Source organism: Anopheles coustani, chromosome 3 (assembly GCF_943734705.1).
Source record: "Anopheles coustani chromosome 3, idAnoCousDA_361_x.2, whole genome shotgun sequence".
Lineage (NCBI taxonomy): Eukaryota > Metazoa > Arthropoda > Insecta > Diptera > Culicidae > Anopheles > Anopheles coustani.
Genome location: NC_071288.1, coordinates 41,506,116 through 41,649,130, shown reverse-complemented (window position 1 = coordinate 41,649,130; position 143,015 = coordinate 41,506,116). Strand labels below are relative to the sequence as shown.

General features: G+C 45.5%; 9 protein-coding genes across 9 annotated transcripts in view; 4 read left to right on the top strand and 5 right to left on the bottom strand.

The window, feature by feature from the left end:
• The window catches only part of LOC131261321 (protein phosphatase PP2A 55 kDa regulatory subunit), a 13,067-nt gene extending 8,861 nt beyond the window's left edge, over nt 1-4,206 (top strand). Inside the window, exons 3-5 of the mRNA XM_058263329.1 lie at nt 142-293; nt 1,586-2,395; nt 2,502-4,206. Coding sequence (XP_058119312.1) covers nt 142-293; nt 1,586-2,395; nt 2,502-2,870 — 1,331 coding nt within the window. The 3' untranslated portion in view covers nt 2,871-4,206. The remainder of the gene's footprint in view (nt 1-141; nt 294-1,585; nt 2,396-2,501) is intronic.
• A 4,562-nt stretch (nt 4,207-8,768) lies between these two features.
• On the top strand, nt 8,769-10,071 carry LOC131261312 (allantoicase-like). Its single transcript, XM_058263318.1, has 2 exons — nt 8,769-8,852; nt 8,953-10,071. The coding sequence occupies exons 1-2, from the start codon at nt 8,769-8,771 to the stop codon at nt 10,069-10,071; spliced, it is 1,203 nt and encodes a 400-aa protein (XP_058119301.1).
• Nucleotides 10,072-11,350: 1,279 nt separating this feature from the next.
• Nucleotides 11,351-15,091, bottom strand: LOC131261301 (protein Skeletor, isoforms B/C). The gene is made up of 3 exons (XM_058263307.1): nt 15,004-15,091; nt 13,234-13,453; nt 11,351-13,151 (listed from the first exon to the last, which is right to left on the bottom strand). Exons 1-3 carry the CDS (start codon nt 15,089-15,091, stop codon nt 11,351-11,353), a joined length of 2,109 nt encoding a protein of 702 aa, XP_058119290.1.
• Nucleotides 15,092-17,001: 1,910 nt separating this feature from the next.
• Nucleotides 17,002-21,261, bottom strand: LOC131261292 (protein fem-1 homolog C; the record flags this gene model as incomplete). The annotated part of the gene is made up of 3 exons (XM_058263295.1): nt 17,002-19,106; nt 19,360-20,642; nt 20,706-21,261. Coding segments are annotated over 3 exons (2,064 nt in total), but the record flags the coding sequence as incomplete, so codon positions are not given.
• Nucleotides 21,262-23,336: 2,075 nt separating this feature from the next.
• Nucleotides 23,337-24,387, bottom strand: LOC131259045 (luciferin sulfotransferase). The gene is made up of 2 exons (XM_058260457.1): nt 24,044-24,387; nt 23,337-23,976 (listed from the first exon to the last, which is right to left on the bottom strand). Exons 1-2 carry the CDS (start codon nt 24,385-24,387, stop codon nt 23,337-23,339), a joined length of 984 nt encoding a protein of 327 aa, XP_058116440.1.
• Nucleotides 24,388-28,022: 3,635 nt separating this feature from the next.
• Nucleotides 28,023-29,870, top strand: LOC131258865 (uncharacterized). Its single transcript, XM_058260255.1, has 3 exons — nt 28,023-29,020; nt 29,187-29,469; nt 29,547-29,870. The coding sequence occupies exons 1-3, from the start codon at nt 28,023-28,025 to the stop codon at nt 29,868-29,870; spliced, it is 1,605 nt and encodes a 534-aa protein (XP_058116238.1).
• A 988-nt stretch (nt 29,871-30,858) lies between these two features.
• Nucleotides 30,859-32,102, bottom strand: LOC131258482 (ADP-ribosylation factor-like protein 3). The gene is made up of 3 exons (XM_058259807.1): nt 31,980-32,102; nt 31,145-31,642; nt 30,859-31,047 (listed from the first exon to the last, which is right to left on the bottom strand). The coding sequence occupies exons 1-3, from the start codon at nt 31,980-31,982 to the stop codon at nt 31,009-31,011; spliced, it is 540 nt and encodes a 179-aa protein (XP_058115790.1). The 5' UTR covers nt 31,983-32,102; the 3' UTR covers nt 30,859-31,008.
• Nucleotides 32,103-32,634: 532 nt separating this feature from the next.
• LOC131258952 (uncharacterized) lies at nt 32,635-33,903 on the top strand. The gene is made up of 3 exons (XM_058260356.1): nt 32,635-32,701; nt 32,851-33,337; nt 33,402-33,903. The coding sequence occupies exons 1-3, from the start codon at nt 32,635-32,637 to the stop codon at nt 33,901-33,903; spliced, it is 1,056 nt and encodes a 351-aa protein (XP_058116339.1).
• Nucleotides 33,904-59,296: 25,393 nt separating this feature from the next.
• LOC131261281 (mushroom body large-type Kenyon cell-specific protein 1) lies at nt 59,297-142,450 on the bottom strand. The gene is made up of 8 exons (XM_058263283.1): nt 142,174-142,450; nt 85,027-85,401; nt 83,595-84,032; nt 82,622-83,022; nt 82,312-82,549; nt 82,001-82,238; nt 60,990-62,633; nt 59,297-60,941 (listed from the first exon to the last, which is right to left on the bottom strand). The coding sequence occupies exons 1-8, from the start codon at nt 142,265-142,267 to the stop codon at nt 59,297-59,299; spliced, it is 5,073 nt and encodes a 1,690-aa protein (XP_058119266.1). The 5' UTR covers nt 142,268-142,450.
• Between the last annotated feature and the right edge of the window lie 565 nt (nt 142,451-143,015).

Below are 143,015 nucleotides of genomic sequence, written 5' to 3'. Positions count from 1 at the left end.
CAAGATGACGCATTGATTAGGCACTCTTTATTGAAATGCATCACAGTTCGGTTTTAAAAATATGCCTCTCTTATCGTTTAAATAATCCTTTCATACCACACCAACTCTAATTTATTATACCTTCTTCCTTATGTCTTGCAGGTAATGGCGAAACATCGTGGTGCTTTTCACAGATAAAGGGTGCCCTGGACGATGATGTTACCGAGGCCGACATCATTTCCTGCGTCGAGTTTAATCACGACGGAGAACTGCTGGCCACCGGTGATAAAGGTGGACGGGTCGTCATCTTTCAGGTAAGCTCGAAGCATCCGCCAGGAAATCTTGCAGCATCCTTAACCCATCCCTTCGCTGCAGAGTTCCATGGCAGCAAAACTGTAACCAGCGAATCGTACAAGAAAAATCGCACATTTTCGCGCACATTCAGTCCACCGGGCGCGCACACAGGCAGATATTGATCATGAAGAAATGAAAGTGCTCTCTTTGGCCTCGGGCGCTGATGTCGAAAAGCCAGTACGGCGAGGGAGGGGGGTACGCACGGTTTATGTAACACACCGGTCCCCGTAGAACCGGTCAGGTTCCTTTTCATTTTCATTGACTGTGTGTACGGGATGTTTTGAAAGAGGTCGAAAGTGTATTGCACTGGTGTCAAACTCATGGCCCCGTTTTGCCCGACTTTCCGGCCCACGGTGCCACAACGTGTTGAAAAATTAGCAAAGAAAAATATTTCTTAGCGTAGCGAAACATTCTCAACTCAAACTCCAATGGGATTTGGGGATCTTTATGTATACAACATCTTCTCTAAACCATAAAATCCACATACCTTTGAAGACTCTCAGACACCACACAAGGTATGTTCTTGGTTTTTTCTTTTTACGAAATAAAAAACATAATTATAAAAACTAAAGCATCCATAATATGTTTATCTTTAATTTATCCTCGATGTTTACGACTAAGCAATTTTGCACAGAACTACCCAACAAGTTTTGTTGAGCAAAATTTTTTGCCTTTGCCTCTAGAAGAGGGTACTAACTACAAACTTCGTTTGTTAAATTGTACATTAGTGACAATATCGGCCACCACCACCACAAGTTGGGGCTTTAAGTTGCTTTCGTAGAGATTGAATGAGTTGAACACATGTTTGAACAGTTAAATGATCAATTAAGTATTTGATTTACACATTCAAAATGCATAAAAATGAAAAGGTTGTTTTTAAACGTTGAAAGAAACATTTAGGAAAGTACATGATTCAAACTCAACATGTTTTATTCTTAGCTCTGTCCACTTGGCAATAGTTGGTGAAAGATTTAAGAGCTAATGAATAAATGATGAGACTGGTACCCACCCAGATGTGCTAATTGCTGGAAAAACAATTATAGTTGCGACAGAGTTTAGTCGGGACTCTGCGAGCAAGAGTTTAGTGGCGAATGAACCGAAACGGATGTAAATTTGACACGTGACAAATGCCGTATGAATATGGATGATCTTAACTAGCACCGGCACAGCTGTTGTTGGTTGGGAGACGCCACATAGATGCGATTACTCGCAGTTGGCTCAAAATAATTGTGTGTTTCTCTTCCCCGCACAGAGAGATCCTGCATCGAAAGCGGCGTCACCACGACGCGGCGAGTACAACGTTTACTCCACCTTTCAGTCGCACGAGCCCGAGTTCGACTACCTAAAGTCGCTGGAGATCGAGGAGAAGATCAATAAAATCAGATGGCTCAAGCGCAAGAACCAGTCGCATTTTCTGCTCTCGACCAACGACAAAACGATCAAGCTGTGGAAGGTGTCGGAGCGCGACAAGCGGGTCGAGGGCTACAACACACGGGAGGACAATGGGAGCATACGCGACCCGTCGTCGATCAGCGCGCTGCGCGTACCGTCGATCAAACCGATGGACCTGATGGTGGAAGCGTCGCCGCGTCGCATCTTCGCGAACGCGCACACCTACCACATCAACTCGATCTCGGTGAACTCGGACCAGGAAACGTACCTGTCGGCGGACGATCTGCGGATCAACCTGTGGCACCTGGAGATCACCGACCAGAGCTTCAACATCGTCGACATCAAGCCGGCGAACATGGAGGAGCTGACGGAGGTGATCACTGCCGCCGAGTTCCACCCGACCGAGTGCAACGTGTTCGTCTACTCGAGCAGTAAAGGTACTATCAGGTTATGTGATATGCGATCGTCGGCGCTCTGCGATCGCCACGCGAAGCTGTTCGAGGAGCCGGAGGACGTGGATATCACCAACAAGAGCTTCTTCCGCGAGATCATCAGCTCGATCAGCGACGTGAAGTTGAGCAACTCGGGCCGCTACATGATCTCGCGGGACTATCTGAGTATTAAGGTGTGGGACTTGCACATGGAAACGAAGCCGATCGAGACGTATCCGGTAAGTAGTAGGAATCGAAGGAGATGGAAAGGAGCTGCTTCCCGTGTATGCAAGGGGGCCTTAACTAATGCTTTCCCAAACCATTTTCCCTTTCGCTGCGCCATAGGTTCACGAATACCTCCGCACGAAGCTGTGTTCGCTTTACGAGAACGATTGCATCTTCGACAAGTTCGAGTGCTGCTGGAATGGGAACGATTCGGCCATCATGACCGGTAGCTACAACAACTTTTTCCGCATCTTCGATCGGAACACGAACAAGGACGTCACGCTGGAAGCTTCGCGCGACATTATCAAGCCCAAAACGGTGCTGAAGCCGCGCAAGGTGTGCACCGGTGGCAAGCGGAAAAAGGACGAGATCAGCGTTGACTGTTTGGCCTTCAACAAGCGGATCCTCCACACTGCCTGGCATCCGCTCGAGAACATCATCGCCGTGGCCGCAACCAATAATTTATTCATATTTCAGGATAAGTTTTAGCTAATAGTAATAGTAGTAGCGAGGATAATTAATTATTATTATAATTATAATGATTATTATTATTATTATTGATAGATTTTCCTGAGGATATGAAAAATGGATGTGGTTGTACGAGACACGGTGGTGAGGAAAACAAATGGGTTTAAAAACGGGGAATTTGGTAGATGGTTCCGATCGAGCAAAAACCCCGTTCTACTGGAACCTGATGCAAACGAATGCCTAATGTTTCGTGCACGGGAGAACGGATGTAGCGGTTGGTCAGTGCAGCGAGCTGGATGTTTGATGCCCGGGGAGAGAAGAAGGAGTAAGTGGGAAGCGAGTGTTTGCCTAGGTAGGTAGGGAGTAGCAAAAAAAAACGAAACCTGTAAAGAAGTTAATGTCGAGCAAACGCAGAACAACAAATGATGGGGAAGATACAATCAAATGCGATGCAGTTGAAGGAAAAGCTGTGTGGTACCCGGGGGGTCATGATCAAATGGTAAATTCATCCAAAAATTCAAAAACGCTAACCGTACTGAAAGTTTTTGTCATTAAATAAAGGTTTGTGACGGACCAGGAAAAAAGGGTGGCACGGCAACGTAAAACCGCGGAAGGGGGCTTCATTGCAACCATGAAAAGGGGATCTCTTTTTCGTCGCTTGTTTTGAGAGATTATTTGCCTGTGCTTTTTTGCAATCCTTTCGCTTCCGTACGTGAGTGTAAGATCGTGCAATCCCAACCCCCCTTTGTCATCCCGGTCAACGATCATAATCCAACTAAGCATTGTAAGGAGCAACACCAGAAACAAAACATTTGAAAAATAGCATCATCCAGAGGGAAATCCATAGCTTCAGTACTAGCTTAGCAGCGAGGGCATGAAAGCGGCGGCACAATTATTCGGGAAACGCCATGCGTATGGGTAAGCACGCGCGGGTATGTGTGAATGTGTAGTGCGAATGCATGGAGTAAAAGTTCCCCTGAGAAAAGGAGTAAGAAAGTTTTGATTAGCAGGGGCCGGGAGGGGTGATTGAGGAATGATTGCTGTGTGTGAGATTTGCGAGCATAAAGTGAAGTGAAAACGTGGTGTGTGGGTTGGCGTGTATATGAGCGTCGTCCGTTATAACGGTAGGGCAAGAACGTAATAAAGGAAGATAGATCGTTAGTCCTGGATTCTAAAAGTAATAAGGCAGTTAGGGTAGCAGTGAAGGTAGACGATAGGAGGCAGGAAGTTGTAAACATGAAACACGAATAAGAAAAATCAATCATTATCCCTGCGCGCCAAGTAGGCATATTAAGCAACACTCTAACAGTGTAGCGTTGGTGTATAGTTGGAAGAATATAACACCTACTAAACAGCATCTACCGTTAGCGTGAGTAATAATTTGGTATCGAAACAGGACGACACCGGACAGAATCACCCTCACTAAGCTAGGCAGGATACAAATGGATAAGTTTGGAGCTCAATTCACGGAGCATCCACGTCAGACAGGAAGCGGAGATTGTACGATTCGCGGTAAAGTCGATTTTGCGTGGAACCGGTAAGCTTTTTCAACAACGAACCGTATAGCACGCGGAAATGGAACTGGACGATTGGAACAGTGTACAAGAAAGCAAACAAACGCCCAAAGTTCAACACCTAGGCCCAGCGGGAAGGCATATCGTGCAACAAGCTTTTACGTGGCAGTTCAACAGCTACTCACTCACTATCGGTTTAAAATCTTTTTCGCAAATGGCCACGTTTAGATTTTGTAACATCAATTCGCTGTTCTCAGCTTTGGAAACTATATTTTACTTAACTGGCCGATTTGTGAGTAGCCAACAAAAGGGTAGAAGTTTGATTGTTTTTATATTTTTAGCAAACATGTGAATATGGAATACCTAGTTTAATGCGAATCCCTCCCCTACGTTACGTAAAGTCTAAACGTGGCCAACATAAAAAGAGTTTTCAAAGATGAAAAACAGTTTAATGATTTGTTTGTTGAAAACCTTCGTAAGCCTACTTTTAATGATAGCAACTTTACATAACTTACCGCCAATTATCAAACGCTTCCTTAACCCTCAATTGAGACGAGCACTATAAAATTCAAATTACCATAGCAACGTGAAATGGTTCGTTAATCCAACTGAAGATCGGTAAAGAGGAGAGGTGGAAGGATACCATGTAAGGAGCCATACTTTGTTTACCTTTTACGAGCAGCTTAAAAATGTGTTTCGGTTTGTTTAAACAGACAATTTGGAATAGTCAGACTTGATTTCGACCATATCATGGCAACCAACAGGATCCATATCCAATGACTTCGCAGCGAGGAGCACTTTTGACTACTCCAAACTTTATGCTACTACAATATTCGCGAGGTCCTGAGCCAATGGTCCAGAATTTCCGGTAACCTGTATCGTTTTGGAGATTGTTGCGAAAATCTCTCGCATAATGCAAGTGTGTTTGTAATCAATTTTTGAATAAACTGTCAAAACAATGGCGGTGGAAAAAAATAGCTTTGCATCGGTCTCTCTTTTTACCGATCTTACTTTTATTCCAACTAACTCCTAGGCTTGATTTACTTTTGCATTCTTCTGGAGCTTTTGGTATTGACTTACCCTTAAGATAGTATGTTGTTAACAGTTTATTGATCCTGATCTAAGTATGCTGCTACTTGGCTTCAGACTGTCCCGTGTCGTGAATGAAGAAACTTTCATTGCAGTGCAATCATAATGGTTGAAAGTTGCTATCATTTATTATGTGCTTTACAATGGGAGAACTGTTTTCTTGCTACATCGACGTTGAAGTGAGCATATGGTAGTTTCTGTTAACTGTTCCATTTTGACGATCAAAAATAATCATCCCTCAGGTGTTAAGCATAACGGCTAGCGTCTTCGAATTAGACATTCGTTCAATGATGCCTATCGCGAACGAAGTAGGTTTCATCAATCGATCGAGGCATTTTTATCGGTCGATAAAGTTATCTACTCGAATTTTGCATCGCGTACGCTTTTTCTGAATCTGTCGATATAAATTTATCGGTCGATAAGGCAACCAGTTTTCTGGCTGCTAATTAGCTACTTTTCTATGGATGTAAAAATCGCATGGAAGACAATCGTCATCCAGCTGGATCCAAGTATCCTTTTTTTACTGGTCAAGTGATACATTTGGTAAACAGATGAAATCAGATGAAAAGAAATAATCAATAAAATCAGTGATTTTGGTAGAAATAACGAATTGTGATGCTCAGTGGTGTTAGTTATTGTGGATTCGTGTTGATTTTTTAGTGTACCATCATTAAAAATGAGCTTTTAACTCGCTATCGACTGGTCCATGGCAGTGGAAAATATATCGATCGATAGGGTTCATCTTCTAGCGTTCGCGATAGCAATATCTATCGATATAGCAACTGCACGACAAATTTGTTCGCGTTTGGCAGCCGTTTTATCCACTGATATATCGATAGATAACTTTCAACGTTCGCGATTGCTAAGTGAACCAAGTATCCCGAAAATGAACACTTGTTGGTCGATATACCATATCGATCGATAGAGAAAAACGTATCCGATAGCTCCCAATGTTTTATTTCTTTCTGTCTGGCAAATGAACGCTTGGTTCGCCTGAAAACTCAATCCTGAGTTACTTTACTTCACATTCTTTTTTTACTGTTTTGTTAAACAAACAATGCATATGAATGCTCAAATGTATATCAAAAAGACAAAATTTATAAAAAAAAGAAAACTCAACTGTTTATATTAGAATCGACGGTAGGGGCATTGTTTGGCGTTTCTGTGTAATGTTTGAACATTAAAATCCGTTCGTTTCATTTTATGGAAGCGATTGGAATTAGTTTATCGCTCCGGTACACCTAATGCGCCATACGAACCCGTGTTAGGAAACATGTAATACATTTCCGGCTACGACAAGGTATGAGTACGAGCGAGCGAAAGCGAGAGACAGAAGATGGGATTTTTCAATTGGTTTTACCGGCAAGAACGAATGTAAAATATAAATGTATAATTTGTTTGCATTTAAATAGCAGTAACCACACACACATAAAACACGGGCTCATCGGAATGGGAAGAAACAAAAATTACTCAGAATAAAATAACTAAAAACATGAAACATTAAAACAAGCTGGTAGTATAAAAATCAAAGATATATTCGTTAATTCGACAAGACCTTCGCCTAGACATTTAATGCAAAAAGACCTTTAAGCAACACAGAGAGATAGAGAGAGAGAGAGAGAGAGAGAAAGAGGCAAATATAAAGAGCGGGTTGACGGTGATATCAGCCGGGAAAACATTACTTACGTTCGGATCATGGCACTGTTCCATTTGCATTTGCATTTGCGATGCCGTTTCCTTTTCGAGCACACGAAGAGATTAAATATGGCTTTGTGCCGCATGTATGTACCTGGCGACTGGAATAGAAACCTCCCAGAGCCAGATCTCTTACGAGCACCCCCTGCAGTGTTTTAAAACTATTCCTTTACTACAGTTAGTTTTCCTTTTTAATTCTAGCGTTAGGGTTTATTTTTTAACGCGTTATCACCGTAGCAGTCTTTTTGTTTCCATTTATTTGTTCAGCTTGGGTTTTTGGTAACCTTCTCCAGAATCGAATCGAAGGAAATTTGGCTAGCTTGGCTGGAAGAGAGGGAATCACGCCTTGAATCTTGCTAGCAGGAACAAACGGAGAAGAAAGCAAGGGGCATGTACGAATACGACGACGGATGCTAGTAGTAGTCGGGCGACGTAGGGCTGAATTGCACAACTTACGGGGGTGGCATGTGATACTCGCGTTTGCGTTCGTCGTGTGGGATCGAAAAGACTAGATGTAACAATATAAGAGACTTGAAGACGATTCAAAATCAACGGTCAATGGTGGTGTGCGAGCGGGTGGCATATGGTACGAACGAAACAATAGATCGTGCCGATGCTACGGCAGCGATGGGAAGCAAAACAAAACAAACGCTCACAAACAACGCGAAGGATGAAGCTCTAGCACACCAGGCCACCGAAGGCGGCAGGCAGGCAGGCAGGCAGGGGTGGGGAATTGGAACAAATGGAATAGGTAGACGGATGGTAGTATCCGCGGAAACAACATCCAACAAACAAACAAACAAACAAACAAACAAACAAACAAAAAAATCAAATAAAATAAAACATTGAAGTAATGCAACAACAATACACTTCAACGATGGGGCTTCATCGACGGCGAGATGATAACGCATATGATAATGAGAGAAAAAACATACACACACTGCGAATCGGTTCAGTGTTCGGTAATGCTGGCAAAAGGAAATTATCTCCGACCTTTCTTACATGCGAATTCGGTTTGCAAATTTAATCTCCTGTACCTGATTCTATAGCGGTGTCTCGGAACAGAGACTTTAGAGATACCTTACCCCACGGAAAGCATCACACACTTCGGGATGGCTTTAAAGACAACAAAATCGGTTCAAAGCTGATATGTTCAATATGGTTGTTTGTTATTTAGGCGTAAGAATACTAAACGACGCACTACAGGATGTTTTAGGTGCGTCATCAAAGTTGCGTTTCAAATAAATAGCCTCGAACAAAAATGCGTTGCACCACCGTGCGGACGACCGTGTGTGCCGCGCTAGGTAAGATAGGAAATTCAAAAAATCAACGTTCCTCCAATTGTTCAGCGCAGTTGTCGTTCTGTTATCTCCCCGTGTGGTCAATTAACATGACCGAGCGCCACGTTGGTTGGAAGGTGACGGAACACACGTTCTGCGCGTTGTTTTTCTATTTGGTTGTTCTGGGATTAGATCGTCCCGGCCTGCTTGTTGTCGGGCCGTTGGGGGGGGACTATCGGGATTCACCGGCGGACAGGATTGACGTGCTTGCTGAAGCAGCTAGTTGCAGTTTGACCAGCGTCAAGTGTTGAGAGAGAAAGCTGAAAGCGTCAACAGCGTCTATGGCATCGGTGGGGAGAGACACTACCAGGCGGCTACCGGAAGTGCCCGCCTTTACGGCACTGTCTGAGGTGGCATCGGTTGGGGTAAGGGATTTTTGTTATCGCAATTTGCACATCGCAATCGTGTGTGTGTGTGTGTCGCGCTCTTATCTGGCTTTCTTTTTTCTGCAATTGCAATGCAAAGAGTAATGGATGCATTCTGTTCGCGACGGACGATTGGTTCGCACCGGCCGACTGGATGCTGAAGGACGGCGAACCGGTATTCGAGCCGGACGCGTACACGCCGTACGGTAAGCTGATGGATGGCTGGGAAACGCGCCGCAAACGCATCCCCGGACACGACTGGTGCTTGCTGGAGCTCGGTGCACCGACGCAGATCGCCGGTTTCGCGATCGATACGGCATTCTTCACCGGTAATTATGCACCCCGCGTGTCCATCCAGGGTGGAACGCTGGATGGGACGACGAAGCAGATGCTGCAGACCTCGCTAGAGCGCGTGCCCGTGAGTGACCGGTGCGAGGATGGAATGATCGGACGTGGCTGCACGCCGGAGCAGCTTGGCATGGTGAACCTCATCGGAACGGATCGGTGGGACGAGCTGTTGCCCCGGGTGGAGCTAGCGCCCGGGTACGAAGCGACCCGACGACAATATTTCGCCCTTCCCGCTCGCAAACGGCTGCTGGTTGTACGCCACCTGCGCGTGAATATGTTTCCGGATGGAGGAATAGCGCGACTCCGCGTGTACGGCACGGTTCAGCTGGATCCGGCACTACTGACGGCGAAAAAGTCCATCGATCTGATCGCAATGCTAAACGGTGGCCGGTGTACCGGTTACTCCAACGCACACTACGGCCATCCGGCAAATCTGATCAAACCCACCGAGGGGTGCAATATGGGGGATGGATGGGAAACGGCCCGCCGGCTCGATCGGCCACCCGTTTTGCGTGCCGATGCGAATGGAATACTGTTGGTTCCTGGTTGCGAGTGGGCCACGTTTCAGCTGGGCGCACCACCCGATCGTGGATGCTGGATCGAGCGGGTGTGCATTGATACGAAGCATTTTAAGGGCAACTACCCGGACAGTGTCCGGTTGGAGTACGGTGCGGTTGGAGACATCGATGGTGGTGATGATGTGCACTGGTTGCCATTGATGGAAAGCCGTAAACTTGGACCGAATCAGATGCACGAGTTTTTGGAGGGAAAGGATTTGTTACCCCAAAAGAAGGCTGCCACGAGGGTACGCATTACCATCGCACCGGATGGAGGTATATCACGGGTTAGACTCTTCGGATCGTTGGCATAACCGGGGCTCATTTGAACAACAAAGAAGACACGATGTTTCTCCTTTTGACCTTAGTTAACGTTTCTTAAATCTGTTTTATATTGGTGTTTCCTTCTTAAATTTAAATGTAATTCGTTTTTATTTGTATGAATTTTCCAGAATGTTCACATGTTACTCTTATTTGGGCTTACAGACAACTAACATTTAAAATATTTTTTGAAATTTATTTACCATTATTTAATACAACAGCGTAAGCCTGAGCAAAACAATGTATCTTGTCAATTATTTTAGGTTTATGTAAAATATGGGTTCGAATCCTAACCGGGACCTCCCATGTACGAGAGGACTGACTATCCACGTACACATATGGTAAAAGTCTCGTAAGCCCTTAACGGGCAGGCATGACCAACAAGGTCATTACGCCAAGAAGAAGAAGAAGATTTAAAATATTACATTACTGGAGCATTTCTTTTATATCATATTGAGAATTGTTCTCTTTAGAGAAATCTTTAGGCAATGTTAATTGTTAGATCTTTCGAATTGGGTTTTTTTTTCAAGCAACTTACGTTTAATACCGTGTACGGTTCAATTATTGTTAAAAAAAAGCAAATTATTCAGACTTGTAGGAATAACCATGACCAACATCCCGGATGAAGGTGGATGGAAAACTCTTTAATTCCTTTGCTACCACTAAGGGACTGTGGCAGGGGGATGGGCTTGCCTCTATACTCTTCACCTTAGCGCTATAGAGGGTCATCCGAGACTCAGACGTGGAAACATTGGGCACCATCTTCTATAAGACATACGATGTTAATATAATAAATAAAAAAAACTCTCCAATGTAGCAGAAGCTTACTAAAGCGTTGAGCAAGCGGCAAATAACCTTGGACTGCATATTAACGAGGAGGAAACCAAGATTATGGAGGCACCATCGGTGGCCCTGGCAACAATTGCAGGTGAGCGTACTTTTGAAGTCAGCTAAAATTTCACCTATCTTGGGTCAAATGTCAACACCGAGAACAACGAATCGAAGAAGAAATTCGCGTTAAGGTGCTGATAGCCTACTGGTTATACTGCAGTATGTGATAGCACTTCTTATATACTGCTCCAGGGTCATGGAGAAAATCTGAATCTGGAGGCACATTGTTCAGAACCTGTCTGTGATCAACTGTATTATCTATCATTTGTTCTGCGTAGGATATTTTTCGTTTGGCTTGGATCAGTTCAACATCGAAAGAAAACCACATTGACTCGTTTTAAATTAATGGACCACATAAAATAATAGTTTTTTATAGTCGTTTCACTTTATTTCTCTCTGAGACCATGTCCAAACTAGAACACTCCCGCACGCAACCAGTATTATTCGCAGCAAGTGTCCGGCTGCGGTGGCTTCCGCACAACCGCTTCGAGCCGACTGGCTGTAACTGTCCACTATGTGTATTTTCCAGCCCATGTTGGCGTGGGTAAAGCTGTTGTAGTACACCACGTCAGGCCAGCTGGTGTTCGGTGTGATCTGCAAAATCGCCGCGTCGCCAGAGTCGCAGGTCCACTTGAGCGTACGGTTGAACTTCTTGAACGTGGGAAAGTTGTCATCCAACCGACGATCCTGTCCCTCCGGGTGGCGCGCCAGGCAGAGCGGACCAGCGGCGGTCGGTTTCGGTCGGCCACGGCGCGTAAATTCGACTCCGGCCAGCACACGAATCTCGCTCTGCTTCGCGTCGGACAGCCGGTCGAAGCCACCGTGCGGTTCATCGGTGATCACGAGCGGATGATAGAATTCGGGCGAATGAGGATTGTTGCCGCCCCGCACCATAAACGAGTAAGTGAGCCCTCGCCGAAGCCACAACTCCGGCACGAGGAACCCATTGATGTACCAGGCGAGCCCGTTCGATACGTGCCCCGTAATGCCTTGGTAGCCCCGTTTGCCTCCTGCCGGCCCGAGGGTAGCCGTAAAGGCACGCACCGATCGGTCGAAGATCTGCTGCCGCTCCCACACGTCCTTCAGGTTGGCATCGCGGCTGGTGAAGCTGAAGCAATCGTTGACCGGCTCGGAGGTGTTGAAGTGTATCTGCACGTTACGCTTCGGGTAGACGTCGTGGTAGGTTGGCTCGTTGTTGGAGTCCAGCCGGCCCATGGCCCACACTACGTACATCGGACGATCGAGCAGGAACTCCTTGTCACCCGGATCGGAAGAGATGAGCGTCCGGCGGAAGGTGATCGTGTTGATGTCGTTCTCCCGCGTGAACGTGTGCAGCTGGAAGCTGTCCAGTCCTCCGACCACGTCATCCCGGCACACGCCCTTGTTCTGGCCGAGCACCTGTACGCACGGTGCCAGGGAGGTAATGTTGTAGTCCACCGCGTACCCACGGTGCCCGTCGATGAACGCGACCACAACGTCGGCGCCCAACATCTGGCTGCGGTGCTCCGATCCGCTGATACCGAACGACAGATACTCGTCCGACCGCACGTTCCCGGCCAGTTGGATCGTGATCTGCGGCCCAAACACCTCCCACGACATGCGATAGTCCTTGTGCAGCTGACGGCAGTTCGGTAGCGAGGCCGTGTGCGGTGTGACGTGCACCAGCGAGGGCGGTACGTTCAGATCGTCCGACACCAGGATGGAACCGTAGTCCCGGCGGGCTTCGACGTCGTATACGCTGAACCAATCGATGTCGAAGATCGTCATGTCGCCGGGCAGTTCGAGCGTGATCGTTTCGCGATCGTACGCCCGGATCGGATCGAGGTACCCCATCTCGTCCGGCACCTTGCTGCCCTTGGACGAAGGCGATGGCCCAACGCCGACCCAGAAGTGCACCGAGCCGCCTCCCTTGCCGTCGTAGCTGAACTCCGTGATGCGGATCGTCTTCGAGTCGAGAATGTCGATGCTGTCGCTCGACACCACCGGGCCACCGGCGACAGCCGTCAAGCTGCCCGCCTTTTGCGGCACCGGTGGCTCAAAGTCCTCCGGAATGTACACGTCGGCGAAGTTGTTCTGCGAGTTCAGATCGTACACGGCCAGCCACTGCACTTCGGTGATTTTCTTGCTATCCGGCAGTCGTAAAGTAAAGTCCTTGTTGAAATATCGCTCCAGTATGTTTGTTCTGGAACATGAAAAGACAGCTCATTATCAATGTGGTACGAACGGTCGATGCAAAGATCGTCGGTAAACGTTAGCGCACTCACTTTCCGTACTCGTCGGGCACGATGAATCCCTGAGGTCCGGGACGATTGCTCGCTCCGGACCAGAAGAAGGTGTCCACACCGTTGCCGTCGTAGTTGAAGCCAGTCAGCAGGAAGGTGTACTCGTCGACCGCGTACACATCACCGGAGGCCTGATGGTGGTATGAGTTGAACTTTCCAATATACTTCCCCCGGTACGGGCCATCTTCCGGATTTTGACAGACTGGAGTGTTTAAATAAATGTAAAACGGTATGCACTATAACTAAACAGCCCAAATATGGTAATGAAAAATAATAAGGTAGAAATGGCCAATGAACCTAAATTGGAAGTAGTACATTCGGGCACTTAACAATACGACGTTTGCGACATTAATTTCTATGGTAAGTAGTTTTTCGATATCTTTTAACAGAATGGATTTTGCACGTTTATGTCTAAATGTTGTAGTATGTTTAGCCCAAATCTGAGAGTAAGAAAAAAACTAGTAGTATTCTTATGCACTTTTAAATGTTTCTCTTACTATTTGTCACTGATGTCACATCTAACCTGCTGCATAAAAATGACCAAGGCGACTAACAATGCTCGATTGATCTTGAAAAGAAATTATGTAGCAGTGATTCTCAATCACTGTAATATTTCGAGGAAAGCACAAAGTATTTTCCATCTAATCTAACTGACGCTATTCAGAGTGTAATGCCATTTTGCCAAAAAAAAAAAATGCCAAGGTTAAAACAAGTGAAGAATCTCTGAAGAATCTTGAGCAATGTGTAAAATGTGAAACGTAAAGTTTTACTGTAGACACTGTTATATGAAATGCGCAACTCAACTCTACCTAAAAAAGTAAATCTTTCTTTTGAATAAGATTTATATTTAGCAGCAATCTGTAGCTTTTTTTTCGTCTCCCCAGTGCATAAATCATGGACATATGTTGAGATGGAAAGTACGCACCCATTTTACGTTTAATCGTGCCATATCCTAATTGCAGTTAGGGTTTTGCTCCCCAGTAACAAATTATACTTTTTATTGCTGTCAAACATAAGCAGGGTTCGACGTGAGTCAAAAACGGGTTCCTAAGCTGCACAATCGGTTTTTGCATTCGCAAACCGACGCCTCGTGCAATGTATGTTATAGCTCGGATTCGGTACTTGGTTTAAAGGTAAAATTAAATTATATTTTCAGAAATACAGAACTTTTGCGATATTTTGCATTGCAAACTAAAGTTGTGATTCATATTCCTTTTTCTGAATCAGTAGTAACATGTATTCAATGTGAATGATTACTCATCGATCTTTGTCTTTGACTCATTCTGCACAAGCTCGAAGGAGATTAAACATACTCCATCGACTTTTAGCATTAATTGGCTTTAAAGCATATGATGTGTAGGCTATTCCTAGTAAATGTAATTTTTGTTTTCAATCGTGTGTCTAACAAATTAGATAATTGCTAACTCAAAACACATATAGGTGTCGTTGTTCAGCATAAACATTATCAGGAACCTGTAACATATTCCCGGAAAGGGTGGATTTTTTTCAGCAACACCTCCTCAAGCCCGCTAGCGGATGGTGTAGGCTCAAGGTTGATCACCGTACATTACACTTCCGCGACTCATGCAGACAACTTTCCGATTACGTTCCAACTGAGTCCACTGCGGTGGTTTGCTTCAGCTTTTTCGCATTGCCCTCTCTTTTGATACGGTTCGTCGCTTGCCATTCCCCGACCAACGTTGAAGTCTTTCGTACAAGTTCTCTTCGTAGCGCGTCCGGTTGGGTACGTACCAGAATTTCCTACGATCACAGCCAACAGCAGTAGGTAGTATCGGTGCCACCGGACGGCGGATCCGTACAGAAATGGAATTCCTGGCATTTCGTCACAGCCTTGACTGACTCGGACAATTAGCAGCCCCCGGGGCTGTTTATGTTCCCAGTGCAAATCTCAACTCCAATCGGTCGGGCTACCGTTCCCTTGACGGCGAAAATGTTGTTTGCTTTCTCTCTTGCCCCGGATCGGAGCGGCGAGGTTCACTTTTCACTACACTGCTGGCCCAACTTCGTGCTGCAACAATTCTTTTCGTCACCGTTGTTCACTTCCGGTCTTTGGAGGCGGTGGCGACGACGACTGTGCGTAACAAAATGTCGACCACCTAAACTTGCACGAAGGGACTTCACTGAAAAGGACCGTACCAATGTACACGTAGCCAACAGAGCGTTCCCCCGAATGAAGCGGCCACCTCTTGTACACACTTTCGCTGAAAGGCAGGGTAAAATCGCGCTAGCCAGCCCACCGGACGAACTGAACGCGACTGACTGACTGACACACACCACTACCACCTGATGATATGATCTTGGCGGGGCGAAACGCACTGCCCCAAAATGAGAAAGATCGTCCCGGCCCGCCCGAGCGAAAGCTACCTTATAGCGTCGTGATCGAGAGCACTGTATGCATGCAGTAGTTGTGCCTGGCATTGTTGCACACGTACGGCAGCAACAACAGCAAACCGCGGCGGGCAGCGTCTCGGATAGGGAAATCCATTCCTTTATCCACAGTTGGTCACTCTTAGTGCGTCGATCGCGGATCGCGGTTCAATCCGCTCGGTCCGCCGTCTCGCCGATAAACGGAATAAAACTCACACCGTTACGCGGGTAGCATGGTCGGCACGCATACATCGTGCGTTTGGTGGTTGCCCCGCGAGATTCTTCAGGTTGCTTTGGTGGTCATATTTCCGTTTGCCGCCTAGTTTGGTCAGATATCCAAAAGTAGGTACCACACATGTATGCTTCGGTTTGCATTTGTAATAATCTTGAATAATTGTTCAAATTGTAAATGTGTAAATTGATTGTAAAATCCTAGATGTAATTGTTCCATTTATATGAAAAGTACATTCAAGGTCGTAGAGTTAAGGCGTGGGCACTGTGCGTGCAACATGTGTTCTCAAGAGTCAACGTGGACGGAAGGCAATTTAAATTGTGCGCCGTGTTGCAAATACTTCTCTCTTGACATTTAAATCACACATGCTTTAACCCCAACTCAAGCTTAAACTCTTAGATAAGCTCCTATATGCTTTCAGCAAAATGGGTAAAAAAATTTTGTCAAATTTAAATTTACTTCTTTTCGTAAGCAACAAATTTTTTGAATCCAGTACATCTACGTACCGCATTTGCTTCATTTGGGACAGTAACGATTTTGCTAGTCTTGGAACATTGTGAGCTAAAAATAAGGTGCATTAAAACTTTATCTAAAAAATAAATTTCCAATAATATTTATGTAGAACATTGTTTAACTATTTTAGTTGCATTTTAACCATACATCTAATCTAGGGAAAACCGCATAAATTTCATGAAGAATGCAGTACAGTATTTTAAATTTTTCGGCAGATAATGTTATAATGTATCTTAGCTTCGGTTTTCAGAGTTTTAAAATTGATAGAACCGGAGTAACTTTTTAAACTCTAAAATCCAGCGATCTTCCTATAAAATGAATGGCTGATCATATATGTACATACCGTAAGCATTAGGATTAACTTAAAGACTATAAGTATTGCTGAATGCGTAAATTGAAAAGAATATTTCAAATGCTCAATTTTAATGTAATGTTTTCTGAAATTTCTTGACACACCTCTTTTCGTTCGCCTGGAATGTTTAAATAATAAAAATCATTTTCAAGAATGGTGGATTCGATGAACTCTATTACCATACCGTTACCTTCTCAAAACGATTCAAAAAAGAAAAGTTCATCAAACCCGTTCTGCAGCAAATAGCATACGTTCATTTGTTTACTTTTATTTATTGAGTTGCTTTATCAGTAACTATGTTTCTTTCCGACTATGTTATCATTTTCTGAAGTTTCCTTGCTATGCTTTATCATAATCACAATAATAACTTGCATATTCAAATGCCCCGAAGCGTTTGCTTTGCCAGCCGCATTGCGTACAAGCATCGGTATCTGTTCGTCACGGATAATTCATTGCATTTCAATACCGAAGAATATTGCTTCCATTTGGGTGTTGATGGCGGGAGACCGTGTAGAGGTAGCGTTATTTCTACCCTTGGTTGTGGAACGCGGCAATCAACGGAAGGATATCAAATTGACTATAGCCGACAGGGCCGGGATCTGGCACAGATCCGTGCTGCTCGTACTAAGTGTTTCATTATCTAGTCTTGTCGCACTTTTCTGCTCTAAGGTTCTGCTAGGGAAACGCGGCAAACGTGCCTATGGTCGCGTATTGGCCGTAACATCAATGCCACGAACTACAAGCATCCTTTAGAGCGCTAGGGATTATTTCGGTTAGTATGTATGTGTATGTTAGTCTTCAATATATGTTGTTGTCTTGTTACCTATGTATAGCATCGTTCCAGCATAACGTTTGTCTAATTTCTTTAAATCTAAAAAATACTCATCCACTCCCACCCGGAATATATGAACGAACAAAAAATTTACGGCGGAATGGCCAGGAGTCAATTGTTGCTTTGAAGACGGAAATGTTAAATGTTTGGTATAGTTGATCCTAATCCGACCCTTTCTTACTGAAACCAGGCACATTTTATCTCAATTTTCAAAGTTAATACATAAAGAGGGTGAAGAAAAAAAATCTAAACTGATTGATAATAGGTTTCAACTTGGTTACTTATTCTGCTGTTTGTTTCTATTTGCGGTATCCTTAAATCACTACATTCGTGTCATTTGGTATTAAAGCAGAGTTGCTCCTTGTAAGAGTCTGTGTTCTTGTTGTTTTTAATTGCATTCAATCTTAGTGAGGCTTTATATTTGTTTTCTATCATATATTGCATCAAGCAAAAACATTTTCTTTTCATACTGTATTGTTGCTATGATTTCTAATTTAGCTATTGGATCTGATGTTCGATTGCTGTTAACGTATATGTTTTCGTTTGCTCTATATAAATTGACAGATATATTCCAGACATTTATTAGCTGTGCGGTGCGACGACCAGTATCGGTTTTTATTCAACAGTTATCCTACTCTTGATTTCACGCAACGCTACAGGGGCATTTAGGGCAATATGTATTATGATGCGGTGTTTGTAATTTCATTAACAGCACAACTTACAAATATTGTCGTACTTTTATTGAATAGTTCTATCGTAGTTCTTGTTGCACGGCAAGGAGTCTTTTGAATTTATTTTTCTAGAAACGCGATTACAAGACTGAGGGGTTAATATATATTTTTAAATTTCCCTTAGCGGCGTGAGATTCGGCTTCAGGGCATTTCATTCGGTGTAAACTTATATTTGCGAACCTTTACAGTTTTTTGTAACATAACATAATATCTTCTACCGCCGAAAGAATTCTGTAAATTCCCACAAGTATGGTTTCTGTTAAATAATTTTAAACATATGATGCAAGGAGGATATCGTTAGACCGATTTGAGTATTCCAACTGAGCAATCTGACGGCAACTTCATTGACATTTTTTAGGACAATCAGGTTCTTCCGTTAAAACAGGTTGTTAACCTTATTGTACACCCAATGTCTAGGTCATGCCGTCCCAAGTGACGTAAAATAAAATTTCTCCAACCGCATAAGATAAAGCAAGTGTATAATATTTGAACCGATTTTCGATGACAAACATTTGAACAGTAATGGGAAAAAAGGGTACGAGGAACCGATCCAGCGGATTCCAGGACGTACACGCCTGCATATTATGGTTCGTGTCGTTTGACAAATTCTTCCAGCGTGCGCGGTATTTGGTTACGGTACGGTATGCCAAACCGCACGATTACCGTCGAACAAAGACATTTCAACGGAAGGTAGCTTACTGTCGGAATGTCGTTGATGGGGTTGTCTCGTATCAGGTTTAATGGCCGATCGTCGAGCCGGTTTGGCTCATCCAAATGCGCTCCGTGTTCGAGTAGAGTGTAGATAATCTGTAAAACAGGCAGATAAACAGATGCCATATTAAACTACACTTGACATTGTTTTTTCTGACATCCAATATTATTATTTCGAATGAAAATGACTAATGTTCTGTTTCATATGCAGTTCAAATAATTTAGTCAAAGTATCTACATGTCATGTAAAATTTGATTTGAGTGAAATCTGAAACTTTCTTTAAAAAAGCCTTCCATTCTTAAACTGTAAAGCACTTGTCGGTGCCCTTTTTTCAAAATTAATACTTACATCTCGGTCGTAGTTGTAAGGCATTGCTGCAACCAGTAGTGGCGGTGATTTACATTCGTTTTTAGCGTTCACATCGGCTCCACAGTCGAGCAGCAGCTTGGCCACGCTAAGGTTCGGAAAAACGACCTTGGTCGTGGTGGTGTCATCGGTAAAGTACCCGCTCTTTATCACATTCAGCCGGGAGACAGAAAGGTGCAGCAAGGTGTCGTTGTTACTGGCACTGCGGATATTGCTCTGCACCAGCGCGTACACGGCCCGGTAGATCAACTCCCGATCCGAGCTCGTTTTCGCCGTGGCCAGCATCAGGAAAATTAGATGTGTGAGACACTTCATGACGCGATCGAAGTTTTCCTGCTGCTTCCTGTGCACCGGTCGTATGCTGATGAGCTGCCGGGCCTCGGCGATGTTGGCCGTCAGGATGCTAAACACCGCGTAAACATCCTCGAATCGTGGTACTCCTTCCTCGACAAATTCTAGCCCCACCGGTTCCTCGCACTGATCGATTAGGTCTAGCATCAATCGAACGAGGGCTTGTGCCGTCAGACAAGTGTCCGAGTATAGGATGGAGTATTTCTGTACACGCACTTGCAGCGCCAGCAGCCAAAGGTCGATGCATCGCTGAAATCGATGGGCATCGGCATAGGAAGCACCCCGGAACATTAAACGGAAGAGCGTATCTTTGTGGCCAATACCGAGAATACGCTCGTAGATCAGCAAACTTTGAACGCGCATTGCATCCACATCGGCAGCGATATTATCAAGCTCAGAGATGGTGGAAAATTCGGTGGAGTATCCGTAGGCGGGCCGAGGCTGGATGGTAGGTCGCTTGCAAATGTACTCTGGACCGCGAAGGCGAATCTGGTGGGCTAGTCGCCAGTGTAGCACGGCACCGCGAGTTACATTCAAGTCGTCGATGAGCGTAGACCCGAACAACTCGTGTGCATCGGCCAACCGTTCTGCGGAATAGTTGATTCGTTTTTTCAGAAAGTCGAATATGTGATAGGCGCCTTTCAGACACGCCGTCTGCAACGCGTCGTCTCCATAGCGTGACTTGGCGAAGGGATCGGCCCCATGTTCCAGCAAAAGCTGGGCGGTTTCGAGTCGATGCTCTTGAATGGCATAATGGAGGGCCGTTTTATCCTGGATATCTCGTGCATTTACGTCCGCCCCCTTGCTTATCAGGTAGGTGCAAAGGGTGACCGATTGCACGGAATTGATCAGACATGTTCCTCCATTATAGTTCGGTTTCTTAATGTCTGCACCGTGTTCGACTAAGAATTGAACTGCAAAACAATTGTTAATGACATTAGTTTTCCTCGGAGGGCGTTTTCTTTTGTTTAACATACCAATATCGATGTGTGTCATGAAGCAGGCGCTACGCAATGGTGTCGATCCAGTGTCGGAGAGAGCATTTATGTTGGAACCGAGTAGAACGAGACATTTCACCACCGGTAACTTGCCGGAAACACATGCACACCAAAGCGGGGTCACACAATGCACCGAGCGGTCCTCCGGAACTTCGTACAATCCCTTCTGTTCCGTGTTCGCTTCGCAAACTTTGATGAGATATTCGGTAATCTCTACGTTACCTCGGCGACATGCGATGAACAGCGGTGAACAGCCATCGTGTGTCCGCCTGACCACTTCCTTCCGCACTTTCCTTGGCAGTCGTTCTAGTCGCTCCCGGAGCCCCTTGGACAGGCGAGTATTTTCGGTACAGATTTTGCATTCTCGTATCAATTCGTTTCCGATCTGTTCCAATGTTCGATGTTGGTTCCCCTGTTTTGTCGAGGACGACGCAGCTGACTGGGCCGCGTTTGATGAATATTTTCCCATCCTCTTTTCTGATTCTTGCAACTCACACAAGATGGTACAATCACTTATGCGGAAAATTGGGAAGAATCAATCCTATCGATGGGAAAAAGCTAGAGCAACAACAACACGATAATGTTCTGTCAAGACGAAAACATTCGCCATTTACCAAAACAATAAGCTTCAAGCACCTTGGGCACAGCTTGAAATGATTGTTGAACTTTTAGTGCTTGGGCCGATTTTAATAAAAAACCGATTTCCTTTTAATTGAAATTTTTGTTCAGGTAGACATCTTTGTACAATGAAACCCACATTATACTTCGGACAACCCGTACTTCTTAGCTTTTAAAATAATTAATTCAATGGGAATGTGGTACAGAAACCTTGGTCGAGTTTCACTCTGAAATAGCATATTTGATATTAATTTTTGAACCAGGGAACCGATTTGGACATGTTTTGCCCCAAATAAAGGGTATTTTTAAGACACAATATTGTTCTGAATAGGATGATTTTATGTGTTCGGGTTTTTTTTTAAATAAACGCGCTGTCTGGAAATCAACTTCACGTAGAAATGTAAAGAAACCTTGGTTTTAAAATTTAAAATAAATAAATAAATTTTAAAATTTGGTAATAACTTGTCTCTTTATATTTAGCCCTGAACTGTTTTTACCATTAACCCCTCAAATTCTTCTTCTTCTTCTTCTTGGCGTAACGACCTCTTGGTCATGCCTGCCCGTTAAGGGCTTACGAGACTTGTTTCCCTGTTGTAGCACGTGGATAGTCAGTCCTCTCGTACAGGGGAGGGTCCGGCCTCGGTTGGGATTCGAACCCACGCCGTCGAGGTGGTGAGCCCCGGCGCTCATGGGCCGATTTTCTAACCGGCGCTACCGCTCGGCTGTCGCGGACCCCCAACCCCTCAAATTAAAGGTCTTTTTAAGAATTTGAGATATTTCATAACCTGATGAGTTAGAGACGAATTAAAGGCTTTATCAATTATGGATGGTTTAACGGCGAACATAAGCGGCAACGGCCTTAATAGACAATCAAATTTGATTTCTAACTTGGTTAAATGTTTGTTTGATATGGTTTAATGTTTGTTTTATTCGTACTGTTCAGATTTTCATCGTACTTTCGTGTTTTGCTGTTAAAGAGATATTATTATTGAGTTAAAACATCAATAAATCACGGGAAATAAAAACAGAAATTTTATTTAAAAATTTTCAACAAAGTGAGTGATAACAGAACATGCACTAGAGTGTAAAGTAGAATGTTGAAAACTGGATCACGATATACTGAATGCATAATCATCAAGTCACACTTTGCTCAACCATCCCGTGGATTCCGTTCAAAACAACCTTCGCCCAACCATGCCTGGTCGGTATCGTACAATTATATCGACCCATAGGAGATAAAATGTTACCGTTACACTTATTAGTAGTGTACACACGATCCCTCAGGAGATCCACCGGTGCATAGCTACACACGGTTGTAACGGATTTTACGTCTGATTTGTCCGTATTGGTTACAAGCCGGCCACTGGAACCGGTTGTCGATACCGACGATATGATCGCAAAAGAGGCGCAGAGAGACGGCAATGTTGCTAGATTCCGCCCGGTTCGTTAGTTGATCTAATCATCAGGCAGACCAGCGGTCGCAACAGGAAGGGACAACTTTGTGGGCTGTTTATGTTAAAATTTGCACCATCGGCATGGAAAACCTTCTATCTTGGCCAAGGAGGACAAGCTTAGAGCAGATTGTTAAAACCATGGCTTCTTCTTGTGCACTCGATTCCATTTAGTAGATGCAAACCATAACTTCGATCGTGAGCTAAGGTGGCTTAAATAGGAAAAAAACATAGGCTGGATTGGTATTGCGTAAGGTCCGTTGCAGAATGGTGCAAAAAACGCGGAAGGATGGAAGCCTCTGTGGCTCATCGAATCAATTTCATAATTGGTGTGCCTCTAGTGCACCGGTTTTGCAATCGCTTCCTGTGTCCCTGTTGCCCAGTGTCCGTGAGGGGTTTCAAATTATAACGGATTTATGTTTACCGGTTTTCTTATTTGTAAATGTCCCTATCCGGGACGTATGAATGTATGCTAGAGTACGCTAGTTTTGCACGGCCGTACTTTTCCCGTTAGATAATAGGCAATGTTTTTATTTCACACTCATTCGTACTCAAACTCCAATCCGCTGCCCCCGAAGTGTTCCTCGATCCACGCGTCGAAACGGGCGGACGTCGCTGCATCCATGTGGTTTTTCCAGTCGCCTATCTCACCCTTTCGTATGAACTTCACACCAGCGTCTTTCTTCACGATCGGTGACTCCTTCATCAACGGTTCCAGATTGACGGCCGGATTGCGCTGCATACGGTCAAATTGCAGATGCTCACACATCCGCTGCACTTCGTCTTCCGTCAGCTCGCGCCCAAACTCCAGAAATTGCGCACAGCGGCGTATCACTTGCGGCAGGTTGCGCTTCATGTCTTCGTACTTCAGGAAGAGGATGTTGTCTTGGTTGCGCCGCTTCCAAAAGGCGAGCGCATGGGCCCACATCGGGCCAATGGGAGCCTGATCGGCCAGGAAGATGTCACAAAGCTCCTGGAAGGTTCCCTCGGATCGATGGATCAGCTGGCAGTAGTAATAGTACGACACGCACAGGTCCTTCGGATTGCGCACGACGTAGATCATTTTGGGTCGCACCGTGCCCAGCTCGTGGGGATGCAACTGCCAAGGAAGGTGACATTTGATAAAGCGCCTTCCGGGCATCTGACGCACACACTGCACCGAATCGATCCGTTCGTGACGACTGCCGAGAAAGGATGGGGAGGGTTAAAACATGTTGCCTCTAAGCGCCCTCTAAGACGAAAACTTACGTCACGGTATCTTCCACGGTGTGATCGTCGGAAAAGATGGCCGACAGTTCGAGCAGTGGCGTCCGGACCTGCTGCAGCTGATTTCGGGCCCCTTCGTAGTCAAGATTGTTACCGAGCAGCCACACCATTTCCTGTGCCCAGGTAGATCCCGCCCGCGGGAATGACATCAGCCAAACATCATCCGAACGGATCGGTAGCGTACGAATGGATTCACCCAAGTCCACATACTTCTGGGGCATAATCACCTGACCCGGGTTCACCTCAACGAAGTGGTCCTTACGGCCGAAAAAACGGTCCAGCCGTTCCTTTATTTCCACCGGAATCGGTCGATACTCGATGTCCATTGTGAACGTTGTCGGGGAGGGATTTCTAACACATGGGCCACGGATACAACACCCGGTTTCTAACACGGCACAGGTCTTCTACCACAATTCACTTTCTCTGGCCATTCACCAGGTGTTACTGTGGCCGGAAATTGGCTGCACGGTTGCATTTATAAAGTCCCAGCCTAACACCGAGCCATTGGACCCCTTCTCCAGTGCGAAATCTAGGTGCAGGATAGCATCGGCAGCGGTTGCCGTAGTTGCACATGTTCCTAGAAAAGAAAGCAAACCTCGCACCGATGTTGGAGTGGGAGGTTAAATGGTGGAACGAGAAGTTGAACATCGGCCAGGGGTCCGGTGCATTTCCGTGTTTATGGCACTTGAGTAAAAGCCTTTTTTTGCGCCTATTAGGGCCGGAGAACCCAATGCGCAGTCGAGGAGGGATTATAATTTCACCCAACAGCTTCACTGCCGAAGGTTCGGTTGGGGTTGAACCGCGCCAATCGACTCAAATAAGCAAATAAACTGATCGTGATCGCCGAGGTTTAATTGAGTGCGCCTCAGGCCTGTTGGTATTCTCCTGGTATAAGCTGCTACTACTATTGGTTGACGACGGAGCAGATTATCTAATGTGATCGTAGCGCGCAAGCGGAAGAAGGCTACTTTGTTGATGCCAACTGAGCAGAACCTGATCAGTCATTTAATAGTTTGGTGCAACGAACTTAATCGATGTATTTTTAAATCGACTAATTTGAACATTTAAATACTAATAGTTTAATTTTTTAGTCCATTTGCTCCAAATATTACTAGCAGTTAATTATTTTTCATGAACTCCCTGTTTATGTGATAAATACATGTTGGGTAACAATTATGATTCGTTCATGATAGTATTTATGCTTTTTGTCTTTCTCTTTTCTTAAGATTTCTATTCTTGCATTACAATATGTTAGATTGTTTTTTAAACTAAATTTAGTAGAGTCACCACCCACTTTAGAATTAACAAGCAATTTTTACAAATTGTAAAAACAAAATAATTTTTGATGATCCTTTAATCCAGGGATCAACATCAACCTTTCACAAAAGTTTCATACACGCATTAAACGGATATTTATCTTTGTATAACGTTATAATTAACATTAAAATAATGTTTGCAAATTATCCGAAATGGAAAAAACGCACATCAATTATGTACAATAATATTTCAATATTTTAATCTTAATTTAATTTAATTTTAATTTAAGTGATAATGAGAACAAATGGGCCAATAGAAGAAAATAACCATGTTGATTTTGATTATTTTGTGCATAGTTCATATTTCATTTAAACTTCATAAAATAATGGTTTCCTTGATCACTGCTTAATCCATACGTTTGTACATTTCCTACCATCTTTAAAATCAAAGAAAACCACATTTCTTGTGCTACCCCCCAAGGCTATTGACCCTTCGAAAACGACCATCTTCGCAAGTTCTCAGTGATCAAAAGCTTGCATATTCGAAAATATCACACATATTTCAACTTCCTTTTAAATACTTCTCCCATTTCTTTCTTCCCATTCACTTGACATTTATTTCCTTCACCGTTACCTTCTTTCAGCCTTCCCGGGTCGTACTTCCTTCATCCCCGCTGGACGGGATTCCTCAAGATTATCATTTTCAAACCCGATTTGTATTCCTCCGCCCGAGGTGGCATGGTTTGGTGCTGCCCAAAAGGTTGCGGCATCGGTTCGTTGTTGTGCTGGCCTCCTTCTGGTCGGTTGTTCCCGGTCATTTTCGTTATTTCGCTTTGGTCTGTTGTGTGCGCGCCTTTTTGACCTACTTCTTGGGGATAGATCGGCGAAGCTTCGAACTCGCCAGAAAATCACCCCAATCCTCGGTCGTGACTGTGCACCCCTCCCCTAGCGCCGGTGGGAGTAAAAGCGTCGATCAGTGCTCGCACCATGGCCATGGTCATCGGAAGAACATTCTCTTGACGTGAAGTTTAAGGCTCTCCAAGTTTGAGGTTAACGATTGTAGTTTAACAAATTTTCCTTTCTCTTTATATTCATATGCTCTTTCTTTTCTCGCCACCCTGCGTCCTATTTGTGATATAAACACAGAATTGAATTACATTTAGCAATGAATCTCCGTACCATTCGTCGGCGCGCGCGTGGCCTTTCCCGTAAGAAAACGTCTTCACGACGGCGATGACAAACACCGTAAAGGCCGTTCACTGTGACCCATTTGCGGATTCTGGCACCTCGACAGGTTTCGGTGGGCACTTCCCAACCACCAACACACTGCCTTCGTCAAGCAAATCTACCCGTTGTGGCAGTTCTTTCTTTCGCGTGTCTCATGAATTATGCAGCACCTTTTGTCTGCGCTTGACGGTGACGGAGAGTTTCATTTTTTGGACGGTGAAAGTATGAGAGTTTTGTTTTTCTTCTTACCTTCATCCCAAGGGTCTCTCCTGTCTACCTCGGAGAACCCAGCACACCCGCAGAAAACTTCTTGGATTCTGTTTTTTTGTCTGCAAATCTCTCCCATCGGGTTCCTCGCTTAGGTGCGCATTGAAGTTACTCTGGTTACGCGCGCGGCGTTGAGTACGAATAAATCGTTCCAGTTGGCTCGGAACGTTGCTGCAGGTTTGCCACCGCGCGTTGCTTCATTATCACCCACGAATTGTAGGCAGGGGTAGCGGATGTTGTTTTTTTAAACCATCGCTCGCGGTCTGCTGGCCGCATGACGATTCGCAAAGTGGCACGGAAGGAGGGCCGCAAAATCGCACGGTTCTAGCCCACTGACTTGGCTGCTGCCGTTGTTGCCTGGTGGAACTGATTCGTTGTGTACCCCCGGATCGCCCGGTCGGTTTTCCACCGAGCAGGCACGGGTAAACTACCCCTAATCGCTTCTAACCGAGAGCAGCCCTCTTGAAAGCCCCCCGCAGGATAGACAAAAGACACGAACGTACGTTAAGAATTACTGTTATAAAAATATGTATTTCCTTCCACCCTCCGGGCTGGTTCCCTGTTCATCACCCATCATCGCCGGGATCCTCAGCATAAGAAGGCGGCAGGTTCGGACTGAAGAAGGCAATGGCAGAAGAGGCCCCCGGCCTTCTGGCCCGGTTACATTCATACACGCACACAACCTGTTCTAGCGCTTCGCTTCGTTTCGTGCCGTTTCGTCTCGATGCCCGGCAATGACCGCGCCGCCCCCTGCTTACCTTCGTTGCCGTCCCTCTACACAGCGTTTTCTTCGTCATGCATTTCTTTCACTCCTTCTTCGGCATTAGCACCTTTCTTCTGCCTCGCGATGACTGTAGCGCTTCGCTTCTCTCTTCCATCCGCTTCCCGTTGGGTTTGTCCGTGAAGCAAGAGAAAAAGAAAACGATATCTGCCAGCGAGCAGCGGATCGAGGCCGAGATCTTCTCGAGGAACGTGGCCATTCCCTGGGCCATTCAGTTCTGTGCCGGATTTCAAGCTGAGCGCTTGTGTGTACTGCCCGCGATCCAAACGAGCGAGTGAAGGAAGGAAATAAAGCAGCAGAAGAGCTGTGGATTTTATAGGACTGTTTAAGGCCTTTTTTAGGGCAGACGGAATCCATCCGGTTTCAGTAGTTTCAGTATGTGCTAAGATTTCTGCCAAGCTGGTGAAAAACGAAATTTTCGGCAAACAAAATGGTGATTGTGAAAGGAAAATATCTGTGCATCGTGTCGCTGGTGATCTTCTCGATCAGTGGGAGCGCGTACACGACGCAACGCACGAATGCTGCGGCAAGCGACGAAGGTAGCCCGTTCTTGGATATGGCGTCCGAGTTTCTGTCCTCGTTGGGCAATCAGCAGGGAGCGGGAGGTGGTGGTGGTGGTGGTGGCGGGCTCGGAGGTGCCGCAGGACTCTCCGGAATCGCATCCATGCTGCTGCCCCTGATGGCGAACGCCAACGGTGGTGGTGGAGGTGGAAAGGCCAACGGAAACGATGGCATGGGAGCGATCCTCTCGGGTATTGGAAGCATGCTGGCCGCGAACGGTGGAGGTGGTGGTGGTGGAGGTGGTGCTGGGTTCGATCCGGCACTGATCGGAAACGTCATCCAAATGTTTGCCGGAGCGGCCAGTTCCGCCGGTGGAGGCGACGAGGCGGCCGATGAACCAGTCCGTCGCCAGGGCGCGGGTGGAAAGCGCCAGAAACGGCGGGCTTCGGCGGAGCAAGCGGGATCGAACCCGCTGGTGGACACGATGCTGTCGATGGCCTCGAGCTGGCTGGCGAACTACAACAGTGCCGAGCATGATCAGGACCAGCCGGCCGCGGGTGGCGGTGCGGACGCGCTCGTCAATCTGCTTCCGTTGGCCGTTCAAGCGTTCCAGTCGTTTACCGGACCGGAGATGCAGCGCACGCAGGAGAAGCACAAGGATCACTCGTGGGTGCTGCCACCGTTCCTCGAGAACATCCACGTCATGTGGGACCAGTTCACGCAGTCCGAGCTGGCCGAGGCGCTCTGGGCCAAGCTGGGCCTCAACGCGGTCTTCAAGGGCTTTGTGGGGCGCGACGGTAAGCTGGACTACGACAAGCTGTTCCAATCGCTGCAAAACCAATCGTTCCGCCGGCGCTGGATCAAGGCGGCCACGATCTACCTGGCCGAGTGGGTCAACTATATCGCCAACCCGGAAGTGTACCAGAGGTGAGTAATCGCGGAGCGGGCGGGAAACCCGTGCAGAGTCGAGTACCGTTACCCGGGGATGACGTGGTGTGCGCACATTTGTGCACGCAAGAAGTAGGTCATCCGGCGTATGACTCAATCTCTTTTACCATTGGTTCATCGACAAATTTTATCATGTCGCCACCAGGTACATTGGCACCGGACAGATGATGGCCAACGGATTCCTACAGTCGCAGGGCTACCCGAAGCAAACGTTCATCGATATTAACCGACCGAGTGAAACGATCTCCAATCTGATCGATCACGTCGCGAAACGCCACCTGGCGGTAAAGATTTCCTCGGTGCAGTACGTGAAGCCAGCCGTCAACTATGTGAAGGATCTTCTGAAGCTCGGCAAGGCCAAACAGTTCCTACAGCAGTACAACGTCACCGAGATGACCGACAAACTCACGGATACGCTCAACCTGGAGGTACTTCACTGTGTGCACTGTGCTCAAGTTCACCTGGATCTTAACGGATTTCTTTCATTTTGTCCACCCCCTGGTAGGTCATCGAACCCGTCCTGAAAGTGCACCGTGCGTACCGACAGGCGATTGCCAACCCGCACTGCGATAAGTACATTCTGTGCGAGATCAACTCGCACGATCCGAACGAAAAGCTTGGTCTCGGTGGTTTCAAGCACGGAGTGACCCGGTTCGGCAGTATGGCTGCGGCTTGGTTTATCGCGCAGGAAACTCGCACCCCCTTCTGGACCCTGTTCGCCAACATCAACGATCCGCACCACTGCGACATCAAGCATCCGGTCGACTGTGCGGAGTATCACGAGAGTGAGGATCGCGTCACGACCGAATATCCGCACAGTGAGCTATAAAACAATGGCCGGAGGCCTGTGCGGTTCGAGGGGAACGTGAGTGTCGGGAAGTGGCCGACGGGTAGGTTCCCGTGGTGGTCTTCCGTTGTTAGTTCCGTGCTGTTCGGGTTGGTTCACGGTTCAAGGGCCAGGCTGAGGCACGGAAGCCGTAAAAAAACACGCACCCAAACGTGATTGTTGAAACAAAATGCACAGAAAATCAGGTGATCTTCGTCGGTAACGTCGCCATCAGCGGAGCAGCAGTGCAGTGTGTTGTCCTGGGTGGTTGGCAAATTACAATCGAACTGTCTGGCCACGCATGGTATGCATGGGGCGAACGTGTCATTAGTATTAGCATAGTGTAGCGTAGGGTTATCTTCCAGCTTTTAGTTAGGGGAAAACGTAATATTTTTAAATAGAGAATCAAATGATCGAATCAACTGCTGTGTAAAGCGGATAAGGTCAACGTAACGGTAAATTGGTACACGGACAGACGACGGTATGAACACTTACGGCACACTGATCATTCCATTAACATAACGGTCAACGTAATGTGTTGTTTTGAGCAGCATGCTGACTACTTTCTGCCCGAACCGCGATCCGATATTCACCGTTGGCTTGACTTTAGCCGACTGTTGGAGCATAACCTGACTTTCCACTGCAAGGTGTAGGTTAAGCTTAGTTTATCACTGCAAGTGCGCAAACGGCGCGTTATAGCAGAATCTTTGGGTGCTTATGAATCTCTGGTTATGTCTGAGTAAGTGGTGTGATTAATTTTCAGCAGCAAACAGTGTGAATGGATGTGTTTGGCCCCCGGCAGGTTTGAATGTCGATTTGTAAACCGTCCTGCTAACACACTGGACGAGATAGATGACCGATACACTGAGCGACGTTATTAAAAGGGCGAGATCACAGCCAAAAATATAGCAAAAACAAGGAAAGATAAATAACACAATAAATATGAAACGAAACAACAACCATCAAGATTACTTGTATGCTTTGGTGTGCAGGCTGAGATTCATTAGTATAATTGTTTGGACATTTAGTATATCTTATGTATTGCACTTTGGTGCTAAGGCTCGCGTGACCAGTGGGACGGAATTAGATGACTTCAATTAGTGCGCTTGACCGGCTGGAATGTTAGAATGGTTGGTGTCGTTTACTTTTTGATGCTTTTACACACCCAATCCATTCCCTCCTGATAATTTGTTGGAGCAGGGTTTGTAACAGTGGAAGAAAACCAAGATATCCATTTAGATTGTGTGAAAACTTTCTTATGCTACTCTCTGTATTACCTTTACTCCCGTGCCTTGTAGCGCAGAGCAGCCCTGTATTTGCCAGGTACGGTCGGCTAGTTTGACCAACTTCAAACATTCTGCTATCTCGGAAGCCTTGAGGGCACCGACGATGTCTTGCTTGTTGGCAAACACCAACAGGGGAACGGATTTTAATTTATCATCCAGCAGCAGCTCTGTTAGCTCGTCCCCAGTCTCTTCCAGCCGCTTTCGATCACTGGAGTCGATGACGTAGATCAGAACGTCGGTGTTTTCGAAGTAGTTCTTCCAGTACGGCCGTATTTTACTTTGTCCACCTATGTCCCACACGTTCAGCTTAAATCCCTCGGAAACGACTGACTTTATGTTGAAACCGGCCGTTGGCGTCACCTGTGTCACTTCCTCCGAGGCGAGCTGCTTGAGCAGCGTAGTTTTTCCGGCATTGTCCAGCCCTAGCAAAAGAATGCGAAGTTCCTTTTCCGGTGCCGATCGCAGCTTACGCAGAAGAGAAAGCAGCCCCTTGTACAGTTGAATAAATGAAAAAAATACCACACAAAGTTCACAATAATTCCAGATATTATGCGTAACGCAAACTGACAAATTTAAAAATGTGATTCAAACCAAGGTTACTATAATAGCTGTTCGCTGAGTATTACTTAGTTCCAGCAACCTTGATCAAAATGCTGTAAGTGCCGCTGTCAGTTTCTTGCGACTCCATAAACAAACTGGTTGCCCGGGAAACGAATCACAAACAAAATAGAAAATTTCCTCCTGATATTGCAGCAAGCCAGGTACAAATTAAACTTTTTAATTGTGCCAAATTTGAGGTAACGTTTTATCTTCTTGGAATACTCACCATTTTAAGTGTCGGTGGTGTGTGTTGTAAGGCAGAAGAAGTGTTCGAAGTTCGCCAAAGTTAAGAAAAATGTGTAGAGTAGAGGAGTGAAAACAGCAATCACACAGATGTCTTGAATGTTTTCTGTCATTCGCTGCAAGATTACTACAATGAAGCAACACTGCAAAGTGAATATGATTTTGTCTCAGTTACCTTGACCAATCGCAGCTTTCAGTTCATCAAGGTTACTAGAAACAAAGTTTAACGGCGTTACACCGTTACGGCGATGTTTTCGATGTTTTCTATGATAAAAGGACCAAAAATTTCTGCAAAACTTACTATGAAGACTAATCGAACGTAAAACCATCAAATTGTTATTGTGAGTGCGATAGCTAGAAGTTACTTTAGTTATTACCGAATCAGTCTAAAAAAATTGAAAATTTTGAAATGCGTAATTTGGCCATTTTTTTATTACCTTTTGCAAGAGTGATGGGAAAAGAATGATTTATTAAATGAAATTGAAACTAAAAGAATGAACACGGGTGTTGAATTATATAATTACTCCACTTAGCCAGTAAATTATTTTTCAACTTTAAGCAGTCAATTTTAACCGTTTCTATGTTTTAGGTTTGATGATTGATGATGGTCAACACTACGATTAAAATAATTTGAAAAAATGGCTTGTCGCATGTGGATAGAAGGTTTGAATCCCTTCCAAGCTGATGCAAACACGTCGCTCAAAGGTATTTCAAATCAGTTGATCATCTCGAGTATACTTACGTACCTTGTATACGTATATACTTACAGTATACGAGTATACTTACTCAAATCTAACTATTTTTCGTTTTTATCGTTCTCTGCTGGTCACCTCTTTTACTAATTTTCCCCCTAGAAATCGACTTATGCACCCTGCTTGGAGTGGAAACAATTTCATCAAGAATGCTCGTCAGGTTCGGTCCATTGTATGCCTTTATCGCACTGGAGAAAACATTGTACACTTTCAGTGTTGTGATTGATCATCGCAAAACTAAAACTTTTGATGCTGACATCGTTTCACTGGCCGCCAACAGTAAGCACTGTTTGGTACTGTTATCCTCCGGACGATTATTCAGGTACAATCCTCTCGAAGATCGTTTGATGCCCTTAGAGTTTCTCGGTGTTGAAAGGGTCAAGGACGATCAAGCGATCGAATCGATAACACATCTGGCCGGTGGAGAGTGCGTCACAGTGGCATGCACTTCGCTGAACGCCGTGTATAATATCCCCAACAAAACGGTCACCATGCCAAAGCACGTGCGCATACGAAAGGTGGTAGCCGGTTTCGAACACTGTCTTCTACTCACCACCAACGGGGATGTCTACAGCTGGGGGGGTGGATTGTAAGCATAATCGCCTTCTCATTTCGGTTTTGTTCAACAATTTGACGCACATTTTCCCTTGCAGGCGCGGTCAACTTGGTAATGGTGAAATAGTAGCACCCCAAGATACGCCGCAACTCGTTGAACCGCTCGCCGGGGTGAAGATAGTGGATATCGCTGCCGATGGGTGGCACTCGGCGGCAGTGTCCTCGTTCGGAGATCTCTACACGTGGGGCTGGAACAATCAGGGTCAGCTCGGTTTGTTGGATCCAAAGCATGACGGCCATGTGGTGACCCAACCGCAGTTGGTCACTTTTCCGGACGGGGCTGAACTGACGGTGGAAAGGGTGCACTGCGGTATTGGACACACCGTGGTGGAGGCGACGTATGTAGACGGCGGTACTAGAGATGTGCTAATTGCTGGTTGGAATTTGGTGGCGCGTTTCGATTATCAACGACCGACGCATCGGCCGAAGTTTACCGGCTTCCGGAAGCTGAATCTACCCGACAAAGCCGAAAGATCTTCGCTCGCAGTAGGGGCGGGAGCAAACCAGATTTACTTCCTGCATCAAGCCAAAGCCGAATAAAATGCACCCAGAGAAACCGAAAACAAAACCAAAGCAAAATGTTTATTACACAATCCTTGACCCGATTACGTCGATGGCTTGCAGGCGTAAAACGTCGAAAGAAAACAAGGAACGCTGTGACCCGGTGCGAACGAAGTGATACTTCATCTCGATACATTTTATGGCAGCCCGTTTTGCCGGTTTTTTTTTTTGTAGTAGTATGCCCACGGAAGTCAGTCAGAAGCTCCTCCGAAAACGGACGCACACATAATCGTTTCGGCATTGAGGACGACGAAATGACGCTTGCTTAAGCTCGCACCCCGCGGGAGATCTCCGAAACGGCTTGGGTACAAAACGCTCGTCTTCTCGCTTGTGGTTGCCGGTTTTCGGGAGTCACTGCGGGCCGAGTGCAACGGGTTGCTTCATGTCTGGGATGTTCAAGGTTTTTCGGCTGGCTGCAGCCAAAAAACCGGGAAAAAATGAGGTCACACTTCGTTGTCTGCAATTGCGATGGTACACGCAAGCTGGAGGATGGCGGCTGGAGGATGGCGCAAAACGGACGCGGTGCATTTTGGCTGCACTTTTCGACCGACGCAGCGGAAACCTTATTATTGTTAATTTTGTTTTATTATTATTATTACTCTTTACAGCAACTCTCTCGCGTCTGCAACGCTTTCGCCGAAATGCATCGTGTAATGGGAGGAAGAAACATGAACGAAAAAGAAAAAAAAAATAAGTGCAACCAACGATTACCAGCAGAACGTACAGAACGGTCGAAGGGAGACAAAAAGGAAAACGAAACTGCACTGCACTCACATACATAAACAATTGCAAGACGCGCTTCTTGAGACACAGACAAGGACCGGGGTTGAACCCTCGAAAAATTGAGAGTGAAAATAAGATCAAGGCCAGCCAGTTGCTTTCCTGCTTCCACCGTACCGGCGTCTTCCGCTTCAGCGTCTTCCGCCGTTGCAGCGTCGGACACGTTCCCGGTGCATGCGCGAACGCGATGCAACAACGCCTGCGTGGTAATATGCGTTTCGGGCGCAACCCGGGAAGATGCGGTCGCTGCGAGGACGAGGACGACGGTGCAACTGACGCCCGGTCTGACGGAAGAAGACATGGAGCACGCAGCAAGAGCGCTTTTGTCCAAAAATATAGAAAAATTACGAGCATGCGTTTCGGCTGGCCAGGGGAGCAAAAGAAAATCGAAATTCGAATTGTGGCAATTGTGGCTACAACGAAAAGACAAAAACCCGGTTCACCTCGGTTCCGGCGGGTTTGGGGAGGCACTAATTTTTAGGCCCACTGCCTGGTCCGTGTGGCCTCGATCTTTTGCAGAACCACCCATCCTCGGTCCCGTGTGGCACGCTCCGGGATGGAGCACTTGGGCCGGTTTGGTGGCCGGTGGTGGCCATTAAAATGTTACGGTCCGTGACCAGTTTCACTTTTTTTTGTTAAACGCACTCGTAATCTTCGTCACCGGGCCCAGGGATGTGCATGTGCAGCGGGTGCATTTTTGTTTTTCCCCCAAAATTTCTTATTCTTTAAACACCGTTTATTTTTGGACAACCCGAACAACCGGACAATGGCAGCGGCCGCCGGACTCGGGCGCAATTAGTGCAGAACAAATTGAGCGATTCTGTACCCTTTTTTTTGGAAGGGGGAGGAAAAGAACCGTTCGTTTGGTGCTATTGGGAGTAATTTTGGAAGTTACCTGCGCACCGGATGGGAAGGTTTTTTTTTTGGTGTTGAACGGAGAAGAGTCAAAAATGATGGAAAAATGAAACCCTTGTCCCTTGCCCGTTAAATGCATCCACCAGCGCCGAAGGGCGGTTAGTTTGTCTCGTTCGGGTGTCTTTAGCATTAGCATATCTTAATGGCATCTTGGGTCCACATATCGGCCATTATACTGTAGGGCTGCAGTACAGAAACAGTTATTCATGGGGAACATTTATGGAGCGAACCGGCAAAAGATTGCACGTAATGGTGGAAATTTCAGACAACAACGCAAATCGATCATTAACGAACACTAAACTGTACTGTATTGAGGTTTTGTTAGCAGGAAATGAATTTATGAATTTATGAAATGAAATATGTATGCAGCGTTTCTATGAACAACGGTTCAACATGTAGTTTACCGTGAAAGTATGATCTGCACTGTAGATGTATGTGCTTCTATAATAAAAGTACATTCAGTTTTTGATCCAGTATTTTGTCACTTTTGATCATGTAGTCACCTAATTTACTATGATTTCAAACATTCAAAGCAAGCGTTCACAAGGAACTCGAGTTCCTTGTATACATATATGTATACGTTCAAAATAAAACGGAAAATTGCAAACGCAGGGTACATTAAGACACATTTGAGGAGCTCTTCATTAAAAACAAGTCCTTTGGATGCGGAATTTTGCTATCAATTTTGGTTTAGGTAAATCTTTTTTCCAAGCTGTATTTTTTCCGGGATTTTTTTACCTGGTTTCGTTAACCTATATAGTGATTTATTTGAAGTATTCCCATTTTACCATTCCTTTGTGTAAAGTATTTTTCCCTGAAAGTTAGCAGGTTTTACTCAACACTAGAATACAATTTTCGGGCTATATTTTTTCAATTTTAATATCAGGAAAATGGTTGAATCTAATCTTTAAATCTTAAGTTACATATACAAAAACAAACTGATTTTTATTTTCCACCAGTTCCGAGAACCAAATTTTGACCAAACCCCAATGCCTTTTAGCGGTCATGTTGACCGCTCGTTTAACCAGACTGTAACTTCGGGCTCTTTTTAGCTGGCTTAAATTACTGAAGATTTTTCAAATTCAGTCTAGTGCATTCTTTTTTCTGAACTTATATTTAGCATTTTGAAAAAATAAATTTACAAAAGCATTCCCATTCGATCTTTTTCTGCTTTACACTGAGCTAGCGGAATGATGGAGAGGTACATAGAAAAACCGGAAACGTCAAAAGATAGTCAACAAATGCGCTAAAAAGTAATCGTTTACGGATTTGAAAAATCTTCAAAAATGATAATATAATAGCATTTGTGAAAAAGTGGCCAAAAAGGCTGCTAAAAAGCATTCGGGCAATATTTTAAAGCAGTATATTCCAATATAAATATAACTAACAAATAATAAACAACCAATCCGAGCGTGCAAAATCGTCATGCTTTCTCAAACAAGAACCAAAGTTACTGAGCTGGACTGGTATGCCTAATTTACGTTCATAATGTAAATTAAGGTATGGGTAGTAAACGAACCAGTAAAAAAAGGTCAGTAGTTAAAAACGGTCCTTTTTGTCTGTTTTATTAAAATATATTCATCATGATGATAACAAAAAATCTCCAGGTCCCCTTGCTTCCTTCTACGGATCGGTGTATTCGAGTCTTTGTGTTTGTAACAAAGGTGTGCTTTCCAAAAATTCACCTCAAAGTTGTTTTTTTTCCGAAAAATGTCCTCAACTCGAGGCGCAAGGTGGTTTTGTCAATTTACACAAAGAGAAGGATGAGAAAAAATCAACTTCAAAATTGTGCCCCTTTGCAGGTGCTGCCTTGGGTAGTACAATTTTGTCCTTGTTCTTAACCTAAACAAAGATCGAACAAAATACAACAACTCCGCACCGCACACTTAAAAAATACGTCGTGTTGCAATGCTGCGACTGTTTTTCAGCTTACGCACAGTTTGCTCCATGTGTGTTCTTTATTCGCGAACATTCACCGAACGCGAATTGCCTCCCGTTCCCCGACGAAGGGTGACCAATTGGGGTGCCCCCGGGTGCGTTCGTTGGGCAGGGGGAGGGCGGACAGGGTGGTGGACAGGGAGTTTATTTTCGCGCTTCCAATCACTGGCTGGCGCAACCGTCTGGCAAACCGGGGCGATGAGAGCTTATCGCCCTGCGGTTGATGTACGGCTGCGTCCTTGGACTCGGCTCGGAAGATGCCGGGACGGAAGATGCTCCAACGTTCCCGGCCGTTAGAAAACGCGCGAGCTGACGCGCCTGTACCGGTGGTGGCGGATCTTGCCGGTCGTGGTCTACAATCGGGCGAACAAAGTTTCTTGACACGCGAAAAATAAAAAACGAAAAAACAAACATGCGGAGGAGATAGCGATAGCGGGGACTCGGTTTGCACAAACGGGGTGTGCAAAAAACGACATAACAACAAAAAAAAAAAAAAGAAACGCACACCCCTGAGCCGCACACAAACGTCTAACGCACAAACGGCATATCGCCCTGTCCCGGACCTAGCCTAATCTGTTGCACAGTGAGGTTCGCGAGTCCGGCGGGTCTGGAGGACGTTTCGGGTTCAACGAATTAGAAACATTGAACTCGCGAGCGTGACCGCGACGGAGACAGAGTGGCCAAAGCAAACAATCGAATGCGGTTTCGTAGGTGGGAGAGGATGGGACGGCGGGAGGGTGTTGTTTGGTTTATGTCTGGTTGTCTTCAAGTGGTGCTTTTTAAGGTTTTTTTTTAATTTAATGGTATTACTCATCGGTTGACTTTGGGAGTTGCACTTTCGGGATTGGCCTTTCGATTCGTACAAAATTATCACTTAATTGCTCAACTTTATTTTGTGTTTAATAATTAAACATTTTAGCTTGATTGAAGGAACCATTGATTTTGTTTAATTTATTTCGTAATTTTAGAAGAAATTCAAACATGTAAATTGGTTAACTTTACCCGCCAACTTTGAAGGATATTTAAATCCGTGGAAACGTTTAATTAGCGTGTTTGGAAAAATAGTACAGTCATCCAATTATTCATTTTATTAGAGTTGGAGAATTGCTTCCCGTGGAATACAGTGTGGCTTATAACGAGTTTATAATCCGCTCCAGTGTTTCAGTCGGTTCAATGAAAAACGCGTTATGCAGGAAGTTCTTTTCCAACGAATCTTAAATTAACCTTGGTCATACAAAAATGCATGTAGTGAACACAACTTTTTAAATTGAAATTTAATAGTAGATCGAAAAAATACACAATGAATTTTACCGACCGATGAGTTGCTTCCACTTCGACTCCGAACAGTAGTAATAAAAGTGTTTCGGGACCCGAAAATGATCTTCACATGAATTCCTGTTCGATAGAAGAAGTATTGTCAAAACATTTCTAATTGATATTTATTGCGATTTTTTAAACAGTTGTCCTCTTCACTAGGGGGTTAGCTATATTACAAAATGACAGTCCGTGTGAGGCACTAAGCGTTAAACTGACTCATTCTGAAAGAAAGCGATCGGTATTACGTTGTACCAACCATTCGGACGGGCGTGAATGATGAATTTCGCAAGCCCCTGACTCCAGACAGACCGATCCGGCTGAAGTGACCCGCGGGGGGAGTGCTGTTGTGCGATTTCAAGGCCACCATTTCGTCTGGGGAATGGATGCGCCATTATCGTGTGCGGCGTTTGTTTACATGGCGATCGTTCCGTCTGACGGAGCCGGAGCGTCGGGGTGTTCGCCAAAATGAGGTTAGGATTGGGCGTTCCGGATGGGATGGAATGGAATTGAAAGCAGAGCGCGACAGAGGCAACAAAAAAGAAAAAAAAATCGCGAGTACTTTCAATCTGGCCATCGTCGGGTCGGGTCGAAATTGGTTTTTTCTTTCTTTTTATTTCGGAAGTGCACCCGACTGTGGCCTCATTTTTCTACGGCAGATTCGCCGTCGGCCGGGGTAGGGGTTGCGTTTGTGCAATATTTGACCACTTGACACTGCGTCCCGACGGTGGTGGTTCTCGTGCAGTGGCACATACACACGCACAGGGGGCCAGATGTGGGACTCTCTGTGTATCGGCGGAAGGCAACCCTTGGGGTAGATCGTTGAGCGCATTTTATTTCGTAAAAGAATGAAACAACAAGCTGATAAAGATGAAGCGAAAATCGCCACCATCCACGGGGGGTGGTGGGAAGCGATAAGACTCGTACTCGTTGATTTAGGTCAGTTTCGGATCGGTTTCGGGTGTTTCTGTTACGCGACCGTGGCAACACGCGGTTAATGTAGGCCATCTGTAGGCCATGGTTTTGGCTGTTCGCCGTTTATTTTTAGCTCCCGAAGCGACAGGAAAAAAAGGTTATCACCATCAGACAAACCCGGTTGCTTGTTTTGAGATGGTCAAAATGTGGTTCAACATTGAGACTTTGGCTCCTTTAAGCTAACACTTCGGTGGACCATGGACATTCTTGGGAAATTTGCAATTACGTTGAGATTGAAAATAAACTCTCTCGGAACTTACCTTCGAAAGAGTAATATGTTTGGTGTTGTGTACAATTTCTGCTCCTGAAATACATCCGATCTTTTTTCTTGCGAAAGACCCAAGAAGCCCAAGTTTCAATTCCTATTTTTAACTTACCTTGTAGTCCAAGTTCCAATTCCTATTTTTAACTTACCTTGAAAGGAGCATAACATTTACTTCATGAATAATTGTTCAACTGAGAAAACCCGATCTTGCTTGTCGATCTGAAGTGATCTGACCTTTGTTCCAAGTTTAACTTCTCCTTTCATGGTTAAGAATTTTAAAATATATTTATAAGGGACACTCATGTTCGTGTTAAATGAAAGATAAATGAGGAACATCATGGAATAGAACATCGAACATACCATTCGTAATGAAATAGAACATTGAACTTACCTATCGGAGGTGTAATATTTTTAGTAGAGAAAATTTCAGAATACAAATCGCATAATTCGAAGCAATTGAGTAATCAAACTTTAAAAAGTAATACTAGCACTGTCTGATCTTACTTTCGTAGAAGTGTTATACAGTCTTATGTTTTTCTTTGTGAATATTTTTTTGTTGGAAAAACAAAGCCAAAGCCGATGACTGCTGCGTTTCAAGTTCAATTTCTTACCAGGTGATTAATAACATATTTTATAAGGAAACGTATTTTTTATTGTCAACCAAATTCTAGAACACACAAGTTAAAATAAAAAAAGCATAATATTCACCCTTTGTTCTTACCTTCCAAGGAACATTATATCTTTCTTCGGGACTACTTTCCTGTTGGAAGAAAAACCCCCTCTATTCTTTTTGAAACGAATGGTTCTTTGTCGCAAGTTTAAATTCTTTCCAGATTGTTTACTTTTTAAATACATTTTATTACAGTATAATAAATACTGGTTATATTCCAAATTCACATTATAAATATATTACAATAATTATTTTTTTCTTGTTTATTATATAATTTCACCTCTCTGTTCCACCTTCGTGAATTACATTTCCCCATCTCTGTGTGTTTTGCGTGTTTGTGTGTGTACGGGTTTGCTTCAACACCTCGCATCCTTTTTTGTTTTCTTCCCACAGCTAATCTCTAAGCCATATACTTCCCCAATTTCTTAGCCGAACGGTGTGAATTCATTTTATTTGTTCCTACATCACTCGCATGTCTGAACTGCATGATCAACACCGGAACCGCAATCGGTACGAGCTGCTACTCGAATGCGTTTCATTCTCACACATCGCGTTTGATCGACCTCTGGGGCGATCCGTTTCCATGCTTGTCGACACATGTTTTCTCTTTCCTGCATATGATGCATCTGTACTATGTTTAAGTTTTCTTTTATTTTTCAATAACAATCCCACAACGTTTAATATGTATTCAACATGTTTTGTTTGATTTACTCGTGTCCCCTTTTTACCGTTAAGTGTACACAGTCTGTGGTGCGTCTTTTACCTTTTCATTGGTTTGCAGACTTTTTTTCGCGCATTTTGTTCTAGTGTTTTTTCCCCCATTAGACTTTGATACCGAGTGTGCCCCATAGAGACAATGTTTCCCCCGGTCGATTGTTTGATTGGCTAGTTCCCTCTAGAGTCGCGTAAATCTTTTTTGCTGTTCTACCGGACGAATTATGATTTGATGGGTAAGTTAGCCAAGTGGTTCGATTTTGAGGACTATTTTTTCGAAAATGTACTGATTTTCAGAGCTGCTTCGTTTTGACCCTCTTTGGGCTCCCCAAATCTTAACTATTTTACACTTTTGTTTTGCTTTGATTTTGATTTACTTTTGATTTCATCAAATATTTATCGGAATTATCTTGTGATTTAACTGTACGCACCGACCTGTCGTCTTTTGCTGCTTCCGACAACGAAAAGGCATTGATATCGTTCAGCTTACTTTGTAACAGTTCCCCCTTTTTTTGAAGTGCTTTGCAGACCTCCTGCAGGCTGCGTATAATTTCGTTCCGAACAACACATGCCGGTTTCATTAACTAGTTTATTATTTTGCTTCTACACGTGCACGGTTCATTTAGATTGTAATTTTCAGTTTCATATGTTTGGATATGGACTTTTGGAAAGCTGATTCTGGAGATGCTTTTGGTCCCAAAACAGGTTTTGCTCGCGTAAGTTTATTTTTTCTTTCTTTCGTTTTTGGTTCACTTTTCTTCCGTGGTGCTCAAAGCTCAGATAGATTCGGGATACAAAATTTCAAAAGCAGTTGATTTCCACCCCTATTTGACTCGATTACTACACCCGGTGTGACTGTGTTTAGATTCACAGTTGGTTTTGTTATTTTGGATTGAGAAAAACTAAAACAATAGAAATTGGAAACCAAAGGTTGGCCAACTGCGCCAAATTATTGCCGGATATGGCATCGAAACAGTAATACTAGTAAACCATTTACTGGCTAGAAAATATTTCTCTAAGTACGTACGTACATGTTCCTTTTTTTTCTCGTTCCATAACGTCTTTAAGGGTTGATTTTATGGATTTGTCAGTCTTTGTTTTTTTATATATTTTGTTTCATTCGGTTTTGCTATGGAATACGATGTCGCATAGCTTCACACCTATTTCCTTGCCTGAACGTTTCGAGCCAACGGTTTTTTATTCTTTTTTGCTTTGTTCTAAAGTTGTCCTGGTCGGTTTTCGCCTTAACGGTACTTGTAGTTTTGCCATGTTTAGATCCTGTTTTGGTATAAAGATGGTAGTGAAATGAAAACTTCAAACTAAGACTTCGAGTTGGGGCTATTGCTTTTGCCGTGTTTTGTGTGCTAATGTTATAATACGCTGGTGGAAATGGTTTGGGTATTGTTTCTGTTGCTGCACTTTTATATTAGTTTCTATTGCGTTTGAAGCTGGGGTTGTTCATCTGTTTTATTTTTTATTGTTGATCTTATTGCTGTGTTCATAGTTGTAATTGTTGTTGTTGTTGTTGTTGTTGTTTGTTGATCTTAACTGCGAACAACGATAAACGAATGGAAAGTTTATGCAATCGTGACATGCACCCGGAGCATACCAGCATAAATGTAATGTTCCTGCTTGGGACATGTGATTGGAGGGTAAAATTAACGTTAAAAATTAATCTGAATCGTAAACCAACACCATACTCCTACCATCTACAAACCTAACCAACTAAACTTAAAAGGTAATGAACGATTGTAAAATCTAAATAATTTCTTATCCAACAAAATCAATCCTCTACCGTCCTAAACGCTCATTGTACTTGTGATCTGAAATAAACGTTCGTCCTTGTCGTCCCTGCTCGGGGCCGAGAGAAGGAATTGCACGGCGCGCTGATCGGACCCAACTTGAAACAATATATACTCTTACAACGTAACCCTTGGCTTCAAAAGAGGAAGTTACTGCTAGATTTAGGCGCTAGAAGTCCTTATGAGAGGTAAAAATTAGTATTATCTGATAAAGAGCGCACGTCCGGAGTCAACGTCGAGTGTCGACTCCGTTCGATGCCTCGGTAGAATCTAAACGCTTTGCTGCTGTTGCTGCTGATTCTGCTGTGTCTCAAGCATGGTTGTACAACTTAACTAAACAACTGACAAGTTGGCTAAAATTAAGCGCAATGAACAAAACCCAACTTGGCGCTACGCTAATACCCAGTAAATAAATGAAGCTTATTAACTAGCACTTATTAGAACATAAAGACAAACAATGTACCCTTACTGCTAGCTTCCTGAACAATGAATATTTATATAAAAAAAAAGCTTTCCATATACTCTGGTCATAATCCGAATCTACAACCAAAGTGGCCTTGTTCTGTGGTTTATTCGTCCAACGTGTGATTAAAATTAAAATGTACCCTACTGTACACACCGCCTCTATCCCCAGGATAGAGAACGTGCCAACAAAAGTCTCAACATAGTTAAAACGGATGTTGATCAGCCAACATTTAGCTTAAACTGGCACTATAGTAAAATAAATTCCCCATTCACGATTTCATATTAGCTGGCCACGAACAGTAATTATTTCTGTTATGCGATGCTGCTTTGGAAGAGGATTGAGAGCGTCAGAGGCTACCCACTTCCAGTAAGGAGTTTCCCCTGGGCGTTAGATGCACCCATTGCACGATTGCATTCACTTTCTCGATTCGCCTATTCGATATGGTACGCTGTTTGGTTGTAAACTCATATTACACCTGTTGGACTGTTAGTTGAAAAACATAAGATAGAACTAAACGCTACCTCTATTGTGTGTTCGTGCTGGAACCGGAAAACTCAATTCTGATCCTGTTTGCATTGAAGTGGTTTACTGCGGTATTGGCTACTGTTCTCGTGCTCTTCGTACTCTGGTCGGGTGCTGGTTGTTTTCCCGCCAGGTGACCGTCGTCGTTGCTCGATTTTTCTCTATAGTTTCCTCTCTCTCAGAGTGTGTGTATCGTGTGCGAGATGGTTCAGCATTTGCTTGACTTTCGTTCAGTTTCTCGGTTCGGTTTTAAATACAAGTGTGTAATGCCATTACATTGACTACTAAACATCGTTTAGTTTGCAGCGTCTTCCTCTCGGTAGATTTTTAAGCGATTTCTGTTCTCTCCTACGGAAGAAAAGATGATCCTTGCTCGATAGTGTTCGTTTCCTGGTACTATTTACACAATAACGTTCTGCTTCGTTCACCCACGCGGGGCAAGCGACCCTTAGTTAGCGACGACGGCAACATGGATGCCACGTTCGAACTCTTTTGCATGCTGTACGATCATATGATTTGTTTTAGAGTTAAATATTCTACCAACTTGATTTACTGGTGGAAAAGCACACTGATTGCATTCTGTCGCGTTTGCGCAGAAGTTGCTAATAATTCTGGCTTTCATTGCCCCCTAAACGTGATCGTGCTGTTAGATGCTTGTATGCTTTCTTATGCTGCTTTTTTGCAACACCCATTAGCCACTCGCGCTGGAGTACGTCTAGCTGTTCTGGGATCAATGTGTGTATGCGTATGTGTGGTTTTCGATTCTTTTCCGCCTCAACCTTATCCGTTTGCACGTTTTGCATTTAGTATGATGCTTCATGGATTCTTTCTTGTTTGCTGTGACAGTTTGTATTTACTTACTTTATCGCTATTGTGGAGTCTTTTTGTGTGTAATTGTGTTAATGTGTATTGTTTTGTTTTATGTTCTTAGTGTTTTGTTGTTTACTGTTATGCACATTTAAATTTGTCTTCCTTTCGCGGTTTTCCTCCGCGCTCTAGTGCATGCTGCACGTTGAGTCAGCAAAAATGTTCTTTTGCTCTCGTTTGGCTCGACCCCCGGTAGTTAGCATCGGTTCTCAGTTGCTTTCAGTGGCAACGTGCTGCACACTTCATGGTGTTCAACCTCATTTGCGCTTTGCCCAAAATAGTAATGATCCTAGAAAAGAACGTAGTTGGCGTCGGGAAAATGTAAGACGCACAAATACTAAAGTCGTTAAAATAACTTTCGAGCGCTAACACAGGTAACTGTACTAGGAAAACTAAATTCAGTAAATATGAAAAGAACGATATTTGATTTGGAAAAAGACGAAGTAACAGATAAAACTTAACCTAACAAAAGAGTTAAAATTGTATATAAAGAACTATGAAAAAAGGAACAAAATAGTGTTAAATAAAATTAGAAAATTAACAATTACTTGGGAGCTACTATTGTTCTCAAGACTGATCGTAAAACCGAATATAAATGGAAGAAAAACAGAGCAGAAAATCATAGCGGATACATGCAGTAAAAGATAAAAAATGATTAGAAGCTTATGTGTTCCTTCAGAGCTTAGACATTGCCGTTGGACAGGCAACTGTAATTGCGTCTCGTTTTATAAAATAACGCCGTTCCGTCTGGAATGCTCATAGCCATGTATGTATGTTGAGTATCGAACATGTTTTGCAACATGCAACAGCACATGGCGTTCGTCGGCGGACAGCTATAGTGGCTAACTGTCAAAGAACGAAATATCCAAAACTATGTGTCGGACACTGTCACCGGCTGGCAATCATCAAAGCGTCCTGTATTGAGCCGGGACTTAAAAATGTCTATGTTCAAATAAAATTCAACTCAGTCAATTAATAAAGGTGAATAGTATTTCTTGCAAGGAGTAGACACCTGATACCACCGCGAGTTACATTATGTGCCCTGTATGGTTCCATCGATCGGGAATGTAAAATGAACCCTGAATGTGTTTTGTTTTTGCTTCTGAGTTAACAGTGCCACCTGAAGTTGTTCGAAATTGGAATGCTTTGGATTTGTGTTTAGGCTGATGGTCAATACAGATGAACAGAAAGCTGTCGATTGCTACTTAACGCTGCAGTTGGTATCGGTAGCCTACTCCTTTAAAGCAAATTAAATATAGTTCGTTCTTGAATGATTACGATTTCACGTAATTGCCTCTGCTTATGGTTGTGATGTTTGTTGTTGTTGTGGTTGTTGTTCGTAGCCTATTGTTGTATCTGGTTTCCTGTTGCTGGTTGATGGTATGCCTATTGCTTGAGATAATCTAGTGGTGTTATCTGCTCTTATTTCATTGATTTGATACGAGTCTTTCCCCGTACCAATGATATCTGCTATGACAGTGCCTTTATTGTAGCATCGTACAAGCGGAAAACTAATCAAGTATTATTTACGATCGTAGCTGATCATATGTTGAAGGTTCTTCGTAAAAGAACCGGCTGCTATTTCTATGGGGTGGAGAGTGTGATTATTTTATTGTTGTGTATGTTTGTGCAAGTGCTTAATAAGCCATTGTATGCTTGCCTTTACTGTTCTATTGTATTTAGCGATTGAATGTTATTGAAAATAAGATAAACATATTGAAAGTATAGCAATAAGTTTTCAAATAAAATATGTCAATTTTTCGTTTAAGTGCAACATGGGCTTGATACTATTCGAGCTTCTTTTCAGTTTGGTGAAACTTTCATGTGCATGTTGTTCGTTTTGCTGTGCAATTTTTTAAATTTCTCATCTTGCGGCTTGACTTTCCATTATCGTTACTCCTTTATTTTTGACAGCTCGAAGAATCTAAATTTTGTTGGACCACACCATACACGCTCTTATTATTTAGATTTTCTTAACTTCCTCTGCGGCATGCAGAAAATTTTGATCGTCTTAAGTTCTTAAGCTGATAAATCAATACACACTTTCCCGTAGCTTGTAGAGAAGCACAGATTTCCATCAGTTTAAACGGAATTTATGCAGGTAGTGTTTACCTCTTGATATTTATTCAGCCAATATATCCTAAATATCACATTTAGACACGAGATGAAATATATACGTTTTCGTCCATGACCACTGTACTCTGTATAATTTGGAGGCCAAAGTTGTCATCCTGTTGTCGTGCATTTATGATTACCTTTAGCCCTCGATTATATCCCTTCGAAGGAAAGTTGTATGCACATATACTAGCCGGCAGAAAATGTTAGGTTCTAACTTGAATTTGATACATCTTTTTTGTTGTAATTTGGACAGAAAGTACATTTACATGGTGCTATCTCGAAATTGTATCCATCCCAAGAATTTAGAATACCTTTTCCATACATTTTTACATTTCAAAATTTGTATAAAAGCGATCCTTCCTCCACATGCTCCATACAAGTATATAAAACAAAGAGAAATCTTTCAACGTTCCCTAGTAATTATAAACAGTTTTCTTTTTCTGTTCCACAAAGCCGTTTGTAACACTCTAGCTTGGTTGACATGTTCGGCCGAAGAGAAGATAACAACGAAATAACAAATTCCCATTCGGGTAGAAGGTGTGTGTATGTGTGTTGATCCTTTGCTTTTACTACTATTTACACAAACCAAAACGCTTATTCGAAAAAGTGGCAACAAGGTAAGCAAAATTAAACTTATTTCTGCAGCAGAACACGACAGACTTCTCTATATTGGTAATACGGTAGAGCGTACCTACTCTGCCGCACTCGAATGCTTCATTAGTTACCCTATTCGTCAGATGTAAAATCCCTATCAATTGTTGGATTCATGACCGTGTTGGATGGTCGACGACCACGCTTTCCTTAGCATTGGAGTTGAAAAAGTATGACTAAAAGCTAGCCGATCATTAAATATATTTAAAATTTTCTAAAACTTTAGCACCTCTACATGTGAACGAAGTAATAATTGGTTTGAATTTCGATATTCAGTTCAAAACATGTGTGTGTCTCAATGTAAAAATTTGTAATCACAATTTTGTTTCGTAACGCCCTTTTCGCACAGTCTTACTAAGTTAAAAAAAGTTGCCGATTTTTCAACGCCAATTTTGTTTCTATCTGAGAAACCATTTTAAAATGAAGGCAATTTATTGACAAACCGATTGCAGCTTTTAATCACGATTGAATTTTGTTTCTAACATTGAACACTAATTTAATTTCTCTAATTCCTTAGCCAATTGCGATGGGGTTTTAAATGTTTCGTATCACTTGTTCCGTAGCGTTTTCAAATAAAGCATAGTTTTCAATTTTCCGATGGTATGAATATTAATCAAAGAAAGCTGATCTGCCTGCCGGGAGTAGCTGGATGGCGCTGGCATTACGAGTTTCGTTTAGATCGATAGTCATTTTACAATTCCTTTTTCTACCGCAATTTTAGTTTAAAATAGGCATAACTAACCATCAGAAAACGTTTGAAACCATGTTTCGGTGTTGTTATCATTTACACGATTTTTTAAAAATTTAGTAAATAAAACCCGGCAATTTGTTACATAGATCAAAAGAAGTGTAAGTACCGTTTGGCTAATTTTCACACTTACTTTTCGTTAAAGATGTTTTGAGCATTTAATTTCAAACTGTTGAAATGCCATGCTCTAGTACACCTATTAAACCAATTCTTGGAAAAGCTTTCGAGAATATTGATTTTTAACTTAAAGTAAAAGAAACACTTTGCTTTGCTGTAGGTAATTATAGTAAACGTCTCGCTTTGCTGTTACGTCCATCCACGCGATTCCGCTACGATCTCAACTTTTTCCACCTGTCGGTCATATCATAGTCAGGATGTTTGTTCTCATGTCCCTCTGCTGATCGCTTAAACTTTCGCTCAATACAAGTAAGAATAATCAATTTATAATTTTCATTCTTTTTACTTCCGTTATAAGGCATTGTTTTTCATGTTTGTTTATACAAAGATAAATTTTGTTTACACTTTAGTCGCTTCACATTAGTATTAGCTAAAACACACCTGGGATGCACGTGTCGATGGTTTAATAATTTTATTCCCTTATCAAGCCTTTTACGCTGGTGGCTCGCATATGGGCATCGTACGGGCTGCGGCACGAGTTTTGCGGCCCAAAATGAACTAAATGCATCGAGAAATCGTTCCAGCCGGCCAACGAACGTACGATAGATGATGATATATATATATTTTTATAACAACATTTTCGATCACCTACCGGTAAGGTGTGCTTGTGGGGGGGGAGGGGTGCTGGTTATTTTAAAATAATGTGCATTCCTTTTCCTGCGCTCGTACCAATGTGCAGCGCAGTAGATGTAACAAATGTAAAAAGTTTGTGTGATTCACTTTTTTGCTTGTTTGTTCACGTTCATTGGCGCCTGGCGTACACTGTCTTTAGATTTTCCCACAGACAGCAGCGCCTGTCTGTTTCCGTCACGCACGTTCTCTGGCACATTTTTGGTGGTAAATACTTGGTTGTTGTAGATTTCTTTGTTTTTGTGTGTGTGTGTATGCTTGTGTGTTTTTGTGTTTGGTGGTAGTATGTTAGATTTTAGAGCTTTACCTATACGTTTCCTAGCGAGTAAACACATGTATCAAAAGATGTACACAAGGTGGAGAAATCCAAAATAATCCACTTGAAATCGTTTATTTCCTCTGTCTAAATTGCCATGAACTCGCCGCGCGTCCCCATCGAAACATTGTGGAAAGAATTTGGGATTTGCAATCAGTGAAGCCATCCCGATGCCCTGATGGTGTGTATAGGATGAATGTGTTGGTGAAAATGTGTAGCCGGTCGCATGTGAATTACTGATCATGGAGGGGGAGAAAAAAAAAGTCTACACTTGGTTTCAAAACGTATTTTGTGTCAGCTGTATTCTTGATCTTCAACTAAAGTATTGTTGTGCCAATGTAAAGCATGTATTTTTGCTCGCGGTTTCACTTAATGCTAGTTGTTTCGCGAATGGGTTGATGCGTTTTACATGGGTCTCTATTTGCTAATGTATATATCTCTATGGGTTTCTAGGCAGCCAGTTTACTTTACGTTCCTGCAGCTCGCTCGTCCTTCTGCACGCTACGCCGTAATGTATGTGTATTTATATTTTAACTTTTGTTGTTCTCACGTTATTGTTTTGCTTGTCTACTGTTCCTATGGGCACACGGAAAACCGGCAGGCTGTTTTACCTGTTCGATCTGTTGATCGACCATGCGCCTCCATTTCCGCACTGCGCGTCCCCGGAATTTGTCAACGCGCATTTGGAGGCAGATACAACTCAACCATTTTGTTCTCGCACGACGCATACGAGTTTCGTTTCGTTAGCAAGAAGCGCTTAAGTGGTAGAAGGGAGAGAAGGAAAGGGAGTGGGAAAGAAAAACAATGGACACTAAATTAATAAAAGTTTCAAAGTAAATCACTATGCAACAACTGCACGCCTGCGCCAGGCGCTCCCGCCGTCGTGGATTACGGGAGCCGCCGTATGCAATAGCATCACGTTTCAATTGCTGGTAGTACTCGCCCGGGCGTGTAACGCATGTTTGGGATATTTCCTTCTTTTCTAGTTTATACACTAATTCAACTAGCCTTAAGCCTACAAACATGATTTAGTGCCTGTCCCGTCCGCTCGCGCGGAAACAACTCGCGCCCGCAATGTTTGCTTCACTTTCTCTCTGACCGCTTAACCCCCTGATCGCAAACGTTCGACTCAGCTTCTTGGTTAAAGTTTGCCCTTTTTGCTGCAGATGAGTCGTAAACCATTTAAAAAAATATAAAATTCAATATAAAGTATCTCAGTATTTCCTACGATCGTTTCCCAAGCACGCTGGGCCCCTTTTAGTCCTAGCTCATTATCACTAAGAGTTGGTTCGAAACTATTCTGCCTGAACGTACGGAATGCAATATTGCTACTTCCGGAATTGATTCGATTCGAATTGCTGGATCAAAAGCAACATATTTTAAAGGAAATGCATGCCGAAGAAATTGGGGTTTTCCGTCCGGTGTGTTTTGCTCGTTCGTTTCACATTGGCATCGCAAATGCTCGGTCGTCAATTTCCCTTTTACCTATGAACGTCCGCGTGCTGTCGTAAAACAAGACTTTTGCCACATTTAGCTTTTCTTGCATTTGGTTGCTGTTGTTATTGTTGACAAATGTATTAATCTGCTGCTGGTGGTTCGTTTGCTGGGTATTCTTATTTTATTTTTATTAAAAATTGGTTGTACTCTTGCACACTTTTCTTGCGCCACGTTACTTTAACCTGTGTCACCAACTGAATGCTTTCCTATGCTTGCGTGAGCTATGCTTGTCTTCCTTTGATAATCGTTGATCCAATCATTAAGTTGTAGATCGTGTGCTTTCCTATATGTGTGTTTGTGTGTTTTGTTTGTCTGCAATTGTGTTCCAGTTTTGAGAATGGTAGTTCATGAATGGATGGTTCCTATTTGTAGTTGCGTTTTCCTTCGTTTCCCTGTTAATCTATGGTTTGCTCTATTAAGTATCCATTTTGCGCCTTGGCGCGGCTGTACTAACTGTTTGCTGGTTTGTTCTGTGAGTTATTTCTATCCTGTTTTGCTATTGTTTCTATGGCATCGAATGGTCCCCCGCAGACAGTAGCGCGGTTTTTTGTTCCCTCCTTCTATTTCGTGGTAATGTTGTTCTTATGCACACCGATGGAGTTGGTTGCGTTCGGGGAGTTTTTTTGTTCATTCATGCCCACGGGGGAACATCCGATTGTGATACAACTGTACTCGCTTTGCTTCTTTGCTTCACGTGTGTGTGTGTGTGTATGTTTTTTTACATGGGTTTACAGATCGGTTGCTCTTATTGTTTACTATTGTAACTATTGTAAGACTGCAGTGTATTGAATTGAATGTGATCGCTGTAGTTTGCTTGTGTTACTGTTGTACTGGTAAGAGGATCATCATCAGTTTGCAAGGATATGCGGGAGGAAGGGGGGATATTATTTTTTTTTTGTGGTTTTTCATCTATTATTATTTGCTGTTGCGTTGATTACGGTTATTATTACTGCTTAGTAAGAGAACTGTAACAAAATTTAAACATTAATGTGCCCGAGCGCCCAATGGGCTCGGATGCACGCTGGTGTGTTTATGTATCTGTATGAAGGGTTGTGAACAAGGGACAAGACGGAGCTTATCCTAGAATCCTGGCTATTGTACAAGTATTTGTAAGCTGATGTATTTGTATAAGTGATTGAATTGAATAATCATATGATGTGAAGATCGAGCTTTGCGGCCCGCCCCTCGGTCGGGGCCACACCAAAGCTCTTGTTCCGGTCTATTGATTGTTGAACTGGCTGCGTGTCTTTATGTGTGTGTGTAAGAGAGAGTGTTGGTGAGTGGTTCTGTGTCAATTTACCGGATACTAATTTACTCGTTCCCCACTGCACTGTAGCAATAATTATTATAACCGTAACTGGGAGTTTGAAGTGTTGGTTTGTAGTGCAAAATTTTATCCATTTTACCATGCTATTGCAATCCCCCTTTTCGGTTAAAGGGGATCTGTTTCCATGTTTGTGTTGTGAGTTCGGTTCTATTGTAGCTGTAGTTCGCTGTAACTATTGTAAGTGAGCTGCTGTGATGTTTGTCTATTTGCAAGTTTGTTGTTGTTTATGGTTGCACTGCGATGCACCGCGAGCAGTTTTCACTCGGTGGTTGAGTTCTTGAAATTGGTGAACGGTCTAACCCGGCGGAGTGGAAAAATGGTGCGGTTTTGTCGCGGTGCATCACAATGCCAATCGACTGTCGGCGTAGGCTGGTTTTTAAAGGATGTTTGTAGTTTGACGGGTGGAAGGTGGAGGGTGGATGAAAGGATGGTACGACTTTTGGGGGTGGGCTTGGTTATGTTGTGCTGGTTGGTGAGATAGTATGGTGGATACTGTTGATATTTGTAATGATGGGTGGTGATGATGGTGGTGCTATTTGTTTTTCCTCTTTGTTCCTCAATTCTCTCTATTTCCGTAACGTTATCATCTCTGATCTCTGAATGTTTGATTTTTTTTACTTAGTTGGTGTCCTGTTTCTTTGTCTGCGGATAAGTGCTTTCGGTTTTCATGACCATTTTGAAGCTTTTCGTTTTGTTTTACGTTCTTTGATTTTGTTTTTGCAGATAATATCGGTGATGCGTAATGTATTTTCTTTGCATTTTCCGAACTTGTGTTGAATACATTTGCCAAAGCGTGACATTCCCAATCATAAAGATCGTTGAAAGTATGACAAAAAATAACCGAATATCTTTAGTGTGTTGTTGTGTGCGTGTGCTTGTGTTCTTCTTCATTTGTTACGTAAAAATACCTGTTACTGAATTGTTGTTGTTGTTGTTGTTGAGTAGTGTTTTGTTGTGCAGTTTGAAGTTGTTTAGTGGTGGTTGTTGTTTTTCCGAAATCCTTTTCTGTGCGAAACATTCTCCAGACTTATGTCCCGCTCGGACGTTTCTGTCTATTGGTTGTTACCTGTTTGTAACTCTGTGCATTTGCGGTTGGGTCAACTGTTATACGGAGGGTAAACTGTAAACTCATGTATTAGTAAACGAATCAATGTGAAGACAAAATCATAGGTAAGAAAACTGGATCATTGTAACGAGCTGTTGCTTTTCATGAATGCGATACGAACGGTGTGTCTCTTTTGTAATGTTTTCTCCTCGTACAGCGAGATTGCTTCCTGCTGTTGGCCACTTTTCTTTCTTCCGAACGTCGTCGAATCTTATCACTGCCGTGCCGTGTTGATGTTGTTCATACAAGAAAATATATCAATTTTCCGCTTATCGTTCGCTTCTTTTCTATTCCGCTTTTAGCTTCTACCTCGTTGATTAATCTTTCATACACATAGTTCATTCTTAAAAGTTATTTTTGATTTCGTTCACTTAAAGCACAGTTAAAAGGAAAACATGGATGATTCGTTCATGTCTTGCATCATTAAAACAATAAAAAAAAACATTGCACTAGCTATTTGTTTTGAGTTCTTCCACCGATGAGCGGGCCAGTTCGATCGATCGAACGATCAAACTACCATCTCAACTCTCTAACGCCTGCGCTATTGAAGGGCGCTTCGCTTTCATGTGTGGGTATTTTAAAGGGAAATGGCGGAAAGGAAATATATAAATATTTGGGTAAAGGATACTGACCCCACCGGGCCACGCGGGTCTTGGGAGAAACTAGGAAGCTTAAGTGAAAACTAAAAATTGTCGTAAATCAAGAGAACGGAAAGGTGTTGTTGTAACAGGACGACGCTGCACGGTAGTTGTTCGCTTTGTCATCAACAGAGAGAGTTCGTCCACTCGGGAGCGTTTCATTCGCGTTTTATGTTCAATCTTGTATCTCTCCAAAACTGTTCAAAAGATGCATTCCCTTTCAGCTATCTGGTAGCTGGCACAAATGGTTTTTACCATAATTTTCCCACGTTTTTGTTTTGCCTTGCGGAGTTGTATTGGTGACGTTTGCTGACCTTGCACACCCATGTTTTGCAGTTTTTCTTAATTCTAACACAGAAATGAACCGAAATAGTGTTCTCTGGCCTCGATTTACGATCACCTCCACTTACGTTACGGTTGGGTATCGTTTTTTATTTTAACATACACTTTAGATGCTTTTAGTTTTTTGGATTTTCAAACCACAAAAATGGGTCCTCGTTTTTGCTTGCCAGCTCGCGTTCGTACAACTAACCCGCGTTTGGTCAGCTCAATTATTTCCGCGACAGTTGTCTTATTCCTTTTTCTTGTTTTATTTGTAAATATAGAATTAAATATTTTTTCCCTATATATTTAAATTTATTTCACCTACCACTTCGACTCGCATGTCCGTGTAAATGTTTTCGTGTACGCGTGTGTATGCTGTTTCCATGTATTTTGTTTGTCCTCTCTCCTGTGACTCGTTTGGGTGTTGTCGCCGTTTTTCATAGCATCAGTTTTCAATGGTTTTCGCTTTAATATTTTTTGTTTGCTTTGTTTTGTTTAGCTTTCCCTTTGTTTTATTTTTGTTTGTTTCTTCAATATAAATAACGAATATGTTACCGTTTATGTCGTTCTAATTGCACTTTTTGTTTCATCAACACACTCGCCGGTTGCCGGGCCGGACTCTCCCGTTCCATTTGACCAGCCCCGTTCAATATTACACGTCTCAATCGTTAATCTTTACACCACCATGCATCGATTCCATGCGCATTCTCAGTCTCTGTCGCGCACACTCCGTCACTCCGTTTGGTTCTGCGTCCATCGCCATTCTTTCGGGTATCTACATGTTGCTTGCACTGCTTCCACTAACACTAAAATCGAAGGACCGCACCCTGGGGCTCCGTTGCACCTAGTTTCCCGAGCCCTCAGTCCTGTTCGAAAGGTTGGAAAATGTCGCTTAAAATAAGTTTCTGCTGCATATCATCTTGCACACGTTTCGCGTATTGTTTCCATTTTCTGTTTGTTATGTTTTTTGGTTTGCATTACCCTACCCCTCTCGCCTATCCGCTATAACGAAATCTCAGTTTGGTCAAAAGGCTCGAAATAAACGATCGAACGGAACAAGAACAGAAAACAAACCCACTTCCGGTGGTAGGACTCACAATGTTGGTAATTGGAAGCCATACCACGAGACATGGTTTGTACACTCTTTAGTCAACAATTCTTTACGCCATAAAAATCTACAATTTTTCGTCTCGGTTTTTTATCTTCCTAGCTTTCCACCTGTTTTCCACCGGTACGGTACCGTCATCCATCGATCGATGGTTCTTCTCCTAGTATTTTTAGCTCCTAAATTTTAAATTTTCTTCTTCATTTTTGCATTATTAGAGAAAAATATACATCAAAATTTTGGATTATCAATCACAGATAGTGTATAAATATATATTTTTTCGTCCTTCTTCTCTCTCCCGCACCTAACTGCTTGTGTCGTTCCATCAAACATTCATCGTTTTAAGTTTCACTAATTTTGCAACACTCGTCTTTATTTTCCATTGTTCTTATACCACGATCAAAACCGGGCGCTTTTCAAACCTCTTACCAGTGACAGAAAGGATGGACTGAACTTTTCTTGAAACAGAGTTTGAAACTTCAAAACGTTGTTTTTGAATAATATCAACCAAGCTTTAACTCATAAGATACAAAAAAATATATATAAAAAAACAATTGAAAAAATTAAATTGAAATTGAATTGAAATGAGCATGATTAAATTTTAAAACTCCTAGTTACAGAAAAAATTGGTACAATAAGAAATTGTTTAACATCAATGAATGATTTGTCCATCATCTCTTCTGTCGTGACGTGGTTTTCTTCGTTACTGCTTTCAGTTACTGGTTATGCTAAGTTTGGACAAGTTATTTTCCATTCCACACTGATTCCAAAGTTCTGCTCGTAATTCTTGCACGGGTTTCTGTTTTCCGTTCAGTGTTGATTTTGTATGTTTGTTTTGTTTGTTTATCGTTTGAGGTATACGCGACGTGAAGACACACACATATAATATATTTCTTACTTATTTTTCGCCTTCTCCCCTACTGTTGGACACTGCTACGTTTTGTGGTTACACACATTTTGCTTCTGCTCCGAGGGTGATGATGGTTTATGTCGAGAAGTGTTCCGCGGAATGATAAGCTAGTGCTGGTTGGTTTTGGGTGGGCTAGGTTTCAGGGTTGTATGAATAATCCAGGTTTCGCAGGTTGTTGTGTCTTGTGATCGTTTCCGGCAAACGTTTTCTCTCTTCCGTTTTGCTCAAAATACGCTCAACCTTCATTCGACTGATGTTTTAGCACGTTTTGATAATTTCTGTTTTTCGTTTTTTTATAGTCGATTGACGATTCGTCTCGTTACACCAATGCCAAATCACTTTTTTCCATTAGCTTCAATAATGTTCACCACTGTGCTGCTTAGTTTAAAAAACACCGAGTTAGATTTTAGTATGTTTTTGTTAGGATTTTGCTTTTGTATAGATAAATTTTGATAAGATTCGCCACAACATCATTCAATCGGCGCCATGCAGCCTTCGCTTCCTGCCCTTTACAATACTTTCGCTTGGTTTTGTTTTAGAGTAAGATGTAAAAACGTCGAAACATAGAGTGATTTGTTAATATACTTTCCGTTTTGATTTTCGTATTTTTTTACTTTCTTTTCATATAATTTCAACAGCCACCCTGTAACCCCGCGGTGTGCGGCTTGCCTTAAAGATGAATATAAATATGTACGATCATTCGGAACATGTACGGGGAGCGATTGGCCAGGGAAAACATGTGGCTGACAGATCTGATATTTTCCCACACGTTCTTGACTCGCCATCCCCTTCCTTTGCCGCCACGGATCGCTACGGTTTTGATAGAATGATAGAATTTTGAACACCAAATAGATTTCATGCTAGGATTGACGCCCTGACGCTTAATTATATCGCTATGCTTGTTGTTTTTTTTTTGGGGGTTGGTTTTAAACTTCCAGTAATACGTTCGTTTTGTTCGCTCGTCTACCGAAACGATAATACTTTTGCAATTTTGATATAGCCACAACATTTAGGTAATTTTACTGTTTCGTTTTTGATAAGTTACAATATTCCCTTCCATTCTGGTTCCATTGATTGATCGAAAGAAAAACCGAGCTCTAGTCTTGTTCCGTTTATACTCTGCCATACACAACACTGAAATGCTCGAGGAATGTATGTTGCATTGTTTACAATACTCCGTTCGAAGTTGTTGTCCTCGATCGCGTTCGGATAGCAGGACTACACCCGTTTCCCTTCCTGTGCTGTTAAACTACTCAAAAAAGATAGCCAAAACTGGGTTCCAAAAACTTCCTAACTTCAGTGTTTTCAACGTTCGGTTCGGTGTTTGTGTAAATCCGGTGTTCGGTTCGGATGTTCGAATGTGTTTGACCCTCACTGCGTCCGGTTTGGAGTGTACAAACATGGTTGGTACCCGGTTGACAAACGATTGGCCTATTGGTCTGCCGACTATTGCTATGTTGGATGCGGTGCGGTGGTGTTGGTGCGGTTTGCCTGTGGTCGATTCGATATGGGTATTGATTTGCGCGATTTTTCTGATTCCCCATTTCGTTAATGCGTTTGCTTACCTACTTTCTACTCGTTCCTTTTAAAAATCCTGTTACTGATTTTCCAGGTTTGCATGGAAGTAGTAGTGGTTTGGGTGGTGGTAGTGGTTTGGGTAGTGAAGGTGTTTTTCTCTGTTATTTTAGGTATGTGTGTGTGTTTGTTAACGGTACCTGCGAGCAGTGTTTCGAAGGTGCCGTTGCCTTGACTCCTGCAGCCTACTTGTCGATTGTCAAAAACATTATTTTCTTGTGTGTGTGTGTTTGCGTGTGCTTGCAGATGCATATGATCTTTCTCTATCTTTCTCTGTTTTATCTGCTCCACGTGTTTTACATGTTAATGCGCGATTTTCCGTTTTTGTCCGGTTTACTTAGCTTTCCCTTTTTCCTAACCGCGAGAGGTTAGGTTGGCTGATGTCTTTACTCATCAGTGCTCGCAGTGTGCTTGGAGTGGGTGCAAATGTCTTAGACGATGACGCGAATGGTTTGATGAGGTGGACGATGTGTGGTATTCTCTTCTAATTCTTCTTCTTCTCTTTCTTCTTCGTGCCATGGTTTGTGTTTGGGGACGAAATAGTAAAGTGTTGCCTAACTGCCGCCCCGTGAGCTCCCAATCGCTCAGCGGGTTACGTTTTGTTTCGTTTTCCTGTTGCATTCTTATTGTGTTCTCCGTTCTCCGTTCGGTCGCTAGCTTCACTGTGAAGGTTTAGTTTAAATCCTTTTTCCCCCTACGAACCGCAGGGAGAGTAGGGCTCTGCTCCCTTCGCTTAAATGGATAAAATTGTTAACACTTCGTCCTCTCCGTTAACGGCTTCTGCGCTAAATCCTGCAACCGACCCGGCTCCACCTCGGAACCGCGGCCTGCGTGCACTTTCGCCTCTCTGACTACGGCGTTAGAGTTTACTGTATAAGAATAATATTTGAACTATGGATTCTCCATCGAACGCGCTGTGTGTGTGTGTGTGTGTGTGGCACACCTCCCGCTCACTTACGTACGTCTCGCTCAGCAGATGGGTCGTCGCAGTTGCATGGTCGCCGATGCACCGCGCAGCCGGCCCTATGAGCTGTCGTCCGTGAAGCCTCGCGGCCCGTGCTGCTGGTGGTGGTGTGGGTGATGCCGCCCGTGGCCGTGATGGTTGGCGGGGTGGTGGGAGCGGGGCGAGTCGGAGTCGGCGTCGCCGTCCGAGAAGTGCGCGTCCGACACTCCCGGCGGGGCCGCCGTGCCGTTGAGTTCTTCCATCGCGGTCCGCTGAAGGTGCGCCGCGGACATCGACGAAAGGTTCTCGTGCAGCTTCATCAGGCTCTCGACGTTCTTGGCCAGCAGCTGGTCCGCCTGGGGGCTCTGGTGGTGGTGTTGGTGGTGCTGGAGGTGCTGGTGGTGCAGGTGGTCCCCGAGCGTGCTCGGTTTGCTGCTGCTGCCGGTGGAGGAGGTGGACGAGGCGCCGGGGCTGGCCCGCTCGCGCTTGATGGCGTCGGCGGGGAAGCCGAGCGGGGGGCTCGTGGCGGACCGCTTGCTGCCGGCGGCGCGGGAGAGGGGGTGCGTTGGGTCGTCGGGGCCGGAGTTGGCGGCCGACGGGCGCAGGTTGCCCTTCAGCAGCTGGTCGAACAGCGCGCTGTGGGTGGCCAGGTCGCCCGACTTCTTGTCCAGACTGTGGCGGATGATGTCGTCGAGGAAGGAGCCGCCGTTGGTGCCGCTGCCGTCGTACAGCTGCTCGGCCATCTCGCGCACGCTGCTGCCCTTGGGCAGGGCCGTGCTCTGGCTGGCGGGCTTGGCGGGCCCCGCGCCGGCCCCGGACGTGGTGGAGGAGGAGGAGGAAGAGTGGAGGCGCGCTTCGGCCGCCACCGCCGCCTCCTGCTGGAACCGCTGCATCAGCCCCTGCGAGGCGAACAGCGAGTCGGCGGCCTGACCGGAGCTCTGGCCGCGCGAGAAGTCCACCGCCGGCATGTTGCCGTAGGCGCCGGCGGCCGCGTGCGGCCAGAAGAAGGGCGACCCGTACGGCAGCTGGGAGGCGAAGGCGGCCGAGTCCAGCATGGGCATCTTGGCGCCGAGTGCGCCGTTGGGGGAACCGGTCGCGAACTGCGCCTGTCCGGCCTGCTGCGTTTGCTGATGGTGATGGTTCTTGCCGAGGCCTCCGAGCGAACCCTTCGAGCTGGAGCCACCTCCGAGCCCGGCCAGACCCTTGTGGCCCTTGTCCAGGCCCCGCAACGAGGAGGACCCGTCCATTGAGCCCTTGGCGGACGACGGTCCACCTCCACCCAACCGATGGTGGTCATCGAGACCGGGCTGCGGTTTGGGCTCGCGCTTCCGAGGCCTCATCAGGTGCCGCTCCTTTACCTTGTACTCGAGGGTGGAGTGCGGCACGCCGTAGTAGCTGCCCGCGCGGTGCACCGACATCTCGCCCCGCTGCACCGCCTTCACCGCCTCGACCAGGCTGTCCCGGTCGTAGTTCCGGTACTTGCCTCGCTTCGGGCGCGTCCCCTTGCCGCCGGTGCCCGTGTTGTTGTTGTTGTTGTTGTTGGCCGCGGCGGCCGCCGCTGCCACCGCCGCGTACTGGGCCGCCGAGCCGACCGGGCCGAGGCCGGCCGCCGCCACCGCCGCCGCCATTGCCGCGTTGCCGCTGCCGAAGTGCGAGATGTCGCCGAGCGTCTTGATGACGGAGATCGATGGCCGCTTCATCTGCTCGATCTGCTGCTTCAGCAGGCTCTCCTGTTGCTGCTGCTGCTGTTGTTGCTGTTGCTGTTGCTGCTGCTGTTGCTGCTGCTGTTGCTGCTGGAAATTCTTGCTGATGCTGCGTGCGATCACCTCGTTCACGGAGAGCATTGGCTTGCCGGAGACGGTCGTCGTGGGTGCTGGGGGTGATGCTCCCGCCTCGTGCCCTTTCACGTTGTTGCGCAGCCCGACGAGGGGCGGCGAGATGACGGACAGGTGGTTCGATGGGCCACCGCCCGCCGCCAGCGACATCCGGTCCGGTTGGGATGACGACGCCACCGACAGCGTGGACAGCGGGGACGAGGACGACAGGGAGGAGGCCAGGGAGGCCTGCCCGACGGTGGACCCGCTTCCAGCGAGGTGGTTCATCGAGGGCGCCCCCTGCGGGCCACTGTTGAGCAGCGGGCTGGCGGCAGAGGGGTGCGTGATGCGGGCTCCCGAGCCGGACACCAGGTTGCTGAGGACGATGGCGGCCGCGGCCGTCGGGGGCGAGGGGGACGCCAGGGACGGGTGGTGCGGCAGGTGGCGCTCGAGGTCGGTGCCGTTCTTGCCGCCCACTCCCGGCGAGGCGCCGGGCGCGCGCCCGTAGGACGGAATCTTCAGTATGACCTGCGGGTCGTCGCTGGCCGGATCGTTGGGCTCCGAGGAGAGGGAGGCGGAGGTGTCGGGCGTGCCGGCGGACAGCGTGCGCATCTTGCTGTGCTGCTGCTGCAGCTGCTGCAGGAAGGGCAGGTAGCACGGGTCGAGGGTGGTCGGAGGAGGCGGGGCGGTTCCGTTGGCGTTGAGGGCGGCGCTGAGGGAGGGCGATCGGGCCATCGCCGCGTCCAGGGCCGAGTGGTTCGGGGTGGCCGGGGCGGGGCTAGGGATCGCGTTCCCTGCGGAGGTCGTCGCTGCTGAGGCGTTGCTGCCCGAGCCGCTGGTGGCGCTCACCTTCTTGATCTGGTCGGCCAGCTGCTGCTGCTGCTCAATCAGCTTCCGCAGCAGGTCGGGCAGCTCGGCCAGCACCTGCTGGGTTTCGCCCGAGGCCTGCGTTTGCGCCGTGGCCGTCACCTGCATGACGCGTTGCACTTGCATCAGCAGGCTGGGGTCGAGCAGCGTCGAGGCGGCCGCCGCGGCCAACGGGGACGCCTGCGGGGGCTGGGTGGTGGGCGGGCCAGGTGGGTGCTGAGTGCGGCCGAGAGTGGCGGCGGGGCCTTGGCTAGTGGTTGGCGGGAGGGGGCGTGGCACCAGGGCCGGCTTCAGGCTTAGGGCGGCCATCTCGAGCGAGCCGGGCTCGGGGGTGGCGCGTTGGGCCGTGGGCGGGGTGCCAGTGGTGGGGGGCGTGGGGGTCGAGTTGGGCTCGTGCGGACGCTGCGGGGTGCTGGGACCGGCTCCGTACATCTTGAGGATCATGTCCGCCAGCACGTGCTGGGGCAGCTTGTCCAGCAGGTCGCCATCCTTCAGGTCCAGCCCATCCTGCGAGTCCTTGTCGTCGTCGTCGTCGAGCAGGGCGTTGGCGCCGCGCTTGCCGTAGCCGAGCGCCATCTTGTAGGCTTTGTTGCGCAGCGTCGAGCGCGGGATCCCGTACTGGACGGCGGCCCGACGCGTCCCCAGACGCCCGGTCAGGATATCCTGCAGCGCGTTCCGCAGCCCGTCCTCGGTGTACGTTTTCCGTCCGCCGATCGGCGACAAGCGTGGCTTTGCTCTGCGAAGGAAACGAAGGGTGGCAAGGGTTAGGGAAGCAACGACACTCGTGAACATTGACGATAGAAGTCTATTTGTCTGTTAAAAATGGAAATTTCATCAAACTCGCTCTCATATCATGTTGACTGCAACGTCACCCATATTGTGATTAACAGCTGCAATCCTCATTAGCTCTTCAGTAGTGAACTTATATCGAAATATGCTTTAGTAATTACAACAGCGTATCCTTTGGGAAGGATAGTTTATGCTTTTGGTCTTCGAAAACCACATTCTACAACCAATTTGTGAACACGTTGACATGCTGTTTTAGTAAAGTTTTTTTTAGAAAAATAATTTTTGTTTACATTTGTTAAAACAACAAGTTTCAAAAACTAAAAAAAACTATGCTTCTTAAAGGGTACACTCACTACTATGTAAATCCACTGCTATATTAGTGTGAAGGGCCGACATTTCTGCGTACTTAAAATAGAGCATTGATTTTCGGAATAGTTGTGTCATTGAAATTGGTTAAAATATTACAGTTGTCAATATGTGTAGCTGAAATTTAAAGATGAAAATATCTGAAATGGTCTGATTGCCTGAAAAAACTGATAGAAAATGAAATGTTATATTTTTTAACTAGCTTATGAGATCCACGGCAATTTGTATTTGAACTAGTAAAAAATGAATAATGTATGTCAAACATTGAAATCATCTTGTGAGAAAGTTTGACGAGTTTTCGTTATCTTGTTCCATACAGTAGCACCAGCACGGAATGATTGAAATAAATTAAAACGTTGAGAATATGGAGTAAGATCCACTTCTTCTGCTAGTTGTCGTCAGTTTCAAACAATAAAATTTAAGAAAAGTCGTTCACGAGACGCAAAGGCGTAAACGGGGCTTTTCGAAAGACGTAGCCGAAAAGTCAGATGCAACAACTCTCCATCGGTAGCGAACGTCAGCAAACGTGATTTTTCATTAATTTGCCGTCTTGTACAGAAGCTGCTAGTCTGCGTCCGCTTTCTACCGGATTCGGACGGATGGTCCTGTCCCCGCTGACCCTGACCCTCCCCTGGCCGTGGTCCGTGAGCCCAGTTTAGCACCATTCTTGCTTCACACTTCTAAACTCGTGTGTGAACACCGATCCTCGTGCACTATTACGGGTTGGCAGCTCTAGAGCTCGTTGCGAAAAAAGCCGCATCGTAACGACGCAGCATCTTGCTTTTCTGGCAAGGCAGGCAAGGCGCTTTTTTTCGTCGTCATCTCAGTTTTTTGTTTCCTTCGCCCGTTTCCCCGCGTACCTTTCGGGTGCCTCAAGTGGTTCATGGCTCTTGTGAGGTGGCTTGGTGAAAAATTTTCGCCTGCCAGAAAACAAGTGCCACTTAGGACCGTGAAGGAGGGTGGGAAAAGCGAATGCGCTGGAGATGCCGTGTGTGTGCATGTGTGCTGTAATGCGTGGGTGTGCCAGCCGCACGAGGCCACAAGGACGAGCAGCGGCGTCGATGAGCGTCACAGCGACACAAAAGCGCGAAGACGGCGAAAAACAAGGAATGCGCCAACGAGCAAGTGTCAAAAGTGGGAATCATCGTGAACGCTGGCGACGGTGGAGCCAACCCTGGTGGTGGTGGTCGGGACGATGGGCGGGAGGCTGAAGCGTGAAACTCGAAACCGCCTGCCCTGCCGGAAGGGAACCTCGCTGGCAGAATCTGCCATCTTGATGGCAGCCAGGAAACCACTCTGGACGCCCACTTGCCCCAATTCGGTGCAACAAAAAGCGATTCGTGCGGCGGGCGGAAGCACAGGGTTGGAGGGAGGGAAGCTGACGAGGGGCTTTTTTAGCCCGTACACATCCCAATTCTATTACAACTCTCACAAGGGATATTGGTTCATTAGGCTCAGCATAGGCAAAGTTTGGAATAAAAGTTACCCTCGAATCGAATGCATTTGACAATTGAAGTACGGAACATTTGGATGTAAAAACGAATCAAAGAAATCGATATTCAAATATTTGGTTACTAGAACTTACTGTAAATAATGACGAAAATTAAACGGCTGAATCTACAACAAAATATTTTTTTTCTTTTAAAAAGCAACAGAATTAGGCAAAGTTTTAAAAATGAGAAAAAGCTGGGGTTTCAGGATTAAATTCAAGAATCGAGCATTCAATAAACAAACGATCAAATATGTCATAGTACTTTGCATGTGATATTTGGAAAAGTATTAAAGCTCTCTGAAAAAAAAAAAAAACAAAATAACAAAACAACCCTAGGATGCAAAATGAACTGACCAATGTAAATGTACATTGCGTTTGATTTCTGAAGAAAGGATCTGAAGTAGTGCGAATTTTATGTTAAAAAGATGAATCAAAAAGCAGATGAAATATTTGGTATTGTGAAAAAACATTTGGTTATTTCATTACGTTTTAAATTGTACACTATTTAAAGAAAAGTTCTACAGATCTTTGCTAATATAAAACACATTTACAAAAGAATAGCTTTCGGATCATTCCGATCCACTTTAAAAGAAAAACTGTCCAATGAATGTCGCTTGATATTGATATGATTAAGGCATGTAAATATTGTTTGCTTAAACCTATGAGGTCTTGTTAAGGCAAATAGAATTATTCTAATAGGATTTCTGCAAAATATAAAAAAAATCTACGCATTTTTGTAGAAAGAAACCGTTGTTCGGTGTCAATACCAAACCTGTGGTTTCATTGGCATGGGTAGATAGGTTCTGTCCTTCTAGAGTAGATAAAATCCAACCGCCCTGTCGCATTCCATTTCCAGCTCGACCGAGACGAACAGCGACATCTTCAGAATCGTCGAAGTTCAAGTGAAACACGATCCACGCGGCCGCCACAATCATGTCGTTTTTTTTTGTTCCCGGTTTCCCGAGCGCTGCGTTTGTCGTCGTCGGTCAGATTCGAGCTGGAGGACTCTGGCCAGTGTCGCTGGCCGGAGCGCCGAGGCAATCAACCGTATCGAACCGAAACCAATGCGAACTGATAGATGGAGAATCGTTAAATCTATCGGGTCGGTTTCGATGTGAGGCCAGACCGACGGAGCTGCCCGGAGATGGGTGGCAGGAGGCGCGCGGGGAGGTGATAATTGCATCATAAAACCGTTCCCACTCCGACGGCTGTCCGCGTCCTCAGCGCCGTCGGAGCGTCCCGGCGTCGGGTTACTGACCAGCGCAACTTGACGACGACGTGCTACCTTCGCCTTCAGGGCCATCCCGGGGCGGGGCGGGGCGGGGCGGTACGGTTCAGGGGCGGTGGCAGATCGAAGGATCTTCTTATCTTGCCGTGTCTCATTCGGTTCAATTCGCTTCGTCGATGCATTCGTCGCTTGCCCCCTCTCGTTGTAATGAAGTGAAAAATAAAATAAAATGAAGGAAAACGCGATAGCAGCGCCAATGGCGCTGATTATGTCGTTGCATCGGAAGGCTACACACTCAGGGCCAATAGTCGTCTTCCTTCTTCCCCGTCGTCGGCTTGTTGTTTTTCCATCGCTCGCCGAAGTTTGAACCAGTCGGTTGTTGGACCGCTTGTCGGAGGATCATGTGGCGTTTTGTGTCTGTTTTCGTTGAAAGGAAATAAAACGCGGAGTAGAAACGCGTCATGAGCTCGCGTCAAGATGAGAATGGTGGCGGGGAAGTGAAGGCACGCAAGAATCGTACAACATCCCCATTTCATATTGTCACACATCCGAAGCCCACGTTCGGCTCGGAGGAGGACTCTTTTCTGGATCTCTCTTTCTCGCTTCGCGTTGAATAGGCAGCCCAAGATAAGACGGGGGGAGACACACTTTCGAGAGGCCACCGGAGAAGAATCCCATCCCCATGGGAGCGGTAGGGTGGGGCGGGAGAGAAGGCATGTCTAGACGTGTCGATTTTTTTGAGGCCTCTTGTTCGGCTGTTGGCCCAAATTCCGGCGTCGCCCTCCCGACCGGCCCCGGGAAAACCACCCCCGGCGGAGGGTGGCGAAGTCGAGGGTTGGTGCAAAATCGGGTTCAAGTGGTTGGCTCATTCCGGGAAAACTCCGGCAGGCAGTTTTCGGTGGGTTTCGTTTCGGTTCGGTGGGAACCGAAAACAAACGGGAAAGAAAAGAAAAACTCCACGCCGAACGCGATGGCGTTGACTTGCCGACTTGGGAAGGGTGTACCTTTGCAGTGGAGCAAGCATTTCCTCGAAATCTTGTTTGTCAATAATCGACGCTTTTTACACTTTCGGCACCTTTCTTCCACGAAACGGCCGATGCTTAATCGGGTGGCGCGGGAAAGGGCAGAAGGGAAAAGGTGCGACTTTTGCGGTGGTTAACGGAATCCTAAAAAGACAATTAAAACACACGAAGAACAACGCTGTCATTTGCATCAGTGCAGGTGCAATTTGTTAAACATGAGAAAAAAGTGTATACGAAGCAAGTGATTGCACGGCCCGTTTTGCGGGGCAACACGAGGCAAGGTGGGTGAGTCACGGAGGCTCGTTCGATTTATCGCCCGGAATCGAATTACATGTCATTGGAATTTGAGTAAATAATTCACACATCCCGCTAAAAAGTGGTCGAAAATAAAGTAAACTAACTTGTTATACGCTGCTGCGTAACAAAGCGTTACAACACGTTACATGATCATAACGCTCAAGGCGTTCAGTCAACATTAGTCAACAGTAGGCGTTGGCGTGGTAAACGGAGATCTTTTCCAAACTAAATTGGAGCCCTTAGAAACAGAAAAACAGTGATAAATAGAAATAAATGAAGTCGCCTTCACTATGCTTGTAACCTCATGCGTCAATGAAAGTAAAAAACGTTATAATTTTCATCAGACAGCCTGCCAATTGAAAAATGAACAAAACAAAACCGATCACCAGAAAATGAAACGAGACGAAGATAGCTCAAAAAAAAATGTACGATGTAGATTGCTGGCACTAGATGAGGTGCGTTTGTTTAGAAAGATGGTCACCCGAACGAAGCGTACACGTCTTGATCGCCATCATGACTTCCCAATCAAAAGGGAAGGGGCAAAACGCTTGTTTCGTGTTCCTTTTTGTGCCTTTGGTTTTCGAGAGGGGCTTAGAAAACGCGAAAAGAGCCCTAAAGAGAACCGAAAAATTTGGTTGTTGAAACACGCCTTCTGATTGGGTGAATTTTGTGACGTGAGCCATATTGGAAGCGAGATTAGAAATTGTTTAGTTTGAACACGCACACACAGCCGGGGCTAGCGATGGTAGAAGTCTACGATCGATTGATCTTTTGTCGTGGGTTTTCCAGCTTAAACTATGATCTTACAAATATTAATATTAATAATGTATTTTGCACTTGAACCTGATGGCATGCCGACAAATAGTTCACATATTTGGAAACCATTTTTGATAGTCAATAGAGCCATAACACTTATTTTGTTAATTTACAGTCGTTCTCAAAGTCTGTCCTTTCTTGGAAAATTTTTTATAGGATGAAACATAGAAAAATCTCACTTTTTACATATTAATTCATCTCATTGGTCATATAGTGCTTATCATTTATTATTTATACAGCTGTGAGGTATTTCAATAATGTTTTAATAGCTTTCTCCAAAAACCACATCTTCCAAAATTGCAAGCTTCAATAAATTATCTGGATTCTTGGTATGTAATCTTTTTAATATGCCAAATTCTGCCTAGAAAAGTTATTTACATTAATTTTAAGGTATAAAAACATCACTACAGTGAATCAGATTCTACAAATTAATTTGAGGTAATGATTTGTTAACGGTTGTTATAGGAAGGTTCAAATCTTTTATCAAGCTGTGCATGTACATAGAAACACGATGTGTTATATTTATTCAATAAAAGATAGCTTCTTTATCGCTTCTTTAATCGACTAACCACAGGGTGGTTGAGAAAGCCAACAAATACCAATAGCCAGTAGATTGCACAACGAGGAGCGAAAAGACAACAGGACAAGCCCTTGAAAACAGTAACAATTGACACTCCTATGTGTACTGGACCTAATGAAAGTCCGAAACACCGCAATTGCTCCGGTGTGGGGCCGATCCACGTGCAGAGTCTGTCAAAAACAGGAACCTGGGGATGGTCGCTGTGACTGAAATAATTTGGATGGCAGCGCTAATTGAAGTTAGCAGCCAGCAGTCTCCACTTGGACGAAACAAAAAGTAAATTATATCTGCCCGTAGTTCGTACTTTTTACCACAGTTGAGGGCCAGCAGTTTGTGTAATTTTGTCGCTTACTGCACGGACAGGTTGAATAATTTCGTCAACGATCTGTGAAATCTAACAGGTTTAGTCTCAACCGTTGCTGGGTGTTGCATTTGTTGTACGAATCGATTATCGGCTCCTACGAGGGAGGTCTTCGAGGTATCGATCGTTCGATTTAGCTTGGAGCTACGTTAACATTGTATAACATTTTTAAATCCTTCAAATTCCGCTCTCCATATGAAACGATAAACTACACAACAAATAACAAGTCAATTGACATTTACTTTCGACCGGTTTACAAACTGCGTCGGAAGGTAAAAACGCCCCGAAAGTATAGTTAACTTCTTGCGACGAAAGGTCACAGCTCGGAAGTCGTAATCCTAGAGCCGTATGTCACTGTCCTTGCTCCGTTCTGGTCCCTTTCTTTTATTTCACCATTTACACACTCTTTATCCTACCCAGCCCGGTTTCTGGTAATAAGTTTTCTTCCGTGTGTTGTTTTTATCGGTGCGAACGTAGGTACTCACACCAAAAGCAAACAGGCGTACGTGCGAGCGAGAAAAGGAAGGCGAGAACGAGCGAGCAGATGCTCGAAGGAACTCCAAAGTGCATCTTTCGGTGCATTTTCTCCTCGGAACCAAATGTTGGGTTTTTCATTCCCATTTTTCCCCCCGGTCCGTGGCCGAATTCCCCACGGCATCCTTTCATCCCTCGTACACCACGTTGGGCGCTTCATGCGAGTGTGTGTGTGAATGTGCAGCCGAACTCATATATTTTTCTGCATGATGCAGTTTTTGTGCATCGCCCCGGTTTTCGCGGTGCATTCGCACCGGGGTTTGGATCGTTCCCCGTGCGTGTTGCAGCCGATTCGATGCCTTTTCGGTTCGCACAGGAAAGGGGCCCGAATGATACGGCTTTCCCCCTCTTTTATCTCCAGCCCCCCCAGCCCCCGTCACCCCTCGCGGGTATGCAAAGTAGCATTTGGGAAGCCCCTCGTCGCCTGCCGCATCCCCGGCAAACGCAAACAGAAGCCCCGACCGGACGAACATTACCCGATGCCGACTGACCAGATCTAGTAGGTCGAGGCTCTGCTACGGCCCATCTTCCCTACCGCATCCCTGCCCGACATCTATTTGCCCAAGACGGACGGTTACGACGACGACGACGTCGACGGCGGCATCTTTTAGCGGGCGCATGCTACTTTCAGTGCTTGCCGTTTACAACAACTACGTTGATGGGTGTGTGTGTGTTTGCATATGTGGATAAGGTTTTTTCTCTGATTGAAGTTTGCAAGAGAAGTGCATAACTTTAGGCACATGAGACCAGAATTTTTTACACTCTTTCGCTGTAAATTATTAGATTGAAAAGAGTATTTATCCATTTGGATTAATTCAACTAAGAGGAGATTTTGTGTGATTTCTAATGAAAAGTCTTGATTTGGATTATCCAAAAATGAATATAAAAATCCCATAGTAAACATCAAAAGTTGCAAGATGTAGGGAGTTATTATGAGAACAACGTAAAAACCATCAAAAGTAAATAGCAAAGGATATATTATTACCGTAAAACTTCAAAACGACTGTAAATGACATCTTAAGCTGCAGTTATCGAAATATCAAAGAGTAGTGTGCGAAAAACAAGCCCCGGATGGGAAAGCGGAAAAGTAAGCACACCTTCCTGGGACGAAAGTTTCCCGGCGTTCATTCCCCAAGGAGGAAAACGAAAAACCCCATAACCTTCGGTGGGGAAACACGGGCACGGGAAATCAAAACCACCAACGGTAAAAAAATACCCAAAACATGAAGGGAAAAAAAGCGAACGATTTCCCTTGACACGCATACACAAAACCGAACCTTCAGTTTGTGGTTTTACCACTCCGAGGGTTTGAAGGACGGTAATGAGCATGTTGGTGCATTTTCGGTGCATTGAAACGATTGTAATACGCTGTGGTGGATGGGGAGAGGGTTGGCTGACGGAAGTACGAGGACGGTGCTTGCTGCTTTCGTGCTACCGAAAAATGCATTCTAACATGCATGTGCACAGACGTACCGGAGTGTGCATATGTTGGGCCCGATGTGCCGTTTTTCGGGAATGCATTTTGTGGTATGGTGTAGTTTTTGTTTTTTCGTTTGTTTCAAGGGGGAAGGGTAAAGGGGGAGGCTAGGGGGTGTGTAATTTATGCAGCCATCGAAAAATAAAAACAAAAACCATTGCTCCTGTTCAGCAAAAAAAAAAATCACAAAAACCCCCACATCACCAACACGTACGCAATGCACACGCTCGAAATTTTCCACCGTGGCGTGGGGTGTAGCACCTTTTGTGCAGCCGACTGTAGAGCGGGCGGCAAAAAAAGGGTCACAAGGCGGGGGGAGGGGAGGGGTTCTTTTTTGTGGATTGTGGAACGAGAAGTAAAAATGTGTGTCCCGGTTCTCCACATCGGATCAGGAGACGGCGACGACAATTCGTCCTTTTTCGTGTTTGCGGCAACGGTCCTTTCGCGCGCGCTTCGGCGATGCACTTTTCTGCATGCGGGAGTGCATCCGAGTCCGAGGCCGCTGCAAGTCGGAAACGAAACGTCAACCCTTGGGCGGACGGGCTAATGAGCGGCGGTGGAACGAAATCGCGCCACGATACAACAACGACGACGACGACGATGGCGATGAAGACTGCTGCCTAAAAGGACACCATACCTTTAAGGTATGTTTGTGTGTGTTGTCTCTTTCGCCTCCGCCTTCTCTCCACCTCCTCCTTCTGGTGCATAGGACACACAGGGTTTTGTCTCGAGCGGGACGAAGGGCTTGGTGTTGGTTTAAAATTTTGATGAGAACTCGGTTTACTTTTTTACCTTTTTTTCTCCATTGCGCGGCAAACTGCATCCCAAACAGTGTGGATTGCATAGGTGAAGCAAGCGCGTGTGTGTGTGTGAGTGGACCCTTTGCTGTATTTTTTGCTTCTCATACCTTTGCACTCGGTTTGTGTTTGTGTGTGCGTGCTGGTGACAGAAATGCAAATTCTGTGCTAAATGCACACGGATGCAGCAGTTGCATAAGAGCGCGGTGGACGGCGGAAGGGAGACGGTGGAATCAGAAATCCCCGATCGCAAAAGGCACCGAGGGAAAGGACTCGGGCGCATGCAAGCGACGGTGCACCGTGTATGCACTTTTTTGAGCTAATAAAAGGAAGGACCGTCCCAAAAGGAAGTTCCTTCCGCAGTTTTCAATCACGGCGAAAGGCACAAAGCGGGCCAGGACTGGGGGCAAAAGGAAAAAAGAATGAAAGATGTTGTGGTGGCGGGAGCGGTAGTCGTTGCATCGAATGGAATGCATTCGAGGACGACGGGCGACGTCGGTTTTCCACACACGGAAGCAACGTGTCGCACGTACACGGTGTACTTTCGAAGATTTGGCTTCTTTTGCCGCGTCGCGATGCGGGGAGGGGCTGGGGGGGAGTTGGCTGCGGGACTCCGAGCCTCGGGAGGGTGGTAAACCGAGCGGAAGTTCGGCAGGTTCATTAACCTTCCCCGCCTTTGGCGCGGCGGTGCATTAGTGAAGGTGTGTTTTTATGAAAATTTGATGACATCGCTCGTATGTGGTCGCTCCGAGCGTGTGTTCGTTTTTTGGATAATGTATCGATTTCGTCTGATAATGGTTTTTGAAATCCTTTTATCCGTGATGCGGTCCACCATGTTGTTATACAAACGAGTAAAGGGTGTTGTTTTTCCATACTATACTTGTGCATAAAACCTCAAATTCATATGTAGATTGGCTTTAACAATTATTGGTTTGAATATGATGATAATGAAAGAAATAATGAAAAACACTATTTCCTACATTTTTGGATTTCTTTATACAGTTCCTCAGCAGGAACAAAACTGTACATGTTTTTAATAGTGAATATCCTAAGATGTTGAATCAAAACATAATAGAGCATATTCTCTTAATTTGTTAAATTACCCTGTTTTTATATCCCGTGATCGGCTGTTGACAGAATTGTATTTCTAGTAAATGTATTAGATGAAAATTCACTGGCCTTTGAGCATTGATGGTGAACATATAAATAAAAACAAGAGTAAAGTTCAAATAATTTAGTATCAATAACAACTCGCATTTGGCATCAATTTTAAGCATAACAATTTCAATCCAATTTAATGAATAAAACAGAGAAGCATAAGAAATTTTAAAAAATCACCCCGAGAAACATTGTACATAGAAGAAGGTCAAAAAAAGTTTTAAATGTTGTGCATGCATGTTTAAAAATATTGCTTTGGTTATGAAATCATGAAGTTCGTTTCGCAATATTAGTGTAGCAATCTTACGAGCAAATTCAAGGCAACAAAAAGAAGTGAAAAACCGAAATCAAAAACAAATAATTTACAATTCAAAGTACCGACGATGTGTGCAAAATTGGTGATTTAAAGCTCGAGATCAAAATTGTGTTAGATCGAGAACTAAATACTTGGGCAATCAAAAGTTTCATGAAAGCTGAATTCGTATCTTTACGTTACTTCCATATAAAAGGGCTTAATCGTTTTACTTTTATTTGCATAAGTTCTTTGTGCAATTTAACCTTAATATAAATCAGATGAAAATTTTATTAATGGTTTTTCGTTTGCTTCTTGCCAATTATACGTCAGTTTTTAGAAAAAAATACCAATACAGTATTGAATTGTCATCAACCCATAATGTTACAAAACAAAACTTTTTTCGTGCAACATTTGCAACTTTCTTATCCTAAGCATTTGCATCCTACTGGCATGTATTTGCGGATACTCGTATCTTAATTAATTCACACGCACACAAAAACTCACACATCTGCAACGTTGTGTCCACCCCGCTGTTGGAACAACAATGATAATGGGTAGCGCATTAACCGTGGCATTTAGCCAAAGACGCTTGGCTGACGTCGCATCCTTGCACCCACAAACCTCACTCTCTTCTCCTCTCCGTCGCCCGGGGCAATAATTGTTGACAGCCCACTCCACCCCAACCGGCGAACCGCTCTCGAGGCCCCGGATGTCCCAGAGGAAGCGACTTGGAGACCGAATTGTTCTCGCGCCTCCCCGGGGAGGATCGGATTGCACGCCGGTTCAAAGACGCAAAAAGTGATGACGCTCGTGCTTCATAATTAAACCGGCGGGTGGAAACCCGGTTGGGGCGACATTTGGGCAGGCGACCACCCTTGGTCCAGGTTGGACCAATGGGATTAACATTCCGCGCTCCCCATCCCAGGCTGGTGAAGCTGGTTCACCCGTTTCGTTGTCAAATCTCGTCTGCTTGCTAAATTATTTCGTCGCAATCTTGAATCCACTCGCAGAAGATCCTTTCCTTCGTTGCGCGCGCCTGCGACGGAGCCGATCGGAAGGACGAACGTGGGACGAAAAAGCATAATGCGGGTCGCTTTTCGCCATTTGCAAGATTTCATTCCGTTCGCCCCTTCCCCCGGGGCCCAAGATGCGGTGCCTAATATTTTAAGGTCAGATTTATTATTTATGAAACTCGCGTACACTCCCCTAAACCCTAGCCAACACTCCTGTCCTAGGGTGGGGTGGGGTGGAGGGGGAAGAAAGGCATGTTGGGAAGGTCTAGGCAGGCATTTTCGATTAAAATTGCAGTAATGCAACGCACCGCAGCGGTTCAATGCAATGCGGTTAGCGCAAGCAACAAGCGTCCGATCCCTTCCCTTTGCTCCTTCGATTTATGCTTCCCTCGGCTTCGTCCTAGGGACTGTTCTTTGTCCGAAGATCGCAAGGGCCGCTCCTGTCGTCCATCGTCGAACGCGCGTGTCATCGCGTGGTGCCGCCTCGGATCGCAAAGGAGCGTGGAAACCACGTGAAAGAACGGGGCAAAAAGTCGGGCGGAGGGAAAAATACGTTTGGTACAAAAAAAGTAGTTAAGCGAGCGCAAAAAGGTCACCACGACCGCGAGGTCGCGGGCCGGTAGGTGAGCGGCCGGCGGCACTCCATCATCCTTCGAGGGCGCGAAACGAGCCGGCTACGCAAGCTGGCATTTCGTAATGGCGCTGACATTTGATGGCCGATCGGTGGTTGATCCGCATCCGCTTCGCGTGTGTGCATGTGTGTGCCGATCTAAAGTTTGCTCACACGTCTCACGTCCTCTTTGCCATTCCGCACACAATAAAGTGCAAAATGAGCTCGAGATCAGAGGTGAACACCGGACACATAACACACATGGCTTCATCTTGGCGCTCGGAGTCTTGTGTATGCTGCACTTTTTCGGACTCGGACACCGCGCCCCTCCGGGTGGGTGGTGTTGTTTAGAAAACATCCGAGCATACCAACCCCCGCCCAACGGGAACATCCGCCAACGTGCTGGCAGGGCGCGCAAAAGACTAAACGGTGTGTGCGAGATAACTCTTCTCGAAACGACATCCGAACCCGGTTGGGCGTACTTTGGTGTTCACGTCGGTCTCACGTGAAACAGGCGCCTCGTATTTCCACCTTCCTCGACCACTCCCCAAAAACCCCCACCCGCCGAGGGGTGATAATTTGTCCGGCGTCGGTAACAATTGCATCGCACCGTGCACTTGTGCACTTTCCGCCGAATCGTTGCATTTCGTGGAATCCGGTGGGTGACACGCGAGACGACTGCTTATTTTGACTGCGTTTCGGGTACGGAGAAGCGCGGGTGCGCGAGTTTGGAACGGAAACTTCTTGAAATGGAAATTCTAGAATCTCGAGCCGAGCTGTTTTTTTTTGTTTTTGCTCCTCCGGTGCTCCAGTTCTCGTTGTTTTTGTGCAAAGTCAACTTTGTGGAATCACTTATGCTTGAAGGAAATTTTAGAATAATTCCAATCTGCAAATAATACTCTATCCAGAAAAATATAAATCCCCTATACAATTCCCGTGGTGTGTCCACTGGTATGCAATGGGAAAAAGTCTCACTTTAATATTATGTGATTGTGCGGATCAAAATTGGAAAAATAATATTATTCAGTGTACCTTTTTTTCTGACTCAGTTTGAGAGCATTTGTAAAGCACTAGGATTTTTTTTTGTTGATCCTGATCCGATGACGATTGATCGTTCGTACATCGACACATAGACACCATGGATCCGGTCACACACGAACACAAATAGCCCATCCGTTTTCTAATTGGAATTTATTCGTTCACATAGAGGATGGATATTTTATATTTACAGGAAAGAGAAAAAAACCGGCCGGCTGTTTATATCCACGCAAACGCGCATTTTTCCAGCCAAACCCATCGAAGCCCATCCGGTGCGAATTGCTTCCGCCAATGTGCCAATGTGGAAATCGATGCGAACGGTGTTGGTAAGCGAAACAAACATACAACAAAAAAATAGTGCAGGGGAGGGGTGGGAGAAACAAAAAAGAACTATCGCAAACAGACACACAAAAAATGATAATAGAAAATGCAGATGCACATACGGTGGAAAAGATGATGCAACAACAAATTTAAAACAAATAAAAAACCTGGGAATGATTATGTCGGTCGTGATTTAAAACGCGCCATGCAGGACAAACCAAACAAAAATATGGTTGCAAATCCATAGAATTCTTTTCAAACATCACACCTCGTTTTTTGTTTTTGGTTTTACTTTTCCCAACGCCACGAGCTTTCCGCGAGCGACGGAAATGCAAAAAAGAATGTTGGAAAAGAGGAAAATTCCGACAGGTGCATCATTCAATTAACGGCTAGAAACAATTGAACAAACCGGGGGAGACGGTTGGTTGGTTTTGTTTTCGGGGTCCGGGCTGAAATAGAAAAATTCTTTTGATGGCAAATCATCGGTTGACCCCGTTGGCGCAAAACGAGATTGAAAAAAAGGACAAAATATCATACCGGGATTTAAACAAAAACCCCGATATACGCCCCCCACATTCGGCAAACACACAGAGTACTGCACTTGACCAATTTATAGTAGAACAAAAACACACGCAAGTGTGAAGTGGCAACACGGTTAAAAGGAACAAAAAAAAGTTGCAAAAATGTTCCGAATGAAAACCGGAAGAGAAAAAATGAGAGCTTATGCTAGGAAATTGAAAAACTAATATAATTTGTACAAAAGAAGAGCAGAGCGCAAAACAACCGAAAAAAGGAAACCCTGATTTAAAAGCTTTCAAAATTAAATAGTCACAAGCCCTGGAAATACACATTACAATTGTGATGGACCTGTGTCTAAAAGCGGTGTTTCAGTCAAATTTATTTTACATTGCTTTTTATTTGTAAGATTGAAAAAAAAAATCATAACTTTGTATGATGAAAAGAGTCACTCAAACCGGATGAATAACGATTATTTAAAAGGCTTCAGCTTCATCAAATGGGATGAGTTATTGACGGATTAATTTCAACATCCCCGGCAACACGCGTCCTCGCCGGAGCATGGCCTTCTGTCACCTCAGAAGGCGTAATTTGTCACCTTCCATAACACTCTCTGCGCCCTCCGCGGTGTCAAAGGGATCCTCGAGCCTGCAGGGCCATAAAATGTGCTCGTAAAAATTTGTCAAACGAAAACGACTTCACACGCGGCGTGCGTTCGTGAGCCTTTTTTTTACCACATGGAAGGCAAAATGCAACGAATCTGTGCCTGAAATATCACCTCCTCGAAAGGGGGCAGGAAGAAATTGGCATGAAATCACTTTCACCCGTTAGGCCACGGCCGCAAACGTCATTAATTGCATTCTGAACGACGGATAAAGCGCAAATGAGAAACAGATTGCAGCGAAGTGGTGTACATCTGGTTTTGGGGGTTTTTTTTCATGTTGAGTGGTGAGTATGAAGATGGCAAATGTGGATTTTACGAGGTGACGAACAAGTTCGTTTGCAAACACATTTGAAGAGTACAGTGGTTTTCGGTTTCGAAATAAGTAGTCAGAGTTTACCGTGAACATGTAAAACCATGGGAATACGGCTTAAAAATAACACTCTTCCCCCAACCAACTTCAGTGTTTCAGGTTTTGTTTGTTTTCGTTTTGCCAAAACTCGACCGTTGACTTTTGCCTTTTCCCATTTCCTTAAATTATCCACACGTTTGCGGTCGTTTGGTCCCCGTACAGTAATGTAATTGCTTCAACGTAAATTTGGACCATATGGAGCCGACGGATATCGGCTTCATGAACCGGCAGTTTGGCGGAAGATGCGGACTGCACCCGAGGGCGCATGAAAGGGCGCGGTGCATTTGAAAGATTAATTTGTGCGTACCATTGTGTGCCCGAGCGGCGTTGGATTAAACTGTTAAACTCTTTCCTTTTTATCCACCCGAGTTGACTTGTTTTTCTTTATTTTGGCTTTTGCTTTCGTTACGAAACCCGCTTTTCCCGCCGCGTTCTAGTGCCGAACGAAAAGGAAAGTTCGGGGGGGAAACGACCTGAGATCAACGACCCCTACGACGAGTCGAGCGAGCGACTGGTGTCGTTGTTCTGTTTTGGCCACATTCGGTTGGCCATTCTTGTGGGTTGTCATCTTCTTTCCTCATAAGTCATGCGACGAACGAACCGGCGATGCACCGGGCCGAAAAGCGAAAGGGTTGCGTGAGATGCATCATGCATTGCAAACACAGAGAGAGAGAGAGAGAGAGAGAGAGAGAGAACAAAACCAAAAAAGGGAATACGAATGCGTCCGAATGTCCCGTTGGAGTTTTCGGTTTTTCTCCAAGCCCGTTCTGACGCATGAACGGCTTCTTCCCCGGGGGAGAGAGTTTGCCCAAATGTGAAATGCGCAAAAATTAAATGATACCCACTAAAGCGCCTGCAGGTAAAACGTGGCCCGAGGAAGGGTGCAAAAATACGGAGGAAGTGTACGAAACGAACAAAAAAGGAATCAACTTTTTGACACATTTGTCCCGATCTCGCGTGTCGCCTTCCAGAGCGGTCCGCAAAAGGCGACTGCAAAGGTTTTCCATCTGGGGGGACGATAGCGTTCCCTTTTGTTTTGTTTTGGGCACCGTTTCGCAACATGATTATTAGCACACTGTTATTGCCGGCCCTTTTTTATGATATGTTATTTTGGCGGCAAATTAACCTCACACGCACTGCAACCTCACGGCGGGGTTCGGCGAGAAACTGTTCGGCAGCTGGTGTGGTTCATCTTCACGAAAAAAAGCGAATAAAACTGATGCGAGATTCGCATCCCGTTAGATGTGAACGAACTTTGCGGTATTTTTGGTGGTCCACCGGGTCCATATGGGGCGCAAGAGGGAGCTCACAGGAGTTGGAGGACTGATTTTCCCCCTTTTTGGACCCTCTTCAGCGTTTTTTGCTGCAACATGTGTAGCGTTCGGATGCGATTTGCATGTGCACCATAAAACATAAATTGAAAACAAAAACACAACGTTTCGGGCCGGGTCAACTTGAGTGCGTTGCCTCCGAACGCCCTGCGAACCCGTCGCGAAGCGTCACGTGACCGGCTGTTTGGTAGCGGCATCATTTTTCCTTCGCCCCTTTTCCAGCACCAAACACACTAATGAAAGCAATCCGGCGGCGCATCATCTGCCTCCGACGATGGCAATTCAGGGAAAACATTAAAAATCTGGCCTGCCAAAGCTAAAGGCCGATCCGGCGGTTCTGGCGTTACGTTACGATGTGTCAAGAAATCTCGGCCGGCTGTCATTCGGTGTTCGTTTAGTCGATCATTTTTCTTCGTTCCCTAAATGGTCGCACATTAGAGGGCCTATTAAATGTCCATTTGTTTCGTGCGATCGTCCCGGTTTGGGTCGGGACAGCGATTGATCGTGTGTTTCGATTGGACTAAGAGTGTGTGACTGTGTTTTAAGACATTAAATTGATGCTAAAAGGGATAATAATTATCTACTCCAGTATGAGCGTAATTATAATGCAACAAATGTTATGTCAAACAGCGATGCGGTTTTCAAAAGACCATATTTTTTGGTAGATTTCATAAACGTATTTAGTGAAAAGGGATAGCAGTAAGTTTCTTGTATAGGTGTATTATGTACCGGTATAATATGAAAAAAAAATTGGGGGTGCCCATGGCGCAGCGGTAGCGCGAGGAAACACCACACCACAGGTGTGGGATCGAATCTCGAGTCTGGCACCCTCCGGTATTACGAACGGATGACCACCGATCTATAATATACCGTCTTTCGGTCACACAAACTCTCTTCGGAGAGAGGCCTTGTCCCACTAGGGGATGTCGTGCCACATAAAAAAACAAAAAAATGATATGAAATTTGGAACAGAAAATACAAATTTCAATTACCAAAATATGGTTAAAGCCAAAATCATTTTGAACACTACACAATTGTTTATTTTAGAAGACGGTGGCAATCGGCTCAAAACGGCTGTATTAAAAACCAGAAACGCCAAAAGATAGTCAACAAACATACTAAATAGTAGCCCTTTACAGATTTTAAAAATCTTTAAAAAAAATAACGAAATTATAACATGTGAAAAACAGTGGCCAAAAAGACAACTAAAAGTATTCGGGCAAAATTGCAAAGAATTATATTCTAGTGCTAAACATGTAGACTCTGAATCGGTTTTGTTTTCGTGTTCCTACGAAGTCATAATATTTTGTGGCGTTATAGTTGAAAGAAGACAAATTAACTTTAAAACATTACCTAACCAAATAACCCTAATTTCTGGCAAATAGTGATTTCTACTCAATATTTTCCCTTGTTTTATCCAAGAATTGAATCAGACACATAAACATCAATTCATAGGCGTAATATTCAACTTGTAGTTCTCTGCTCATAATAAGCTAGAGTACCATCCATAAATTAATAACGATTGGGTTTTCTACAATTTTCATCTTTTCCTCGAACACTCCAACGCAAACAAAGGGCACTTCCAAGGATCGTTGTAAGCACGGTCCACCCAATCAGCTCAACAAGTCTTCCGGCCACTTCTGCGGAGGGAAAACGCTGAAGAACTACACCTTGGCTTACAATTGGTCGAAATCGATGGATTAAGTGACCCACGGGTGGTAGTAGTGTGGTCAGGGAAGGAGGGGCTATTGAATCGGAATAAGAAAACAGTCCCTGGAAGACAGCTGGGGCGTTCAAATTACTAATTAAAAATTTATCCTTCACCAACAATACGCCGGCACCGGACACGATGTAAGCGAGTGTGGGATCGGAATCGCTATCGGATGTTTTTTTTCCCCATCCCCTCGGTTTAATGACTTTTCTTAGCTCATCACACATCCACCCACCCTGATTCCCCTCTTCCGCCCAGCTCGATTCCTATTTTCGAGCGCCAACCCTCGGCGGGGCCGGAAGATGATCGCGTTGAGGAGTCCGCTTGATTCAGTTTTATTTTCCTCTACAATTTGAAAAAAAAAACCACCATTCGTGAAAAGAAAACGCGCTGAACAGCGGAAGAGGGTTTGAACGAACCGAGAACCTCCCTGGTTGGTGTTAATGAGAAAGGATAGCTCGGAGGAAAACCCCTCTATAAATACGGAAATAGAAAAGCCAAGCGGAGGATTCGCTTTCGAGTGCGGACACGAACCGAACCGAAATGCAGCTGAATCAAAACCAATCAATCGAACCGGCTATCTCCTCGATTACGTGCCGATCGGGAAGGACCCGGGGCAGCACCTGGTGGAACTTCCTTGCCATTGTTTCTGCTCCCGCGACACGATATGCTCGATGGTCTCGACTGATTTGTATGTTTGTTTGTTTTTTTTCTTCTACCCTCTACTTCTACGAAACCATACGCTCAAGCGGCGGAATCGTGGTAGTAGGTTAGAAAAATGGCAAAACAATCGAGAACAAGTAGATTTTCATTATCTTCCCTCCACCTCCCCCCCGTCACCCAAGGGGGCAACCGCGTGTTAATGGGTCACCCGATTGTGCGATGCGGTATCATAGTGGAGTATCGAATTTCCAATTCCCGAGTTACAAAACCGGAGAACGGAATGCCAGGAAAAAGGGGAACCTAAACAAAACGGTGCAGGGAAAATTCAATTAAAAAAATGGCGCCACCGGTGACACCGTTCGGGTTCCGGCCGCCCGCGCCTCGCACCATCGCGTCATGCGTCGGATACCGTTCGCCGTCGAGTAATTTGTACCTTGTTGATCCAGCGGGTTTCGATTGCCAACGCGGAGGCCACACCCGCGGCCAGGTGAGGCAAGGGTTAAAGAATAATTGAAATCATTTCTGTCCTAACCCCTTCCTCTACCTGGATCCCCGTTGGAGTTGGGTGGATTGACTAATAGAAAAGAGTAAGGAGAGCTAATAAACGCCACTTACTTGTAGATGTGCTTCGGGTCCATCATGCTGCTCAGCAGAAAGGAGCTCATGCCGGAGGTGCCGGGCTTGGCGCTGAGATCTAGCGGCTGCTCGCCGGTCGCGCTGACCGTCCCGAGCTCGGACGCCATCTTGGCCGCCGTCGTCGGACTGATGGCGGCCGATGTCACGCCGGCTCCGGTCGCTGCGTCGACGGCCGTCGGCGACATCTGCGGCTGCAGCTGCGAATACCACAGGGAGGCTAGCCGGGAAAGGACAGATTAAGGGTTAGATCGAAGGTTGGTGGGACATATAGATATAGGTCGGTAACTCACGGTTGTAAAGCTGGGCAAGATTCGGCTGAAGACCCTGCAGCGAGGCGGCCGCAAGGTGCTGCGCCATGTAGGACTGCAGCGAGGGTAGGCTCTGGGAGGCACCGCTTTCGCGCAGCAGCGCGGCCAGCGATTTGGCCGACACTCCACCGCCGGCCCCCGCACTCAGCAGGCTGGCCAGCAGCTCCGGTTCGCTGCTTTCGCTCGTGTCGCTGTCCGACTCGGCCAGCGAAGTTGGAGCCTGCGGAAGGAAACAAACCACACGACAGGGGTTTAGCATATGGTTTAGAGAAGGGTCTGAGTCGGAGCTTACCCGTCGGCCAAGCAACCGTTCGGCCTCGGCCGGGGCCGGACCGGATTCGGGCACCAGCTCGCCGGCCTCGTTCACCGTCAGCAGCTTCCCGTCGACGCAGAAGTTGCACTTGTCCTGCGGCTTCCAGTCGACCGGGGTGACCGCTTCCGTCGGCGAGTCGGCCGGGGGCTGCCTGGCGCCCGGGACGCTGTCTTCCGCCGCCGGCACCACCACCAACCCGTTGCTGCGCGGCTGGATCGTGTTGTTGTTACTGCTAATGGTATTGTTGTTGTCCGCGCCGGTGGAGGCTACCTTTGGGACGATGTTAAACTTCAACGCGGCCGCCTCGGACAGCTGCGAGGGGCTGGCATCTTCCGTCTTAAAGAGCGCTCCTTTTTTGTCTACCGCCTCCGTGGAATTGTCTGCAATAAATGTAGATGTAGGGTGGAAGGTTTGTCAAACTCGTGGTGGTACTAGGTTTTCGAGTATTTTTGTTTGCCTTTTATTCCAGAAATACGAACATTTTTAAAGGGTATTCGGGAATATAATCTTTTGACTATCATTGAAATCATGGTTAAGTATTTTCGCTCTAATTTATTATCAAAGATCTAAAGTCAGATTCTTTTTTAAGTTAACAATAAGAGTGATTTTATGTATGAGAGTATTCCAAGTTTCACTTTACACTTATTGGCAACAACAAGGCTTCATCCACAATTGTAGATTGTAATATTGTGGAATACACTCCGCCCAGTTGTTACAAAACCGCTTTGATTTTCTTGAAAATAAAAAATATATTTGAAAATGAGCTCGCTCTGGAAAACTATTTGGAAAAATTTGCTTAAACAAGTATAGATAGTTGTACTGGATCATGACCCTCGAAAAATCGTTTGATTAATTCGTGTTTTTATAAACAAAGCAAACCTAGATTAAGATAAATAAAACAAGTATATCTGATGTCGGATTTGGCATCTGTGAGTAACGACACGATACGCACCTATCGGTTCTTGCTTGACGACGGACGAATTGTTCCGATCGGTGCCGGCAGCCTGCTCGCGTAGGACGGGACTGCTCGTGGCCTGCCCTTCCTGTCGGTCCGGTGTGTTGCTGGTCCTTTCGCCTGCTGGTTCCTCCGTCGACGGTAGGTCTCGCCTGGAAAGCCCGGGAGGTCCGGGCGATGTACCGTCGATGGCAGTCGCCGTACCGTTGTCGCTCGCGTGACAGTTTGTCACCGGTGTGATCGAGCGATCGCGACGTTGGGGCTCCGAGGAGCTCCCATCGTCCTTGCCGTGTCGCGGCGAGCTGGCATTCGCAGGCTCGGGTTGCGCGGACGGTAAGCAGTTGGTGTTAGCGGAGGGCGGACTGCTAGGATTGCTCGGGTGGACTATTTTTGTGTCGACTTCTACGTCTCCTTGGTGATAGTGGCCGTTGCGTACTGATGGAGGAAAAAAGAAAGCATGGAAATGTTAGGGTATGATTTGCGGTTGTTCCACCGAGAAATGGTGATTTGTCTATTGTCATTGGGTTATTTAAGAAGTCTATGAAAACGTGTTATTAGCGAAGATGCAAAGGAAGTAAAATAGTCTGTAAAACATCTAAAAAAATTAGGTTTTATGCATAAAAGCATTAGCAACGCTACACGTTTTTTAAACTAGCTGTCAATATGAGATCATCAAAGGATATCTAAGCTTTGTTGCCAGTTATAAGAAAGTATTTCTGCTTTTCATCCAAAGCTTAGTCAGTAGGTAGCTGATAGCTCCTATGAAATTAAACATAGTTCAGAATGAATCAAAATATAATAGAATTTGGATAGACATCTGTAAGCAAATTGATTTCAATTTGACAATTATGAATCTTCTACCCCTTTAGGGGTAAAATTCAACTACGACCTGCCGGTTCACTCTAATTACGAGGCCTGCGAACAATGCGGAGGACTTTAATATTACTGAACGCAAAGGGGAAGGGTACAAAAATGACCATGCTGGTTTTACCATAATAACAAAATATAAGAAAACGGGATAGGATTAAAAGATTTGCACTATAATAAGACAGAGATTTATCAGGATTTAGGTAGCATTGTAAAAGTCCATCTCTGATAAAAATGTGAGATATTATTTAGTTTGGCTTAGGCTAGCGTTCATCTGTTAAATAGCGGGTTTGTAAGGTTATAGAGAAATCAGTGGTATTTGGTATCAGCGCGATAAAGCAATATAGACCATAGTTTACCCTAGTACTCTTTGCAAATTAGCTTTAAAGCCATTAATTGACAAATGCTTTAGTATATCGAACCTTTTAACCTGTCCAAGTGCTTGAAATGTTTCATTCGTTGTCATGATGAGTAAGTAAGTCAATTTCAAGCAAGTAAGAATTTGACCATCGTGTTCATGAACTAATCGTCAGTGGATAGCGGAACAGAGTAAGCAGCTCACCTATGGCCGTCGCTGCGGTTGTGTTGGCAGCCGCCTGGGCAGCGGCGGGTGTCGTGAGGGCCGCCACGGCCGCGGCATTGGCGGCGGCCACGAAGGCGGCGGTCGGGCTGGTCTTCTGGTCGATCATGCCGCCGCCAGCGAGCGAAAGGGCTGCGGCAGCGGTCGTGGTGCCGGCGGAACTCATCAGCTGCCCGGGTCCCGCGGCGGCTACGGCGGCTGCTCCGGTGGACACGCCGGTCGTGCCGCTGAGCAGGTCGTCCTCGGTTGTGTTGGTCGTGCTGGTCTCGAGCAGGTTCAACTGTTGTCGCGTGATGACGTCCTGATAGTGTTTCCATTTCCTGCGTCCCATCAATTCTTCAGCGACACGTTCTAGTCCTGTGGAGGAGAGAGGGAGAGAAAGGGTATCATGTGTGGTTAATAAGCCGTCTCCATTGTCTTAAAAGCAAGTGGTGGTATAAGAGTATACGCTCGCTATGTACAAAAGTTAGTCGAAACATTACAGTACAAGAGTGAAATGTTAATGTTCAAGTGCAATCAAGTTAAACAGATTTTAATTGATACAAGTTGGACAAGATGTTCATTGATTCTCGGAATGCATAACCTTATTGATTACAATCCGCCTTGCCGTAACTGGACTACAAATCCCATGGAAAAGATTAATCTTGGATCAAAAAGAAAATGTCTTGAACGACAAGCCTCAGTTGCTTCGTGCTTTCTTAAGAAAAATTACAGGTCCAATCGGAGTAATGCAACGATGGAGAAGATGCTTTGTATTATCGTGATGTAATGAAATTCTAGAAAACATCCCTACATCAGCAATTACCGCCCGTCGAAGAAGCGAACCGATTTTCTAGTCTACCCCACAGAAGGGAAGATGTGGAACTTGGTAAAAAAAAACCCTGAAGTCTTATAAGCGGCCCCCTTGACCGCACCCATTCCCGCCCACCAGCCTACGTTTTGGCCATCGATGTTTCTGACTAATTACAAATCAGTTCCTGTCGTTGTTCGTTCCGTGCGCCTGCCTTCCTCCTTCCGATGGACATGCTAAAAAGCGATTGAAGTGCAGAAATGTACCGAGGGCGTTTCGGCGGGGGGAGCGGGGGTGAACTTTGCTAATCAATAATCATTTACCAGGACCTCCGCCCAGGGTGGACGCCGGGGGTGCCAAAGAGGTCGGTTTTGTGTCGACTAGTTTCCGTGGCGTGTAGATTTGGATTGTTTTTTCTTCCACAGTGTGTTTCAATGGCGCACCCCGAGTGAAGGTAATGGTTTAAAAGGGAGGTTAAAAACACTACCCACATTGACTAGGTAGAGCATTTTTTTTTCCCCCGCAGATGTAGTTAATGTTTCGTTCTCCAGTATTTTCCACAAGCGACAACGCTTGATGGCCTTATTTGGACTGGCGATGGGGGAATTAATGTAATGCTTTTTCCCTATGTTTCTATACCGTAATATGTTGTTTTCTCGATGCATTTTCTTCTTCTTCATTCTGTTTTTGTTTAGTTCTAGAAATCCTAGACCAAACCATACACTTTTCTACGCTCGCATCGAGCGAGTGTTTGTGTGAGTTTAGCCGCTGCTCTAGGGCTATCTATTCCTTGCCCCCGTCCGGTCGCGCAAGAAACGTGCCAACCCCTTGTAGCAGCACTCGCCCTGCTTGCCTTCGATCGCCCGGTTCGATCCTATTTTCAAATTTTAATTACTTTCCGTTTCCGCTTCAAAACGGCCTCCCCCTTGGGGCCTCCCGTATCCAACTGCTGCCGAAACGCTAGAACATCGAAGGTAAAGGCAAAGAATGTTGGACATCGAATGTGGAAAGCTTCGCGGAGGTGAGAAGGCGGTGGTGCAGGGGGTGCGAGAACCGCACGCAATTTTGACCCATTTAACCTATTCGGTTAAAACTGCGAAGTCTCTTTTAACCCCTTTTCTACGCGACGGACGAAAAGCCGAGGCCACTCAGGTTGGGTAACGCAATGTCCGGGCAGGTGGAGGTGGAAAGGATAATAATTAAGGAAACCCCTCCCTCCTTCTCTTCTTCCCTTTAGCCACGCACGCCACACATGCATCCAAGGTGCATTACTGTCGCTCCTTTCTGCGTGTTTCCACTTGGATCGATCGACGGAACGGGGAAGCTCGCGGTATAAAAACTCCACTATCGAATGGTTTTTCTTTCTTTTCTCTCGCTCTCTCTCTCTCTCTCTTTTGCTATGTTTGTAAAGGCTGTTTTTAGGCTGTTTAGGCTATTATTCAAATGCCTAGGGGTGGGTTTTCCTCCGCAGTTGGATACCTTGGGACCAAACAGATAGGGTTGGGCGCGTGCAGCCAACAACAACTACAACAAATTGTAACATTTCCACACCGGGCATCGTGGAAGGTGCGTAGGTTTGATTGGGGAAATGGTTGCAGAAAAATACAGTCGAACCTGCGTAACGCTTCCTGATTCTATTTTGTTTAAACATCATTTTACATGAACATCAAATGAATTAATGTTTGACATCTAAATTTCAATAAAACAAAATTAAAACTGAAATATTTAATCCAGTCCAAGCGTTTCCCCCCATCTGCATTGAATTTTTCATATTTCACATTTGTTATGTAAATTATGTAATTTGAAAATTTTAATGAAGAATTACTACTATTGATGTACTGTGTACTAAATATTAATTTAAATTAACTTCGAACACCTCAATTTTGGATTGATTCTTCAGATTTTAATTAAGAGACATTTTTTTAAATACCGTTTCGATTTCTTCCAATAAATTTCTTGTATCTACTTTTGTTCATATTTCTTCTTTATCCGATTGTTTTATTCTCTCATATAGTTTCCTACATAAACTTAATTGTATTGCCTACAGAAGCTGAGCAATTAGTTTATTTTGCATGAACTTAATGATGTTAAAAGAAAAAAAGCACAATAAAATAATAATTACTTGAGTTGGTTGAAGAGCATATTTGTTTTAAAAACCCAAATTTATAAAAGTGCTTTTTTGCCACACAAGTTAACATTTGGAGCAAAGCGAAAGGCAGAAATAAAATTAAAACTGTATATTTTGATAGCTAGATTGGATTACTTTTCTAGATTTTAAAATGTAATATTATAACAATGTTTCAAGGACAACATAAACATTGCTTTCTATTTGCGGGCTCGACCTCATCGAGGTTCTACTGTTTGTAGTAGAATAAAAAAATAATACGGGTGCTCACTAACGACCCGTACCCCGGTGGATTGCCGGTACACGCACCCTTGCGGCGCAGGAGTTAGGGATGGCGTTGGAGGCCACGAATGTAAGGAAAAAAGTTGCCGATTCTAAAACGGCCGACCACCAGCAGCACAAGAAGCCGAAGAAGAAGAAGGAGGAGGTAAAAACAGAAACCCATTTTCATCATCCTCGTGCGTGTGTGCATGTCATTTACGCGTGCCGCCCGCCTCCCACGACCACCCCGCCTCCCATTCCCGCTGCTTGGCCAGCAAAATTAGCAAAACTCCCCCCCCCTTCGAGTGACGAACCGCGGCCAGTTTCGGTGTGGAGTGCGGGAAATCCGCAGGGCAACGGAACCGATTGCGAATCCTTGCTCGGTTCCTTCGCCCGCCCGGTGGGGGGAAAGGGGGAACCGGCGGGACCGGGGGCTTCATTTATGCGTAACAAGCGCAAAGTGCGTTCGGGAGCGTACAACACTCACCCCCTTAGTCCCGTGACCCGTCCCCTCCTCCAAGGCGGAGGCCCTTGCGTTGCCAAACTTTCTTGCCGAACACCGCCCATTCCGGGCGCGCGTTGCTGCAGTGGCACTCTGCTGCAACGAGCGCGGTGCATCATCTCAACCTTGTCCCAAACCCCTTCCCCGGCCCCCTGTCACGGGTTGTCCCACCCGCACGGCGAGGGTTGGTATTTGCCGAATAATGCCTTACATCCCGGCCTGCGGTGTTTTGTGCTTCTCCGCGTAATTACGAGTGGTTCGGGTGGGAGCAGGGGAAACAGGGGGAAGCAGTGGGTGGGCATCGAACATGGCCGAGCACCGAAACTGGACCCTACGCACATACATAAGTAATAAATAGAAAATCGATAATGCATTTCATTATTTCAATATTAGTTTGCATTAAGTATTATTATTTCTGCCCCGAACCAAGACGCACTTTCTATCGCTTTCCCACACTCTGGGACTTGCTCCCTCACTCACACGGAGAGTGGCATGTTTTGGTCCACTTGAAGCTGGATAGCGGGCTCCTTATCTGGCAACCAATCGTCCCTTTCGCCAGGGACGACGCTGTGATGTGCACTATTTTGTAAAGGCGAACTCCTTGGCGAAACGTGCTTGAGGTTCGCGTGTGCGCACGTGTTGCGATGTGTGGGAGAAGGGGGCCAGGAGGGTGGAGGGCGGTTCGGTGGCCAGTAGGAATAGCAGCAACAGCAGCATCAGCAATTCCATCATCACCAAAAACAGAAACCGGAGTAAGACGTTCCTCCCGTTCGTCCAAGCCGAGCCGAACCTTCGCCTCTGCGCCAAATCCGTTGACCCCGGATGTGTCGCCTGCATTGTGCACTCGACGACCGACAAGCATGCATACACCCACCCACACCCACCAGGAGTTGGATGATGGTGCACTCCTTCCATTCAACCCCCTTTTCCCGACAGCTTCCACCCGGAGCCAAGCTTCTTCCGAAAATTGGAGAAAATGACCACGTATTTCTTCATCTTGCCATCGTCGACCACGGGCTCTTGTTCTCCTTCCCTCCCCCACCCAACCAGCGCTCCGGGGGTGAGGAGTTCGATTCTCGAAAATTGCATTTTCTGGCCACAACCCGAAGGTGCACACGGTCCTTTCCCCCGCCCAGCCCATGTTTGATCAAAATCCCCCTTTTCCATACGCACTGCACATACACACAAATATACAGCCACACAGCATGCCTTGTTCCGGCCATGGGACGCCTCGGTGTGCCGTCTTCGAGCACGAAGGCACTAAGGAAATTCAAATCTTCGATCTGATCCCAAATTTGCTACCAACAACGACCGAAGTGCCGGCGCAAGAATAAGAAGCCCGGTTCTTCTAATCTGCCGGAGCGGAAGGCTTCAGCAGCACATACACACACACACACATTGCTTCTAGTTCCTCCCCTCAACATCGTCCGGAAAAACCGCACACCCACGAGCGGGGGAGTGGATTAGTAGAGCGCAGGCGAACCCTGGCATCGGTCGGAGGCTTCGAAGAAAATTGCACCTCGTTGCGATCGGACGGAAAATCAAAGGACGGCGTTCGGGGATACGGCCTGAGCCTGGCCACATGCAACTGGCACCGTCGTCATCAGATGAAAGAAAAAGCAAGCACTGGTGGGGAGGAAAGGGGAGTGTGATGTGGAAGAGGGGTCCATATGTGCGTACCGAGAAGCAATGGGCCTTCTTCAAGGCTTCGAGTACGCATGAAAGGCAAGAAAATTGCCTCCCACCACAACGCCACACCACCCACCCACACCCGAGACCACCCCCCCCGTAGGCTTTACAATCTAATTTCGACTGGCCTCCTGCATTATTGATGCATCCCGAAATGCATCCGAAAATTCGTCCCCTTCTCTCCCACACACACACACACACACACACACTCACGAACGCATGCGGTTTCTAAGGATGCGGACAAGAAAGTCTTGCCGATATCTTGTTGTCTATGTGTTTGATACGCCGGATAGGATGAAAGTTTCTTCCCCGGAAGGAAAGGGTGTGGGGGGGGGGGGGGGGTGTAGCCGAGCAAGAAGAAAGTGGGTGGGGAGGGGGAGGAGACATTCGATGGGTTGCACTCGGGCGACACGTTGGTGTGTCGTTTCCGTACGTGCTCGAACGCACCTTGAAGAAAATTCCCAACCCCACACGCCCCGTGGCTATCTTTGTGTGTGCGTTTGTGTGTGTGTGCTCCTTTATTAGAGCGCCAGGAGGTGGTTGTTTTGGATGCTCCTTGCTCCATCCACACTTTTGCTCCGATCAACCCGTTCTTTTGGTCGGCCCGAATTGGAGATCGAAGAGCCTTGCCACGCACGATGGTTATGTCACTAGAGGTGACTTTGGTGATTTTAATTTGACTTCAAATTGATAACTGTTAAATAACTTTACCAGCTAATGTTGCCAGGTTTCAAAATGCTCATAAAATGGTTCTTATTTATTTCGAATTTGGAAATTGGAAAGCAATAACATTTTGTTAGTATAGTGTTTGGGAACTATCTTAGAAACTCAACTAAAAGGATAGTTGAGGTTCCTCGCTTATCGAAATTTCTTTTATGTTGAAATAGATTACTTATTTATGAAATTTTATTAAAAGCGCTCTAATTGTTGCCACTATTGTACCATTTCGGTCCTACAAAGCTGAGCGGTGAAATTTTTTACATGTATAAAAAGGATTTAAGGACGCACCATCGCTCTTTTTTCAACTAAGGAAAACAGTGAAAAGCCAGACACTTTTTTGGTAGAACGAACAACGACAAAGGATAAATAGTAAAATTAGTTCAAGGCAAGGAAAGCCGGTTGCCTTTCCTTCAATTCCGTTTAGAGCGCAGGTTCTTTTAGATATGTTTCAATTGGTAAACAGAAGACTTTTAATGTTTGTTTTTTGTAAATAAAATCAACTTCCGTAAGCTATTTTGAAATACTAATCGTAACAATATAATTAAAATACAAAATCCATGACAAATAGGCTGACGTCCACGGTTGTACCACTGTGCAATACCCGGGAAACCAGACCCGGACCAAAGGACGAACCGAAGAAACAACCGTCTTGGTGCAGTGGAAAGCGTCTTCGCCTCATCTACCGTGAGGGGGGTGGGGCTGGTGGGGAGGGTTTGCGAGGGTGGCATAAATAGGATGCAGTTTCCGAAATTGCCTCCAACAATGCCTCGGAACAAAGTCGCCAACCGTCTCGAAGTCTCGATGCCTTATCTCGGGCCGGTCCATTTTGCACGCACATTTTCGGTGCAACCGTCTCCCCGCCGACCCCCTTCCTCCTCCTACGCTTTCCCCTCCTCGTCTGTTTAGTGCATTGGTAACGCAAGTAAGCTTCGGTTCCTGAGCACCGAAAATCCTTATCATAAACATAATAACATGTTTACGTAGGTTTTACACACATGAATTGCGCCATAAATTATTCGGTAAAATCGAGCATCCCCTCTCATCCCTCTCCGCCTATAGGTGCATTCCAAGGAGCGTTTCAGAAGCATTGGCCCGAAGCGGCGAGAGAGAGACGGCGAAATTGGCGAAAAACGGAACACGTGTGTTTCGGTTATTCTTAGCTAGAAGGCCAGAAGGAAGCTGGAAAGGAATCGAACGGACGGCACGACAATGGGTCGGGGGGGGTTGTGGTTTGTTCCTCGATTGGGTCGAAGTTTGGTAAGGGGTTGACCCACCTCTCGCTTCCCCCCCTCCACTGCTCGCCATCGGATGTGGCTGCCGAATGATTGCATGTGTGTGACCGTTGTTCGATCGACGTGTTGGCCACTCCGAAAATGTGATTAGTTACTGGGAGGTGGACGGAGAGAGCGGGTGGTGTGTCATCGTGCTGGTGTAATCCTGTGTTGCTGGGAGTGGGTGTGAGTCAAACCTTTCCTTACGGCGCAACCTGTCCACGCCACGACCCGGTTGACCTTTCGTCATGTCTTCGTATCGAAGTGCATCTACGGGTGGAAAGGAACCCCCTCTACCTCCTTCCCGATGTCAACGTCTTTTTCAGAACGGACCATCTTGGGGCAGCTCCTCGGGCGGCTTCTTGTGTTTGTGAGCAAAATGTTGCAATTTTTGGCACCGACACCGAATGATCAACCCATTGCGAGGAAGGGTATGATAACGGGAGGGGGGGCGGCAAGGTGGAGAGCCCGATGTAATTGGAATTGGATTGCAGCCAGCACTCGATCGACAAAGGGGAAAGGGTAGCGATAGTGGAGCTACCGGAAGCAGAGCCGTGTAATGAAGTTTTACACCAAACGTTCCAGAAATCTTACCCTTCACAAATGGAGGCGATGGAGCTTGAATTTGTCAAGAGTGTCAACGGAGACTTGATGACTTGCGGTGCAACGACTCACCCAAGCCCCCTCGAGGGTGCCTCGATTGGAATATTTTGACAATAAATCGATTTTTGATATGAACGTTCCTTTCCTTTGGGACAATGGTCCAATTTTCAGCTGATGCCACCTGTACGACATCGAGTTACGTTATTTAGTCTGCATCTTACATGTAGTATTATGGCTCTGCAGGTTCCTAATTATTTAAATGTAATATCTCCAGTTTTAGAGAATTTTCCTTTAGGAAAACATTCAAACAAAATTCAGTGTTGTGCCATATGATTTTTTTTATGTGGCACGACATCCCCTAGTGGGACAAGGCCTCTCTCCGAAGAATGTTTCGGTGACCGAAAGACGGTATATTATGAATCTTTAAGTGAGATTAATTCATATGAATCTTTCAACTAAGATTCATTCAGTTTGATTCTTGATTCTTTTGGGACTTGAATCTTCAAATGTAGATGAATCTTATGAAATCTTAATAAATCTTCATGAATCTTTCATGGATCTTTCACGTAACTTGATGACTCTTTCATTGGCGTAGATCGTACGAACAAAATAAATGGGGGGGTCTTTCTATCCATTTTTTCATATGTCGCTTTATGCTCTTTTAACATAAGTTATAAATAAATAAATAAATATAATAAATATCAATTTCTTGAGGCGGTAGGGTCCTGTTTTTTCAAACGAATTCAATCCAAATATTGATCTATTGTTGTTTTCGTTATTCCTTTCGGTAAAGTACGTTACTGAAAATTGAGATCAATAATCACCAAACTAAAATGAACCGGTAGCCAAAAAAAACCATTAGTCATTGGTCAGAAAAAGCGGCGAGTGTTTTGAGCTGGGACATAATATGCTCAATATGTTGCAACGATGTCAATATTCCCTACGCCAAACAAACTTTTCATCGAATGTTAGCAAACATGGTATCTTGAAAACTCCTTTCGACAGCAACCCCTTCGTCGTCCGATCAAAGTGAAGAACACATGCACAAGTGTTTGCGAATGTGTGTGTGTGTGGTGTGTATGTGCATCGTATCGGCATTCCGAAATGCTGTACACTCAGCTCACATCCGCTCCGATCCGATATCCACTCGTCTTATTTGGTGCGTCTTGAACTTTACTCCCCCCTTTTGGCCGGTCAGCTCCTCAATAGTCTTGGTCACAAACGATGCAGTATTTTAAATTTTGCCCGGGCCAAACTCGGTCCGGAAGCGACTGCGGAGGGACGGTGAGTGGCGGGGGGCGCTTTCTTCACGTGCATGGTGCAAATTTTAGGCCTCAAACCACATTTGCATCTTGCGTTTGGCATTTCGAACGCATTTTAATGGAGTTTCTTGGTCGTCCGGAGGATATACCCGTGCGCCCGTAGCGTAGGTCGAATGAACACAGGCCAGGGCCACACACACTACATAGGACCGTATGACCGAAATTCCTTCCTTGCCTCCCAGACCTTCCCATGCAGCTTCCCGGACGCGTTGCATGTGGAGACGATTATCGGAATCCGGGCTGGTCCGGGTATCGCAAGGATCAGAGTTTCGAAAAGACCTCAAGGCTCTCGGTGGCCGAATAAGAAAATTGAACTCAAACAAAGATGGAACCCGATACCGGCCGTCCGAGAAAGAGTCCTGGCCTGACCGTTTCTAGTGCATTCCGACCTTCTTCGGCGTGCGTTCCGGTACTTCGGGCCCAAGACTTCTTTTGCCAGAAGGAAAGGTTGCATCGTAAGAAAGGCGTCCTGCGTGAGTAAGGCATGGACTAGACATCTGACGTGCGTGTGCGTGTGCGTGAGCGGACGAGCCCGGTGGCGAGAGAGGAGTTCCCGAAAGCTTGGACTAAGATATAATTTAAGACAAGACAGCGCCGGAGCCCGGAAGTCTATCGAAAGGATATCGGAAGGCATGCATAGTTTACAAGAAGCAATTAGATTTGCCCGGGCTGCCAGCATCCCGAATTGCCCCCCTCCCACTTCCCTCCAAGCCTCACCCCATGGTGAGACCTCTCACTCTCTCTCTCTTTGGCAAAGAAAGTCATGCTGAAGAAATAGCTTCCTTCGGTTTGGTTCCGGTCTGGGTGTCTTTTTAAAATCAAAATTAATGAAATTTCCAGTTCCATACCGGTTTCTTCGGACGTTTCTGGGAAACGTCTTGGCTTAATTGAAGAAGCCGAAGAAGACCCAAACCCGTGGTCCGGCTAGGCTTCTTGCGGAGATTTTACCGATCCTACCAACACACTTCTCCGCATCCTTGACAGGTTGACGGAAGGTAGCGGAACCCCGAGGGGAACGTAAGACGTAAGAGAGTAGCTCGTTTTAAGGCAGTCGGCGCAAATGGCTCTGTAATAAATACCGATCATAACTCGATCATCAATCAATTCTTGGCCTCAGAGCCGGGGTAGCTCTTCAGGATGGATTGTGGAAGTTTCCCGTTCGTTGCTCCGGTCGAACGGCGGTGGGGGCTATTCTTCAGATTTCGTCTATCCATGTCCATCCATCTCTATAAATTCATCTTACCTCCCTACCGCCACCGCTTGCCGTGTCTCCCAACGGAGGCAAGCGAAGGTGCGTATCCTTTAATTTATATTTACCATAAGAGACCATTATGTGCAGAGCCGGTGGTGGCCAAAGGCGTGACGGAAGAGTCTCGAGAAAATGCGATGCACCGTCCGACGTGCAGCTGCAGTCAGGCTGGCGGATTCTTCAAAATATGGTGCCTTCTCATCGGCCGAAGATGTCTCGGCTTGGCGAATTAGGAGCGGCCGAGGATTTCCAAAGGGCGATGGACATGGTACGTCTTTTGTATGTCTTACCGTTTGTGAGTATCGTTGCCGATAGGAAAATCTTTCCACCCTCCCTCGCTCCCACCCTGATATCCCAGCCAATCCAGTTCGGTTTCGGGTAGGTTTCGTACACAAGAAGCACCAGAAGTACTCTGGAATCGGCTTCGAACCGAACTGCTGAATGGCTCCCGCTTGCCATCATCCTGCTTGCTGTCTCGTTTTCCGGAAAACTTATCGGTTTCCACAACACCCCGGCCGCCTCACGACACCCCGATGTACACGCACAGGTGTAAAGACGGGATGCACTTTCATCTCCAAAACGAGCACATGCACTTCCTTGGACGGCATCAAAAATAGGCCCCAGCTCCCGGGCGCATGCATATAAGATGGGCTAACCATCTGGCTTAAGAATGCATCTCACACGTGTGGTCACTCCTCCTCCCTCCGAGCCCTTCTTCCCTGCTGGCCACAACCAAGTTCGGTCCAATCTTGCTCCGGCTCCAAAGATTAATTCGAAGAGATTCTAAAATTTCGTCCCGGAAATCTTACAAAAGCAAACGTTCCAACGGGGGAGGGGAGAGAGGAGGCTGGCCCAAGGACCTGAGTATAGCGTCCAGTTTTATATACTCCCCTTCCTCTATAACCTCTCCCGATCCTCATCGTGTGTTTTCCTTTTAACATTACGGACAGGTGAGCCTTATGTTCCCCATTCCGGACACGCAAAGATCCGAATGCTCATCAAGGTTTTCCCGAGCCCAATCCCTTCCCCCGCACACCGGCAGGGGGAAACCAAGGGATCCGGGTCGAAGCGAGAAATCGAATCCTTAATAATTTTCTTAAACTATCCCTCGACCGTTGCAGCCCTTCTGCGTCGCCGGGATGGGATTGATTTTCTTCCGGTTCGAGGGTGTTGTTTCTTGCTCCGATAAGATTATGATCCTATCAGGGAGGTTCTAGGTTCGGGGTTCGGTTTCTTCCCCGTGCCCCGTCGAGCTGGATCGAAGACACCGAAGCAGCTGAACGACTAGAAACGCCCAAGATCCGGGGGTGTGTATTGCCCGGGGAAGGGGTGGGAGGGACAAGAAAAAGATGGCTCCGGTGCAATAATCTTTTATCTTCGCCCCAAAAGATGCATACATACGTATGATGCACTCGATGCTTTATCTACCCTTCGACAACCATCCCGGGAAGTCGTTTGTGTTAATACATAGCCACCCTTCGCCTACCCACCTTCCCCCCCAACTCCGGTGCGTCTTATTCAATGAACGACGCACCGAACGGGCAAACTTCTTACCATCAATTTTCGTGTGGCTGTCGCCCGTCCGGGATGGTCGGGTTAAGGAGGAGGGTGGATAACATTCTTGGAAGACTAAGGATAAGTGGAACAGGCTCATCTGAGGTCCTGTGGAATGGGGAGCGGGGTGGGGGGGGGGGGGGGTTAGATTTCCGGTAGCTCCAAGCTGAGCTGGCTTATGTTTTTGGAACGGAATTATAGCAAACTCCTTCCTCCCGCCATTCGTCGACGTTCGATTAGACGGGGATGGGTTCGGGCCAAGAACCAAGAAGAACCACATAAGAATATCACAACAGACTGAATTTCAATAAAACATAATGCATGCATGCACCTTCTTGGGCATCGAATCGGTTGATGGGGGCAAGATTTCGGACACACACGAAAAGCGGTCGGCCGTTCGGTTGGGCTGAGGACCACGGGTAAGGGAAGCAAGGGCCTTCGATGCTTGCCATGTTCACGCCAGAGCTGGTAGGCCACGTTGAACAAAAGGGCAAACAACAAACCTCGCAAATAGCCGCTCGGTTCGCAAATAATTGGGGCAGCTTGCTGTAAGGTGCGTTCACGTCGTGTGCTCTGTCCGAGGCTGTTATTGGCTTTTCGTTTGGTTTGGACAGAAAGAATCAATTTATTATTTTTGAAAGTCGTCTGCTCTATTGTCTCATGAAATAATTCTCAGTGATTCAAGCGTTTAGGGTTTAACGAAAACAACCACAAGACCACAATCCCATCGGGGAGCCACAGGACTATGTTCGGGCTGGTTTTTCAACATTGCAAAGATGATTAAAACTGACAAGTAAAATCAGTTGTTTCATCAGACTTGGTTTATCTGATTGGTTTGCACGAATGGATAGAGGAATAAGACACGATTTTCGTTAAGTTAGTATAAATTTGAGATGGATAAAGATAAAAAGATAATGTTTGGAGATAGTAAGTTTTATTAAAAATTAAAAACCATGATTTGTTTTATATTTAATAGTGCTTGTATGGTAAATATTTACTATTTATTTTAAGAACATGAAAGTTCCTTCACAAAATTGAAGCTTTGTTCTATTTCAATGCCTTTAATGAGAAATTGTTTATTTTTATGAAGTAATTGCTGAATTTGTTCACGTAACACAAACTGTTTACTTTCAATGGCGAGTAATTTTAGTTTCTTGCTCAGAAAATAGGTTTAAAGTCACGTTTAGAAGTCGTTATGGAGGATATGAAATCTCTTCCAAATTAATAAATTTTACTCTTTTACATTATTTTTTTTCTTGGAATCGTGCATCCTATTTGATTATATGCTTATTCAATCATGATAATTGTACAATATTTAATCGACCATACTGCCATATAATTTTAAGAGAGTATAACTTATAAGAAAAGTAACTTAATTTCGGGTTGCATATCTTTCAACTTAACAATTTTTACTCTTTTGCTGAACTTTTACTGCAATAAATTTCATCTTCGAGATGGTACAAAGTAGATGGTTCATTATGTCAGCAATAGTTTAAGCATTCATTCCGTACCATACACTTTGTCGTACAGTTTATCATGACAAAATCAACAAAGGAACTAAAAAATATAGTTGTTTTTGCTACGTCAAACACCAGTCCGATGGGTGGAGCGCAAAACAGGACCTCGCATCGTTATCGATTATTTTCCGCACCCACGTTCTTGCTTCGAAATGGCACCGGAAGGCGATGGAGAAGGACTCGAGTCGGCGAAAGTCACGGTCCGCCATGGTGGCAATTTAGTAGAAAAAAAGTCCACTGACATCCGTCGTGGCCGGTTAGTTATTTCGTCTTCCTCTACTGCCGTTTTTTTCTTCTATCCTTCTTTCTCCTTTCTGTAGCGTCCCTTTTTCGCTCGCATCAGATTTCTTAGCTTCCCGTTAGTGTCCTAGGTCGCATCCAAGCCCAAGCCCCGGGAAGCAACTTGGACTTGGTGACGATGACGCCCCGAAACAGCAATGTAATGGATCGATAGCAAAAGAGGTGCGAACGGTTGCCCACGGCGTACTTGCACGCGTATTGGTGCGCCTTTCACCACCATATGTTGGGGGTTCTGTCTATGCTTTTTTTGTGTTTTTGTCTCTTCACTTTTCGATTCCTCGCGAAATCTTGTCCTAGAAATAGTAACGATGAAGTGGCGATGACACCAGCCACATAAACCATGCTCTGGACCTTGGGGGTGGCGGTTTTCGTTATCATTTATCCTCATCGTCTTTTTGGCACTGTCTCAAAAAGTTCACCGAGGTTGTGTTGCACATATTTGGAGGTACTTTTAGGTAAGTTTGGACGGATCAGTTTTGGCACACCGAAGAACAAAAATAGTTTCAGTGGGCTAGGAAGAAAATAAATTCCACGATTGGAAGACAAGAACTCTACTTCACAGATCAAATGTTGGGAATAAAAATGGATCTGAAGAAAATGCTTCACAAAGGGACAATATCCATTTGGTCGAAATAATCGATCGTTTCTTTAACGTTTGCAAAAACCACCCGAGTTTTCTTTACATCTCCCAGATCAATATATAAAACACACAATCTTAAACCAACTGAGACAACACCCGAGCACTCCAGCATAAACGTTCGGCTGCAGCGTCGCACGATAAAGCTGCGACAAAGGTTGAATAAGAAAGGAAACAGCAATCGGATCAAAATGGTGGAACATTAGAGTTCAATGGATCAGTGCAATCGCAGCAACATACGGACCGAACCGAAGGGTGTCCACAGTTAAAAACACACAAAAAAAAGGATGAGCGAGAGAGAGGGAGAAAGAGAAAAAAAAGGTGGATTTTAAAATCCCCGGGATTCTGCATCGATGATGCATAAATATTTCACTTTGTCATTTATATCAATTTTGCATGAATGTTTTTACAAATAATGATAGGATAATAATAGCAGCCATCCCTTTTTCCTGATGGGACGGTGCTAGGGGCTGTGGAGTAAGAGCGAGGGTTCGGGAGGGGGGAAAAAAAACGAACCGGGAATATGTACATAACCGGGCTGCTCAGGCGTAAATACACGTAAATCGTGGCACCGATCCGTGCGGGCATCGAGCGCGGGAGTTAGATGACAGTGAGGAACCAGTCCTGTCGGTTTGCATGTGTGCACCTTCTTCGGGGAAAGGGGTCCGAGCGGGCCACCAGGCGCCTCCACCGGGGCCGAAGAAGTAAGGGTCCTTCCATTTTGAAACATTTTTATAACACACGTATTTTTTTCGGTCGACCAAGAGGGAAAACGGGGTCAGGGAGTGGGAGGGCTCGGTAAGCCACGTTCATTTCCATCCACCACCACGTTCATTTTTAATTTACAAAAAGCTGAAATTCATTTTCGGGTTGTGAAATTCAATTTGTCGCCCAGGGGAGGGAGGGGGGTTTGATTATCCTCGGCGCAGGCTGGACGTTGGTCATAATTATGCTACACATCCTTCCCCTCGGCAAGGAAAAACTGCTGGCGCGTGTGCGTGTGTGTGTGTGTGTGTGTGTGTGTAGGCAAATAGGTGCGTATTGGTAATTTCGTTGGTCAGGAAATGGGGCGGGAAAAAAGTCATAGGGGAGAATGAAAAATACCAAAAGCAACGACACAAAAAAAAGTACATCGATTGCAGTGCACAAACACACACATCTACACTCCTTTATGCACACATTAATGCAGCGTGCAGGCAGACTAGACCATGCGCCTGACGTTGGGTGCCACCCAACAACTCCTCACTTCCCCCCACCACCATCATCGGCCCCACCCAAGGGGTTGGAAATGGCGGCAGTAATGGCAGTCGAATTATGTGAGTCGTGAAAAAAAAGGTCGAAATGTGCGACAAGCTAATGGACGACCACCCACCCCCTTCCCAGGGAGGGGGGTTGGAAAAAACCCGTGCAGTAGAGGGCAGGGACGGCGAGGGCGAGAAAAAAAGGGTACTTTTCGAGAGTACATAGAAAAAAGAATTTACTCGTATATTAAAACGCAAACCCATCGCGTTCCCAGCCTTCCCTTTTCCACCCTTCGTTGCGTTGATCCCTTCGGGCGACATGTTGCCCGCCTTCGCCCACCTTACACCGCCCCTTCACGCTGGCCATTTAGGCGTCTCGGAGCAATACATACACACACACACACACACACGCTTCATAAACATGAGCACCGGGCGGTAATCATCAATCGGTTTTGCTGCCTGCATTTATGTGTGCATTTCGGGTGCAACGAATGGGTGGGGGAGGGGGCGGTTTGCAACTGCACATTATTTGGGAGGGTTGGTTATACTTTTTTTTCAAATATTTTTTATCGATTTTGCATTTGGAAGGAACTTTGGGCGGGCAGGTGGCGGGATGGATCGATGGTTTCGGATGGATTTGAAAGCGACGAGCGGCTTGCAGTAGGTTATTTGCATACCACGGCGGAACGCAAATGATTTGTTTTAAACAAATTTAATGCCACTTTGTTAAACCGGCGGGTAATTTTGTTTTTAGTAAACGCGGTCTTTTCGATTCGACAAAATTCGATTAATTTAATTTGACATGTTGCAAATTCGTCGTTGTCAATTCCATTCAAATGGTGTAACATTTTTATCGGCAACCTTTCTCTTATGTCCCGTTCACTGTCAAACACGGCGTGTGTGTGTGTGTGTGTGTGTGTGTCTATGACGTTAGCCCATTCCAAAGATTGTCATGTCTGACGCACGAAACTGTTCCTCACCGCGCCGCCTCGAAAATGCTCGAAATGCTCGAAAGACGGCGCCCGGCCACGCGGCATACGGCATAGTTTTTGCGTTTGTGAGGGTTCCCGGGTTGATTTGATTAGACAACGGAAAAACCACAACCTACCCCAACCGTGCGCTGCCTGACACGCTGCACGGCCGGAGGCTAAAAACGGCCCCGGGGGCGGAAATGTCAGTTTGGCAAGTGGGCGAAAAGCAACAAAAAATAACCGGCTTGGCCAGAAATGTTGCGTTTTCGTCGAAATGTGTGTTTTCTTCGTTCCGTTTCGTGGCTTCGGTAGGAAAATGCCAGGCGCCGGTACCGATGGAGGCGCACGGTTGTCTTGGTCAGGATCGGCCGGAACGCCGGGACGAGGTGGACGGGTGCAAAGGAATGATGTGCGGGGACGAGTGTGGGGATGTGTGTGTGTTCAAATGCATAACAATCGGCACTTGGCGGTACACGTCGAGCGGGAAATGCCATGGAGGATCCTGCCAGAGAAGGAAGCGTTTTTGTTACGTTCCGTTTATCGTACAGCTTGTTATTAATAACTTATTCGTACGTTTGCCGGTTTCCCGGTGCGAATCCCATTGGAAGAAAAGTTTCGCCCTTCGAGGAAGATGGGTGTAGCATTTTCCTGCCGGGGAAAAAAAGTGGTTGCTCCGGTTTGAAGTTGGAATCGAAAGGATTCCAGGGGATCATACACACACACACGCACACGTACACCGTGTATCATTGTTACGACTTCGGTGGAGCAGGTTACATGAAGCGTTCTTTATGCGCACTTACATTACATAAACCCCGAAATGTGCCAGCCAGTTTTTACGCATACTCGCGTGTGGTAATACAAACATAAATTTTGCTCTACAACAGCCCCAGCAATCCGCCTTCTTCCATTACCTCCCAGACACAGAGACACAAGCCATCGAGAACGAATGCCGTTTTTCATACGAGACGAGAATGGCGCGGACGTTGGCAGGAAAAACATAACTCCACTATCGCGAGCAACGCAAGCGGCAAAGAGGTAGGGCCTCGCATCTTATCCACTCGCCCCATCCAGAAAGAACCCCACTTCCGTCCGGCTTACTCTCTCTCTACCTCTCTCCCTCCCTCTCTCTTCAGTGCGGTCCCAGAATGGCCAAACGGAACAATGGCAGCTTGTGAGAAGCCATTCGGACGGCAGCTTATTTTTATTCGTTTTAAAATGTCATTTTCTACATTATTGACACACTTTTCTTTTCTCCTTCTTTGCCAACTTGCTATACTATTTTCTTTTGTTTTGTTCGAACACTTCCAAAGCCATACGCGCGAAACCGCCTTCCGGGGGTGGTGGAAAAGGTGCAATAATACCATTAGACGTTAAATGGCGGATGGCAGGAGAATGGTTTTGTTCCATTTTACCGTTACGTTTTATTTTTGGGCGAGGTCACAATCGTTCCCCGAGCGGGGTGCAGTTGTGGTTAAGGAGCCATCAAAATTCTTCCACTCCGTCAATAGTTGGATGGAAATTTTGAAACATACAGCAACTTCTGTTTGCTTGTGTCATGAGACATTTTGAACAAATTATACTACCAAACATATAGTCCGAAATTATTCCGATTTTTCTTTTTAATTGATTTCTGTTTTCTTTAATTTCTTCTACTTACACCAATGTTTCTCTTCCATTTTTAACATTGACAGTAATTTTGTTAACCGTCACTTAGCTTATTTGATCGTATTATATCTTTCCGAAAATGGTGGATAAAAGTAACTATAAAAATTTCATAAACAAAGTGTCACTCAACCCCCTTTCTTGTTGTTCCAGTACCAAACGTATTATTTTTTAATAGTTTATAAAAATGGTTATTGATTCAAGCTGCTACCACTCAGAAACTAAGAAAATAGTTCTGTTTTAAGGCTCTGAAATGCATTGAAAATCAGCAGTTGTTGTTCAATATACAACAATGAATGAATAAAGTGAAGATCAAACTGATTGCTTCATAACCTTGATCGCTTGAATTTTGCTTTGTTTACACTTTGTTGTTTTTACTTTTGTTTACATGAAAATTAAAATAATATTAATAAGAATAATAGTTTATTTTTCATGGCAGAGTTTACTTACAAATTTTCTAATGAAATAAATGCATACCCAATAACAGTGGTCCTAAAATAAGGTGTAAAAGTTACAAGAGGCCTGTAACAAAACCCTTTCACTGACAATACGGAGCTGATTATTGAGGGCGAGTGGTGAACATGTGGATCACAATGTTGAATATAAATCTCATCACCTGCTGCCGGGTTTTGACGATGCAAATGGTGATGCTTTTGCAAGCGGCAAGGTTAGACTTCGCTGCATCCATCAAATGGTGGCCATTTCGATTCGGTCAACAAAGACCCGCCACGAGCGACACAAAGCACGATTCGCGTGGAAGGACGATAGCGAAAAGACGGTGATGAGTCACGCACGAGTTTGTCACATCGATACGGCCTTTGGGAAGCCGGCGACGATCGACAACAACGGCATCGTAAAAGGCGAGCGGCCATTGAAATAGACGGCGAAGGGCGACTTTGTGCGCTGATGCTGCTGATCGTCAAACAAATGCCTTTGTTTTGTCTTTTCAGATGCGTTAGAAAACGCGATTTTAAAAAGTTTGTTCTGGCACGCTGGAAGAATGGGATGTATTTCCGCTTGGTGGTTGGAATGTTCTAGTTGTCATAAACAGATTGTTTGGCTCGTTTTTCCGAGGGCAATACTTTTCGCCAGCATTCCCTTCGCGTTGCGTAAGTCTATTTTTTACTCTCAACGCAATAAAAATCAATAACCAACCCTTCGTTTGGTCAGCTTGCGGGCCATTCTTGGGCGAGCGGTTCCAGTTATATTTGTGTGTGTGTGTTTATTTTTTCCGTAGCATTATTCTTTTTTCCTCCGTTTTATATACCCACGCAATGCCACTCTACGCTATCCCCCGGCGCGGACCTTTGGTATGCTTCAAAAATCAACATAATTTATTCATTTCCCATCAGGTTCTTTTTTCTGTTTATTTATTTTTTTCTCGCCTCCATATCTCGGATGGGCGGATCGGTTCGTGAGCCGGTTGTGATGCAGAAGCCCCACGTTGCACCACGGAAGGCGTACAAGGCCTGCAGTCCACAAGCGATCCGTTTTGTCAGAGAAACCATCAGGCAAACTTTTCTCATTTTTAGCGGAACAAAATGTAGGGATTATGCGTTTGATTCAAAAAAATGGGCGTAAGTTAATGCATGTTTGATTGTATAAAAAGTTTAAGTATCTTAAAATATGTGAATTCAAATATGATTGATTCTGAAAAGAATCAGAATAATTGTCAAATCGAATTAAAAAAAAACATTTCAACAACATAACCCAAGAAATAATAATAAAGGAGGAAATAGTTTTAGAAAAAAAAGTCAGCCACAAGAAAACACTGGTTTTAAAAATTTACAATGTAACACTAAAGTGAGTCATTTAAATTTTGAAAATAAGTTATTCTATTCCATGAACTCCACGAAAACAGAACATTCCATCGTGTTTATTTTGTTTCGTAGTATCACGGCTTATCCATTCGAAAATAAAACACCACTTCCTATTTATTTGAACTCAAGGCAACAAGGTTGTTTTTTTGTTACCAAAAACAAGTACTACAAAAATAATAAAACACCAAAAAACTCAATGACCTTCATTCGCAGCAACCGAGAAACGAGACGCCTTTTACTTAGTTTATTTTTCGGCAAACGGCAGAGTTCAACGATTTGCCTGCGTCCCAGTGCGGTTTTATTCGACTTTTTGTGTGCCTCGCAAGGTCGAGGCCGCCATTTGTTTTTCTCGTTTTGTAGCCGCTGCCGATGGGGCAATTTTTACTATCCGGATGCTGCCGGTTTCGTGGAAATAAAAAAAAAAAAGGATACGATCCCAGGCCCAAAACTGAGCCCGCGTTGGTGTGTTGGTGCGAGCTGGGAACGGCCGCTCGATGGTGTTGGTGTTTGGTTGGTCCCCTTTCAAAAAGGGACGTATTTTCCGTGAGCAAATATGGTGAACAAAAAACAAAAAAAAAACCAGAACGTTCCAACAGGGCTTCAAATAAGTTTATACATAAAAATCCATCAAGCCACCCAACACACATCGCCCCGGTTCGGTCAAATCGACATAATGTTCGAAACACTCGCGAAACTCGCTGGCAAACCTCACACGTGCCCCCGTGTGACCGTGTGGCACATAACTGTCGGTTTATTTGTGGTGGTAATATACTTTTTTTTTCGTGCATTTTATTTTCCATCTCGCGCGGAATTTGTGAATCGACAAAAAAGTGAATACATTTTTCCAACCTCCTCCGAAATTTTGGTGGGACGGGGGATGGATCACGTACGGGGTTAACAGCCATAGCAACCATTACAATGAACCACACGCACACATTTATGTTCTCATTAACCCATCATCATCATCATCAGCAGCAGCATCAGCGTCATCATAGCCGTCGTCATTGTGAGCTCTATCGCAAACATTCCTAGCGCAACTGCGACGAAATGCACTTTCGATGGAGTGCACCGGGTGGGCGGCAGTAGGAAAACACAACAAGGTAAAATTAAACGAATCGAGAGAGAGAGAGAGTAAAAGAGAGGTAGAGAATGAAAAAAAACCATCATCCCGTAGCGTTAAAAATGAATTTTTAATCGGTGGTGATGACGCTACTCCCGAGGGCGCGGATCGATGGGACGTAAATCGGTGCAACGTGGGTGTGGGGGTGGAAGATCCTCTCACCCCACTAGGGTGAAATGGCATTTTTTAAAGGGATGCGAAAAACTCCGAATTCGGGGTGAGGTGGAAAACCCGGGAGATGGCGACGTGGTGGTGCAAAAATATTTTATTTTCGAACCGCTCCAAAACCGTACAACCGAGGCGAGTGGAAAAACGGATGAAACAAACATCGAAAAAAGAAATCGTTATCCTCGCCAGGCCAACGCTGCATACATGCGCGATTGCAACATGTGCAGTTTTTGTATATAATCCACCACCCTTCCCACCCACCACAATCACACCAATGGATGCATACAGACACACACACACGGTCTGTGGCGAACCCTCTTTACTGAACACTGGTCAAAATTGGAGGGAACGAGATTTTTTCCCGTGCGCTTCGGGGGTGGGCAGCATTTTTCGGTCCAAGCGAGATTCAGCCACCCCCCCCCCCCTGAGCCCCTCTCATCACGTTCCGTTTTGGTTCCAAATGTTCAAACACCCTGTTTAAAGGGTGTCGAAATTTGGTTCATCCCTGGCTTTCCATACATTCTGCCATTTGGACGAAGCAGAACTTCTAGTCGTTCGATAATGAATAAATTTTCAACGTTTTTATCAATTACAATAACAGTTAAAAGCGACCTGTTTCGAGCTCTTTGAACGGCTTGCAATACCTTTGATTAAGTTGACTTCAAAAAAGCATGCCTCTGGTGTTGCTCATTTATTTTGCGCTCATTTGCTGCGTTCGCCATTAGGATGGGACGGAAAGCGAAATAAATAAATCTGCAAAATGATGTGCATGTTTGTTGCTCGTGCCCACGCACCGCACCCCGGCCTGCCCTGGGACTTCTATGCCTCAGAGCACAATTTTGAGACATGGTAGTAGCTTTATCATTTATTACGAGCGAGAGTCATTTTTATTTCGTATGTGAATATGTTTTCTTTCACCCTTTTTCGCAACCAAGTGTGTTTCCGAAGGAATGGGGAAAAAGCAACCGTTGGTGGCTCGAGGTGTGCTTATTTCCTGTGTCCTCTGTCGCTTCGTTTATTTTACTGCCTTTCCCTGCTGCCTCCTTTGCCACCGTGTTTGGATGGCGTGGAATTTTCACGTAAAACCTCGAGGCTACGGACGATGCAAAATCGATCGGTTTTCGGACATAAAATGTCACCCATCCTATTTTTTTTTTAATAACACCACTTGCTAATATTACCATAAGGCTACCATTTTACCCTACGTCTTGTGTGTGTGTTCAAGGCTAGATATTTTTATTGGAATAAAATAATCAAAAACAACCCCAAGCGAAGGGTGTCGGTGCGTTGCGTTGAAGAATGCACTCGGCACTCAAGTACTTCCCTTTCCGGATCTGGCAACAGGAAGCACATGATTGCCGTTCTTTCGCATCACGTTAAAGAGGAAGATAGAGGATTAAAAAATGAGAAATTCATCTAAGGGGAGAAACCCCGTCTTCTGTCGACGGGAAAATGCTTAAACGACGTAATTTTGAGAACTGTTGCCAACGTGAGGCGAGGAATGTGAACGGTATTATCCACTCTTGAGTCGATTGGTGGATTCTAATTAAGTCCGGTAGGTTTTAAAACAAAACGGAGCGAGATTTGGTTGATGTTTATTTGTTGATGGTTGATGTTTTATTGTAAAATATAAAGAAAACCAGTAGCAAAGGTGGCCCAATTCCTCGAATTTAATAACCTTATAGAATAAGAAAAAATCAGCTATCAAAACGGTATTTCCAATCACAAGACAAAGATAGCGCGGAACGCGGTTTCCGACGCGTCGTCCCTGTTGAGACAACGACCATGACCTACCGCAAACAGTCGTTAAACGTAAACAGTCTAGTCGCGTCGCCGCCGTCGACCGTCGTCGTGGTCGTTGTTTTGGACGGCGGCAGTAAAAGTCGCCCCCAAATACGCCGCAGGAGCGTCTGCCCGAGGCAGCATAACCACACAGACCACCGTACCATTCAGACAGACTGGTTTGCGTCGTTACGAAGACACGAAAAATAAGAACCGACAAATGATTCCCCATCGCAGGTTCGCTCGATGATGATGCCGATGGAGAGCGAGCGTCCCTTGGGGGCGATAGGAAGACCGAAAACCGACACCGAGACCGTACGCGGCGCGTGTGTGTGTGAGAGTACCAAACAAAACAAGAAGCCAAAAAATGAACCCACCCTTATCGTTGTCCGATGGTTTCGCGGACCAGAAGTAGGGCAACCGGGTGGAAGGCGCTGGGGGTGAAAAAGGAAGCCACCGCGAATCAACCCAAAAAATGACTAAGCGGCCACCCTTTCACGGTCGCGGTCTCCCAGCGAGCGTGGAGCAGAGAGAGAGCCTCCAAGTAGGGAGGCTTTTTCACCCGCTGGGGTATTTTGGGAGGCAAATCGCTCACGCCACGCACCGTCGAAATTCGCCGAAAGGCACTTGCACCTTCGGTGGCTCTCATCCTACGCGGATCTCACGGATGCGTTTTTTAGGCCCGAAAGCCGGCCGGGGGATTGTTCGTCCATGCCGATTCTCGCATGCGTATGCCAAAAAACTACCGAAAACACACTTTGTGTCTGTGCGTGTTGCGCGGACAGACAGTGTGAGACGATGGACACAACCCCTGCCCCTCTGTGTGTGCGTATGTGTCTGTTGATGATGAGTGCCTCTTTGTTTATCTCGCGCGGATGTCTCGTCGACGACGTACACTTGACCCCAAAAACACAGCAAGTCGGCTTGTGCCGTTTTTTTTGGGACACCCCCGAGCGGGTGGGGGATCCGCCCTCCCACCGCCCACCCTCGTGACATGCATTTTTCGGCAAGATGCAACCGGGTTTTTGGGAATGGGGCCACCACTGTGCACTCACGTCATCTTGGTTCTTTCTTTCGCGCAGCGAAAGTGACTCACGTGAAAGCGAAAGGAACGACAGGTGTGAGGTAAGGTTCGAAGAGGGCTGAAGGAAGAGGGGATGTTTCTTTGTTTGTTCTTTGGGAGGGTTTTTTTCTCGATTCACCAAACGCACTTTGCAATCGTGGTCTCAATTGACCGATTCAATTCTTTCGACATGGCATCAATAACTTCAACGATGCCAGTTTACAAAATATGAGCGCATGTGATGTGATGTTGATGTGACTCTGCGACTTCCAGGAATGGACTGGAAGGCGGGAATTTGTTTTATAATATTTCAACTACCGTGTCTACATAATTGGTTTGTCATGCAGTGACTCAATAGGTTACGCTGAACATCCTTCGTTGTTATGAACAAAGCTTGGAATGATGTTTGCAAAGCAAATATTCTTGCTTGGAGATGCAACGCATTTTGTTTTATTTGATGGAATATATTTTTGCGTCTACCAAACGAAAATTAAATTTGGATCGTTATACTTCTAGCTTTAGGTTGTAGCAATTTTGGAATTTACTATCAAAAAAAAATTACTATCAAAAATGTTACAATATAATTGCAAAAGTAAAATCTGACTTTTAACCATAAAACCATATGTTCTGGCGATAGTATTAAAGTTTTCAAATGATCCGCTGAACCATTTTCGAAAGATATGATTGAAAACAGCTGTTTTACTTGAGAAAATATGAGATCCAAATTTCAGAGCTAGATGAAATTGAGGAATTTACTAATTTGAAGTATCCTTACATCCTTCGATCAGCTTGGTATTTAATTAGTTGATCACTTGTTTTAAATATAAAATAATTGTTTATCGTTTTGTTCATATAATCTTAAACTAATGTACTTGATAGTATTGTGTTCATATAACTAGTTTGACTTAATTGTACTAATCGATAGTTGGTCAGGTTTTGTTTTTATATTATGTGATATTTTTGATTAGGCACTACTAATTATTAACGATTTAAAAGAACAAGTAAAAGTATCAACTGTTTGATACGTTGATGTATTACATATTTTAGCTTTTTTCAGGCATGGAGTTTTGTGTACGCTAACTCGCCAATACTGAACCGTCAATACTGATACTTTCCACATAGCCACATAGCGTCGGCCTAGTAATTAATATAAATAATTGTCACTTTCAGTTAGACTTTAGTGCTTGTAGAAAATTGTTTTAATTTAATTATTCTACCTCGTTTAATTGGCTTCAACATAAACTCCGTTGCGTTGGTTCAAGAGTCGGAGCCCTCCACAAACTAAACACTTCACGCACGGTGCGATCGATACGTTCGACACCGGGTTGCTAATGGTGCGTACCGCGTGAATAAAGACTGCGGGACTCAACGCACGATAACGCACTTCTTATGTCGTCCACTTAGGTGCGAGCCAAAACAAAAGGTGTATGGCGCCAAAAATGCGCCATCTTCTGCGCCCCTCTGCCACAAACGGTGCCAAGCTGAAGCAGGGGGAGGGAGGGAGGTGTGCAGGAGGGCCACAAACAAACCCTTGCGCGAACACATACTCCACGCGCCGGCCGTTCCGAAGGGAGATTGCTGGCTGATGAGTCTCACTTGACAAAAATGCGCCAAAACTCACGTTCGAGTGCCGCGCGCGCGATTCACCCCGTTTTCCGGTCGCCCAAGTGTGTGTCAAACTTGGAACCATTTTCGACACGCCGCAGCAAAGTAGGGCTCGCGTGTGGGCTCCTTCCACGAGTGGGGTGCCATCGAAAGGGGGACGAAGACAAGCGAACAAGAAAGTAAGCGGGCGAACGCTCGGAGTAAACAAACAAGCAGACAATGGAGTAAAAAATCCAAATCTTATCAAGTTCGCGAGAACGCGACCGTCGGAACGTGTCCAGCGGAGGGTTCCCCGTCAAAGGTGGCCCCCGCTTGCGATGATGAGGAAACGATGGGGGAATTTTGCGATCGACTCCACCGTTTCTTGCCGAGATTCTGTGCTTGATTCGCAACTCACAACTCAGGCCGCTTTGTGAGGCCGAGCAACCTCGAGCCGAGCAAACACGGTTCGCTCACCGAAAGGTTCTCCGCATGAAAAACTGGTAAACCTTGGGTCGCGTTCGATCGCGTGTGGAAAAGGGGGCACACGGGGGTGCAAAAAATGACCCTGGAGCAACATAGGAGCCCGAAGCGTGGGCTCGTGTGCTCGGGGGGAGGGGAAGGGGGTTTGGATCAGGTGTTTTCTAGAACAAAGAATTTTCGATAAATCCACCATCGGAATTGCCAGGAATCGCCACCGACAACCGAATCAAAGTGGAGCACAAGCCACACGTGCACGGGACGTGACCAATGGGTGATCATCCTCGGTGCAGAATCAGACAAAGGCCACACCGGTGCGGGTGAGCCACAGTTGTTGGTCTGTGTGCGGCCGATAAAGGCTTGCGTGGGCCGTTCCGGATGAGTCTTAACTCACGTCCACTGCGCACGATTTGGACCTGATAGATTCAACCCGTTCGCTTCCTGGTGCGGCCATCTTTTTTTTTAGCCCCCTTGTTGTCGTTTCTATCGTTTTTCTGTCAAAACGCGTCACCTTCAAGGAGGTAGGGGACTGGACAACCGGTCCTTAACTGCATTCGACAACGTTACCGCGAGATCGATCACTAATGATCTCGAATTCCTGTTGTGGATCTATTTTCCCCACCTTCCAGTACTGCACCGTTCACTACCGAGAGTATCTGTGTGCGTGTGTGTGTAGTTTATGGCATTAATTACGCACAGTCCTGCACTCGTAGTGGTCGTCACTAGCGAACGCCATATTGAACGCTTCCACAAGCCGTCGATCGATGATCGAGGAACTGAATCGTTGAAGGCCAAACTATATCCAACAACTACACACGCAAACCGGAGGGTTTCCATAGGATAGGTGACCCCGGTGGAGGGGGAGGAAAAAACTTGAACTTATAAATGCAATTGGTCGGAATGGACCGAGCGACGGGCGGTTGGAGGTTTTTCTTTTTCTGGCCCGCGCTGCTGGAATTTCAAGTTTAGATTTATTTAAATTCATCGAATTAAGCTCCACCAGCGGCGTGCGAGGGTAGGTGTGGGTACGTATGGGTTAGGTTTTGATGAGTGTGTTCCTTTGGCTTCGCGCTCCTCAATTTCGCGAAGTACATTCGTTACGAGCCGGTGGAGTGTTGGCGGCGGGCGGATGAAGGGCAGCATCGCCGAGATCGCGCGCGCGAATGGCATGCCACAAACATGGTTGTGCGCCTTGGGCAAAAAGAATGTACCAGTGTGTGTGTGTGAGAGTGTGTGAGGAACCGCCGAGGGAAGTAGAACGTTCAAAAAGTGGTTGTTTCGAGGGTTTGGCCTTTGGGGTTGCACGATTTAAATCTCTCGATTTCGTTCTCAAGCGAACGGTCACCGCGAGCCTAATGCCCTGGAGTTGGTGGCGCGTGTGGGTCTCCCCCGATGCTGGAACTTGTTTTTAGAACGCTTTTAGAAAAACAAAATGGCGTTCCCGTTGAGCCGACTCGAATTCTGGTGTGGCATTGAGCACATACGCCATGTGCGCGGTTGTCATAAGCGAGTCGAATGATTTTTTCGCATTCTAAAGCCCGGCCATGTCCGACCGGTTTGCGGAGTGGCCGCTCGAAAACGGAAACGGTTCCTTCGGTCGGTGGGCCTTCGGTTGGCGGTTGCTTACTCGGACTGGCCGAGCATCGGTGGATGATTTGTTCAATCAAAATCTCATTAAAATCGTCCGCTCGGAGGCTCATTAAGGTCAAGACTGCGAGGTGGAACCGTCCGGTTGAGTCATTCCGGTCAAGTTTGCGCCGGAGCGTTGGCCGAATGGTGTTGGCGTCGAAGGGCAGTTGGAGCCAAGCAGCTAAACCAAACTAGGTACAAATAGACGCAAGTACGCAACATTAAATCGGAGATGGGTTTCGGTCATTGCAGTTAAAATAACGGGGACGGCCAAATTAGGATTCGCCTGTTTGAAAATTTATTTAGAAAAAAGCTGTTCTCAATCATCATGAAAATTTGGCTTTGTTTAATTGCTTATCATAGAAAAGTTTAGTAATAAATTCCAATAACTATAGTCTCGTTTTTCAAAAAAGTGTTTGTTCTTATGAAATAATGCCGCTTCACATCGGAGATGCATTTTGATCAATGTTAAATAATGAGCGACTTGGTTTAATCAATTATCCTCAAAAACTAGGATTTATATGATTCATTGTGCAAAAGCATTCATGTTTTAAATGCGATGCAGCGGATTCTGAGTCAATCTTTACGAAAACTTGGTTCTCTTTTAGTTTTGCTAGTAGTTTCTGAGTTCTTTATTTAACTTCGTTTCAAAAACTTAGAACCTACTTAAATAAATAATTTAAATAACAAAAGAAGGACACCCCGTAGTAGAACAGCAGCTTATAGTAATTTTTATTTTCCGTACCTGAGTCATAAAGTTCATTGACTATTGCGTTGGTTTCCTCTTTTTGATTCAATTTTTTAAATTAAATTCTAAAAATCCTTCAAATGGCAGCCAATAATCTTCAACTGGTTTGTTTGATTGTGCTACGGAAATGACCTCTGAATAGGAAAAACGAGAAGATGAAATCGTGTAGTGGAATAAAAACGAATTATTTATAAGGAAATAAAAAAAACCCAGCTAATGTTAATGAGAATCAAACAGAAACTGTTTTCATCTTTGCCCGTTCGTTGCTTGATGGCAAAGCCGTTCGATCGAATCACCGAAACGCCTTCCGACCAATAACGACCTCCAAAATGCGACTTGCGTTTTTTGCTACTCCATCTAAGCACTCTTTTCCCATCGATCGAGTGCACTTGCACTGCACACCGAGTGCTGCAGTGCGGTTGCATTAGAAAATGCACCTTCAATTTGTCCCGTTCTGGCACGCCGGATGATTCGGATCCGTCCGCCCCTGAGCCCCGGGTGAGGATGTTGGGGAGCGAGAGTGGCGTTGGGATCGGTTTTTCTAATTCTATTCCCATCCTGCACCGGCATCGGTTCCTGAGCGTGTTGAGCGCGGTGGTCGTTTTTCTAAACACCCCCCCAACACGCTATCTGTTGCATCGGCTTAGATACATACACCGATACACACACGCACACACACAGAAGCGACGATGCACACGTGGCCCGACGTTCGGCTTCTGAGGGTGGCTTTGTTGTTCCTCCTGGTTTTTCGGCAGCCAGCTTTCCGAATGCATTGCACGCAGAGGATGCACCGACCGAAGCCGAGTCGCATCATCGGACGAACATGGCGAAGCTGCAAGGCGAGGAGGGGGGTGTTCATCACCATTCGGTGGAGACGATTTCTAATCGAACTCAAACACTGATGCATGTGCAATTTTCCCAATTTTTCCCCCCAACAAAAACCGAACCCCTAAAAAAGGGCCGCCGGGAGGTGGGTTGCCTTTTGGGGCGGCAAACATTCGCGCTAGCAGCCCGGGTGGTCGGGTGGTCGAGTCTGTTCCGACGATGGCGATTGGCGCGCACTCTTACTTTCGCCAACCGAACCGACTAAGCACGTGCCATCCCGGGCAGTAATCGGCCGGTCAGTGCATCGCCATCTGTGCTCGTGTGAAGGTGTCGATTCGAGGGCTCCAAGGGTGGCGAGGGCCGGCTCGAGGAGAAGCGCGGTGGTGTCGTGGTGCCGGTTTGTTTGCTACTCGGGGAAAAAGGAACGCCATCGCAGGAACGCTGAGATGAAGATGACGAACCAGGAGGAGTTCGTTGCACCAGTTGCATACCGAAGGGGAAGAGGGGGAGGGGGCCAACCGGGAAGCGATCGGGAAGAACTTTCCTCGTCGGACCGCAACCTGCCAGCATCCCGCAAGAAAATCCCGCCCGTTAGGTCGAACCGGATGGTGGCACGCCGTCTGGAAAACTCGCCGTCGTGAGATTGTTGCTCCAATTCCCTACGGCACCCGGCACCCTTTTCCACCCACACACACACACACACAGGTCCACCCAAGACCGTGATGTATTTATAAAGGTGCGACGGGTCGTTCCAACTCGCCATCCACACAGTCGTTGAGTTGAGTTGAGTCGAGTCGTGTCCAGGGATGCTTCCTTCCAGCTTTCCTGCCGCCGCCCCAGGAGAAAGGAGGGGAAGGTGTGTTCCGTGGGATGAGGTCGACCTTCACGGAAAACCATTACCCGCGTCGTCGCAGCGTCGCCGCGTGAAGCAGCGAAAGCCGGTTTGCGCCTGATGCTGTTGTTGTTGTGCCGTGCGATTATGCAACTGCAACTGCAACTGCAGCGACGGCAGCCAGCAGAAGTAGTAACCGACCGATTTTCCTCCCTCTTCCCAACACACACACACACACACAGACACACATACCGATTCTCTCGGGAAATCGCGGCGTGCATCAAGGGAGCCAGAGGGTTGGTCGCGCGTGGTCGTTCGATTCCGATTTGCTGCGCTTTGCACACTCTCCCATCCCCATCCTCCCCCTTTCCGTACTATTACGGTGCATATCTTACGCTGCATCTTAAAGTGCGCCCGTTCATTCACAAAACGTCGTCGTTGTCGTCGTCGTCCGGGCGGCGAGTGTTGTGGGTTTGAAGACGGGTGGTTCGTCTTTACTGTGCGCGCTTTCATCGACCAGTGTTGCTCCACTAAGATAAAGGTGTGCTCCTGCTAGCCTAGTGGCCCCATCCAACCCATCAACAGTTGCAGTTTGCGGAAGACGAGCGGAGTGCTGGTTTACGACGGGGCGACGCCACGGAGGGAATCAATTATTTCACGCGCTCGCGTGCGACGTACACTCTATTGGAGGTTTAGTTGTAAATCTTTAAAACAACCATACCAGGTACCAACGGTTTAGTTCTTGAACGAATGATTCCACTTTGTATTATTTCGTTTTACAATCAGTGAAGAGTTAATAACGTACTGGAAGTAAAATTTCATTTATGATAACAGATATATTTCCACTGCTGCTTAAGATTGGAAGGTTCAACTTCACTTTTAAGATTTAAAATAAACCATTTTCAAGTTTGCACTAACTTTCCTTCCCCTCTAACTTTCATACGTTGAAATATCAATTGCTTTAAGTGGCAGACAGAGAAAAGAAACATGTTAGGATAATTGGAAAATTCCATAAATTTATACGTATCATTTTTATATAACTCATTTTCATAAGTTCACACGTATCAAAAATCATTTATAATGTTAGAGAGAAGTATCTCATAATACGTTTTTTTTTAATTTGATGTGTTTTTCATTTATTGTTATTTTGTCCGGGAGTATTTTAAAGAAACGATGAACCAAAGAAGTAATCACAAATTTTATAGACGCATTTTCTATGAAGAAGTTTTCACCTCTTGCTCTAAAACCCTCCGAATCATTATCAAAGTTTCAAGCAACAAATGGAAAGGAAATTACAAATTAATGCTCAACATTTGAAGCTATGTTCTACGGTTAAATCGCAAGTTATCGGAATCGCCTGTCACAAGGAAAAATCATTTAAAACTCTTCACAGTGGATTTGAACAAACGAATAACAATCATATAAAATATTGAAAGCATATCATTAGATCCTAAAAATTGTTATATATACTCTTTCCTTTTTTCAATAGATAAGCTTCATTAACTTACTCAACTTGAAAGAAAAGAAAAAACTAAACAAGCTACAAGTACTGAAATAAAATTTAGTAAATGATACTGAACACGCCAATGCGGAATAGCTTTAATGAATACGCTGCCATGGTAAAACTATAATTAGATTTTAAGTTCCATTAGCTTTGTTTCTATTAGGGTTAGACAAGCAACTTTTTGTTTTCTTTTGGGGTTTTGGCAACTTTTACGGCGCATAACTAAACAGATCAAAACAGTAATCGTAAGAAAATTCGGAATCCAATCTATACATTACATTTTTCACGATGATGATAGAAACAAATTCGAAATTTAATTATCGGAATCTCCTGGCATAAAGGAAATAAACAATATTTGCTAAGGAAAACCAACTTCCAGGATTTTCTTTTAAATCGTTCACCATAGCATACAATATAATGCCAAATTCAAGCCCAAACTCTCGCTTAAGGGATTGTTTTTCGAAACACTTTACAACTCAAATCGATTCGGTTCATTGTTGGTCACCATCGGATTGCGACACAACGTCCAATGAATTAGATCACAAATAGTGGCGAAGAAGTTTTTTAAGTTCTTCTATTTTGTACGGTTTTCTTTTCCTTTTCGCTTCCAGCGGTTTAGCGGCCCCGATGTTTATGTTTTCCGTTTCGGTTGGTGTTGCAAAACCGGATACGGCGAAGACGACCACTTTCGAGGCGCAAGCTAAGCAATGTCGCTGATGCAACCGAATCCGACCATCGCGGACCAATCGAAACGGCGACCCTTCGGAAACGGCAAGGTTGAGCCTTCGATTAGGCACCACTTGCATCGGGTGTGATTTAGGGTTTTTCCTTCCAATTGCCTTTTCGTTGACAATGTTTCTTCTTTTCTTTGTATGTGGTTCCGTTTGTCCGCGGCTTTCGCTTCCCGTTGGCCGAACGCATTCGAGTGCGGCACCGGCGTGTGACTTTTTGCGCGTCGCCCGAATGCACCTTTCGTCACACTCGACCACCCCGCGCGGGATTTCCAGCCAGCCCTTCCGCTCCCTCGCGTTATCGCCGCGGCGGAACGGCTTCTTCGCGACGTTTGTGCTACTTCTTCGAAAAGTTTTGTGCTGCCCATTCGAAGCTTGGCCCGTAGGCTCGCCCAGAAAGAAGGAGGGGCTTCCCAAAGTAGGGCCGGTTCGGGTGCGTGGCCTCTGTGTGTGTGTGTGTTTCTGTTTGGTTGAAGCCCCGAAACTGGCCGAACCCTTGGCTGGCTACTTGGTGCCGGATGTGACCGGGTAGGTTTTGTTCGGTTGAAGACGTTTGCACCAGCTCGAGGATCTAGCGCGTTTTTTTGGGTGGAACGGAAGGGGGTCACCGGAGAAGGCACCCGGCTGAAGTGGCCAGACTTCGCTTTTCCGGCTCTCAAAATGCGTTACACAACGATCCGGGGCGGAAATCAGACGGCAAGCGAAAAATCTAGAACGCGAAACCGTTTCGAAATCCAACCAAACTCTTCACAAAGACTCACACTCGCGAGTGCTGATCGGTGTTGCGCCATTGGATGAGCCCGACCGGGCCACACCGGGTGCTAATCAGTGTGCACCAACACCGCAACCGTAGCGTCTTATCAATAATTGGTTCGATTTCTGCCCGTCAACCCGTTCGCGGCAATGGCGGACTTTGCTAGATCGCTCGAATTATGTAAGCGCAGCGAAAAGCGTCTCGCGTTGTTCCTCGAAAAATTCCGATTCTACAAACTTGCCGCCTTTTAAAACAACATTCCAATATTTCTTCCAAGGGATGCATTTTTGTTGCCAAACCCTTAACCATTTTATTTCAGAAGCAAACGAAAGATTTCACGCCGGGCGAAAACTTGATCTTTTCAGCATTTTAATTTCTTCCCTAACCGATAACACATGTCCCAGGCTGCACTTTCCGGAAAGACCCCCCCCCAGAAAACCGGCTTCCGGGAGGGGTGGGGGAAAGACGCGAGGTACAATGGAACCTGGTCGGCGAGTTCTCATTCGAAATTCAAACATATGTTGCGTCCCATTATTCTTCGCCGCCGATGCGCACCCGGATTATTCCAGGTTCGCCGAGCATTTCCATACCCGCGCAGACACACTACAACGAAACGGTGGAAAAGGCCCGTCTGCATTTGGGGGAAACGCTTGAAACGTGATTGTGGATTTCGAGCCCCGGGTTCGGGTTCGTTTCGCGCTGATATGTAAAAATGGATTTCGTGTTCTTCCATCCTTTGCCTTTTTTGCTTGACCCTACCGTTTGGGGTGTCCTTTCTTTGCATAGCGTGCACAAGATGCACTGCTTCACGCCGAAACAAGGTGTGTGACCCAATATTGCGAGAATAGGAAAAGCACGCGGTACGCATAGTTTCGTTGTGCACGGATTCTTGATCACCAAATTATAAATGTAAAATGTAAAATGGTAAATAAAAACGATGGAAAAAAGAGAAGTTCGATCAAGTGAACATAAAACATAACAGCAAGAAAAGCAAACGAACGTAACTATTATTTACAAGAAAACGGTACACTAACGATGGTGGTTAGTCGGGAAGATACGTAAGAAAGAAAGAAAGAACAACATAGAATCATGGAACGGAAGTAGTTAATTCACAGAAAAAAACACTTAAACACATATACACAAGATATAGATTCTGCAGGGAAACAGGGGGTTTGAAATCGCGCAAAGGTGGAAGAAACAGAGGGAAGAAGGAAAATTGGTACTGCAAAACTCACGCACTCATATCTTTCGCCGGCAGGAAGGAAGAGGCTTCGGAGAACATCACGACATCGGGTGTGTTTGTGGTTTGGTTTTTGTTTTTTTTTTTTTTTAAACCGACAATAGTGTAGAAAAATAAAAACTTTACGAAACTTAAACCGGACCCTGAGGTGTTTCTGTGGCTCGGAGACCTACTCCGGCGATCGTATTTTCACGTCGAGTTTAAATGCAAGCTGCTTCAAAAATCCCAAACCCACGCAAGCAAAACAGTAGTATTCTTTAAAGTACTTCACGATCGCCTCAAACGTTGGAGCTTCACTCTACTCAGATATCTACTTGGCGATTCTTTATTTCCGTTCTCCGCCTTTGGATTAACGTTTCGGGACGTTGAAATGGGGAAACTTGTCTTCCGGCGATGTTCCACTGGCGCAGGGTGCCGGTTCGCGCCTTTCATTTGGGTTTTTGATTCAACCTTTGCTTGTTGTGGAGGAGCGTCGGCGCTGGCCGGGATGCACTTACCACTTTTCATTTATAAAAGCACTTCGATTCGATTCCTTCCTTCAACTTCTCGCTTCGGTTGCTCGCTTCTCTTCTTGCTTCGCTTCTGGCCGCGACGCGCGTGGTTTACGTGGGACGACGAGGACGCGCACCGTTCACACATATATATTTATGTAGATGTATATGTACACTAAAAATAACAACTACGCACACGCACTGACGCACACTGCTGGAGGCGCACGGGCACGGGGCAAGTCGCCAAAAGAGAAAAACCCGTAAGTATATACCGAACGATCCATCGAATATGTATATTTATATTCACAACTACGCTTTTTTTTTCCTCCCCGGAAAAACTCTCCCTTTTTCTATCTGGGGGTGGAAACGTAAGTACTGTGACCGATCTTGCACCGGTTCCGGGGTACGGACCACATTGGGCACGGGCGGCATACAAGTTTGCAGCTGGGCTTTACAACCAACGAAACTACACCAACGATCAACGAAAAACTTGCATTCATCCGCACTGTGATCAAAGTGATGGAGAGAACAAAACAGAAGAAAAAATAAGTTAACAGAAACTAAACACACAAATTCGCCTCACATAAAACCTATGATTCGAAGCCGAAACGGTGCAGGCAAAACAAATGAAATAAAACGTAAGAAACACTCGCAACGCCACTCGGTTTAACGCACGCGCGATTATAACGGAGCTCCAAAGAAATTGGAGCCGGCCCAAAGTTTGCACACGAAAAACATTTGTAAACTCCAAAAAAACACAAGTACCGTGCAAACCGAAAAACAAAACCCGCGGGTAAGAAAAATACACTGAAACACGAAACTGACAACAAATCACTTAAAAAACTTAAACCGAAAACAGAAGAAAAAAAAACCATCGATGGTTTTGGGGGGGCCCATCGTTTTGTGGACTTTTTGGGTGATGAAAATAATTCGATCGTACTTGAAAGCAAGCGGGACAGTTTTCGTTGGTTGGTTGCTTTGTATGTTTGTTTGTTTTTTTGTTTGTTTGTTTGTTAGGTTTTTTGTCGATGGTCCATCGCTTTTCGAACAAAGATTGCAATTCGGCAAGTTGGGTGCTTCTGGGTTTTGTTTTCTTCTCTGTTTCATGGTATGCGGGGGATTTTTTTTTGTGGCGGTCAAATTTTTCCATTCGGATCGTGTGGAATGCCGGTGTCACTACAGTTGCCGTTAGTTGGGCGACTTCTTTTAAAAATGATTAAATCCACTCAACATTGCCTTCTCAACTGCGACGCGGTGCACTTATTTTGCGTCAAAACCAACGCAATGATGCGGGTGAACAAGAGTTAGGCTAGTTTTCTCAAACCGTACACTCGTTGGAAATATGAAAGAATGAATCACTGTCCCAAAGGTGGGTGAAAATCCTCCCACCCCGCTTTGGTTCACCAGGGTGGACAATAACACACGCACTCGAAGAGAACTTCCGATGGCCTTTGTTTGTGACAAACATCGATCATCCAACCGGCAGGGGTTTGCAAGTATTTCGGTGCAGAGCACGAAGATCGCCCAGCTCAGGGCGAGAGTATTTCTTTTCGATCATTCCGACACGCAATCCGGTCCATCGTCAGACCGGAAGTGCGCCACTTCCGTCAACTCTCTTCCACACTGTGACACCACAAACACGCATACACACACAAACACACAAGCACACCATTTACGGCTGAGGCAAAGAAAACCACGCATTGGGAGTAAAAGTAAATCACTCGTTTGGGTTTGGTTTAAGAAAACAAATCCCGCCGAAAGCTGATACCACACACAACCACGCTCGTTTGTCCCGCACGGACCCGATCCGGACGGAGCGGATCGACCGGATGGCAAAGGCCGGCAAGTTTTCCGCCTGGCACCGGGCGCTGGTTAATTTTCTGTTATGTCTTCAGGATCCACCACGAAACGAACGAACGGATTAAAAAAGCACACAAATAAACTGAACGCCAGCAGGCGAGCAAAACGGCGGCCAGCGGCGGACGGATGGAAACCCCCGCCCCGTCTTCAGGAAGGGAAAACCAGGCTTACTCGGGTCGACTCGGGCCGCGTCCGAAATTGCGTTCCGGTGCATATCGGAGCAGTGCGTTGATGCGACTGACGACGGGGAAAGCGCACTGCAGCTGGCTGAGTGCCATCGCGGCTCCGGCCGGCGTCACCACTAGCCGTCTCGCTCGCACACGCCCCCTCCCAGCCCCCCCACCACTCGCTCTTCCCCCAGCGGTGAGTGCCGGGTGAGTGCGCGCTCACCAATACCATCGCATACCCCCCCGCGAGGAGGTTGTTTGGGTCGGCGAATCATGACCACTCCAACAAATGCTGCACGGATGCAGCGAAGTGCAACGGCGCATGCGAACCGTCGTCATCGGCGTCGTTGGGGCGAGTGCATCGTCGGGACGAAAAAGTGCAGCTGACGTCCGATCGGATGCACTCGTTGCACTCGCACCAACACAACGGAGAGTGAGGGAACGGCTAGCGGTTGCGATGCACTTTTTCCCCTCAGAATCTCACCCGTGATGAAGGGGGATGACAGGGGGAGGGTGCGAGGTGCACCCTTGCACATGCACTTTTAGAACGGGATAACTGCAAGGCACGCACTTACGCACACCAAGCTTTTTTTGGGGTGAATTAATACAGCCCACCACTACCAACATGCACCCCTATGCGTGTGCAAGTGTGTGTCTATGCACCATTGTGTGAGTGTTGGTGTGACAAGGAAGGGGTGCTCCTCCACACCACCACCCCTGTACGAAACCCCTCACTCGTCCTCGTTCCGTTCCTTTTCTCATCCGGAACTGAATTTGGTGGCCTCAAAAAACGTAAAGCTTCGCGAAGTAAAGAAAAAAGTGTCACTAGACACGAGAAAGGGAGGTTGGCAGGCGACAGGAAGGGTTGACCTCGGTCATGTGCGAAACAGAGAGAGCAAGAGCGTGCGAAAAAGTGAGAGAAAGAGTGAGCGGCTCGCGATGTTTCTTTGTGTGGAACCTGAGATTAGAAGTGTGCTCCATAAATTGGAACTATCCGCCAAGCCCCCCTCCCTATCCACTCCACCATCTTCTTTTTCGAGCATTTCGATTTCATCCCCCCCCCCCCCCCCCCCCTCCCCCTATCCCTTCCTTTTACGCGTGCCCAACAAGTGGTTTTTCTAGCGCCGCCGGAGTTCCATGCAACAGGAACGTGCTTAGAAAATTGGCACTTCTTGCGTAGACGGAATGATAATGTTAAAAATCTCGCACAAAAGCGAAGCGATGACGCGGCTAACGCGAGTGAGCGAGAGGAGGCGATTGGAGAAGGGGGGAAGGGGTCTGGGATCCGAGGAATGACGCGAGGCCCGTGAAGGACACGAAGACGAACGTCTGCGAAACGGAAAGAAAGCGGCGAACGCTGCGAGGGTGCGAGAAGGACGGACAAACTTGTTGCATCTGCAATGCATGGCTGCTGTGCAGTGCATGCTGTGTCCCCCCTGACCACTCTCCCCCCCCTCCACCTTCGACACTTTGTCCCCATTTCCCTGCGCACGACGGAGCGAACTGGGAAGTCAAATTCTTGGTGGCGTTGCGTACGAAAGAAAAAAGGGCAGCCTCTCGCTTGTGCTCGCGTGTGTGCATGTCGGCGAAGAACGGACGCCTTGAAGACGCGCTGAAATTATGCGTCCAGCACGAGGGAGGAATGCCAGCCGGTTGTGTCGGGATGATGATGAATTTGTTCGCCGTTCGGCAGCGTCACCAAAGGCGAGGCCCTTCATCAGCGGTCGGAAAATTGCACAGAAATGAGGCAATGCGTGCGAGGGGGCTTACTTGACGGATTTCGAGGAGATTGCAACGGGCGAGAAGCAATTGCACCGAGATGCACTTTCCTCCACCCAACCGGACGCTGTGCCCCCCTTGGAGCGAACTGCGTTAGGAAGGGGAGGGAGATACCCCGTCACACGCACATTCACGATCGGTGGGCCAAAGGACGCCCCACCCGGCTCGTGGATTCGCAGAAAACCTTGAATTTATTTGCCTGATAGTTGACTGAATCGCAATCGCTGCGTCGCCCTGTTCCCAACCGAGCTTCCTGGTGCAACGGGGCCTTCCTTTAGCTGCATGATTAACCGCTCGGTTGTGCCCTCTGATAAGAATGCTAGTTTTGCTGCCGCTGCTGCTGAATGTGTGTGTGTGTGTGCGTACACGGCCGTGCGTTTCGGTTCGCAAAACTATCGAGCTGATAAGCGATTACGCGCCTCAGGGAAGGCAACATTGGTTTGGCGTGTGCTCGTCCATCGGGCGGACGGAAGCCTTCCGCTGTGTCGAGCATTTTCTGAGCAAAAAGGGAACCGTCCGCTCGGCAACAGCGGGTTCCGAAAAAGGGTGGAAGTTTCGATAAGATTTAGACGTCAAACGAACGAGACGCTTGTATCATGTGTGAGATGGTGAAGTAATACTAACCAAACGACACTGCTTACGTGAGCAATAATTGAATTGATTAAAAATGGTCCGATAAAAATTGTAATTTATGTAAATTGCAATTTGATGTGTGCATCACAGTGATGCGGTAATTTGATGGCTTTGGGAAAACGATTTGCTTGACAGCTAGGTATACGAGAATTTCGACGGATTTATAATTTTGACGTACATCTTAGAATTATTGGTATCATTTCCATGATAAGAGAACAAATCTTTCAGAAATATTTTTTTGTTATGTAAACTTTGAATTAATGGTGTCATTTCTGTGATAAGAAAACAAAACTTTCAGAAATAATTTATTGTTAGTCAGACTTGGTTAGTAAAAATATAGTATTCTTAAGTGAGAAATCTTTCAGAAATGATTTGTTGTTTTGTAAACTTTGAATTATTAGTATCACTTCCGTGAAAAAGAAAACAAAACTTTCAGAAATCATTTTTTTTTATGTAAGATTTGTTTTTTTGCAATTCAGACTTAGTATGTAAAAATATGGTATTCTTTGAGTAAATTCGTGTTTTCATCCACCTGCCTATTTGATATCAGAAACGGCCGCAAGAAAAGTGTTAATATGTTTTATTAAACACCCAACATTGACAGTAAACAAAATTTTCTACTTAGTGCCATGTTTTGTGCGTGTCTTATCTAGATGGTGTCAATAATTGTATTGTTCTATTGATTTAAGATTTTTTATAAAGCAACATTATTTTCCAGCGAGCATATGTTTGAGGTAATGAAATGTTATTATAGTCAATATAGGAATTCTTGTCATAATTAGAACACAAAGTTGTTTCAATTTAAAAGAAACAATGATTCATTTACATGCTGTAAAACATTCCAAAAAATATTGAGGCAGCATTATGAATTGAAATTGAAACACTTCAAGAAAACTAATTTACAATATGAGTCCCTTTTATCAATATTAGTTCATAAATCATCTACCAAATCACCAGAATAAATTTATAAACGTTGTATAAATAGCTCTAGATGGCTTCAGAAATCGGCAAGACCTCATGTTAGCCGGTCGAACAGTCACGGAACCGAATCAACAGGTTGCTGTTTTGTTCGATCGAACGGAACACTCGACAGACCATGCCTTCAGTCAAGCGAAATGTCCTCGCCCAGCCGAGTTGGCGAAAGGCAAGGCATTTCGAGAAGAACAGATGGCCACTTTCTTCCAATGGTAGAACGTTCGAAGACGTCGGCTGCTTACAATGGAACCAAGCGATCCCCAACTCACCCGCTTCGTCCATGCTGTCCACCGGGGAGAATCGATGGTGATGCAGATGCTGCACCGCCAGGTGCCGATGGGGATGCTGAGGATGTAGTTTAGGCTGTTGGTCAATGATGCCCCGCACACCGAGTGAAGCTGTTTCTGAGTTGCAGAAAGTCATACCACTCCAATCGTTCATCTTTGCAGATGGCAGTCGTGGGAATATTGAATGCTTGACTCGGCAGTCGATTTCCTTCTAACTCACTCACTTATGTGTGTTCAGTTACAGTTAAACAGTTTTATTTCACTCTGTGCTAGGTCTTTTGGTTGTTGTAACGCACTTTGGCACTTTTTCAAAACCGAAAAACACCATGCGCCTCCATCGGAGGGTGCGTACACACGCGAACTTGGCGAGTCAGCTGATGCGTGCTGCGTATGGACGGGGGTTCGTGGTGAAGATCGTCGGATCCACATCCAACAGGTGGTTTTATGCACTAGGCGCAAGACACGTGGCGTGTTGTCAGCATTGTTTCCAGGTGAACACGTTAACCGCGGTGATGTCAGCCTTTTTCTACAGTCCAAAAAAAGACAACACACGCGCTGGCAAACTCCAGCATACAACGGTTGTATGCCACTTGGCAAGGAAAAGAAAAACTAATTTCGCCTCCTAGCATCGGCTAAGGTTCGGCTCGGCTTGGGTTGGGTTCCTGATCTCACTGTCCGGGGATCACTAGCAGTGCACGGCATTGTTGTTCGAGAACTACTACACCGTCCGATTCGACCCGGACCGGGCGAGAGTCACTTGTTGCACTCGCCGTCGCCGACGAAAAACTTGTCCAAATAAAAGCAAACGACGATGTGCCAGCCAACGGACGGGACGCCAGCGGTGGCTCACGGGCGGTGGTGTTCCGAAAAAGTCCCCATCCCCACCCCGAACCACCCAGCCAAAGGTAGGAGGAAGAGTGCAGGCGCGGCGCTTAGTGCACTATAGTGTCTAGTGCCACACTATTCGACATCTTCTTGTCCGCATCCGCTTCCGGGTGTTGGTGTTGGTGGCAGGTGGTGGTGGAGAAATTGGAGGATGCCGCCCGATGAACGCCCGATGGCCCGAAAAATGCCGAACCCCGAGCGAACCCCAAACGAATATTCGTATTTCGGCCGACGGGGGCGCAGGTTGGTGGAACGAAGACAGAGACGGCTGCCAGGTCCTCCTCTGCTCCTTCCCCCAAGCCCACGAGCTTGACTAGTTTTCCCACCACGTCCAAATAGTGCCAACGGTGGTGTTTGTGCAGCGCGAGCGAGAAGCGGCAACAGGAACGAGATAGCAGGCGAGCGCGAAGAAACGAGAAGGCAGCGCGCGAAGTCGATGAAGCGACTAGGAAGCCGAAATGCATCGTGACTGCACGAACGGGGCAGCGCTCAGCGGTCCTTAAAAAATGTACAAAACAAAGAGTTGCCACACAAAAAAAAAAAACGAACCCATCTAATCGCATACAAACATAAACACACACACACGCAGAAGCGCGCTCGTTCGTGCGGGAGAAGAAAAGACCCACAGACGAGCAGCAGACGGACGAGCCGAGTCGGGTCGGGTGAAGGCGGGCAGGGTTGTGTCCTGCCCCGAGATCCTTCGGGATTTGGTGGCTCGAAACGGCAGACCGAGGAGGAAAATAAAAACGAATAAAAGAAAAACCCCAGAAAACACGTTATAAAAGGAAGTAGTCCGAGCGGATGCACGAGCGTCGAATCGAACGAACGAAAAGTGACGAACGAAAATTGTCGAAACGAGCAAAAAACAAAAAAATAAAAAAGTAAAACAGGGAAGGAACGTGGAACTCCCTGAAAAAGGTAGTTGAGGAAAGAAGGGTTGGAAGGTAGCCTCGAAGACGGCGCCACCGTCAACCCCGTCGGGAAGACACGAGTGGAGAGCGGTAATAAAAAGACGATTTAAAAAAATAAAATCTTCACCTTCTCTCTCTCTCTTTCTCTCTCTCACTCACACACACACACACACACACACAAACAGGCACATTCCCAGCACAGTAAACATGGTGGTGAGGAACAATTTTTAAATGTGAACAAAAAATTGGCCAAATACGGATGGCACGGCGGGGGAGAGTGGGGCTTTTAAAAAAAGAAAATCTACGGAAATGAAAGCTCACGATCGGAAGTAGGTGACGTTGAGGTGCGTCGAAGGAGTTGAGTGCAGCGCAGAATGAAAATGGACGCAGAATTCGGGAAGGAAAGCCGACTTTCCCCTTACTGGAAAACGCGGGGAATCGGGGCGCGGGCCGGCAAACAGGAAAACCGTGTCCCGTAGTTGTTTGACGCTGTGTGCAAAAAAAAAACTATGGGAAGAAAACTACATAATGCACCCAAATGTTATTATATACATACACACCTTCCCGTCGCCCGGCTCTGTGTCCCTCGAATCTTCCTCTCTGCGTCCTTCGTGGATGCATTTTTATTTCTCTTCACGATTTTTTTACGACTTTTTTTTTTGTTATCCATGCTTTCTCTTTTTCTCGCACACTCGAATAGGATGGACTTTTTTCGTATTAACGCGCGATGTCTTTCCTTTTCATAGACTCTTTTGCCTTTTAAAATTTAAGAGTGTGAAGGAAAAATAGTTTCTTTCCCACAAAAACAAGCGCATCTGTGGACTCACACTTGTATAAGGTGGTTTTGCGTAGTAGATGAAAATGAATAGTTTTTTACAGTCACTTGCAGAGTCTATATATTATTTTTTTATAAAGCACAAAAGTATGCAATTTGGTGAAGAAACATAGCAAAATTAGAAACAGAATTATGCTGCCTCCCGCATTACATACAACTATTCTTGTTTAAACTGTCGGAAATAATTTATTAAAATGAACTCAATTATGCTTTTTCGTCTAACTAAATTGAATACTGACGATCAAAACAAGACACTACAAGCACAAGAAATAAGGGATTTGATTTGCCGGTTTTGTTGTAATTCATCTTCGGAAAATATAATCAAACTTTTCCACAAACAACACCATGCGTCTCCATTGACCTACGTTCCAGTTCTGTGAAAGGGCTTGGTTAAGGGTGTTTGCTGTTGCGGATGCAACTCGTGACGATGCTTTCAAAGACGTATTCCGAACTGGAAACCACCTGTTGGATTGTTGACGATTAGACTGACGTTTTCGCAACTGGTTTTTCGCTACAGCCTCGACAAGTGGATACGCCCGGTGTTTTGTATAAACCATGTTTGTTGATGCGGTTTGTTTATGTTTGAAACAAAAAACGTTTGAAAAAAAAAACAGTTTAAAGTCACGGCAAGGATACAATTTTCAATAGATAATCATTTTACAAATTGTAACATAGTTCAACTGGCTTAGCATAAAAATGGTATACATTAGGAAGATAATTAATATAAAACTCCACGACAAAGTGTTGAACCAGTGATAAATAGACATAATATATTAAAATTACTAATGGAACAGCATAACTGCGGGTCGAAAAGGAATAATTTAATTTTTTCTAGGAACGACAAAAAAACAAGAAAGCTCAAAGTATATAGGAAAATCCTCAAAAACTACCCCGGCAACAATCCATTCTTTCCGGCCATTGTGAAACGCAAAGAAAGAAAGGATACATATTGAGACCGTTGGAAGGAGGCAGCAACACACCCGCACACCGAAATGGTGCATCCGGAATGGGTGAGAAAGTAGGTTTCGGTTCCGTTTGCAACAGATGGCCAAATGACGGACATCGTGGGGAAGGAAGTTGGCAAAGGGTAGAAAAAAAATGGGAAAAAGCGAACAGAAGCAAAGTAAACCCGTCCCGGATGGTCGCACTATTTTTAAGGAGCGGCCCGGACAAACTTTTCCAACCGTCCCGGGGCGCTCGGTGGCGTTGCCTTTCCATTCTGCTCCATCGGTTTGGTCGCTGAAAATGTATATAAAATAACAGCGGGGTCCACCGGTGGAATTTGTGAAGCTGGTCAGCTAGGATGGCCGCCGGGGCCACCCCGAATCCGTGACTGAAAAAACGGAAAAAGCCAGGCGAGCTCCATACTTCCGCCCCAATGTGTAGGTATTTGCGATGGCTCTGTGTGTGCGCCAGCATTTGCGCTTTGTGCATCAAGCGTACCAAGTTTGGATGGGAAAACGGGTTCGGGGGCCAGGGAAGAGAGGCGGGTGGATAGTAGAAACAGGAGGGAAACGAAAAAAAAACACACAGACACAGAAAAGAAAAACACCTTCCTCGACTTCAACCGGTCGGTGGAAGCAGAGCCGCTTTTCCTCTGCACTAACCGAGGGGATAGGGGCGAAGAGCGCTTGGAGTGAAGATAGAAAAAATTACGCCTGTTGCAACGCGCTAAGAAGAAGCCAACGACAGGCGAGTGAAGAAAACGCCGCGACCCAAAGGCGAACGGTTGAAAAATGTTAAAGGCAAAGCCGAAACGGAGTGAGCCACGCAATAGAGAAAGAAGGAGAGAAAGCGGGAAAGAGGGATGGAAATGCAACGAGGAAAATATCTGGAAAAAATCCGCTTCCCCGAATTTCGTCCCTTCCGATGCCTTCCAGCGCCGTTCGAGGTTCCTTTCGAAGCTAAAGGAGGTAGTTGGATGGAAGGGGAAGTTAGTGGCTGATGCAATTTTTATACACTATTCGTTTTCCCCGAAGCACAGTGGGAATACGGGTGAACTATTCCTTAAAATCATTTATAAAACTATGGAGTTTATTGATTGAGAAAGCTGATAAATATTTGATTCAATATAAAACAAAAACGCTTAAATATAATTGAGAAAAGTATGTTTATTGAGTAAATTCACGTTTGTCACTCACTCTAACCTGAATTTATGGCCATTTTTTCGGGCATGTTGTTTTTTTCAATTTTTTGAAGGATCTGTTTTCGATTTATTGTTTTAAGCACATTGAAAACAAAATTTTTGAATATCTAAAATAAAAAATCTCGATGCAATGCGATTCTCTTAAACCTTGCGTATCAAGACTAATCGAGGCTAGTAAGTATTTCATTTTTAAGGAAAACCAAACCAGTTGATAGCTTTTTTTTAAAGTAGGAGGATAACAGTAAAGTAGATAGTTTGTTTGCCTTCAATTTTCTTTCACAAGCGTTTTGATTGAATTCACTTTTTGTGGATCCGTTTTAAGATGTAAATTAAGCGAAACAATACCCTTTTGCCTTATTTTACACTACGTTTTCGTAAACTACGCCCTACTTTTAAACAAGGGTAAAATTTTAAATTTCACAAAAAAAATTTTAAAATCCCAAACCGTTCTAAAAAAAAATTGTTACCCATAGATGAATTTAAATACATTTTTTCTACTTTGCAAATGTACTCATATATCATATATGTAAAATAATCATATCTCCTATCCTGATGAATATTTTTACATGAAACTTGCTGAAGAAGTCAAAAACACATATTTCGACAATAAAAAAATAATAATCCGCCAATACCTTGGACGTGCACAGTTTGCGTACCAATGTCACCTTACTTTTTGGACACAGTAGTACATCAATTAACTCAACTCAACTTAAGCTGCTAATTCTAAAAATTAAAATTATGAAAAAACACTCCCATTGACCCTCGTCGACTGTTCATACACCCGTTTTTCCCAAACTTACCACTGCCTTTCGCAATCCCACTTTTAGCACGGTACGCGCACATAGTGAAAAGTGCAAGACGTCGAGGGGAAGTGGGTGGTCGAGAAATGCATTTTTTGTGTTTGGTTTAACGAAAACTCCCGAACTGGACATTCCGCTCAAGATGCAAAAGTATTCCCGGGCGGCGATCCCCACGCCCTCGATGAGGCGAACGAGAGCGGGAGTGGAACGGGGGAGACTTTTTTTTTCCTACAGCTCTCGGGAAGCCAGAGTCAAGTCCGGAAGCAGTTGGAATGAGGGCAGGAGCTCGGGCTTTGATATTCGGTTTTTGCATTGACCCTTCGAGAGCACTCGAGGAGCACTGGTAGACACTGGCACGAGCAGTACACAAGCTCACACACGCAAGCACACACATTCACATCCACCCTTCCGCCCACTCCCCGATGGAATGGAGGCGTCTGGCGGGGGCTCTGAGGGAGGAAGCGAAGGGACCCAATATCGCGTTTCGTTCCCGAGCGCCATCTCACGCCTTTCCACGGGGTTTTGATGGGGGAGGGGGTAGGTGGTCGGGGTTGGAAGAGGGGTGTGGAGGATGGAAATGAATAATAAATAAGCACATAAGGAAGCGCATCGTTGGCAGCGTTGTGCATCGCGACCCGGGTCGCATCGTGCTGTCCCGTCGGAAGTGGCGACATCGGGGGGTGCCGGGAGAGAGGGGGGTTGTCGAGGGGGAAAAAATTAGATCCTGCCCGAAACCGAGCACCGCGACCAGCCGACAACGGCGACGATGGCGGATCGTCCGGTTGGGAAAGGATGTGAAAAAAATCATTAATTTTTGCTTCCCTCGTTCCTCGTCCGCGTCTTCTTCCATTTCTTCCTCCAGCCGGGATCGGGAGTAAGTTTCGGAGCAGGGTGTTTTGCTTTCCTTTGACCATTTCCGCCTGTTTGCCCCGCTTGCTGATCCGGTGGCAGACTTTCGGACCGTCGGCAAAGAAGTCGGCGCAAAGGAATGGGGCGTTTTTCTATATTTCGTTAGTTTTGGTCGGGAAATGTCGGGACTTTTGTATGTGTACGAGCCGCACTGGACATGACCGGAAAACGATGCAACAGGGATGGTGACAGAGACGCAAGAGACAGAGACAGAGAGAGAAAGAGAGAAAGTGTGCGTGCAAGAAAGTAGCAACGATTTTTCGTCTTCCGTGCAGCGAAAACGAAAAAAAACTTATGTCGGTGAAAAAAGAAAATCTACGCCAAACCGAACCCAGGATCTTCCGTTGGCGAGTTCCGGGAAAGGCTCCGGCGATGAGCTCGGACTGAAATCGAAGTTCGATAGCCTTTCCCCAGCCAACCCCGGCAATGTTGGAGTGCTTTTGCAACTCGCTGGAGTTTCCATAGCAACGTCGCGCTGTACGAAGCAAAAGCTACTGATGTTTGAAAAGATCGTCTTTCGATAGTGTTTTCATTTACAATCAAATAGAAACGGTTTGTTTCGAATTCACTAGAAAATGAAATATTGTAAATAGTTCTTATCACGTCAACTCTTCGACTCAAGTTTGTTAAAAAGCAGCTTGCCAAGAAGCATGAGGGAAAGAGCCCCAAAAGTCAAATTTGGCCCTCTCGAGGGAACTTTAACCGGCTTAGCCAAAAGTGTCCTTAAACGGGCAAATGATACACGAAGAACAACACGAATGCACCATCTAGCGCACAACGTGTGGCAGATGAACCCGTACTCGGGTACAAACCAAACGATCCAATCTCATCCGTCCAACCCAACCAAAAGATACGACTCCATCGGTGCTGGAGCACTTTCGAGACTCGCAGACGTTGGCACTCGCAACCAAACACAGTTGGTTCAACAGTTGCGAAGGTGGCAGGACGCAACCGGATGCCGGGGGATGGCGGAGGGAACACCACAATGGCTGGAAAATGACAACCTGTTGCTCGGCTTAAACAACCGTGCGTATGCTCCGCGTGAAGCCAATCTTGCGGGGGATTGTGAGTAGAGCAAGTTCGCAGAGGACTATTCTTAGCGTGAAGTCAGCTGAATGTTGCGACTGAAACGGCGAGTCTCAACATGATTAAACGTTTCTCTACCAAATCAGTTAAAGGTAAATTGATGTAGTACCAACAGTATCCAAACTTCAATGTCAGTACAAGTGCCATGTTGGATTTTTATTTACTAAAAGTATGTTTGTCCAATTCAAGCATATTTTCAATATTTTGTCAACTTGTAAAGTTCCTTTATTTGTTGTATGGGAGGATCCACATATAATGTGGATACGAGAAGTTTCTAGCAAGTATATTGTGTGTAGAGCAAATATTCATTCTTTTATGGTCCCATTTCACTGAAAACCGTGTAAACTGCTCTAATTTGAAGATATGGATCTATAATAGCTAATCAGGAAACTCTTGCTTGAAAATTTTCATGGTTATTGTAATAAGAAATAAAGTCAAAGTTATGGAAATTAATTGGAAATGGATTGGTACGTTGTCAATGGCAATATAAAATCTTTACTACAGAAAATTGTGTGATCAAATGTACAGTTTTGAGAAACACTTTCCTGTTTGTTTTATTACGTAAACATGTGAAAAGATGTGATAATAGAAGAAATACTAAGCATAACGCATGTTTTTACCTCAATTTAAGAATACATTCGAAGTAATTTGTGTAAAATTATTTACTAAACAATCTATTTAAGTATTGACAAACACGAAAAGCACAGTATTGGAATGATATACTTTCAACGTTTCGTTGCTCAATGGTAATATTTGAAAACAGTGATATGTAACATTTTTGGTATTCATTCTTTATATAAATTGAAAAAAAAACATTTTAAAAATGAGACTAACAAACAAAGACAGTTAAATTGATATTTTGCAAAGTAAGAGTAACAAGAAAACTTTGCAGTGTTAACCAATTCGTATGTCGCTGTCATAAAAACAGCTATTTTGGTTTTCACAATTAGAGAATTTATCTCAAAGTTCTAAAAAAATTTCATATTAAAAAAACGTTTTATGTAAGGAAATATATCTTTATGAACTTCGCTCAGTAATACTTAAAGTAAAGAAACCGCGGACACTATTGGCCGGAATTCAACATGCAAATCGATGAGGATGATTAAGGTTGCGATCCTCCCGTTAAGGAGGTAGTTTACGTTGCTGATTATCTGACTAGGGCTACGCAACAGGTGTGAAATATCCCTTCTCTTGTGATATAGTGATTTAACAGGGTTAGTATACCCCTTCTAGTGGATCCCCCGCCGGTTCTCTTGGTTTCTAAACAATGTCCACAATGCGCTCGAACATTATGCTGCTGGTTGATGCTGCTACCGGATGTAGTAACAATAGGACTAGCAAGAAGCAAACTTTCGCCAACCATTCCATTCATCCGGCCAATCCGACACTATCTCTAACTACTGTCACAACCCCCACCCCATCGCACACGCCCCACCATCGCGACCACCCGACCGAATTTGCAATCACAAGCGTCCCACAGCACGAATTCTCGCGTCCTTCGCCAACGTCCACCAAACAGCGCGCGGTCCGAGGCTGGCTTCGAATCTCTGCAACCGGTTGAATCGACTCAACCTCCCCTGGCAGAACCGTAACCATCAACAAGTGTTTCTGCCGGCAAAGTCAAGCGAAGCACTCCATCGTACCGCCGCGTATTGGCACGCAGCCAACTTCCGCCGCGACGACACGCCATCGTTATGTGCCGTCGAAAAATAACCAAACCAAACCACCGGCGGCCCGGTTACTGCTCGGGAAATTATCTTCGTATCTTCGAGCGCGCGCGAGCACCGGCCTGACGGCATTCCGAGCCACCGTCGCTGGCGGACGCGAGTTTGGGACCGCACGGCAAACAAACCATATCCGCCCGGCCGAAACGGTACACACGAAAAGTCCCTCACGGCACGGGAAGGAGTCCCGGCCGGCACTTAGATAAAATGCCTCCATCCGGGAAGTCGATTGTCTGGCCGCGTTGACCGTTCGGTGGTTTGATGTTTGGTGCAAAAATTTGACGCGCTCCGTTCGCACGATCCCCGAAGGAACCGGACGTTCAACGTACGGTTCTGGTAACGCTTTTAACAGAACACCACTTGTATGGCAGGCGCAAGTAGAAAAAAATATCGTGCCACCAGATGAAATGGATCCCGCGTGTAGGTTGGTTGGATCACTTTCAAAACACACGAAGGATAACGGGAACACGGGAAAACAATCTCCATCGCTCATTGAATCGTGATTCAAACGAAAAACAAAACCAAATCCGTCACAAATGGAGACGCCTGGTAGTCTTAGGTTAAAATTTAGGTTTCTTTTCAAATGCGATAATTGCTTGGTAGAGAAAGTGTTTTGTGTGTTTTGGTTGTTTTAAATTATCTATCTTTGATATGATTATTGGAAAAAGTTCTTAATTTCTTGTTTTGTGTATGAGCAAAAACACAGAACTGTTTAATGTTGTTTATCTCTGGATAAATTTTGTTGTAGTAAATTTACTAAAAGAGTAGGGTGACGACTCAAATTATATATATTAAAAGTGAAGACTTAAGTTATCAATAAAGAGAAAGTACACATAGTCAAGTCTGTTTGTATTGCAAAACACCAACATAAATTTAAGGTTTAAAACTAAACAATCCTATAATAATAATTAAGCGCAACAATATCCCAAAATGTAATTTTTCAACTTTTTTTGGAATATTTGCAGAAAACATCAAAACACACGTTCAAATTTTTAAGGATGAAATTTTATAGGATATTTGTTCCAAAAGATAGCAACAAATATAGAAAAATGAAACCGTTGAAAAATTATAAAAAAACGTCGGAGTTATACCGTGTAATAAAAAGCAGCCAAATTACCCATAAAAAGAATTGTAGGAGTGGTCGACTATGAAAATGATTGACCAAAAAGATCTGAAATTATTGTTTTATATTTAGCATTGAATTTAAAAAGCCGTTGGAAAGCCGGTTGGAAATAAAAAATTACCATAAAAATGACCACTGTTTTTATTAAGAAGGCAATTTGTTGAGTTCAAACAAATAAAAACTAACAAAAATAAAATTTTGAAAACTGATCCCATTAAAACATCCTTATTGCACCCTTCCCAGTCAGGCATCGGTTGGCCCTAAAGCTAGTCACCGCACGAAAGCACAACATAGTAACCAACAGGTAACGAAGCCCAGCCAGAAAAGTTACCCACTCCGACACCGACTGCGTTCTGTCCGTGGCCACTGGTTTCCAGCGGCAACCTGCCAAAAGTCCTCCGCCCCCCACCTCCCATCTTTTTCCTTTCCAACGGGTGCCCATTCAGCAGAACGAGTACGGAGGAAACGAATCCGACAGCCATAACCGGGCATGTGCAACAGTCTGCCGGCGTGTTTCCGTCTGGATTTTGTGGGATTTTTCCTAGACTCGAAGCCCCGCTCCAAGGAAGGACCGACGGAGGGCACGGAGGAAAACACGAAAAAACCAACCCTCCACCCACACGGAATGAGGCAAAAACTAGCCGAAAGTTGGATCTACGTCCGGTTGGTGGTGATGGAAAATTGGCTTCCGTTTATGCCGACCGCCAACCGGCCGCCGAGCCAAACCCAACTGAGGGAGTCCTGCTTTTTTTGTGGCATCCGTTTCGAGTGCTTTCGTTCCATCCATCCGACGAACGAGGAGCATTTTGGCTCGAGCAAACGTTTGTTTTGTTTTTTGGTCTATTTCATTTTAATTTCACCCCGCTTTTACGAACCGCTTGTTGCTCGAGATAGTCTCCGGTTTTCCGATTGTCCGTGTTTCGTCGGGCATGATCCTGTTGGTTTATGGTAACGGGCTTTGAGTGCCACCCGGTGACGAAGAGACACTTCAGGATGTGATTGTGTGGGCCTGTTGCGCTTTCGTTCGTTTTGTTTTGGGACGGGGAAAACATTCACGAGCTTCAATTGTGTTTAGCCACTCTTTTGGCAGCTCGAGCAGCTTAACGAGAAGGGGCTACACTTTACGGTTCAAAAAAGCATGATCCACCTGCAGCCAGGTTAACAGATATGATTCCACACCGACGAAGCTCCGATTCGTTCACGGAATCGAGTATTTTCGTCGCGAACGAAAGAACGATACAATTCCCGTCCGACGTTAACGAATCAAATCAGACGATGGGAACGGTTCCGTACCGTACGGCAAGAGTCTAAACGCATCTCAAACACACGGACACGATGCTGGATAAAATTCCTTCACTCTCCTCCTGCTCTGCTCGAACAGCGAAACGAGCCCAGGCTGGCCGGTTATCTCTATCAATTTCGAAAAGTTTACCCCACAAAAAGTTGATCGTTTCAGATTTCGAGAGCCGTTTAACTTTCGGCCCGGCGTTCACCATCGTTCAGCGTTGGATGGAAATGGCAGGATAGCAAGCATTCAGCAACACACATACACACTCGTGCACGTACATGCCATGAGAACGGAGTACGGTTGTGTGACATTTGGGCACATGTTTTCGGTTGTTTGGGCAAATGTTTTCGGCCGCTCGTCAGTTGTGTCGGTTAAAAGGATTAAGTTATTAAGTGATTCGGTGCGTTTCGTCGAGAGCCCTTCCGGGTGGCATACGTCGGTGCAGAAGTGCCGCTCCGGATGTCCGACGTGCTGATGAGGGCGACGAGGATGCACTCGAGTAGCGACCACTAGTTGCTGTTCAAAGGTAGTGGATTTCAAGCACAGGGTAAGCCACTGCAGAGTGCAATTAGTTGTGGCGTTAAAGGGTGTGCATGATTGGAAAATGGGGTCTTCGTTGGGAAGTTTTCTGTCACTTACAATTAATAATTATAAAAGAAGGAATTAATGATATTATTAACAGAAGAAGGAATGTCTTGAAAAATATTGTCCAACTAAATTTTCCTGCTAGTTTTGTTGATTGACGTCCTAGCTGAATTGAAAACCAAATGAATAATATCAGAATCAAAACCTTAGAATTTCATAACGTGGTTTTAGAGGCCCATACATTGCTTTAAGATTTATTTGTTTTTATAACTGGTTCCACTTTAAAAATGTGTTTTGGGTTTAAGCAAAATTATTAAAAATAATTCACATCACATTCCCCCATTTAGCATTTTGAGGAACCATTTTCTTCACAACTGTTTTCTTCAATTCAAACGAATTTCTGAAAATGTTGCTTAATCTTGTCTAGTTGCTACCGCCCTGGTGGCAAAATCATCATGCTTTCTCGTTCTGGCGGTATCAATTGTCAATTGGACAGAACGAGAAAGCATGCTGATTTTGCCACCGGGGCGTATTCCTTTGACGTTTACTTGATACTTACTTCATAGCTATAACACTACTTTTCAATCTAAACTAAAATCTTCCTCTCATTGATTTTGAAACTGTCCTCTAAAATTTTCTTCTCCAACTTTTAGAGTAATTTTCACTGAAGAATTCATTTGAGGAGTTAATTTTGCTTATTAGATTACAAAAAACAAAACCTTCTCCAACCCACTGTTTTGTGTGCCTTAAATCCTAATCCCGAATCGATCGCGGTTTAAACATGTCTCATACGTTCTGAGGCACAAACATCTGAACTGTTCTACATCCTCACGATATTTATTTGGAGCTTTAAATGTTTCTGTTGAGTTTAGTCAGAAAGAAAATTTGGGTCAGAAGTAGACTTCATTCTCTATTCACAAACGAGTATATCAGCATTTTTCAAACCAAAACAAAACACATATAAGAATCGGTTCCTATACAAAAATTTCTAGAAAACTGTGCAATACTCCAGGAGATGTGACCCAATAGAAAACTTGAATCGGTGCACTCAACACAGAAAGACCGCATCGGCAAAGCTTAATCAACCTTATCAACTACAATGCAAGATCCTCTGGATGTATGTGAGATCCTTAATATCCACCGGGTTCTCCGCATATCACATCTTGCTTCAAACCGGACTAAACTTTTCATTACGAGAAACCTTTGAAAATAATCTGGCTTATCAAGGTCACTATGGAGTATGTAATCACACTAAAATGAGAGGGTAATTGAATTATATTACTTAAGCTAGTTTATCTTTAATAAATTTTAAGTTTTTCTTAACGAATCTGTAAAGTGTCTTACATATGAACTGCAGGAAGTTATAAAAAATAAATACCTCGGAAGGTTGGTTTGAATCGACGTTTAAAGTGTGCCGATCGTTTCCCCAGCAAGGAACGGCAAACGGCGGCCACAAATCAATCGTGAAGCTCCACCGTGAGGCAAATTGATTTTATTGATTGTCTAACGCATCGTTTTATCATCATTCCGCGGATCCATTTCGGTTTGCGACGATTCCGCCATCAATCGGCTCAATATCGGGCCCGCTGCCATTGTGATTTATTGTGTGAAAAGACCACGCCAGATGCCATCTGTTTTCCGCGAGCGCCAGCTGCCACGGGAAGCCACACAAACATTCCCCGCACACACACACAGACGGACGCCACAATGCACCGGGGGCTACCGGGGAGCGGTTTGGGGGAGGAGGGTACGTTTGGAAACCGATTTGGTACCCAAAGAAAACTTTTCCTTCCCATCGTCGTCGTCGTTGTCGTCGTCGTTTGTCGTTGTTTTCGTCGTTCGGAAACGGAAACCTGTTGCCTGTTCGAATGGCAGCGCTCGAGTACATACGTCCCGTCGTACCACTACCACCATCGTATGCTCCACTCCCGACCGAAAAGGCAGGCGTCTGGGGCGGTGCAGTCACGTGTTTTATCCCAATTCTGACGGCGAAAACAGTCCGTCTTCGACTCGTGGCCCTTTCCAGCGGGTGAGCAGTATAGGAGAGAGAGAGAAAGAGAGTTCGAAAATGGGACCACCACCACAGCACCACCCCCCAATAATGTCCTCGAAGGGAGAGACCGGGTGCTGGGTGAACAGAAGGAACAGTAAGGAAGTGACATTTCCTTTCCTTCCTGCTGAGTTTTTCGGCATGGAGGTGGCTTCGAAGAACTTTTACCGAGGGTGCGAGGAGGGAACGATGCAGCCGAGGCACGACCGAAAGGCGATAAAGAAAAGTGCAACCTTTCCACTAAGGAGATGGCACTCCTTGGGCTGATGGTTCTTCTCCGCCTTCACTTCCCTTCGACAGGGACGACGGTGGGTTGGCCAGACTGGGGGGTAGGATGCTTTCTTCGTTGTCTAGGACGTGGCCCACCCACCGTCTTCCGGTTGGGGCTCGCCGGTTTCAATGCAGGGCCGCGTTATACAACAAAAATTGATCGGTTTACTGAGTGCAGCACCCAACCGATGGAGTGGCTTTATTGAGGTGAGTGACGCGGAACGGGGATGCAAACGGGGGAGCACCCGGGAGCTGGTATTTTCGTGTTTGCACAGGAAGCTCCAGAAGGAAGGCCACACAAAAAGCCCTCAAGTTTATTTGGTGAAGGGGGAAGGAGGGGGAGGGGGGGGGGTGGTTTCTGGGTGGCAACGGCTGACACACAAGCGCAAAACCTGATTATATTTCCTGTGCACCGAATGAACCACCATGCAACTCCATCGTCCTCCTCGAGGGACTACTTTTCGGAATCGCCTTCGACAGAAAGAGAGACACAATGCGCCAATGCATGTGCGTGCCGTGTGTGTGTGTGTGCTTTGGTGTCTGGAATACTCTGTTCCGTTTATGTACAAAGTCTTTCTTTCTCTGTGTAGTACGGCTGCCGTGCTGGAGTGCACTTCGAACGCGCGTCCTACGGATCGTTTTGATCCTTTTTCCCCCACTTCCACAACAACAACAACAACAACAGCTGCAGCAGACGACGACGACGACGGGGTGCGCCATTGCCAAGACCATTGCTAGTCACACTGCCAATGGGCGAGGCGTGGGGAAGCAGTGAGCGAAGTTACGAGATAACATGGATGACAAAAAGCGAAAAAAAAGTAGGAGAGAAGGGAGGAAAAATGGGAAAAACCCCACCGGGAGCTGGAGGGTAGGAAAAATAAGACCGAAAAGAGAAGCCAGCTTTACCGAGAAGCATCCGACGGAGGAAAAACACACACAAAACGTGCGGAAAACTCACTTGTTGCACAGCCCTCGCTCCAAAGCGGACACACTAATACAGTCTTCGGCATCTTCCGCTTCCATTTCCACCCATTCTCCGGCGGAGGGAGGGAGAGAGGAAGGTAGATGGGGGGCCTTTCCTCGTCGCACACTTTTATTCACACCACGACGAGGGGCGAGGAACATAAAAAGGAACTATTTTCCTCCGGAAGTAAGACGCAAAATCGATGCAACACGGCGGTAGCAAAAACGAAAAAGAAAAACACCCAAACGCGCTTTCGCAGAGAGCGACCGGTAAAGAGAAGAACACGAATAGCGAGAGAGAGAGAAAGAAGGAGAGAAAATAAGGTAAACGTGGCTAAGGATTGGAAAACCTTCACTTTAAAACGGCCACAAAACGGGTATCGGTAGCAAACATTTGTGATGGAGTCGCGGGTATCAATTATTTCTACGAAGCTGACACTAGGCCAAGGGAAAGCGTGCTTCAAGGAAAAGCCTTTATAAATATGCCCGGTGCAATCGCATGCGAGTGTTGCAGCTCAAGGTGCGCTAATTTCTCGACCCGCTATGATAGCTTCCCGAACAACATGCTATTTCGCCCGTTTTTGTGCGCCGGGTGGTAAATAATGGGGAAACAGGAGACCGGGAAATGGAAAGCTAAAACAAAAAAGTAACCCCTGGAATCCACTTACCGACTATGTACACCATGTTTTTGGTCCACTTGGCCAGCTCGCGTCTTATGTAGCGGCGCTCTTGGACGCAGCGCGCGTACGAGCAGTCCGCCATCGTTCGTTTCGGGTTTGTTTGTTGGCTCAGCGTCTCCGCATCGGAACCGTGCGCTGCCCGGTTTTCCCGGCTCACGAAGCCACAGGTGGCCAACGATGCCGAGATGCACTTCCTCGTGCGGGGCTTCCAGCCGCCGTTCGCCAACTGCCACTCCGCGGGGGGGGCAGTTTCTTTTTGATTCGATTCTTTTCCGGATTTTCTTTTCGCGATTGGAAAAACTCGCTTCTAAGGAAACGGCAACTGAACGGGAAAGTTGATGCCGCACTGGCACACCTGTTGTTGGTATATTTTTGTGGAAAACTAACGTCCGCCCGAAGTCCGCTCACTGCAGTTTACACCCGTTTTGCAATCGTCCGTTCACCGCGCGGCAGCAAGAAAACAACACTTCTCTACTGCACATAATGCACACCGTCTTCAACAGCACGCGCGCACGTGTGTGTGTGTGTACGGATCGACCGGAAATGAAATCTGGAAACCACCAACATCCGGCGGCACACGGGCTCGGGCACAAAGCGGGCGCGATCCGGATACCAACACCGGCACACGTACAAAACTGCTCCCGCGGACGACCACAGCTCGAATCCTGCGGATGGAAATGGAAGAAAGCCAACGAGGAAACACAATTAGAGAAAATTAATGTAAAAGAATATTAAAAAAGGGGAGAGGGGGAAATAGGAGTGATAAATTGTGGAACGAAAAAAAAACGCCGTATCCTTCGATAGTAAGGTTGGGAAAAAAAGTGTCCGAA

Coding starts and splice junctions, on each gene's coding strand:
- LOC131261312 (XM_058263318.1), top strand. CDS start 8,769: ATGGCATCGGTGGGGAGAGACACTACCAGGCGGCTACCGGAAGTGCCC. Junction 8,853..8,952: donor CTGAGGTGGCATCGGTTGGG/GTAAGGGATTTT, acceptor TGCAATGCAAAG/AGTAATGGATGCATTCTGTT.
- LOC131261301 (XM_058263307.1), bottom strand. CDS start 15,091: ATGCCAGGAATTCCATTTCTGTACGGATCCGCCGTCCGGTGGCACCGA. Junction 13,454..15,003: donor TGTGATCGTAGGAAATTCTG/GTACGTACCCAA, acceptor TAAACACTCCAG/TCTGTCAAAATCCGGAAGAT. Junction 13,152..13,233: donor GTGCCCGACGAGTACGGAAA/GTGAGTGCGCTA, acceptor TTCATGTTCCAG/AACAAACATACTGGAGCGAT.
- LOC131259045 (XM_058260457.1), bottom strand. CDS start 24,387: ATGGACATCGAGTATCGACCGATTCCGGTGGAAATAAAGGAACGGCTG. Junction 23,977..24,043: donor ACCGTGGAAGATACCGTGAC/GTAAGTTTTCGT, acceptor CTTTCTCGGCAG/TCGTCACGAACGGATCGATT.
- LOC131258865 (XM_058260255.1), top strand. CDS start 28,023: ATGGTGATTGTGAAAGGAAAATATCTGTGCATCGTGTCGCTGGTGATC. Junction 29,021..29,186: donor AACCCGGAAGTGTACCAGAG/GTGAGTAATCGC, acceptor TGTCGCCACCAG/GTACATTGGCACCGGACAGA. Junction 29,470..29,546: donor CGGATACGCTCAACCTGGAG/GTACTTCACTGT, acceptor ACCCCCTGGTAG/GTCATCGAACCCGTCCTGAA.
- LOC131258482 (XM_058259807.1), bottom strand. Junction 31,048..31,144: donor TACAAGGCACGGGAGTAAAG/GTAATACAGAGA, acceptor ACAAATTATCAG/GAGGGAATGGATTGGGTGTG.
- LOC131258952 (XM_058260356.1), top strand. CDS start 32,635: ATGGCTTGTCGCATGTGGATAGAAGGTTTGAATCCCTTCCAAGCTGAT. Junction 32,702..32,850: donor TGCAAACACGTCGCTCAAAG/GTATTTCAAATC, acceptor TTTTCCCCCTAG/AAATCGACTTATGCACCCTG. Junction 33,338..33,401: donor TACAGCTGGGGGGGTGGATT/GTAAGCATAATC, acceptor TTTCCCTTGCAG/GCGCGGTCAACTTGGTAATG.
- LOC131261281 (XM_058263283.1), bottom strand. CDS start 142,267: ATGGCGGACTGCTCGTACGCGCGCTGCGTCCAAGAGCGCCGCTACATA. Junction 85,402..142,173: donor AAACATGGTGTACATAGTCG/GTAAGTGGATTC, acceptor TCTCCTCCACAG/GACTAGAACGTGTCGCTGAA. Junction 82,239..82,311: donor TCTTGCCCAGCTTTACAACC/GTGAGTTACCGA, acceptor TTTCCCGGCTAG/CCTCCCTGTGGTATTCGCAG.